This window comes from Uloborus diversus, chromosome 4 (assembly GCF_026930045.1).
Source record: "Uloborus diversus isolate 005 chromosome 4, Udiv.v.3.1, whole genome shotgun sequence".
Lineage (NCBI taxonomy): Eukaryota > Metazoa > Arthropoda > Arachnida > Araneae > Uloboridae > Uloborus > Uloborus diversus.
Window position 1 is genome coordinate 22,711,208 of NC_072734.1, and position 114,217 is coordinate 22,825,424.

The window sequence follows — 114,217 nt, forward strand, 5'->3', positions numbered from 1 at the left end:
CCATGTGCGTTTGTTTTAGTTTTCAATTCCGCCATTAGACAGTGACTTCAGTGCCCCCTATAGTTCGTTGGAGTTGCGAATAGTTTGACACTCGACATGTATTTTAAGACAATGTGTTTTCATTAAAAAAAAATTCCAAGTGCAGAGATTGAACTATTTTTTTTAGTTATGCATTATTTTGACACTAGTAATAGTTTTTGGTCACAGTTTTCAGTAACTTTTGTTTCATTCGGAACTACTACGTCAGCGTTGGCGTAAATGTAATGGCGTAAACGTTTTGCGTTAACGCAAAAATGTACTAATCGGTATCTTAAATTGGAATTGTGGGTAAAAATCTTACCGTTTGCCGATTCTTTTTGGGCGCTTGAATATTTAATTGCTTAGAGAGTTATTGAAATTGACTAAAGAAAATGCACATACTATCTAAACGAAAAACTCACTATATTAACAAAATATTTACAACTTTGAATAACAAATTTACAAATCGGACTCCATAAAAGATCATTCTTCCGTGTTCCATCAATTTTATTTATTTTATTTCGATCGTCTGCTACGATCAACGCCCGCTGTTGCTAGGATATCCACCAGTCACATGGTTTGGTTTATGAGCAGCAAAAGGGTTGCCATAGCTCGGTCTATTCTTATTATTAGTCTATGTTTATATGCGTACTGTACTTACAAATTCGCAACGTTTGACGGATATTCCAAATCAAGGTTCTAGCCTTTTTTTTTCAGCCCACCCTTCTTGAGGCAACCCAAATTTGGCAACCTTGGGTTATCTTGCAATATTTAAATTAAGCATAAACTGATCGGAGATCGGAAACTGAAAAACAGCTGATCAGATATTTGTAAGCAACTAAGAACTGATAAGTTTTAATCAACGATAAAAAACATTCTTTCTCACCCTTCGAATCAGGTTCTTATGTTCTCGTGTTGTTATGATTAATATGCTCTAAATATTTTTTTAAGTATGAAAAACTCTCTTCAATTTAGCCTAACTTCGTTTGAAATCTAATATATAAAAAGCTCCTGCCACGCTGTTAAATATTGAACTCCTCCGAAACGGCTCGACCGATTTTCATGAAATTTTTTATGTGTATTTGTTAGGTATGAGAATAGGAGACAAAGTATATTTCATATCGCTAGGTAATCAGGCTGTCCCTATCCAGAATTTTTTTTTTAAATCATTGTAAAAACCATTGTTGAACCATTGTTGAAAATTGTTGTAAAAAGCATCGTTGAAAATCATTGAAAAAGATTTTTTGAAAATCATTGTAAAAACTATTGTTGAAAATCACTGTAAAAGCCTTGCATAAATTAATTACAAACATTTCATTTGTAGACAAACCGAAGATGGCAACAAAATTTTTTTTTCATGTTGTTGTCATGCCGTTTTCCCAAACGGCTTGACAGATTTTTATGAAATTTTTGGTAGGTATGAGAATAAGGTAGTAAAATGTATTTCATACTGCTAGGTAGTTAGGGTGTTCCAATCAGAAATTTATTTGGCTACCAAATGTCAAAATGACCTCTGGTAAAACAATGAAAACCCTCAGTGATTTAAAATTTGTATTTTTTGCTATCCTCTATTTGTTAACAAAACAAATGTTTGTAATTAATTTAAGCAAGGCTTTTATAATGATTTTCAATATCAATGTTTGGGAAATTTACGATGAAAATATGGGAATGTGCTGGTAGGAGGGTAAAAATTTGCAGATGTCAAATAAAAAAAGAAGAGGTCAATATAAGAAAAAGAAGAAAAAAAAGTTGGATAGAGCCTTCGTAATTGAACCCCTGGCATTTTCTGCCAGACAAAGTGGATTCTTTCCTTTCTTTTTTTTAATGCACTCCAGGTGGAACAAACAAATCTTTTCTTATTTCGCTAATTCTCGAGCATCTTTTGGCATTGTAGCAACTTTATTGTATGGCGGTGGAACTGTTCATGCAGCATTTAACCTGTCATGGCACTTAATATTCAAAACCAGACGCAGTGTTCAACCATGGCCACAGTACTGATAGAATGCAAAATTATCATCTGAGATGAATGCACTACAGCACAAAAACATTCACTTGAAGAACACTGAACAGAACACTGAAAGATATAAAAAACAGCGACAAACTATTCGGCAGCAATCTGTTACTCCTTTCAGGTGATTTCAGACAAATACTTCCCTTCATTCCACGTTCAAAGGACCCTGACTAGATCAACGCTTGCTTGAAATCATTGCCACTATATCATAGCGTGGAAAATTCCTGCTAAGAATAAACATGTGTCCAAATGCTACAAGATCTAAAAGTTGCTGTCTAGTAAAATACTGAATGCATAAAACTGCCCACTAATTTCTGCACTATTGTTAATTCTCAAAATGCTCTCATTGACTGCATATTTCCCAATGTACGTACACAATACATAAATTAGGAGGTTACCGTTTCAACATCAAATTTACCACACAGGTCATTTAGCTTAAGATACCTGACCAGTTTAAAATGGTCATTTTTGGTTCGATTCCAAAGTTTATTTTATTTTACTTTATTTGAGGAGTAATTTATCAAAAGGAAAATTATCCATTTATATAAAAATAAAAAATAAAAAAAAAATCATTTTTTAAGCATTTTCTATGTTTTTCGAATGACTTCAACCACGCCTCGTAGTCTCTAGAATTAAAAGGGGGACAAATCCACAGTTTATTAAAAGGTTAAGTATGGCTTTTCTAACAAAAGGTAACAAATCCGTCTCCCAGAATTTTTTCAGGTCATTTCAAACAAAAAAGGAACATACTACCTGTATCTCTACATTGCATAAAATGAAGTCTCCAAAAAGCGTAAACGAGCAAAACTCGAGAACTACATTGCTGATTTCGCTGAAATTTTCACTATATCTTTTTCCAGCACCGAAAAGGCTTGCACACCAGTTCGAAAAAAAATCGACGAGTAATTTCTTTTTTATTCCAATTTAGGCCCAATTTTCACATAAGCTCTCGAATATGGGGGTGACAAATTACTTGCACATATTAATATTACATATCGTTAAAAAAGGTTGAATTTTCTACGTTCTAAGCAATTTATTTCAATGCTCAAACTTAATTACGGCAGTAGTTACTTGCGTTTTTAGCTCGAATTTTTTTAGGCTTAGCTGAACTTTAAACACTACTTTCTTCATTAAATACACTGCTCAAAACAATTAGGGTAGCACATGGTTTTAACAAAATTACGCAAAGATATATACTAATAAATAACATAAAATGGATCATCCATAATTTAAAGCCTACCAGGAACGGAAGAACTACTTTTTCATAACAAATTTTCAATTTGTTTAAAAAACGGAAATTCTAGCCCCGCTAGGAAGAAGAAATCTTTATATGCAAATCAGTGTTCATGACGTCAAAACTAGAAAAATGAGATTAGGGCAGAAATCGAGTAGAAATGTCTATTTTATTGCCATAACAGTGAAATTCGATTGCACAGTATTTTGTTTTGAGACGAGGTTACTTAAGAATGTTTCAACAACGGGATTTACCGGAATCCACGACATAACGTGTTATAGGCAGACTGGAATCTGGGCAAACATAACGTAGTGTCACGGACGCGGTTGGAGTCACCAGAAGTGTTGTTGCCAGGCTGTGGAATCGATTCCAAAAGACAGGAAATGTTTGACGTCAACCAGGGCAATGTCGGCCATACGCCATTACAGCAACTAATGCCCGATATATAGGGGAGACTGGGGATTCTTGATCCCCACTTTAGTTTTCAATTTTTTCTCTGCTGCAAATTATCAATTTTTTAAAAGAAAAGGTACGTGAACAAATGTAATTTTTTCCTCTATCTGACAGTATTTTTTTAGTTGAAATTAAACAGATAATTTTGGTAAAATATATGTTTTTAAAAATTTCATGAAGGGATCATTTCCACATCAAGGGATACATGATCCCTTCATGGGTGATACTTGATCTCACTGAAAAAATACATATACTTTTCATTAGATCGGCAATTTATTTGTGGGTGTTAGTTTTCTGCATAATGTTTCTAAAAAATAAAAATATTTCTAATTTTATTTATTAGATTTTTATAATGTGAACGCAACATAAAATAGTTTCAAATTTCACTAGACATTTGTAAAAAAAAAAAAAAAATGTACACAACTTTCATGAACTCATGATGGCTATTGATCAGTTACTTATTATCCAATAGGGGAGGGCGGAGCTAAAAGTTCCGCGGGTAATTTGTTTCTTTTGAAATAGCAAAGTGAAGAAAAAAGATAAATGTATTTTGTAAATGCCTGGTAAAATGGAATGTTTCAGCGCACCGATGGCAGTCATATTAGCAAGGCCAGTGGCGTCCGGTATATTAAAAGTTGAGCACGTGCAACACTGATCTACTTTTGAAAATATTTTCGTTTTTGAACTTTTTGGCCTTTTTCAGGAAATTTAAATGATAGAGTTTAGTTCTTTAGTGTTTTTAGGCAAACATCTATTGTGATAATATTGCGCTGAAGCGATTTACGTTTCGTTATCTAACCTAAAATTTAATTTTTCAAGGACTTGTGCTTGTGGGACTAGTTGTTCCTTCTTTGTGGGGCTAGCCCCAAGAAACTCCTTGCCCTTATTTATCTATAGCAGCAGAATAGTAAATAAAAACACATATAAATAAATATTATATGTATTTATTAGTTGCTGTAAAATATAGAAATCGGAAAATGTTGACCCTCACCGGTGATTCATCGAAAATATTTCGTTGTTTACTTATAAACAGATAGAAAAATATGAAATTTTTGAAGATCAAAATGCGAATCAAAATATCTTTCGTACTTCCATATAAAAGCATGAAGTTTGCGAAATTTGTTGTCCTAAAGCCTGATTACGCCGCCTTGCGGTGGTTTGAGGAAGTAGTCAAAGAGGTAAAGCAGTTCAATGTTGCTCAATGTCAATGAGAAGACAGATGTCTCATTAAACAGATCATATCCTACGCAAGTGGATCTGTCTAGGCTTTACCTGTTCAGCCGTCATTAGCCAGAGACTGTAGTTTCCCCTTTGTAAGTTTAGCTTCCTGGTCAAACTTGTGCAGGACTTGTAGAAAATGTACGTAAATGCAAAAAAAAAAAAGAGTTGCTCATTACTGCAAATGGACACAGAAAATCCTGCAAACAGTTCGACCAAATCAAATCAACTTAGGTTACGTCAAAAACGTGTAAAGCAGGAGAATTTTTTCTAGCAAAACTGGCTCTGTCACTCGTTTACAGGCATAGGAGTTTGGATGTGAAAATCGGGTGTCAACTAGTCACGTTTCGATAACCGAGGAGACTGTATTTTAACTGTACAAAAACTGAAAAAATATATTTTTTAGGGTTTTAAGGTACCGACTCCCCCCCAGAAAGAGCTGCGAAAATGATTTTTTTTTTTAATGATGAACCTTTGAATGATACCGATGAAAAATGCACCTTTTATTATTTTTTATCAATTTTTTTGAAGTATATTTAGTTATTGTGTTTATTATTTTTTGGGAACGGGGGGAAAATAAAATCCGAGGCGCTTTATTTTTACCCGAAAGAAAGCTAAACAAACGATTTTTTTTTAAATGCTTTACTTATTTTGATGAGCTTTTTATCGTTAATTCTTTTTTTTTTCCTTATTGAAAGCGATTAAAGTTTTTTTTTTTTTTTTTTGGAATGAAATATATTACACCTCCATTGTTTGTAGGTACTACTACTTTATTTGTTTTTATTTACTTTTTGCATGTCTATTTCATCTCATGTACGAGGCATCTTTTGTTCGTCCAAATCAGCTTCAAATGTTAAAAAGGTATGTTTGACAAAATTTGCTCTCTTAGCTAATTTAGAGAATATTGATTAAACACTAGTAGGTATGTTGGTAAACGGGAAAATAGGCTCGCTTAGTTCTGGATGGAACTTCTTATTAAACTGTTTTAAAGAGTAGTTCATTCTCAATGCGATGAAAAAATGTTATTAATTATGAACCTAAACTAGAGATTAGTAACAAAGGGCACAAGCAGATAAATTTAAACATCTTATTTCTTACATGTTAATGTATATAAGTTACGTAAATAAGAAAAAAAATGGTGAACAATATCTGCATGAACTTTTTAGTGGCTAGGACTTTTTTAGAAAACCTTTTTTGGTTTTGATCTTGTTGTAAAAATTGTCACAAGCTAATCCAATATTAATTTTACATTACAAACGATAAAGTAATTATCCCAAATATTTCTTCGCAGTTAATTTTTTTTTTTTTTTTTGTCATCTGTAAACAAATTAGTCTTTTACCAGGACGTGAAGTAAACCTGCCGGTACAACATGATTTTGTCTGAAAACTTTTGTATGCCACGGTATAATTAGTGGCATACAAATTGATGTGCGCCGATGTGATTCTCACTCAACATCAGCTCGGGTTAGCGCTCATTTTTTTATTCTCCGAGAGGTTAATGTAAAAATTTACGCAATTTAAACGTTGTTAACTTTTATTTTACTTTTCAACACAATGGTCTTTCTTTGTTTCTTAACTATTACGCTAGTCCTTCCGAATAATTGATTTTTTCCATTTATTAGGCAATTTTAAGCATACCGCTTTTAATAAGTTTGAAAATCTGAAAGCTTCAGCTTTAAGAACTTCTTTAATGACCTAATATTAAGTTTGAGCAAACGTCCGCGTAAAATCGAGGTAAATGAGAACTGAATCTAATTTTTGGCGATACCATGCCCTTAGTTTTTTTTCTTGGGTTGCGGAGTTAGCAAGTAAATAATCGGCTCCGACTCCGACCCCTTTACCCAAAAACAGTTGGACTCTGACTCAGCAGCTCTGGTAGAGTTGCAGACTCAGAAGGAAAGTGACCAATTCCGACTCCAAGAATTTTAAAGCCTCCAAATCCCGGCTCCGATTCCTTTGCTCCAAAATCATTCCGACTCAGACTCCGAGTTCGTTACCTTGGTTTTTGCCTAATTAAGATTTCAATTTTTTCTTCGGATCTTATACTGCGCAAAAGAATCCCCATAAGAAAATATACATGCGCGCAACTCGAAATTTGTAAATATTGTACATGTTTCATAATATAAAAGGAAGCAACTTGCGAAATATAACCTGAAGATTTATTAAAGATTGCTATTTCTTAAAATTTCTTATCATATCCTTACAGATAACGGATGAAATATTTCTGCAACGTTTTAGCATCATTTTCACAAGCCCCCAAAGCGACTATCATGTAAATCGTTCCAGCTATGCTATCTGCGATAAGGATCATCAAAAGCACGGGATTCACCCTGTTTTTGACAGTTTGAAAAATGCAATCCATACTCTGAACTGAGTGGCAATATCGAATTCGGCGATAAGGCAAGGAAATTGACAAGAGGCATTGCAAAATGAACTTGATGACCCAACTTGACAACAAAAAGGTCAGGCTATTGCCAATGCGTTTATTTTTTTCATTTTCCCGCCCCTCTTAGTGTTGAAATTTTAGGCTCCATCCAGAAGCATTTTAGTTTGTGGTCAGAGGAAGTTGGGGCAAGATCATGGCGATCAACAAGAAGCTGAAGCAGAACGGTAGGGTACTTTAGTATACGCATATCCATTTTCTTTTGACGCTATCTTTGGTATGCACTTATAATCAAGTCCGAGATAATTAATCATTGTAAAGATGTTTAATATTTACGCAAGTTAGAAAGATTTTTTTTTCTTTTTGAGCAATCGAGTTGATTGATTGATTTAACTTTGCCATGACTCGGAGTTAGTTCTGTTTGCTCTGTGATCGGTCTTAGCTTTATGTAGCCTATGGAAATTAGACCAGGCACTAAGGTAGTTTGTCAATGGTGGGTTTGATCCCATTCACTTAATTTTAAATGCTTAGATATGGTAACTGTGAATAATTAGTCCTCAAAGCATATATAAGTTAAGAACTTCTTATGCCAAAGATATTAAATGAATTCATTTAGTATCTTATTTTCATTTTCTCTACTTAAAAATAAATAGTTGTTTTAATTACAATTTTTCAACAGTTTTTTTACACATCTTTCACTGAATGGAAAATCTTATTTTTGGGTGATTGCTTAATGAATTATGGTCTGACTTTTGAAATATTACGATTCATTAGCTTTCTTTTCGTATGATATTTTGTATGAGTAAAAAATCTAAAATCATTGACGGAAATTTATGCAAATCTATAACGTTTAGAAACACGTAGATCATCCACAAGGCATAGAAATTCGAAAGAAAAAAAAATAAAATCAAATAAAACAAGAGTTTAAATTCAATATTTGACTGCAGTTGATGATTGTGAAAACTTAAAATAAGTGAAGTATTTTAGTTCGTTTTGTTTTACAACTTTGTTGGTCATACAATGCGACAGCAGTTGTTAGTTTGACCAGTTTTTATTGTAATACAGTAGTTGTCCTGATATAATGATAAAAAAATTTGTTTTTTAAAAAAATACGTTTGATACTATTACTGCTGTAACAATTTTTTTCAAGTTTTTATGGGTCTTCAAACTGTGATACATTTCATTGCAACTTATATTTGTTGAATTGATTGCTACAATGAGTTCTGCATTAACTAACTGAACAGAACACTGACAGAAAAACATTATGTTTAAAGCAATTTTTGCGTTTGTTGCCCCCATCATTTTCTTATTCATTTTGCTTTCATATTTTATGTTCTACTTTTATTCATTTTTTTCTTAAAAAATGTCTCATTCATTGTCACTTTTTATAAAGTATTGCCCTTGGCTGAAATAGGAACTTTAGCCGTTCTATATCAAAGTTCCACAAGACGCGGGACATTTTTTACAAATAAGGGACAGTCCCTTAAAATCACGGACGTTTGGCAACCCTGATGAGGAGGTAAATAAACAGAAAAAGGTTTGCGATAAACAGTAGTTTCAAAACCTGACTCAGTTCAAGAAAAGGGAAAATCAAGAAAGGAGAAGGCAGTTTATTTTGTTTTAATTCGTACAAGACCTGAATATGAGGGTCTATGGAATTTAAAATAGTTGGTCTCATCAACACTAAATTGTTGATGAGAACTGTTCATCAGAACAAATCCGCATTGTGTAAGTTTTGGAACATCTTAACCTCAAAGTAATGCTTATATCATCTAAGAAAACGTGCCATTAAAAACAAAAGAACATTGCTTTAGACAGGTCAGAAAATGTAAAGAAAATTATTATTACTCATCAACTTCCTTAAAGATAAAACGAAATTCAGAAAGTTTATTCTTAAGGCATTGCAATGAGCCCTCGACCAGAACATTCGTAAATAAAGAGTTCACATCAAAAGAACCCATAAAAGAGTTTTTTGGAGCGAAATAATGAATTTTTTGGACAAAAAAAAAGTCGAATTTTCGGCAGTGAATAAGTTATGACTCTTTAGGGAAGAAAACACAGAGACTAAATATTTCGCAAGTTTGTAAGAAGTAGTACCAAAATCGGAAACAATTTGCCTGAAAGGAATGCCAGCATTATGTACTTTAGGTAAAGCATAAAACCTAGCACAATTAACAATAGAAGGAATAACAGAGCGCTAAACTTTTATTGGAATAGACTGCATTGATTTGACAGCAGAAGAAATAGTATTTAACTCAGTATCATTAGGATCTATATAAATTTACGTATATGGTCCAGAAGAAATCAAGTTTTATTAATCAGTTTTATTAACATAAGACAATTTATCAAGAACAAAAATTCGACAACCTTAAATTAGCTTTTGCAACAACCTAATCTGAATTATAAACTAAATTCGTCAAACAGCGATAAACGGTATTGCAAAAACACATTTAGAAATTTTAGAATTTAAGGTTTAGTATTCCTCAACACTACTTGGGACCAAATCCCTGCTTTGATTTTTAACTCTTTTGAAATTATTCGTCGGATCTTGATTTTTAGGAGTCTTTCCACATTTTGAAGCGGTCGTTTTAATCTTGGTAACGATCTCAAAGTCATTCTATGTTTTTCTGCAGTTCAGCTTCCATTCTTATAATTTGTGTCTCCCCCTCCCCCTGTCCCCTTTTCTTTGAACTCTTATGATTTTCTTTTAGTCATACAGGCGTCATTGTTCTGTCTTCCTTAATTATTTTTATCTGTCTTCACGTTCCCATTTCTTGTTTCATTTTATACATATTTTGCGTTTTTGTTTTGTTGTTTTGCAAACATTTCCTGACTTTTCCCTGCATTATATTTTTTCTGTCTTTCGCTAAATGTAACGATTAATTCGTTATAATATTTTTTTAAATGAAATTAAAGCTAATCTTTATACATAAAGTGCTACTTCTGTCCGAATGTCCGGGGAAAACTTCAAAACGACTGGCCGGATTTTAACCATTTTTTCACCATAGTTAGCTACATTATCAGGGAACAACTTAGGCAATAATTTATTGCTAAAAAACTTAGTTTAAAAACGTCGTGATCGAAAACAGTAAATTTCATGTAATTTCCCCATGTTATGATTAAATATTAAACCCATTGTTTCGAAAATTCGCTGCCTTACAACTGTAATATTAAAAGTAATCATAATGAAAAATTTGAATCAATGCTTCTCCGGAGCAAATATGAGTCTAAAGTCATTTGAACATTTGGAAACTCTACTTTATGCACACTTAGGGAAACATAGTAGAGAGCTTCTTTTTGTGTGTGTGTGTGTGTACTATTTAACTAAATAAAGCGCACGTTTTTACTTTCTTCTATATCTAATATATAGAAGAAAGTATTGGATTCGTGCAAATTTTCGAATTTCGAATTTTGACGGATTCGAACGTTTTGAGGTGTGCTGAGTCCATTTCGACCATTTTTGGAAAATGTCTGTCTGTCTGTGTGTGTGTATGTATGTGTGTGTGTATGTATGTGTGTATGTGTGTGTGTCACGTCTGTGTGTGACCAGTTTTTTGTGGCCGCTCTACAACAAAAACTACCGCATGAAATCGAACGAAATTTAGTACACATATGTGCCCCTATGTGAACTTGTGCCCATTAGTTTTTGGCGCGAATTCCTCCAAGGGGGGTGGAGCAATGGGACGTTTTTCGAGTTACGCGTGCTTGCTATTCCTCAGGAAGTTACTGGCGGAATCAAACAAAATTTGGTCCATATGTTGGTATTAACAGGAACAGATGCTGATTCAATTTTGGTGTCAATAACTCAAACGGGGGTTGAGCTATAGAACGTTTTTTGTCGTCAATTGTGACTGCTGTATCTCAAGAAATAATGAACGGAATGAAAGAAAAATTTATCGGCAAGTAGCCCTTAGTGGGTATAAGAACTGATTTTATTTTTGTGTCAACAGCTAAAAAGGGGGTAGCGTAATCACCCGTTCTTTTTTTCCATTTTGAGTGCCCTATCTCAAGAAGTAATGCTACGTTCTGGTTGAAATTTGGAATATATGTGAATCCATATGTAAACAGGCTTTGGTTCTATTTTGACGCCGATCGCTCCAAGAGGTGTTGATTTTTTTTTTTTTTGCGAATAAAAATATTTTTATTAATGCAACAATAAGAAAGATAAATCGCAATAGATTGTCGTCTGCGTATTTCTCGTGATTTTAATTGTATGGAAATGATAGGAAATATTCATAGACTAATAATAAGAGTAGACCGAGCTATGGCAACCCTTTTGCTGCTCATAAACCAAACCATGTGACTGGTGGATATCCTAGCAACAGCGGGCGTTAATCGTAGCAGACGATCAACGCCAGCGCGAAATAAAATAAATAGAATTTATGGAACACGGAAGAATGATCTTTTATGGAGTCCGATTTGTAAATTTGTTATTCTAATTTGTAAATATTTTGTCAATATAGTGAGTTTTTCGTTTAGATAGTATTGTGCATTTTCTTTAGTCAATTTCAATAACTCTCTAAGCAATAAAAGATGCAAACGACCAAGAAGAATCAGCAAATGGTAAGATTTTTACCTACAGTTTCAATTTAAGATACCGATTAGTACATTTTTGCGTTAACGCAAAACGTTTACGCCATTTCGTTCACGCCAACGCTGACAGCTCCAAATGAAATAAAAGTTACCGAAAACTGATCAAAAACTATTACTAATGTCAAAATAATGCATAACTAAAAGAAAAACAGTTCAATCTCTGCACCTGGAAGTTTTTTTTAATGAAAACATATTGTCGTAAAATACATGTCGAGTGCCAAACTGTAGATAATGCTGCCATCTAGCAACCATGCTGCCAAAGTCTTCGCCAAGCCCTTCCGCTAGTCACATGATACATCTATGAACCAATTTTCTTCATCAGCAAGAATGAGAAAGCTCGGTCTACTCTTATTATTAGTCTATGGAAATATTATCTCAATGATTTAAAATTTTTAACTGTTGCCATCTTATGTTTGTTAACAAATAAAATATTTGTAATTCATTCAAGCAAGGCTTTTAAAATAACTTTCAATTTTCGCTCTTTGCTTTGCTTTTGCAATAATTCAGACATTGGGTCAAGTTTTTGCATGTGTAACTTTGTTTTTGTTGGGAATATTGCTTCCTCGTCAAGCATGGGGAGGAATCAAAAAAAAAAAAAAAAAGAATAAGAAAAATATAGAAGAAAGTTTCGTGATGGCCACAACATACTAGATTTTTTTTATTGATCTTTGTTTTTGTTACATATATTTTGGAAATTCTTCAAATTTTTATATGCTTCCATTTGCACTTTCGTTTCTAAATGAATACTCATTCGTTCTTTATACTTATTGCTGTTTTACTTTTATGGGTAAGGAAGAAGCTCAATTTTTAATCACGTCAAAGCGGTGTGTTTTGAATTCTTTCAGTTAAAACAGAAAACCAAAGAAAGTGGCGATTGTTTCTCACAATTATTATTGACCCAGGCAACGCCGGGTATTTTTGCTAGTTTATTATAATTAGCGGTATAATTTTTTTCAGAAAAATTTACTGTTATGGGATTTTGGGGAAATTTATTGCTTAACGGTTTTTTTCAAAGGGAATCGTGAAATAATTTTTGGCTCTGAATTCCATTTTGTCTTTTTTGTTTTATTAACGCTATTTTTACTATTTAAGCTGTCTGCTGTTTATTCTCGTTGCTTTTACCGGATGTAGTTATTATACACCCAAAAGCTCACTATTTTGCATTGAAAAAGGGGTTCCTTAAAACCGCAAAACATGAGTATACAGTAATCTGCTAATTTTGTGGGATAAAACTTTTTATTTTTTTTTTCAATTATACAATAATGCAATTATTTTCTTTTCAATTGTACATTTATTCAACTATACAATATTTTTTAAATTTACTAACTCGAAAAAATCGAACGATAACAGAAGAACAATGAAAAGGTTTTCAAAGAACAAAGAGATGTAATAACGTTTATTCTGAACTGAATAAATTAAAAGAAATACCTTTACAAATTGCATTTAAAACACACGGAAAATGCACAGGTTATAAAATATTTGTAGTGATTGAAATATGTGACGGTAATAGAACGATATACAGTAGAAACTCCCTTAAAGAACACCTCCGAATAAGGGACACCTCTGTTTAAGGGACATTTTTTCTGGTCCCAGTCCTTTTGAATAGGGACTTTCATGTATTTACCTCGAATTAAGGGACACTGTCTCTTAAGACAGTCACAAAAAAAAATGCAAGAAATAATGTATAAGCTCATAAGAAACTACTGATTTAATGAATTTACTGGAATTCAAGTTTCACTTTTCCTCTAAAAATTAATTGAGGTAGGTTTGACTTAAACATATGTGAAGGAAACAAGTAATGTATTGTAAAAAAAAAAAAAAAAAACCTTGCTGAAATTAACATGCATAATTTGCTCTCTCAACAATTTATTCAAATAAGTTCAGGGACGACGAAGAGTGCACAGCAACTAATTTGATTTTAATATAAAACTTAAAAAAATTGAACATTAATTGTAATTCACATAGTATTACATTGTAAATTGCATAACATAAAGCAAATACATGTAATGAATTACTTCAAAATTATTTCTGCATGCTAAAAAAATTTCCTTGTTACAAAATTTTTGATTAAAGTCCAATTAATAAAACAATATAAACTTAAAAATCTGAATAATTATGAATTGTATATGACATAACGAGACGTTTTCAGTAATTAATCTTAAGTGTTAATAGTTAATGCTTATTGTGATATTATGCTACTAAATACACGGCACGCATCAATTCATCCACCTCCGAATAAGGGACACCTCTATTTAAAGGATAAAATGTCTAGTCCCCTTAGTGTCCCTCACTGAGAGGTTGTACTGTATATATATTTTTTCAAATATTAAGAATAATAACAATTATAATTTAAGTATGACTTAATGCGTGATTATTCGGGGGAGGGGCCTAAAATCATTACAATACCAATGTTTGTAATTTATAACTTTTGCATAATTTTCATCATTGTAGTCAGTTTGCTTCTTTATGGATAATCAACTATACAGAAAGTGCTTTCCGATGCTTTGATCCTACGTTAATTACCAATTAATGATGTATCTTTCATCAGGGTTTTATTTTCATAAACATGGTAATCAGTTTTTTCAGTGATCTCTTTTCTTCTTCAAATAATGAAATATCGAGACTAAAAAAAACGTCGAGGTGAAATATTGATGTTAGAAAAACATGGACTATGATCATACATCAATGAAAAACATCAACCATAATACACAGATGTTCCGAAAATATTGAAAATGTTGTCGGATCCTTAACGTGAACTAAAGCTTTGTAATGAGGACTTGGGTGACCTATGTCTCACACACTTCGTATCATTTCAGGAAAAAAAACGAACTGCGATAGATTGCTGTCCAAAAAAAAGTTTCTTTTTTTTACAATTTTGCGTATCGTAAGGAAAGACATTTCGTTCCAATCTTTGACAGTAACGGCCTCTTCACCCATCTCAGGGCCGTATGCAAGGGGGTGGTTTATAGGGTTCAAACCCCCCTCCGAAATTTTTCATCCAAAAAATGCTTTCTATTATTTATTTATTTTATTTTTTTAGTGACAAAAATAACATTGTTAATATTATTTTTTCAATTTTATTTGTGAAATGAAATTAGTATGACTGAAAAATTGTGCAAACTGATTGTGTGTTTATGGTAGTTTATTGTAGTTACTGAGAAATTCATTTATTATGTAACAATATGGCGTTTTGTAAGAAAATCCCCTCCTTCCATTTAGAGAACCTATTGTGACAAAAATCAATAGAATTCACATAAAACCAAATTTGATAGACCATATAAATGTTTCAAAGAATGTATTTGGTGTCTCCCCCTCCCCCCGAAATGGAAGCCTGGTTACGGCCCTGATCCATCCAGCTGTCTCACTTTCCCTTCTAACTGTGTTGCAATCGTTTTCACGTCATCTTTCACTGAGGAACAATTTGCAACACAATTTCTGTCGAGTTCGAGTTTTGAGCTGATTTAGTAAGATAGGGATACTGAGTTCAAAACCTTAGCCAGGGGCGTGCACAGGAGGGGGGAGAAGGGACACTTGTTGGCCCGGGCCAGTGCTTAAGGGAGCCCAATATTTTTTAAACTAGGCGTGAAATATAAGGGTAAACAATATGGAGGGCTGCCCGAAAAGTCATTTGGGACGGACCCCAAAATTTCTGTGCACGCCCTTGACCGTAGCTAGTTTTCATCTACAGGGGTGCTCCCTGCTCCTAAAGATCGTCAAGACCCCCCAAAAGCAAGAGCCCCCAAAAATGAGAAAAATAAAAACCTTAAAACACCCCTCTCCCTTAAAAATTTCAATGGTGCAGTCATGCCCCCCCCCCCAGGTGGGTACCCCTGTCTTCTATCGTGTCATTATTGTTCTCTGCACCTTGAAAAATATTCGCGTGTGAGCGGGTATCACAGGAAACAATATTGAGCATTAATCTTTCTAAATTGGAATAAAAGTGTTTCTTTTCTGAAATATCGTTGTTATGATTCAATGTTGCCATGTTTTTAACTCTCGATTTTGTGTGTGTGTGTTATGGTCAAAGCTTGTGATCGTTTTTAACTCACTTCTCTATGAGCTAGAAACTTGAAATTTTGAAATGACAATGGAAAAAAAAAAAGTTTAAAATACTCCAAAGTGTTCTAAATCTAATTTTAAAGTCATAATAAACCATGTCAAAAAAAACCTCTTTTCTATATGAAATAAATACAGTTTTGTTTTGCATTTTATATAAAAGTTCATAAAAACTGCACCGGAAGATGTTTGTTCGATATGATAATTAGAACGATTAAAATGAACATTTAAAAATGATTCTAAGAGAAATTATTTGTACTTCATTCAACAAAATATTTTGTTTTGAAAAAAATTGCAATGTGAATTTTACCATGTCTTTATTGACTTGTATTGCTGTATGTTTGTTTGGCTGGAATCTCATGATTGATTTTAAAATAACTTCCTGGTAAGATAGAGATTTGAAATTTTTTACAGTTCAGATTCGAATTACGCAATGCAATAAAGTGAGTTTAAAATGTTTCAAAATATTTGAAATTTAGTTTTTAAAGCCATAAAATCGCATTTAAAAAACACCTCTCTATTTGAAGGAAATACTGTATAGTTTCGTATTTGATATCATTGGAAAACCCGTAAAAATCCTCATTAGGATGATGTTTGTTCCAACTATGTGTGACAATTAGAATGTTTGGTATAACTGTTTGCAAAAGATTCTAAACGAAATTTTTAAAGGCTATACTTCATCCAATGCACAAAAATAAACACTGAAAACTGTCGCCAACATGAACTTTTTATTGCAATAATTATTGTAAATAAAAAAAGTTTTCAATTTATCATGTTTTTAAAACGGACTAAAGGTAAATAATAAATTCTCAAAGCCACATGCATAATTAAACCCCATGCAGATTAAGAACTTCTCATAGAATAGAAAATTTATGATTGTGAATTTTTAATAGCTATCAAAATAATTGCAAGGTTTAAAAGGAAACACGAGGGGCGAATTTAGAATTTAACCAACATTGTTGTATTGCAAATTACATAAATTAATATATAAGTATTCCGATTGATAGTTACTCTCCATACACTTCTTATAGTTATGTAGTATATGCGCACCGTGTAAAACATAAGTGCTGTGAAGTAGTAAGACAGTTGAAAGAAGACCATAAAAGTTTACTGTGGTGCATAAAGATCAATTTGTTAGGAAACTTTAAAACGAATAAAGACAGGATCTTCCTAGTACGTTGGTCAAACCAGACTTAGTCTGTTTCTTAATCATAAGACTCACAGTTCTGGTCACACACGCATCTGATAGTTAAAGTCCTAGTATCAACTTACCCCTGTATCAGCTGTACCTGGCCTCCTTTCATCATCTATACTGTTAAAATCTGTGCTGTTTGTGTGTTTGTCTCTCCTCCAGACTGTGAATGTCTAACAGATCAACACTGGTACCGTTGGATAGAGCTCACTCGGAGTAAGCTATTCCGCTCTTTCTCACCCATCTAAACACTAAAGGGCTGGGCAACTAGGATGTCATGAAGATACCCAGGGGTCCAGGGGTAAAAGCATTAAAAATCAACTATCACCCGCCGCAAGTGGCGAACGGGGGTTGGCGAGCGAAGCCCCGTAGTATATGTTAAAAATCACAAACACAGAGAGAGAGAGCGAAAGAAATGAAAAACGAAAAAAACCTGTAGAATTAAATAAATCTCTCTTCTTCAATATGTAGTAGTATTAATCGCATCTCTGTAATTCGGGGTAATAAGGAACCTTTTTTACAATGCAAAAAAATTGTGCTTGTAGATAAGAAGACATTTCACAAAAAGGAAAAAAAGAGTTGTTTTTATAGTTTTAAAACATTTGATATTTTTTTGTTATTAACTTTCTAAAACATGAAAAACAGATAAAGAGTTAATCTAAGAGGCCAATAAATATTTCAAAACATTTGACCGATGTAACGCTGTTTTTCAATCAAATGTATTCATATCTTTCATCAGATATTTGATCTGATAGAAAGATGATTTCGAGAGAGTTGTGTTGCTACATTAACCTGAGGTGATTGAGCTTCTTAGGTTTTTACAACTGGTTCTTATATTCTGTATTTAATGTCAAAACGAAAAAGACCTTCGTGCTACTCCTCCAAGCCTGGATTTGTAGTAAAATGCCTTGAATTTTAAAACTTTTAAAAATGCTCTTTGTATTTTATTTCTTGCTTCAATGATAAGGGAGATGCTTCAAAAATCAGATTTTAATTTATGTAATTTGTGGTTAAAAAACCACCTAGCAAATATTTTTCAGTCGAACATTCCAAATAATTATTAAAACTTAGCTTCGAGGGCACTCCAATGAGAGGTTCACTGTAACCTTCCAAAAGTTTCCTAATTTGGCAAGTTTTGTCTGACGATTCGGCAAAATTAGAAGCAAAATTCTGCAAAATTAAGAGCTCTATTCGGCAAATGAAGAATTGTCACTTTCCCAAAAATTTAAATTTGGGGCACCCCAGCTTACTACATTACCTACTGATCAGTAAAATATCTTGCTTTACTGAGTGGTTTGAAAGTAGGCGTACCAGCTCCCTCCCCCTATCCCTCGATCAATAATTACGGATGAATGTTTGCTATAGACAGTTACCTTGAAGTCTTAACGGTCATAAACATGGGCAGAACCCGATACTGTTTATGACTCTCAAGAGTTCAAGGTTACTGTATATAAACGAGCTGATGTGTGCATCACATGACTTCTTTTTTTTTTTTGCTCCAATTTAATGTCATTTCCTCATTATTAGCAATTTTAATGGGAGGCAAAAGTTTACTCACTAAATATCACTAACAATGGCTAAGTTAAAATCAGATTTTAAAAAAAATCGCCAAATTTTTCGCCAAGTTGGCGACTAAAAGACTGGCAATATATCGCCAAGTGTCCGCCAAGTTATAACTCCACTTGAGTTTACATCGAAATTAACAATGATTTCCCCCAAAAAAGGGGCAAAAGACCCCTTTAGAAACACCCGTATGCAACCAAAATAGAAGTGGCCAACTAGACCCCACTAGGAGTCTATTTACAATTCAACTACCTAAGACTTACCGTTCATGAGCTATGCGACATACATACGCACATACACACATCCACACATCCCCACATCCGCATATACATACATACATACAGGCGTCACGAGAAAATTCGTTGTAATTAACTCGGGAATCGTCATTATGGATATTTCGCGTGTCTATACGTTCTTAGGCACTTATCCACGTGTGGTCGAGTCGAAAAAAAAAAAGTCAACATTCATTCGGGGGTGAGCTAAATGGAAATTAAGGTCTATTTTTGAGTGAAAATCGAATGCAATACTTCTTTTTTTGTAAAAGGAAGTAAAAACATTCAACCATAATTAACATAATGTACCGTAATTAGCAAAAGCAAATCTTTAGTAGCCAATCATAAAACCGATACTTATCCCCCCCCCCCTTGCGTCTTATCCGAGAACTTTTGTGCTGCGAAAAAGAGTAGGATAGACCGGGGCACGTTTACGCATAGGGCACGTTTACCAGGTGTCCTTTTTCCAAAACGAATTATAACTGGAGAGCCAACAGTCATAACAGATTGATGCTGCTCCCTAGCAAATATTCTCACAAGTTTTTGAGCTTCAGTCGAGCTTCGGTCCAGCATGTAGAAACAATAATCCGTTTTCTACCAAAATGAGTAAATTTTGTGTTGAATGTTTTGAAGCTTATCTTTATACATAAATGGCTACTTCTGTATGTATGTCCGCGGTAAATTTTAAAACTACTGGACCGATATTAACAATTTTGGCACCATAGATAGCTACATTATCAGGAAGCTAGGCTAAAATTTATTTCTGAAAAACTCAGTTTTAAAAAGTTATAATGGAAAACTTAAAATTTTCAAAATAAAAATTTTTAATCAAGGCTTCTCTGGAGCAAGCATGAAATTTATTGCTTTCTTAGAATTTTTATCCTCATCTATGCCAATACAGTAAAACCTGTAAAGTTGACCACCCTTGTAAGTTGACCACTTGTCTATCTTGACCACTAATGTACACCAAATTTGGTCTGGAGTATTGTAAAAAACCCTTTGTAAGTTGACCACTTGGCTTATTTTTTCAAACTTTCTTCAGCATATTATTTTATTTTATTATTTATTTATTTATTTATAATAAGAATAATAATAATATTTTTTTTTTGGTAGCTTTCAAAGAATGTTTTTAATGCTTTGACGACATACTATCATTTTACTAACTGAACAGCAGCATAAAGTTTATGCTGCTCTTTATTCTCCAAGCTTGTTTTTCATTTGTTGTTCTATTTGAGATAGCTTTTTGTACTCTGTTCAATGAAAATAGGTGTCAGTAGAAAAGTTCAAAGTCTTTTCTTTCAGTTGCAATACGTTGTGGCAACACAGGAATTCTGCTAAAAAGAGCAGGCGCGGACTATACATTTTGGGCCCCCTGCAACAAAATATGTAGGGCCTCTCCCTAGTGACCAGCAGTGTCAATTTGAAGAGCGATAAGCCTTAGTGCTAGTTTTTTTTTCATCAATTTCTAGGGTCGTTAGCCATTTTAAGGACGCGGGCCCTTCGCACTGCGGGTACGCAGATCTGGGCCTGCTAATGAGTAATGAGTAAAGTTACATGTTTCTGGTGCGAAGGATTAAGCGATTGGACATTTTAATTTTGCCTTTATGAACTGGGAGAGTCAAGCTTGTTGCTCCTTGTGCTATAAATTTTACATAAAAAGGCTTCAAAAAGAAAGTTAGTGGAACTTGAGATTAATAAAAAGTACGAAATATTAAAAGTAATTGAAAGTGGAGAAAGCCAGAGAAAATTAGATGGCATATATGGAATTTCTAAAATTACAGTGTCTAATACATTTAAAAACAAGGGAAAAATAACAAAAGTATTTGAATAGTATTTTTAATTATTGTTTTACTTTCAATAATGTTAAACAATGAAAGTGGAGCCGAACAGAAGGATTAAGGGTGAATTCCTCAAAAAATGAATACATGGTGCAAGAATTGACAAAAAAAAAAAAAAAAAAAAAAAAAAAACATTACCGCCCTTTATAAGTTGACCACCTGTCTAAGTTGACCGCCAAAGCACTGCACCGCGAGTGGTCAACTTACACAGGTTTCACTGTAATCGATAACGGAACGAAATAAAAAGACAATTGATTTAGGCAACAGTTTGTACGGTATTGAGTGACTTTTATTCTACTGGATGCTCTGATTTCAAGTATGACATCCATTTTTCTCAATCATAAAGATATTTTCACCAATTGGGCTTTAACATATAGGCAGGAAAACCTGTTTTTTTCTATTCTGAGAGAAAGAGTCTTTTTCAAAATATGTGTAAGTTTATTACTTACACTTACAAACGAGTTTATGCATCAAACATATAATTGGAAATCAATTACTAAATACATATATTAATTTCATAGAAATAAGTGCATAGTAATAATTAATCATAACGGTTCAATTATAACGGAAGGCAATCTTTTTCAACTGGCGCTGTTTTTGCAGCCAAGGACTACGTAATAATGTTTCTCGGCTTTCATTTCACCATGTAACCAAAATATCACAATTAAAATAATCTTTAAAAATTTGGAAAAAATGTAAAATAATTCGCTAACTAAATTTGGCAAATCTATTAAACAGCACAAAAACTTCCATTAGTTTGTCTTTGTTCACAATTTCAAACACTGGACAAGTTTTGCTACTTATTTCGGAAGAAAATATTTAGCATCATTTTATGATCACCAAAAATATCTCAGTATTTGGCGACAATATCTCTTTGACGAAAATTAGTAACAGACAGTTTTACAAAGTAGGGAGGGGGAGCATTATCTAAAGTATCCTGAAACGCAAATTTGGTAACATTTTAAATCGCACCAAGAATCCACAATAATTGAAATTTCCCAAAATAACTGAAGCAAGTATAGTGGTATTACGGGCGGCTACATTTTTTAAAACCGTTTGTGTTTCAATAACCACAAAGAAAAAGCTTTAGATTGTGTTCAAAAAATATATAAATTACTGATAAATCGTTATAAACAAGTGAAATTTCATGTTTTGGAAATTCTTCAAATTTCTTTGCATAAATGTCGTTTTTTCGTTTCTAACTAAATACTATTTCGGACTTTATACTTATTGCTATTTTACTTTATAGGTGAATCACATCAAAACGTGGCGTTTTGAGTTCTTTCAGTTAAAACAGAAAACGAATGAAAGTTGCGAATGTTTCTCACAATTATTACTGATCCAGGTAACGCCCGGAATTTTTGCTAGTTGTGAATAAATAATACTAAAGTTAAAGAAAAAAAAGCAAATATATGAAAATTAGCAGAATATTATCCTTTTTTGAGTATTTTGTTTGTATGAACTGAAATGTTATTAATTTTTTTTTGCACGTTAAAAATAAATCCAAACTTGGCGACGAGGCAAGTTTAAGTTGGAGCACCTTTACGATCGTTCTTACTGTGTCTTACTTAAACGCGCCCCTGACTTTTTTTTCCGCTCCCAACTGTTTTAAACATTTTTAGTATTTTCCGGCTATTTAGTTTTGAAAATTACCGTTTATTTTTTAATTAAGTTACATATTCGTATCTTATAGCTTACAACCATATAGCACCGGCTTCATGCCCCTTCAGCTTCAACTTTTTACATCATTTAGTCCGTACTAAATTTGCTTTATTTTAGCAATGATAAGACATAAGGTTGAAAACAATAACAGAGCCTCGTTAATTGTCAAAATAAATATGCGTAAACGTGCCCCATGTATAATTTTTTTAATGGTTAAAATCACAAGCTGAGCAACAATTGAAGGTACCAATTTTTACTCCATTAACTGTTTCATAAAGCCGCAATATCTAAAATTTCCTAAGTTAAAACAAAAAATTTAGAAAATTCATTAAAAAAAACATCCGCGTAAACGTGCCCCGGTTTACCCTACGCGTTAACTGTGACATACGTTACTTTTGAAAAACTCGTGTAATAGGGTTAGGTGAGGGAAGGTGGGGATATATTGAAAATATCACACATTTTATCTTTTTTAATAAAGATGTTAGTTAATTCTGTTTTAGAGGCACGTATTAAAATTAAGTAAGTGTTTTTGTTTTTTTCGTTTTAAAACATGGCGACAAGCGAAATGATAGAAAAATATTAGTTTAAGTTCGTTCGATATGGAATGTAATTTTATACTGTTGATAAACTTATTTCTAAAATTATTATTAACTCGCACAAGTTCTAATTTTCAATACAGACTGAATGTGCATTATTTAGAATATAGATCTATACAGAAAAATGATTTGATTGACTGCTGAAGATTTGATTGGCTGTTGAAGATAAGAATGAATTTAAAAATTCTATGCGGCGTTTTCTGAGAAGTGGAAAATTGTATCTACGATAAGGCCTAGCTAAGTGTTGCATTACACTGATTCTTTTTATCTCTGAGTTAAAGTTTATCAAATAATAATGCTCTATATATTTTCTAATAAAATGACAAAACAAAACTATTTCTAATTTTTTATAACCTTAGGAAGTACTTTTATCTTTAAAAAGCTAATTTCTTTTGCAATTTCACTCTCTGAATGTAATTTAGAAGGAAAAGAAAACGAGCTGATGTGTGCATCACATGACTTCCTTTTACACCAATTTAATGTTATTTCCCCATTATTCCAATTTTAATGCGATTCAATAGTTAAATCTCTTAAATATCACCAACATGGCCAAATAAAAACCAGATTTTGAAAAAATTGCCAAATTTGTCGCCAAGCTGGCGACAAAACTTGGCAACCAAAAGACTGGAGATATATCGCCAAGTGTCCGCCTAATTGTAACACCACTTGATTTGCATCGAAATAAACAATGATTCGCCCCCCCCCCCCCAAAAGGGTGCAAAAGACCCCTTTAGAAACACTCGAATGCAACCAAAAGGGGAGGTGCGCAACTAGACCCCACTAGGAGTCTATACCAAATTTCAACTTTCTAGGACATACTGTTCTTGAGCTATGCGACATACATACGCACATACATACGTACATACAGACGTCACGAGAAAACTCGTTGTAACTAACTCGGGAATCGTCAAAATCGATATTTTGCGTGTCTATACGTTCTTAGGCACTTATCCACGTGTGGTCGAGTCGAAAAAAAAAGTCAACAATCATTCGGGGGTGAGCAAAATGAAAATTAAGGTCGATTTTTGAATGAACATTTTTTCGCAAATAAAATACTTCCTATTTTGTAAAAGGAAGTAAAAGAGGCTGATAATTGTTGACATTATCTGGTAAATTAAGTAGGAAAAAATCTATGTGTATTTTTATTAAGGGGCTATCAACACATTTTGACTCTGAGGGAAATCGAACAACAAAATGAAATGGTTCTACTTTGTGCTGAATCCATATGAATCCAGTGTACATAAAAGACATCAAAAGTTTCAAAAAAAAATAAATAAATAAATAAATTTAATAGTCTGATATTTGAACCTTTTTTTTTCTTTTTTGAAAAAGTTTGATTTTTTATCCACTTTCCCCCACCTGACCCTATCCATTTCATGAAACATAGATCAGGTTGTACCAGAAGTCCATTCTTATAAGTTATACATCACCAGGTAGGTTTAATAATAGGTTTATTGGTGGGTTAGCGAAGGGTGAGTTATGAAGTTAAACTTAAACTAAAGGAAGAGAGTTACAGAAGATAAAACATCCACTGTCTGTGGTTGCAACCCCCCCCCCCCCCCACCCTCAGAACGAAACTCTGTAAAATATTACAACTGCTAAAACATATCTATATGGCAGAGAGGTGAGTTAATTTGGCCCAACTTCTAGGACTGGCGAGGTTTCTGAAAGTAGGTAGCAACATACCTCACAAAAAGGAATTCAATAAATCAAGTCAAAAGTACACTAAAAAAAAAATTTTAGCTTTTTTTTTTTTTTTTTTTGAGCAATCGCATTGCTTATTGTTCTCATTTGACAGTTTTGATGTTCCTATGATTTTATTTTCCTGCCGCCTCCCTCTGCCAGCACCATCGTCGACCGGCCCTTCTCGATATTGCTCGTCTAGCGAAAACCGTCTCCAGGTTGCGTCTATGTCCTACACACATGCATACATACACACACCTACACATACACACATACTCATGCCTGCATACATACAGACACAAACACACACGCATACATACACATACCTATGCACATACCGACACGACACTCATGCTTGGACACAAACACACACGCCTATACACACACACACACACTCGTGATTTCAAAAAACATAATTTGAATTCAAGGAGTCAAAATTCAAAATTTTTTTTTAATTAAAGGGTCACTAAAACCCAGTTCTTATCTTCAGACCTCTGTCCTGCCTAGATACAATGGTCTACAAGCCAAAAAATAATAATACGCTGAAGGAAAACTATTTAACGTTTATTTTAGTCCTAATCTTCTGGGACTTTTTCCTGCGTCATTTGTAATTTGTATTTTTTTTTTATATTATATTATTTATTTGTTCACTCCCGCCCTTTTTTTTTAACCTCAGAGGCGATGGAAAAAAATTATTTCCGAAATAGTGCATACAGATAGAACAATATTCTAAACTTCGGAATCATGACTCAACTTGAATTTTCCATGTTGGTCGAAATGAAAGACTCTCTAGAAAGAGAGAAGTTCAAATTTGCAATAGAGGTGCGACATCGACATCGATGTTTTCGGAAACATCGATGCTTTCGTTAAACGTCGATGTTTTCGGAAACATCGATGCTTTCGTTAAACATCGATGTTTTTAACATGTTAATGTTTTTGTATTTTACTTGAAAATTTTGAAATTTCTCACAGGAAGTGACATCGGTTGAAAAACATCATTGTTTCAAAACAGTAATCTTCAAAATGAAAAAAAAAAAAAGATGGTATCTGTAAATTGACTTCAAAACATTGAACTCTTGGAAACATCGAGTTCAATGTCATACCCCTTATCTCTTTATAGTAAATAAAAGTAAGGTTTCAAAGAAATTCTGGAAGGAAGTCTGTGGCGGACGTGCGTCCAGGAGACCCCATAGCATCTACACCCTTGAAATTTTGTACAAAATTACTTCGAGCCCCGGGACGTGCACCTGGGTTTTTATTTTTTAAAATTCAATTTTTTTTTTGTTTTTTTTTTTTGGTTTTTTTTTTGTTTTTTTTTGGGTTTTTTTTTTTTTTTTTTTTGTAATTACTTTTTTAAGCTCACATTTTGCGTAAATTGCCTATTATTGCCTATTAAAGGGTGCAAAATTACTTGCACATATTAATATTATATATCGTTAGAAAGGGCAGAATTTTCCGCGCTCTACGCAATTTGCTTCAATGCTCTAACTTAAATACGGCGGGAGTTATTTGCGTTTTTAGCTCGAACATTTTTAGGCTTAGCTAAAACTTAGGCACTATATTTTCTTTATTAAATCTATCTGTAAAAAGCGAAGGAATTGTCCTACAGTTTTTTTACGGGTTTTTTTTTTACAGTTTAAGTGCGGTTTTTTTTACTCCAGGTCTAACTCGACCCATGGTCGAAAAACTGAGCGTCTATCACCAAAGGAAAAAAAAAGTTACAAGCCGTTAAAAATCAAATTCGAATAATCCTCATCTCCATTAAAATTATTGATGTTTTATTTGGCGTTGCCATAGTTACGTCTTTTCGATTCGCATGTTTCTTCTTTCTTATTCACAAACTTTAAGGGTTTCGATTTTAACGGAAAATCTTAGGTTCAACTCAATTCAAGCCCCGAGCTAAAGAGCAAAATATATTACTAGAGACCATGAATATGAAAGTGGCTTTTCAAACGTACAAAACTGCAGTTTTCCAATGCTCAGGAGCCCTTTAGCTTTTACCGCTCTGCAAACTGGTACAAGTTATTTTGAAACCCAGGGAAGGGGTGTTTTTTGATCCAAAGGGAGCTCATAATGTGTTTTTAATCTATTTCTTTCTAATTGACGATTTAAATCTTTGCGAATCAATGATTGCGAAGCAGTGTTCGGGGGTTGGTGAGCGTTAGCGAGCAGGGAGCAGAGTCCCCTAGTACTACATACAAAAGGAACTAATGTCAAAGGAGTTCACTGATCCACGAAGAAACATTTGTTAGAGATTACCATATATGTAAGTCTGTAGTATAGTATATTCAAAAATGTATGTTATATATTGATAAAAAGATCGATGTTTTGCCATCGACGTCGCACCTCTAATTTGCAAGTAAAAACAAAAAATATACTTGGAGATATTGAGTAATTCCCGTCTGACCTTGACTGATATAACGAAACGATAAGTGATCGCATCTTCAGATGTTTATTGTTGACGCTTTAGGGTCCTTTTAAAGTGTCCTGCTATCTCTGCGCGTCATCTGATCATCTGATCGAAATATTTAGTTTCCACAGACAAACATATTAACACAAGCAAGCACGCAACACATTCAGAGATAGAGATAGTAGTATTAAGTAATTTGGAAAATAGATGTTATTTTTATGTTTTATGTGAAGTAATCTTGCCTAATTAAGCGTTTATTCCGATATTTTTAATTCAAAGGTTTGCTACTTTTTGAAACTTTACTTGTAAATTGTTTTCTCTGCTAATCTAGCATTAGTACGCACTTTCAAAAAAATTCGAAACATTCCTAAAAAAAAAATAATGGACAGCTAGATTCCTATTTTCTGATAGTAACATATCTAGCAAAAAAAACGGGAAAATTCCCGAATAACATCAGTAACCTTCCTAAAATCAGGGTTTTTGATTTTTTTTATTTAAAAAAAAATTTAAAAAATCGGACTTTTTTTATTTAAATCGATTTTTTTTAAATTTAAATCAGATTTTTTGAATTTAAAAAAATATTTTTATTAAATGCAGATATTAATTACTTTACATTTATAAACATCATATATTTCATACACTATATCAGCGTTTCCCTACCGGTGGTTCGCGAGAAGTTTACAAGGGGTTCGCGAAAAAAATATTGTAATGGCGGAGTTTTAACATGCCTGTTTCTGATGAAGTCATGTTCAAGCGGTTTTAAGCAAATTTTGCTCCTTTTTTATTCATTTGTCTCTCGCACATCCAATACTCTTATTATTAAAATATTTGCTTACTTCCTGACATATTTTACATTTAAATAATTTAGTCTGCCATTGCAAAGTGTCAGTTTTAGAACGCGTTCGTTTCCTCAGAAGCTTTTGATCGGAAAGATTGATTAAACTTGATAAAAATATTGCATGGAGCATATGCGAGCGTCTAAAATATTTTGATGTTTAGTTTCTTTACCATTAATTTGAGTCTGAGGAAGAGCTATCGCTCTGCTCTTGTGTTCAGTCAAAAACGCATAGAAGTGAGATCACGCTGTTGTTTGTTGCTATAATTTTCACGCATCATATTCCATAAATTACTTCGAGCTTTATTGTCAAAAAAGGGAAAGAACAGCTAGCAACCCAAAAATACCACAGGAAGTTTCAAAAATTAATTACTATGAACAGTTTTCGTGGGTGAAAGTTTCGCAGTGTGAAGTTTACGCAGAAAAAAAAAATCAGCAGAATTTAATCATGCAACTAAATTTGCGCTCTATGTAACTAAGGAATTTATGAAATTTTTGAAGAAAATATTTTTTGTGGTAAGTGACATAAAATATTTGTTTTGTTAAAAATTACCTTTTGGGTAAAAATTAGAGTAAATGCGTATTTTGAACATAGACGTTTCTATAATTTTTCAATAAAGCATTTTACTCCGCTCTTATACCATATTTACAAGAAAATTCTTCAGCAATCAAACGATTAATGCACGCAATATATCTTTATCAAACAGCTCGGTTCGTAGTACTTTTCAAGAAGACTTAAACCTACAGATCTTTCTCATTTTACTGTAAGGAAAAAGTTCATTTACTTACTCTGAGACAGTTCCCTGGAAGGTATTTTAAAGATCATTCTTTATTTGACTTCTGTTTTAGTGATAATAGAGATAAATGTACCCTTGTGTCCGAAAAAGTTCCGCCAAACTCTCTCTCTCTCTCTCTCTCTTTCTCTTTGACCTCTTTGTTCCACAAATATCTCATTTTCTTTTCTTTTTTTTGAGTAATCACGATTGCTTATTGCTTTCATTTCACCGTCCTTGGCGTTTGGTTCCTTTTTCAGCGTGGACCAGGGACACCAGCACCACCGTCCACCGGCCTCTGCAGGCACGACTCCGAGCACTGCCTCCTGGAATCCGTTTCTCCTGGTCGATGGCGTCCATGTCCAGCACGCACACACACGCGCACGCATACGCTCATACACACAAGCCTTTACATAAATACACACACGCCTACGTGCATACACACAGGTCTACGCACACACACAAGCCTACACATGCACGCGCGCCTACACATACACACACGCCTGCACACACACACAACTATACACACGTAACCGCCCAAGAGGAGGGGTAGGCTTGGGGGGACAGGAGCTGTTTCTAGAAACAATAGTCCCCAATGAGTAGGTGAGTAGGGCCGTGTCGCAACTCGTGTGATTGCGAATAACCATAATTTGAATTCAAAATTTCAGAGTTCAAGTTAATTTTTTATTGTTATTATTATTTTTTTTAAGTTGATTGAAACTCAACGCAGAACAATCACTGTTTATTTTTTGGTGAATTTGTTTTGCATTCATTTTTAACGCTCATTTTAGTTCGTAGAAATATTTGTAATTCTATATTTTGCAATTATGTTTTCGCTTTTGTTATACACTATGGAGCAACATCAACCTATAAAAATATCTCACAAATTTTATTATTCATGTGTGTGTTTGTGTGTGTGTGTGTGTGTGTGCACGCGCGCGAACGCGGTTTTTTTTTTTTTTTTTTTTTGAGCAATCACGATTGCTTATTGTTCTCATTTGACCGTTTTTGGCGTCCGTGCCTTTTTCAACTTGGACCAGAAGCCACTGCAGCACCACCGCCCACCGTCCTCTGCTGGCGGCGCGGCGCGGCTGCTCCGGTTTTGAGCTATCCACTTCTCCTGGTCGGAGGCGTCTATGTCCTACACACACGCACATTCACACACATACACACACAGTACTTCACACACATACACTCACACACGCCTACGTGCATACACATAGATGTACGCACACACAAAACAATGCACACGTAACCGCCCAGGAGGAGAGGCAGGCTTGGGGGGGGGGACAAGAGCCGTTTCTAGAAACAATAACTCCAATGAGTTAGGGTCCTGTCTCAGTTTGTGATTGCGAAAAACATAATTTGAATTCAAAATTTCAAAATTCAAATTATTTTTTTTTTTTTTGCTTGTTACTTATTACTTAGTACCCAATCTGTTCTTTCGGAGCAACTTCTTTCGGAGTTTGGAAGGGGTTCGCATAGGGGAAAAGGTTGGGAACCGCTGCACTAGATGAATCCGTTTAGCTTACTCTTAAAATTAGGATAAGTTCTCTAGATTTTCAATACATTTTAAAGATTTATAAATGCGTTATATTGTTTAGATAAGATGCGATTTTGATTTATGCTTTGCTTAAAGATAAGGTTTCCATTATCATGTACGTTTTTAGTGTAAAATAATATGTTGAACAATAACTTTTCTTAACTATATTATTCATGGTGTGTAAGAAAAACTAAAAATTTTAATTTTGTTCTGAACTGTAATTTCGGAGTAAAATCAATATTGCAAGAGTCTGAAAATCTGTTACACACAAAAATAGGGATCTATGTAGTTTTGCCACTAGAAATTAAGATTGCATAATGCAGTGTAGTTACATTTAGAGCAACGCATTCTATAAATCCAAAATCAATTTATAAAAATAAAATCAACTAATTTTAATCAATGGTTTTTCTTATAATCACTTGATTTAAATCAAAATTTAAATCAAGCTGATTTAAATCAACGAACCCTGCCCGAAATTTACCTGAAATCTATCTGAAGAATTCATTAACCTTTCCAACAATAGCTAGTCATGATTCTGAAATAAATCCAGGAACCTTGACAGAAAGCAGTAAGTTACCGCCCTACGACAGAGTTAAGGCAGAACAACATGCAAAATTCCTTAATAGTCAACAAACAACATAGAGGCAAAGAACATCTGCCTCCAGAAAAAATAACCTGTAGCCTCCGCTTTTTGATTAATTTGATACTTGATTTTAGTGGTTTTTTTTAAAAATACTAACGTAAAAAAGTATCTCGCAGCAATATCTGGTAGACATAAATGTTTAATTTTCTGAGTTAATTCCCGTAGTTATTTTTTCATTACGTATATAAGTTTCATTACGTATATAGACGAGTAAGCATCTCGCCCAGCTATATGCGGTCTGACATGTACTTTTAAAAAGTGGGGCCGTGGTGGCCTGATCGGTAAGGCATCGGACTTGGGGCCGGAAGGTCTCGTGTTCTATTCTCCCTGGTCGAAGATCCACATTCGTCATTAATGGTGACTGGGCGACGTTAAATATGCTCGTGGTCACAATGTCCTCCAAGTGAAACGATACCTCTGGGAGTGCCAGACCAGAAACTTATTCGGCTCCTGGTCTGGTTCTAAATCTCGAACTGTCCATAGATGGCACCATCATCCATTGTGTTGTCTTCTGAAGGCAAGGCGCCTGGCACGCAGTCCTTTATAGTTTGAGGATCAGAGGTCCCTTTGATAGTTGATTTTTAAAAAGTAAAAATTCTTCGCGTATCTTCTTTCTTCATTTTCATCTAAGTTACCTATCATCTTCCCTCTAAAGTTTCAGCGTATACCTTCTTATTTTGTAATGTATGTACAGTATAGTGGAAACAGGGTCCAGTTGATGCAGGGTTAAGTTTGAATAACTATGTATAACAGGGATGCATGACTTTTACCTGATGATAGAAGTTGCTTATGTTCCAAGCTGTTTTTTCACTGTTTTTTAGTAAACGTCATGGCGTTATTTGGATCAAGTTGCCTCAAATAATCGTAACAATCGATGCATCGCTCTTGGGTCAAGTTGATACCCTAAAACAATTTAACTCACAAGTTTAAAGAATTTTTTCTTTTTCCGGAAATGCTTACAAATGATCTCAAAAAAATCTCAAATGAAGGATGTTTCTCCTGAAATATTTGAAACAGTATTTTTCGGAGGAGATAGCAATACATGTTTGTATTAATTGTAAAGTAAACTTACGTTTATTAGCTAACTTGAGTTATGTCTTCCAACATTTTGAGAGAATTCTCTTTAAAACCACTTTTAAGAACTTCATTTCGCTATTTATTCCGCTCATTGGTGCATCAATTCGGCTCACGTTGTAATTTGTTGATACACTTCAAAAAATTATTTTTTTAACGGAAAAAAATACGTTAATGAACATGTTGAATTATTATTGCATAGAAAAATACTAATAGTGCTATCAGTACCCGCACGGCGATGCCCACGCTAAGAATTTAAAAGAAGTCCGTTGAATAAAAAAAAAATCCTGGATCCCTTCCATCCCTTCTGATGTGAAATGATCATTTTTCTTCAACTAAAATACGTACACACATTTTCAAAAACCTATTAGAGTCTCTCTTGAATTTCAAACTAATCGCCAAAACACATAAAAAGATTAACATTAGCTTTAAAGCTCAAAATAATCCATCAACTGAAAAGTTCATAGCTTAACGCGCCAAGCAACCACGCTACCGTAAACCTGCCCTTTAGAGAGTGAAGTGGTTTTTTTCTGAAATTTAAAATGTTTCGCCAAATAAACAGTACTATAGTAAAAAGGTTATATAGAACAATCACAATTGAATAATACGACAAATAAAATTATTTACTTAGATAAGTAACTACCTTGAACTATAAGAGCAAAAACAAACGTTTTAGAAATAAGAAAAACAAAGCCCAATAGAAAAATCCTACAAAACCAAATTATGTACCTGAAACATCGGAAAAAAAAAACACATTCAAAAATCTGTTCGCTGATCACAACAGTCCCACAGTAGCGTAGCTATCGACACTGTTGGTCAGCGCCCTCTCGATTTAAATTTTCCGTCAACTGTTAGGAATTCATAGAACTAAACTTACCCCGCCATCTATTAGGAATTCCGAAAACTAAACAATTATTTAAAATTTAATTTGCAATTACAAATATTTCGGGAACGCGATCGAATGGGATAAAAAGTATCCTATATCCGTCTTCTGGTTCTAAGCTACCTCCCCACTAATTCTCAACCAAATCGGTTCAGCCGTTCTTGAGTTATAAATAGTGTAACTAACATGACTTTCTTTTATATACAGTGGCTCCCAAAAGTGTTCGTACACCTACGACTTTCAATGAAATAGAACCCTATCCATTGGTTAGAATTAATATTTCGGAATAGGCATTTAATTATAAGATCTATGATCAATTTTTAACAAAACTACATGATTTTATTTTTTTAATATTAAAACTTAATTTTTTTAAATCAAAAATCAAAAAGTGCCAGAAATTTTATCTCACAAAAGTCTTCGTACACTTTAAAAAATGTCTATATATTATTGAATAATCTAACTTTTTACTAAGTTATTATTTAGTAGAATATCATGCAGTATCACCAACACCTTTTAAACGTCTGGAAATAGATTTCATTGTTTTTTCATTATTGTTTTGCGTAATTTCTGAGCAAGTGTTCAACCACACTTCGAGTCTTACTGTTTCTAGCTCCATTTCTGTTTCAAAGCCGTATTTTCGTAATCTAGCCTCCAGATATCTCTAAATACGTTACATTAAGTTCAAATCTGGAGATTGAAGGGGTATTTTCTAAATGTTTAGAATAATTTTTGAGGCACAAGACGCAAACGTTGAAAACCGTGTGCTTCGTATCGTTATCTTGATAAAAAATAAAGTTATTTCCGATAACCAAATTTTTAGGTAAGAGCTTAAAATTGCTTTTTAAAATATTGAAATGAACAGCATGATTCATTATTTCATCAAAAAATTCCAAACTACCAAGTCCTGATGCTGTTATGCACCCTCACACAAGAACACCTTCACCGTTCTGATTAACTGATCCAACTAAGTTCTTAAGATTAAGTTCCTCATTTTTTCTTCTATTTACAATTATACAACAAGTTAACCAAAAATGTTAAATTCATTTTTATCTGTAAGTAAGACGTAATTCCAAAACGTTTTCAGCTTATTCATCATTGATTTTACGACGAAAAGCGTAACCTTTCTGTTTTTCACAAGAATAAGAAAATTTCTGCGGGAAGAGGTCCCATTTAATCCAGCTAATCAGAAAACTTGGCGAACAATTTTAGGTGAAAATTAAATGTAAAAATTTTCATTTAACTCCGTAGAAACTTTTACAGCACTCAAATGTGTATTTTTTATAATTTTTTTAACTTTAAATCTCCGACCACGTTTTGTCAACTTTGCCGGTTGACCTTTTCTTACCTTGCTTTCTGTCCGATTCTTTTCTTTAAAGCATTTTATCAAGCACTTTACTATAGAATGGGAATAAATTAACTAATTTAGAGACATTTCAAGCCAATTTACCGCTACTGTGAGAAAAAAAATTCAAATTACGAATGGTGTTTGTTGTTTTATACGAATACCAGCTATTTTAAAGTAATAAGCACAAATTTCGGAATAAATAAACAAACTAGTATGTTGTGGCCATCACGAAACTTTCTTCTATATTTTTCCTTTTTCTGATCCCTCCCCATGCTTGACGAGGAAGCAATATTCCTAACATAAACAAAATTACACATGCAAAAACTTGACGACCATCCCAATGTCTGAATTATTGTAAAAGCAAAACAAAGAGCGAAAATTGAAAGTTACTTTAAAAGCCTTACTTGAAATAATTACAAATATTTTATTTATTAACAAACATTAGTGGCAACAGTTAAAAATTTTAAATCATTGAGATAATATTTCCGATTATTTCCATGCAATTAAAATCACGAGAAATACGCAGACGACAATCTATTACGATTTATCTTTCTTATTGTTACATTAATAAAACTATTTTTATTCGCAAAAAAAAAAAAAAAAAAATCAACACCTCTTGGAGCGATTGGAGTCAAAATTGAACCAAAGCCTGTTTACGTATGGATTCACATATATTTCAAATTTCAACCAGAACGTAGCATTACTTCTTGAGATAGGGCACTCACAATGGAAAAAAAGAACGGGCGATTGCGCTACCCCCTTTTTAGCTGTTGACACCAAAATAAAATCAGCTCTTATACCCACTAAGGGCTACTTGTCAAAAAAATTTTGTTTGATTCCGTTTGTTATTTCTTGAGATACAGCAGTCACAATTGACGACAAAAAACGTTCTATAGCTCAACCCCCCTTTGATTTATTGACACCAAAATTGAATCAGCACCTGCTCCTGTTAATGGCAACATATGGACCAAATTTGGTTTGATTCCGCCAGTTACTTCCTGAGGAATAGCAAGCACGCGTAACTCAAAAAACGTCCCATTGCTCCACCCCCCTTGGAGGAATTCGCGCAAAAAACTAATGGGCACAAGTTCACATACGGGCACATATGCGTACCAAATTTCGTTCGATTTCATGCGGTAGTTTTTGCTGTAGAGCGGCCACAAAAAACTGGTCACACACAGACGTGACACACATACATACACACACACATACACACACACACACAGACAGACAGACATTTTCCAAAAATAGTCGAAATGAACTCAGCACACCTCAAAACGTTCGAATCCGTCAAAATTCGAAATTCGAAAATTTGCACGAATCCAATACTTTCTTCTATATATTAGATATAGAAGAAAGTAAAAATTAAATCCAAATGACTTTTAAGGGTCAGCACAATGCAAAAATAATAAAAGAATGACATATTATAATTTTAATCATGAATTTATTCGAAAATATTTGAGTGTACGATGACTTTTGCGACGTGTTATTTCTCTGTCTCTTTGTTTTTTGACCCATTTCAAAAAGAAGATACGTCAATATTTTGAAAAAACTATTGGATTATATTTAGAATGACATAGGAGTGATGTGAAAAAAATATAGGACTTCATATTCGAATTCAGTTTCGCGTTATTTTGGTTTTACTAAAAAATTTAAAAGTGTACGAACACTTTTAAGAGCCACTGTATATAAATTATTACATGAAATTTTATTTTGGTCATTAATAACAAAAATGAGAAAAATCAAAATGTAAAATGTGTATTAACTATACCCGGTATCCTCTATCTTCTGCTACTTTTACGACAACAGCTTTGTTGGTCCTTTATCAAAAGGAATCATGCGGCATTTAACGGTTCAGCAAAATGTGAAAATCAACACAATTTCATACAAGCCGCGAGGAACGGTGCTTATTTTCATGTAATTCGCCGTGGATGACAATCTACATACCTGCGAAGTAAGAATTTCTTCCTCAAACTACCTTCAAAGCGAAATACGAACGTCACGATCATCATTGAATAATGCAGAACGCATCAATGAACCAAACTTAGGCATTCAAAACACCTCTGGAGACAAATCACACCACTTTAGTTCAGAGGATACATCACGACTACTGGGATTTACTAGAATTTTGTAACTATTTCTATTGAAGTGGAAACACAACTCTAAGGGGATTAGGGGTTCCTTGAAAGTTGCGAAATTGAAAGAGCATATAAGTTCTCATTTGAAAGATAATGAAATTAATCATCGATTTGTTCGAAAAAAGAAGGGTTGTATTTCAACCTGCACTCCTACAAGTAAGTTTAAATTTTTTACGGTGCATTAAAAATGTATAATTTTCATTAAAAGTCATCTTCAACTGTTAGTGGTTTTTTAATCATTTCCAAATGTTCGGGACTATTTTTATGTATTTGATGAATATTTTTTGTTTCTCAGAATATATTTATTCAGAATTTAATTTTTGCGAGACGTGACTCATTGAAAAGTAATGACTTTAATAAGCCCTAGAGTTTTTGAAACAATAAACGAATTAAAATTCTGTCTGTAATTCAAAAATTCGAAGCACAGAATTTTGTTTTTAAATTTTTTTTCCTTCTTTAATTTTTAAAAATCGTCTGCCTCTCTGAAAAATAATAGATATTGTATAAGCACCAGTAGTATTCAGTGCTTCAGTAGTGGCCACTTCAGGTTTACTTATATACTTTGAAGAAAGAAATGAACAATAATCATTTGATTTTTTGTTTTCATGTAACTGTCATATTGTATCAGTTTTATTCATCAGTTACTTGAATTTAAAGTAAGAAATGTAAATTTTTTAGATGGGAGAATATCAGACGTTCACTACTGAAATTTTTTGATTTTGGAATAGCCACTACTGGATCAAATTTGAGGCTTGGAAAAAAATGGATATAAAGTGAACAAATGCAAATTCTGGCATTTTTAGAAATTGGGATGATTTAGAAAGTGTTGGGCTATAATACGCTTATTGAGTTTCAAGAGGGGCAATTAATATTGTAGACCCACAGTTTAAAAAAAAATTTGACTGTGGCCACAACTAGTGCGCTTTAAACCTTGTAGTGGCCGCTACTGAAGCACTGGCCACTACTGGTGTTTTACCTTAATTGTGTTTTCTATATGGATTTTTTTTCGTATCCAAGAGAGCAATGCCTTGAAACAATTAATGAATTAAAATATTTTCTACAACTTTGAAAAAAGTCCAGAAATATGTTTTTTTTAGATGGATTTCATTTTTAAATTCTTTGTATCTTGCAGGAACAATGTCTTGAAACAATTCTACTATTTTTTTTAAAGCTTCTGCTTCTTTTGATAAATTATAGAAGGTATTATTTATTTTTTTTCTTCTCTTTTTCATACCTTACAGTAGCAGTGTCTTGAAACAATCAATCAATTTTCAAAAATCTTCTGCCTTTTTCAAAAAAAAAAAAAATTTCTTTTTCTGAGGGGTTTTTTTTTTTTTTCCTTTTTTTCTGTATCTAGTAGTAGTATTAAATTCTCGAATAAAATGAACTAATTAAAAATGCTCCACCACTTTTTAGAAAAAATTATTTATTTTTTCATTTTTTGAAGTGAATTTTTTTTTCTTTTTTACATCCAGCAGTAGCAGTTCCTTGAATCAAGTAACTACTGAAAAAATAGTTTACCACTTTCAAAAAATTATAAAAATGAAACCGAGCTATTGTTAATACGAGAAAATGCTCCAGTAGTCGGCCATAGAAACCAAGTGCTCAGCCATGCATGAGCCCAATAGTCGGCCGTTTCATTTTCGTTACTCTTATGAGGTGTAAGGGAATAAATAAATTTGAACAAAATTAAATGCGAGACTTACAGCACAGCAGTGTACTTAAAACATTAATTATTCCCGTAATTGTGAAAGAATTTTGCATTCTGGATGTCTTCATAACGTTTATCTTTACATTATCTTCTAAACTGCAATCAGTTTGAATACGCATCTCATTCAATATTTTTTTATTATTTATCTCTACATCAGCGATTCTCAACCTACGGGGGAGGGAGGGGGGTGCAAAAGAATCTTAAGGCGAAGGGGGAGGGACGTTAGAGTATATATCAGATAAAATAAAATCAACCCTCTCATTAATGCTGTGAAAGTGACTAATGTGTAGGCAAATCTCACTTGGATCCTAAATTATTTCAAAAAATTGTATTTATTTCTTTTCATCTTGGGTTTCATATGTTCTAGTAATAAGCGGTTCAAAATAAAGCTTTGAACAGTTGCGTTAAATTTTGTGTGTGAAACTATCTAGATTTTCCCTTATTTACTAGTTTTTAGCTATCCGTATCAGCTCCATTTTCAATTAGATTGCTTGTATTAAGAACGTACGGTGGGAGAGGGAGGGGGGTGACCTCATGTCAGTCTTCAAAGGGGCTGCAGAGCCTGAAAGTTTGAGAAACCCTGTTCTATGTCATTAACTAAAATGATATCATATGCAGGGAAAGAAAAAAAATTTGATGAATGGAAAAGACCCGGGCTAAGCCGGATTTTTTTTTTTTTTTTTTGAAGGGGGGAGGCATTTTAAAAACTTCCAAAACATGAGAGTTTGACTCCCCCCTCCCCTCACCCTGAAATAAAAAGTTTCAGTGTTAACTGTTTATGTCGATATTAAGACTGAACGAAAGAGTTGATAGAATTCATGACCGATAAAGAGCGAATTATTTATCGATATATTCAGTAAGTTATCGCCCTATAGCCAGGGCTAAGGCAGAAATACATGAAATACACAGCCAGCTCAGTCAATTCCAGCCAAGGACTGCAATCTCGTGAATATTAGCACTCCTTATATTAGCGTATTAGTTGAGTGCTAATAAGCACGAAACTGCAGTCCTCGGCTGGAATTAACTGAGCTGGCGGTGTATTTCATGTATTTATAGATATGATTGAGATTTGACTAGTCTATGTTCATTAGAACAAAAATTCAACATACGGAACGCAAAATTAAAATTGTAGTTTTGGAAAAAGTTTCACCTTAAAAAAATAAAAGTAAAAATCTTTTTACTTAAAAGATTAGCAATCAAGTTCACCTCTAAAGCAAAATTTATCATGAAAAACAATGGTACTTAGTAAGATAAATAAATACCATTGTTCTGAACAGTAAAGTAAGAAAAAAACAACGTCCATTTTTGACGTTGTTTTTTCTTACTTTAATGGTACTTCGTGTTGAACGAACTGCAGTAAAATGAATTATGTAGGCTCGTCCGTATTTTCAAAGTTTTTCGGTGGGGGGGGGGAGGCAAAGGGCATGAATTCAGTTCATTTAAAAGGAAAAAAGTATCAAAATACAGGCAAAAATGCATAACTGCATTATGTTGTAAAAATCCAGAGGGGTCAAATCTCGCTCCCCACTTGATTACCCAAGTGACAGGCCTGTATGTAGGTAAATGGAAATTCAGACATTTGGGGTGTCATGAAGATAATCATTACATCCTTCAACGAGGATATTAGTAAACGATAAATAAACTAAAATGGAATTAGTAGCTACGTAATGCAATTTTAAAGCTAAGTCAGCATTACTTCAAACAAGAAATAAATTTTGCTTTCCTAGAAAAGAAAACCGAAGGAAATAAATATTTGGTTATGGAAGCAGTAATAAAAAGTGTTACCAACATTTGAAATAATTATATCCTTAGTAAAATCAAATCATAAACGTAGGATGGTTTGATAAGAAAGACGATAAATCACAGTTTTGTGATGACATGTTAATAGAACATTTATTCTAAATGCAACGATAGACTAAATTTACAACACCAGTTTTCAAGAATTCTAAGTTAAAATCAACATAAAGAGACAATAAAAAGACGAACAAACCACCTTTTGTCAAAAAAAGTTTAGACAGAAAGTTTAAACATTTTCTTTAGAAGAAATAAAGTTAGAAAGGGAATTTTTTCTCAAAACAGCTAAATTGCCGCTGTGTCAATACTTTATTTTAATTAGTATTTATTGAATATTAGAAAATCCATATTAGGTACGCAGTTGACTATTGGGTAGATCAACAAAACAGTATAGAACCAGTAGTCAATCTGCCACGGCCGACTATTGGAAATGCATAAGAATTCAGTACCCAATGGTCGGCCACCCCTCTAAAAATAATTCAGTAGAAGAAGGAGTTTAATTTTTTATTGAAACGTAATGTTATACTATCCATCAAAACATAAGTAAAAGTAAATTTACATCAGAACGGAAAAAAGGGTACTGAACTTTAAAGATGATGTGTCTTCTTAAGAAAAAAAATAAGTTGAATCGCGAACTAGGATGATGGACACACCATTTAAAATAAAATGACTCAATACTACTTAATAAAACGTATTTACAACTTCATTGTTGTTGGATGATAATTAGGGACAGGTAAAGGATTGTGGGAATGCATCATATCGGATTTTGCGTTATACGTATTCTATTTATAAACAGTTTTATGTCCTTGTGGCCGACTACTGGAGCACTTACCCTATTATCTTGCAGTATCAACGTTTTGAAACAATCAACTAATTTAAAAATTATCAGCCCGTCATTAAAAAGGATGGAAATGTTTTTTTTTTTTTTTTAATAATTTTTCTTTCCGAAATCTAACAGTAGCGACATCAACGCTTCGAAATGTTTTTTCAATCATATGACATTTGTGATGACTTTGTGGAATACGTTTTGTTTTACTTTATTAATGTGAAACCAATACCCCTGCATAAAAATAGTTATTTAATGAACGGTACTTTTTTTTTCATGCCTATCAATTTCGGAAAGTATTTACAATGTGTATGGTATTCCTAAAAATCTCTTATAGGAGAATGTGGAGCAAACTGAAATAGTTAAGATGACTTAACTTTTTCAGAATGAACACAACGGTTTTTTTTTTTTTTTGAAAATTACAGTACATAAAGAAAGAACAATGTATTTTATAATAAAAGTTTCATTGAAATGTAATTTTTATTTTTGGCAGTAAATTTGTGCCTTCAAAAAAAAGTGGAACATTTTCACTTTTCTTTTTAATGGGGCAAAATGAAAATTTAAATTTTTTTCTAATAAAATATTTTCCACTCGATTGTAAAAACTATTTTTAATCAAAAGAATGTCTAAATAAAAGGATGACTATATGAAAAATGACAATCAGCAAATAAATTCATTAATTGATTAATATATGAGGAACAATAAATGAGTGAATAAAATAGTAATGAACAAGAAAATAAGTTAGTGAATGGAAAAATATATAAGTGAATTATAACATAAATGAATGTAAATAAATTAATTGATAGATACATAAATGCATGAAATACACCGCCAGCTCAGTCTGGTAGCTAATACAGAATTAGCGCAGACCAGACGAGTGACCAGAAGCAATGGTTCGTTTCAACTCGAGGATTGCAGACAAGGCATGGCATATTCAGTAAATTACCGCTCAATAGCCAGGGCTAAAGCAGAAATACACCGCCAGCTCAGTCATTTCCAGCCGAAGACTGTAGTTTCGTGCTTATTAGAACTCATCAGCCCGGCATAGGAAAGTGACTGAGCTGGAGATGGAAAAACCTCTTAAGGAAGCCAAGAGTGCCAAACAAACTGGTAGCTAATATAGAATTAGCTCAGACCAGACGAGTGACCGAAACAATGGTTCGGTTCGACTCGAACATTGAAGGCAATGGCTAATGGGCCGGTAACTTATTGAATATACCATGCCGGTAACTTATTGAATAAGCACGAAACTGCAGTCCTCGGCTGGAAATGACTGAGCTGGCGGTGTATTTCATGTATTTCTGCTTTAGCCCTGGCTAGTGGGCGGTAACTTATTGAATATACGTAAATGGTTTAGTGAAGTAAATAAATACTGCACTTAATAGTATAGGTCTCAATTGATATTTAAAATGTTAATAACAAGAACTTTATCATTTGATAATAACCAACAAATCTTTTGACTTACAGCAAAATATAAAAATTTGAGTATCAATTTTTGAAAATTGCTGTTGCTTAAAAAATTAAAAGTAACAAGAAGCTCCTTTTAGAACAAAACGAGTTTAATTTCCCGTATACGAACATGAACTTTCTAGCATGCGATGAATATTCCCTTATTAGCTGCAATGCACAAATTCATTTAATTTTTTAATGAATTTTTTATTGTTTTTAAATGTATTTTGTATTCGTGTAAAAACATAATGGAAGTTTCCCCTTCCTTAAACTTGCTTCCATTAAGGGAAGTTTCCCTTAATGGAAGTAAGTAAAATTGTCGCAAGTAAAATTTCCAGCGAAGGAAATATTTCCTTAATTTACGAATTAGAAAAGTCCGTTCTAAAACATCGGAAATAAAGGTAAAGTATAAAACATAATCGTGATTTAAATAGATTTTAAGCAAAGGAAATCACGTACAAAAATTTGGCATCGTTTAAAAAAATGCGACCAAAATTACCATTACCGAAAATTGTCCGGTAAGACCTTCTAGTTTAGTAATTTACATTTGCTATTAACAGATATTATCAGAAAATAGATATTTTGTTCAAAATCAAGAACAAACGAGTCTTTGAGATTTTTGTACGAGTAACACTTCCAACATGTTGGGAACTTTAAAATGACGGTTTCTAGTTATTTATTAGTAGGGTAATGTGAGGTAAAGTAAAAGAGCGTGGCAAAACTAAATGGTAAAATATTTTCTCAGTTTGCAACGTCACCCATTAAGCAATATTTGAACTATGTCTTAAAACGTTAAATTGACTCCCGTCAATCAATAAGATTATCTAAAAATCGAAGTATATAATTATACAAGTCATTTTTAAAATTTGATTCATCAAAATATTGTAATATTTTGCGATTCAAAAAAATTTTCTTTTTTTTTTTTTTTTTTTTTGCTATTATGTAGTGATGAAGTTTTTGCAATTTACATTTTAAATGCTAGTTGAGATCTACTGATTTCCATTGCACTACGAATTTATTTTATACTAGTGGTACCCGTACGGCTTTGCCCGTAATAGAAAAATTAAAATGTCTTTTGGTTCGCCTGTATATTTACAAATAATTTATGGTGAATTTTCTCGCCAATTTGCGTTCTTCCACGTTATGATAATTTCGTATCTCATCAATTGTCTTGCGCCCATGTTACGGTTCCACGTTATGATAATTTCGTAATTTACTCGTCCATCTTATGATAATTTTGTTCTTAAAATTGGAATACTAAAAGAACCACATCGAATTTTCGAAAAATCGCTTCGAGGTGCACACCCCCATTGTACAAACAAACTTTGTGCCAAATTTCATGAAAATCGGCCGAACGGTCAAGGTGTATGTGTTTCACAGAAATCCTGACAGACAGAGATCCGGACAGAGAGACTTTCAGCTTTATTATTAGATTAAGCTTGCTTTAATTTTATGTTTTTAATTTAATTTTTGAAGTGCTGGGGCAAAGTGAAATAATCCATTTTGTTTACTTATTCATTCGTTTATTAAATCACTAACATTCATTTTTTTTATTAATTAAGTCACATACCATCATAAATTAATTTCTTTTTGTATTCTTGAATTCGGTTATTTTCTTATTCATAGACTATTTTACTCACTTATTTTTTTTTCTCAATGATTAATTCATTTATTTATTCGTTTAGAGTTTCATTATTAATTCATTAGTTCATTCATTCGTTTATTTAAACTTTCATTTGATGAAAAAAAATTAATAACCAGGTGGAAATAATTTCGTTGCAAAAGTATTTTATTTTTCACTCTGCCCCATGTATTTTTACAATTAAAAAAAAAATATCCTCTCTTTTTTTTTTTTTTTGATAGGTACAAATTTACTGCCAAAAATTAAAAACAATACCTCACTACAAGTTTTATTACATATAATACATGTGTCTTTCTTTATATACCGCAATTTTCAGAATAAATTTCCAAAGCTCCTATTTGTTCATTTTGAAAATGTAAGTAGTGTCAATTATTTCACTTTGCCCCCCATATTCCTCTACATTGTTGATACATTTTGTTGCTTTGTAAAGATTTCCAAGATATTTGAAAAATTTATGATTGTAACATGAGGAACTACATATTTCAGGCTCCAATCTTGCCATTTAGAGATCCTCGCAATGCGTAAAATCAATAGATATGAATAAGAATTAATAACTTTGCAGACTGAATGTAATTAACTGAAAGGCACGAAATGTTTTATTAGTATTTTCATATGTTTCTGTCTCTCGGTTCACAGCAGGTATACTAGGTATACTAGGTAATACAAAACTGCACCAATAGTTCAAATCAGACTGATCGCATAATTTGCATATTACTCGTACTATTTACCTCCAAAATATCAATTTGTCTTTGACCCTCTTTGCTTATAAATTCCTCACTTATACAAAAACAAAAGTGAGGACCAGCAGCATGTTCTGGGTCCAGCTATGTTGGTCCCAGTCAATTTATCAATCCCCAGTGAAGATCAGTAATCCTCTGAAAGCCGTCTATCCTTTTGCTCGTGTTCGGGTAATCTGTTCCAATTTTCTACAACTCTACCAAAGTTTTTCCTCTTTTGAATCAGCTTTTGCTGAAAGGGCGTAATTAAACTTACGAATAGTGTTTACTTACGTCGTTTTAACAAAAAGTAATTTCTTTGCAGAATAGCCTCGGATTTGAATAGCTAAAAACAATGACCTATCGTGTTGACTTCCGAGCAAAAAGTTAAACATCAATATCCTCCATTTTGATAAATTAAGACAACTGAATCATGGCCCTCTCTGTCTCTCCTTTACTGTTTGACCATGGATTGTATGTAATTTGGCAATCTGCCAAGTAAAGACGATTCCATCTGAATGAATCTAGCAGGGGAGAAAGGAAAATAACGATGGGATTTTGATGCACGCGTCTTATAATGTCACTAGTGCCTTATTTATTTATTACATTCTCTAAAATAAAATAAGAGAAAACAAAAATTACCATGGAAACAACAAAAAGAAAGGAAAATATTTTCATTTCATTCAGGAACGTAAAAGCAAAATGGTAAGCTCAAAACTTTGTTGCGAAATAATAAATCAATTAATTTTTGCCGTGAGAATATAAATCAAACATGCTTTAGACTAAAAAAATGTTGCTGAGAGATCAAATTTTCATTTTTACAAAACTAAGGCTAAAAAATAGAGAGGCAAAAGTGCACATCTGTAACAAGCCAACTAACACCCCGATAAACTAATAGATACGTCCATTTCCGCCTATAAACCGGATATTAACCTTTCCATTTAATCGATGTTTAGACAGTACTCGCGACAATACATATTAAGCTTTTTAAGCCATAATCTAAATCTGAAACTTCTCTTACTAGTCTGGTTGCCCTTATTTGAACCATTCATCATGCTTAATTTGTCCGTTAATCCGGCATTCTAACAGCTCCTAAAGCTGCAAAATCACAATTAAAGTAAAGCCGATGAATCTAGTTCTTTCACACATATTGCCTCTTCGGAATGAAAACTGATTCTTTTCGGATTTGTGTAATTCGATTCTCACTCAGTTCCCGAAGCAATTGTTGTTGATATCTGCTCTGTTCTGCACCCTCAGGCATGCCTTACATCCCGGAGACCTTGAGTAGCGCTCTTCATTACGACTTCGCAGCACGCGCCAAGTCTTGGTCGATCGAAGTCGACTCGCTCGACTACGCCCGAAGACTCGACAAGGATGATCCCCTCAGAAACTTCAGAAAGCTCTTCTACTATCCCAAGAAGAAAAGCTTCGTGGAAGGTAAGTCGGGAAAGAAGGTCAGAACGGTTTGAAACGGTGAGAAAGCTTGATAGGAAGTCATCCTGGGTATAGTAGAACATGGACAGGTCGGGTGATCGGCAAAGGGCAAAATTAGTAGTCGCCACCAAGCACGCCACTGGGTGACTAAATGAAAAAGTGACGATACAAGAAATCATGTGTCAATCGCGACTTGATCAACACCTCAAAAAATAAGTTAAGATTTTACAGTGTTAGAAAGGCAATAAGTAATTGTAAAATACTTTTTACCAAAAATCAAGCTTTTCTGAACTTATTTATTAAAAATAAATTGCTCATAACAATTTATGTATGTACGATTATTAATTTCAATATTGGAAAAACTTTTTTTTAGCACTTTGAGTTAAAAAAGTGGCCACTTTTTGCACTCAAAACGGCTACTAAAGAAATTGACCAGTGGTGACTTAAAGATTTCTCTAGTTTTGCCCTTTAGAGATCCGAGACAGATCAGGTTAACGAGGAATTTGAATAATTGAACCATAAAATAATAAAAAAAAAGTTTATGGATTTTTTTTTTTTTTTTTAGCTCCCTACATGTTTTCAGGCTTAGGACTGCGTGTAGTTATTATTATTTGTTGAAAGCCTTAACGTGATGATATTTTAGAAGTACAGTCGACTCCCGCTGCAACGCGATCCAACTTACGCGAAATGGCTATAACGCGAGTTTTTCAGGAGCAACGAATTTTAAAGTCTAAGCGAATTTCTTTCTCTCAACACGAAAATATCTCGAAAGGAATCGTGATGCAAAGCTTCGGCTTTGTTATTGACTATTAACATTGACTTCGTGAATGTAATTTCATCCTTTGAGCATCACTAACTGCGCTAGTTCCTACACACCGCACAATAAACATAGCTTTATTAAAGTGCATACATCACCATTACTCATTTTTCATTAATTTATTTTAAATATGAAAGGTTATGAAATATTGTAGTACCTGGTACGGTGTTTCATCTAAAGTTTGAAGATGGAAACAAAAAGCGAAAGTGTGCGACAGTTTAAGAAAAGTTAAAGAATCTTTATACTCTTGAACAACTAGAAAGTAAATCGGAGGTAGCACGACACGACGAAATTAGGTATGAATGAATCTTTCATACGTATAATTAAATGTCAAAAAAAAAGGGGGGGGGGGGGCAATCCGTATAAGGCCAGACCTTAGTTTTAATATGAAACTCGCAGACTGGAATATGCTCTTGTATTGTAGATTATAGAGACCCAGAAAGAGGGGTGTTACCATACATGTAAATGTTATAAAAGTAAATGTGAAGCTACTGTCTTTAAAAATATGTTAGAATGCCGATCAGATTGCGCAGCATAAATCATCATCTTCAATTTTTAAGTTATAAATGTAACTTATTGTATCTACTGTATTATTGTATCTACTCTTACAGTGCAGTGCCTTATTATTACTACATACTGTACGTACCGTACTGTTTTATTTTTATGTCTCTCTCTCCCATTGATCATTGATTTTGTGCATCGTAACAATATTTTATGTTGAATAATGCAACTTTTTTAAAAACACTAGAAAATTTTCAGCTCTTTATGTAAGAAAAGGTAATATATATTTAAAACATAGTCTAAAACAGTTTAAAAAATGTTTTAAAATGTCTAAAATGATTGGGTATGTTAATAAAATAAGTTATACACACAACGATTTTCCACAACGTGAAATTTCGACTTACGCGAGGAGTCTTGGAACGCATCCCTCGCGTAAGTCGGGATCCGACTGTACATATAAAAATTATTGCACATAATACATACACTGTTCTTTAAAAGTGGGGCTGCCTGGAAAAAAGAATAGTCCTTCATAGATTCGCTTAATTTGACATCCGGTTAATCAGTGTCCTGAAAATCTACGCTTCACTTAATTAATAGTAATTCCACGATATTCAACGTCCAGTGCTCAGAACCCTTCAATAAATAAAACAGTACTCAGGTTTGGTTTGTTTCATTTGACGAAATCAGTCCTGCAGTTGACTTCTTTATTCATGCAATAAAAACTTAAAAGCTTTCATACATAACTAGCTGCGTTGCCCGGCTTTGCCCGGTCTACTTTGAAAATAAAAATTGTGTCAAGTGACGTATATTCAACAATCAGGCTTAAATAAAAGAAAAAAAAACCATCATGCAAAATTTCCCCTCCAAACAATGATGAGAGATATTAAAATACTTTTAGGAAATTTAAACGAGAAAGATGGATTTAAAAGCGTAACCACGGAAACACAAAGTAAAATAAGTTTAAGAATTGAAAATGAGAAAGATGGAAATAAACAATTTATTCAAAAAGCGTTATTGTGGAAACAGAAAATAAAATAGTTAAAAACTTGTACAGAGAACAGATTTTTGAACCTCATTTAATTCGCTTGTAACTTTTTTTCTAATGGAGATAGAGGGTTAAACTTTCGACCATAAGTCGAGTTAGATCTGGAGTAAAAAAAAGCCGCTTCACAGAACTGAAAAGCCGCCTTTTCAGTTCTGTGAAAAAGAAAACTGTGGGATAATCCCTTCACTTTTTATTGGTAGATTTAATGAAGAAAGTAGTGCCTAAATTTCAGCTAAGCCTAAACAAATTCGAGCTAAAAATGCAAAGAACTCCCTTTGTAATTAGGTTAGATCATTGAAGCAAATTGCGTAAAACGAGGAAAGTTCTACTCTTTCCAACGATATATAATATTAATATATGCAAGTAATTTTTCACCCTCATAATCGGGAATTTATGAGAAAATTGGGCCTAAATTGGAATAAAAAAAAAGAACTATTCATTGAATTTTTTTCGAACTGGTCTGCAAATCTTTTCGGGATTTAAAGGAACAAACAGTGAAAATTTCATCGAAGTCGGCCGGGTAGGTCTCGAGTTTTGCGAGTTCAAACACACAGACGCTTTTTGGGGACTTCATTTTATACTATGTAGAGATTTTACATAGACATTTTGGCCGAATTTTTAAGCTAAAAAATAACTACTAACAACTTTTCCTATTGAATTGTCTTTAGCTATACTTTTAAGAGTATCTCTTTAATGTACCGAGTGTATATGATTTAGCTCGATTCTCGTATGCCTAGGATTAACTTTGATATGGCCTTCGAATTGGTCAAGTGTCGAATTTAATATCGGATTGATGAATCGGGTCCGGTTTCGTACACGCGAATGTCTGTTTTACAATGACAGAATGTCAAACGCTTCTAAATGTAAGACGTTCAACAGAGAACAAAAGCAGTGAACTAATGAACTTGGCTACTTTTATTTCGTTTTATTTTTTACTCTTTTTCAATGTGTCTTGCATTATCCGTAAAACGCACTGTTTGTAGTAGATACATTTTTAAAAAATGAATTCTACAACTTTACAATCATTTGATATTGTTTTATTTTAAATATTATCTAATCTCTCTCTCTCTCTCTCTCTCTCTCTTTTTTCTACATCTGGGTCTCCTCATTGGATCACCAGGTTCCGAAACTGTTGAAGATGAAAACGAAGATTGTATTTATTTCTGCGGACATTCGTTAGGATTGCAATTGAAATCTATAGAACACAACCTACAAAGTGTCCTTCAGAACTGGGCCGACAGGTAAGAGGAATTCTCATAATCACTATCAGAAAAATGTTTAACTGTTGAACATTGAACATTAAGTCAGTCATACTGAATATACCTGCCTTGCCTTCAATATTCGAGTTGAACCAAACCATTGTTTCGGCCACTCGTCTGGTCTGTGCTACTTCTGTATTAGCTGCCAGTTTGTTTCGCATTCTTGGTTTCCTTAAGAGGTTTTCCACCTCCAGCTCAGTCACTCCTATGTTGGGCTAATGAGTGCTAATAAGCACGAACCTGCAGACCTCGGCTGGAATTGACTGAGCTGGCGGTGTATTTCATGTATTAAGTCAGTAAGTTTCTGCCCATTAAACGTAAGGCAGAATGTGTGTGTCAGGCGCGAACGACTGGATGGGCTGAAAAGTGAGAAGTTTCTGGAAAGGGAGTTCTTTAATAAAGCAAGATTATGGTTACTTAGAGCAGGAGCGGATACAAACTATTATTTTAGGGGGGATGCTGAAGAATAATTCCCCCCCCCCCCGCTTGGCTTTAAAAAAAAACACCAGGTCGGCTGGGAATAAGGCACTTAATAGGTCACAAACGTTACAAATTGTTTTCATAAGCAATGAAAAGAACAAATATTTACTTTCAAAAATAGTTCATAAATTGAAAATACTGCTAAAATTGTTCACATTTCATTCATAAAGTGTTTGAACACAGGGTCGATGGACACTATTCTCAACGGTTAAGGGGGGGGGAGGTGTCATGACACCCATGACCCTCCCTACGTATCCGCAATTGACTTAGAGTAACTTTGGGCCTTGAGCATTGCAATGTACTCGCATCTAAGGGTATCAATTAAAAGAATATCCAACTTAAGTAATAAATTTCCAATGTACCAAACCGCTGTAATTTGTCATTTTTATCCCGGATAATGGAATACCCTGCTTGTCAGAAAAGCTTCAATGACATATTGGTCATTCCATTTAGCGAGATTGACTGCATTTAACTTCAAAAGTGAAAATAGCTGATACAATGCTGGCAAGGTTAAAATATCAGTTCTCTACTTTTTATTTCGCAAGCTATGTTGGCATTTAATACCCTCAAAGACCCCACACCAACCAATTTGCTTGGTTTATCGGTTTTAAATGCTCAGAATAATCTGAGCAAGTGAGGACGTGAGGAACAAATCCAAATTGGCAGGGCTGTACACTGATAATTGTACATAAATGCTAAAGTTACTGCCGGGCAACTCCACTATATACCATTGAATTTAGCTAAAAAAAAATACAATCATCCAGGGAAAAGATCTTTTGCACAATGTATATTTCGTGTTGAATGTTGCAAAATGAATATAGTTTTGCTTTAAAAAGGTCAGTCAGTAACCAGTAAAATTTTCTCTGATTGAAAACTTCTCCTGAATGTTTATTTGGAGACTTCGTCTCTCCCCCCCCCCCCGAGGCCCCTGCCATTGCAACATTTTATGTAATATTTTTAAAAAATGAAAGAAATCTTGAAACAGTGAAACAATAGATTAAAAAAACTAAAAATGAAAAATAAAGAAAACCCACTTTTGTAGCAGTTTGAACTAAACGTAAAAAATACTCTTTCAATGTTAAGTATGATTGAATAATGACTAACAATTGACTTCAATAAAATAAAATAAAAAACACTCAGTGGGAGTTCTGTTTATTTTCAATTTCGCAAGGCTTCTTCATCCATAATTAGAAGAATTTTAAGAAAACTGAAATAAAGTCCTCGTGTTTCTTCGTGCATTAAGATTAATTGTTGGTCAATTATTCAATCATACTTAACATTCAAAGATTTATTTTTTACTTTTTAGTTCATACTGATGCAAAAGCGCAAAACATACTTTTATATTTTTAAATACTCTGAATTCTCAAAGCCGGAGGGAGATTGATTGTCCTCTCTTGTCTTCCGTAAAGAACGGGAATTAACTTGATTTTAGAATACAACATTGTTATTGGGTTTGAGGTAGCATACCAAATTTCGAAAGAATCCGATCTCAGGAAGTGGATGAAAATTAATTAGTAAGATTCCGTTGCAAACATAAATAGTTACATAGATAGATAGATAGGGATGAAGCTAAAAAACGGGTAAATAAAAATGGAGTATTTTTTAACGTTTAGAAATTTTGCTTTCATGATTCAGTTACACTACTCCTATATATAAAAATAATTTATTTGACGTTACATTTCTCACATGATTTAAAGTAACTCTATAAGCTGGATAACTATAAACTATGTTAATAATTAATTTTAAATACATATAATAAAGTATTATTTCTTAATATTGTAGGTATAACTTATTGTATAATATTGTATAACTATATAACGTCAATACGTTAGGAGTTTTTCTGTAGTTTTATGCCAATAGACGCAATAACTACTAAAGTTGTAGTCGGGCAGTAAAAAATAGACGAATTGTGGATCAAAATTACCCTGAATGACTGCATTTATAGACGCAAATTGGAATAAAAATTGCCCTTAAGATTTTAAAAATCAGATTACAAAACGTTTTGCAACTGCTGTTATTAATAGCAAAGCTTTTATAAGTAAGAGAGACGGGAAATAACTTTCCATTTAGCTCAACAATTCTTAGCGTCCATAATAAGCTATCTAACCTTCTCTGATTAGTAAATAGCTTTCTAAAGATGAAGAAAGTGAAACACATCCCTGTTAGAATATGCTCCCTTTATCAAAGAAAAAAAAATGATAAGGCTAAAATTAAATATTTTCAATGAACTAAAAATTTAGATGAATTATTTTTTTAACCAATCTTAGCTCAAAAAATAATGATAAAAAAATAATAATATAACACTATCTATACGAGTAAACATTGCTTTATAAAGCGCTAAAGTACTAAAATAGTAAAGAAGTTTTTTTCAATGTTCATCAGTTCTACAATTACGAACTGTCCATCACTATTTATTTATTTATTTATCTTTAAATGAAATATTCCCTGCTCTGTTTACTACTTTTCAATCATGAAAGATAAGCATTAATTTCTTTATACAGAGCTGTAGAAAGCCATTTCAATGGTGACCTTCCGGCAGCATTGTGTGATATACCTCTAAAAGAAAATATGGCTTACTTAGTAGGTAAGTATTTTCTTTTTAAACAAAATAACTCAACTCATATGAAGTATTTAAACTGCTGATAGAAACGACAGTATATTTTATAAACGTAGAGCAGCCCTACAAGAAGCATCTAATTTTATAATAAAAATCTGCATCGCATTTTCTGAAACGTTCGAGCAAAATTTGTTCTTTCATATTAGAGAACTAGAAGTATTTTCCTCTTGCTATTCTTTGATTTTAACCTTGTATTTACTCATTCACTTTATTTTGCTTATAAATTCATGTAGTTTTTAGCATTTGACTTGAAGTTAAAACAATTGTAGAATATTTTTTATAAAATTCTTTTTGTTGCAATATCCTTATATATTTTTAAATTTTGACTCTATCGATTGAAGAGGAGTTACTACCGACAGATACAAAACTAACATGGAAAACGATTTTTAAAGTCAAAAGTGATTTAATTAATAGATATTTAAAAGAATTGTGCAGTAAAATGTATCTCCTGATTTTCCCCCAGGGGCAGAGCCTGATGAAATTGCCATCATGAATGGTCTAACAGTTAATATTCACTTTATGTTAGTAAGTATGTTTATCATTTCCACTTGTTTCTCATTATGTTATGTGCGACTTTATTTAGTACTAGTGGTACCCGCACGGCTTTGCCCGTAATAGAAAAATTAAAAGGTCTTTTGGTTCGCCTGTATATTTACAAATAATGTATGGTGAATTTTCTCGCCAATTGGCTTGTACCATGTTACGGTTCCACGTTATGATAGTTTCGTATCTCGCCAATTGGCTTGTGCCCATAGAAAAAGAACCACATCGAATTTTCGAAAAATCGCTTCGAGGTTCACACCCCCATGCTACAAACAAACTTTGCCAAATTTCATGAAAATCGGCAGAACGGTCTAGGCGCTATGCTCGTCACAGAGATCCTGACAGACAGAGATCCAGACAGAGATCCGAGCAAAGAAACTTTCATCTTTATTATTAGTAAAGATGACTCTTGATTCGAGAAAGTCAGCATTTCTTTCATTTAATATTTTCATTTTTGCATGCGCACTTTCGTTACATTCTACCTTGTAAATACATTCTTCTACATAAGATTTTAAGTTGTTATTTACGAACTAAATTGACGCTTCAACTTTCTATTAATTGTGTACGATGCTCTTGTGTAGGTTATGTGGAATGTATATCAATGAATCCATTCAAGTAAAAAAAATGCATTTAATTCAACTAAAGAACACTGAAACATCGCCCTACTTACAAAATAACAGCTTGCTAACTAGTTAAAATAATCAAGAACAGTTTTTATAACATAGAGGCACGTGTATGCTCAGGGCTGAATTTAGCCCTTCATTCCGCCCCTAGGCAGATTTGAAATTTGCCGCCCTCCCCCTACTTAAATGATTTATCCAAGGTCAACTTAAATACTGAAGAGCACTTATTTTCACGAGCCTGTCGTAATAGAGAAAATTTTAGACTCGCGAAATATTTCAAAAAATAAAATCTTTAAATGAGTTTTTTGAAAAACTAATTTGTTTGATAATTTCATTTACGACAAATCTCATTACTTGAAAAGTTTTATGCCTATTAATCTAATTTTCTCAAATAATGTATCCCACATTACTAGCTATGTTTTGAACTATAATCTAAGATCTACGTCAGTATTTGAAAATTTTCCTAGTATTTAACCACGAAAAACTGAGGGTTTTTCGGAAGAAAATTTATAAAATTCAATAAAATTGCCATATTTTCCTAAAGTTTGGGACTGGCACGAAGCTTTTAGTTCAGAACACAAGTAAGTAATGTAGCAACTTACATTAGAAATAATTTTTAAATATATTGAGTGGAAATGACTGTGGAGTGGTTGGCGTGAACTGCAAAATTGGCTTAATTTTTGCTCAAATTTTCCATTAAAAAATTTTTATGAGAAAAAAAAATATTTTTTTTGCTTATTTTCCAACTTTGAAACACTTCTCAGTTAAAAAATATATCGAAACAGTTAGTCAATATTTGAATTTTTTGAAAAAAAAGTACTCCGAACGTAGGCAGACCCCTTAAAAACATTTTTTATCCCCTCCTCCTCCATTATCACGAAGTGTCACCCTCCACCTGTTCTTCCCCTCCCCTTGTCACACGTTCCGCTCTTTTTCATTGACACATTCTGAAAAAAATGCGTGGTGTCATACTTCTTGTTACACCCTCCCTCCCCTTTGTCAGAAACTGTCACAATTTCACGATCCCCCCCCCCCCCCCCAAGGCAGGACGTCTTTTATGTACAACTCCTGAAGGATAGTGCTTTTGTTGAAGCTTCTTCTAAGAGAACCATTTATAGTGTTTCATTAAGTTTCGATTTTGTTTTTCAGAGTACTTTTTACCAACCCACAGAAGAGAGACATAAAATTTTGATGGTGGACAATGGTTTTCATTCAGATTTGGTAAGAATACATCCTTTCTCCAACATTTATTTATAATGTCAATTCATTAATTTCGATAAATACATTCCTCAAAAAGGGCAGGACTCTTGATGTTTTGAAAGGGGAAAATTTTCTGTTATTAATTTTATCTTCGTAGTTGAAATGTTGTAAGCATCTTAATTATGTTATAGTACTTATAATTAAGGATAACACTTCATTGGATGAAAATATTAGAATTATTTTGTACTTAGCAAGCATTATAGAAATAAAATAAATCTTTCAGAGTTTAAAAAAAAGCAGCTTTATTAGACATGACAATTAAAGTCATTTAAGAATTTGAAAAACTTAACACACACATTGATATAAGAGTTGATTGTGCATATTTAAAACAAACATTTCGAGCTGTCGCTTGATAACATAAAAACATTACACGTAGCTCGGATTCTGTAGATGACATTTATTATAACTTTATTATTATTCCTGAGGTATTCACGTACATTTCACACAAAACAAGTTTAAATAAATTCGTTGCACTTAACACCCTTCAAAAAAAAAAAAAAAAAAAGAAACTAAAAACGATATAATTAGCTATAAGTAATGGTTAATTATTATTATTTTTTTTTTACATTCACAAGCAGAAAGAAGAATAAACAATTATCACATATCCTAATAAAAAATGCGCTTAACACACTTTAATAGTCTTACCTAATATTATAAATCCCAAAAATAGAAGAACTAATACACTTTTTGCTATATGAATTTCTCAAAAATTTGTTTTTTCTGCTATTAAGTTACGATCACTCAAAAATGTTACATAAATTTATGAAACTTCAATGTTACCATTTGCTTGAAAGAAAGTCTGAAAAGAAAATATACTAAAAAATATTGAAAGAATTTGGTTTCCACATTTTTCCCCACCATGAATTAAGCACCCAAAGAAAGGATAAGGGATCAGCGACTAATTTCTAACGACTTCAAATGACGAATGTAATCTTCGTTGGCATGGGTGGAACTTTTAGAATACCTGATTGTCATTGACATTCGGTAACATCTTGGTTTTAGTTCCTAGTTACTTGAAATTCAATATGTATTAAAATACAAATGATGAATATTGACAGGATCGTAATTTCTTTTGCAGTATGCTGTACAGAGCCACATCAAATTTAGAGGCTATGATTATCAAAAAAGCATAGTCTTCTTGAAACCAAGACCGGTAAGTTTTAACGTTTTATTCTTAAAAAAAAAAAAAAAATCACTCCACACAAACTCGTAAATCTCATAACTTATCATAAGAACAATTTATATGACTCGTATTATCTAAAACACTTTAGTTTTGGAATAATTTAATATTTTAAAGGCATATGGAATAAATTTAAGGCTTTTGAATCGGAACAAATATCATAATTGATTTGGCTTATGAGTTTCTGTTCAGTACTTAAAAACCGTTATTTTATTCCGTAATAGAAGTAACAATAACTACTTAATAACATTTACTAATAGTTACTGTTGCTGCACTATGCTTTTCAGTTCGTCTTAACTTCCTACGCTTAGCTTAAAAGATTTTCACTCATAGATGTAGTATCGAACCTCGTTATCACGTCACCTTTGGGACCGTCAACAAAGTGTCGTGAAAGCCGAAGCGACGTCATACCCGGAATAGTTTAAAAATTCGTTATCAAACAATAGTTTTTATAAAATTACATATTTAATAGATAAATTAATAGTTTGATTGTTTTAGTTTGATTAATCTAATGTAGTTTTAAATTATTGGTGAGAAAAATTTAAATTTTGAGAGAGGGAAAAAAAACTTTTTTTCCTCATTCTACAATACTTTCCAATAAGGTTTTGCTTGATTAACATAATTATTAACACTTAATTATTAACAATTAATAACAGTTTTAACACTCATACTTTCCATGAAATTCATTATTAAGTGAATAAAAAAAGGTTACCTGTATCAGCAAGAAATAAACCAATTAAGGACTGCAATTTAGGCTGCAATTTTATTCGATCTTGACGGCCCCACCTTTCGAAAGTGGAAAAATGCTTTCTATTTCTTTCCTACACTAAAGTTGTGTGTTTCTTTTCAATCTAATGAGAGGATCTTATTTATTTTTCTCATGGGAAAAGCTTGCAGTAACCACCTACCAGCTTTAGGTAGCTATGGTCTTTCTCTTATGAAATATGTAGTTTTCAGAACTTATCTAATCGCCCCCACCATTCTTGAGATGGCATGCGTGGTCTATAATACGAGTCTTTTATCTCTTGTCAGAGTAAGAATTTCCTACAATACAATTTTCCAGATGTTTTCAATATTTTACTGAAAATATTTCAATAGCAAGGAAAAATTTCATCCTGTCTAAGCAACTCAAAATGCGTCGTCGTAATCGGAGTTTTACCATCAAACTCTATCGTAAAATCTGGGGTCATCTAACATTAAAAATATACGGTATAAGTTTAGAACTTTAAAAAAGCAACGTGACATCCGGAGTGTCGTGAAATCCGGATGTCGCGATATCGAGGTTTGACTGTAACTTGATACACAACTCCGTAGTGAAAGCCAATGGCTGCCATTGAACGCAAGAAACTTGAAGTAGACTGGCAGAAGCGTAGCCTAAGTGGATGCAAAGCAGTTTGTATCCCATCAGGTTATATACGGCAAAAGTTGCTGTGTAACTGCGCTTTGAACCTTTGCCCGTCTATACTAGATGAGCTCGTTGCCCATGGAACCAGTTTCCAGCTGTATATCTAGTTAATACTACATCTATGAATCCAGCAGCTTACTGAACTGAATCTTGACTCACTTTCACTCTATCTCAAAAAATAAAGTAGCAAACAGAACTGGTGTGTTGTTTTCATCACAAAACTTTCTTCTATATCTTTCTTATGAGTTCTTGTGGATCGCAATTCAAATAAACTATAGGAGGCGCCACAGTCTCTGGCTAATGGATGTTGAAAGCGGTAAAACCAAAGCCGACCCACTTACGTTGGATATGACCTGTCCATTGAGAAATCTGCCTTTTCGGCACAAAATTGAAATCTTTAACCTCTTAGGCTAATTTCTTAAATCACCACAAGATGGCGTATTCTACTGAGAATAATCGCTACCAGTATGTTTTACTATTCGCAAAAGTAGAACCAAGAGCAAAAATTGGAAATCAGTCTAAAAGCCTTGCTTAAGTTAAATACAAGCATTTTATTTGTTAACAAATAGATGATGTCCATGTACGAAAGTTTTAATTCATTGAGATTTCTCCGTTCGTATTGTTTGCCAAAAATTAGATTTCATAATAGGCTTACAATTTTACACAAAAAATGGTTCAAAAAGGCTTCAACTTGAGTTCTATATGGCTTGAAAGTTACAAACTAGTTCTTTCATACGTAGTAAAATATTTCTTCCGATTAGAACTAATGTTTTAAATGTGCAAGCATGTTTTCAACGCCAAAATCGTATGAGAATGTTAATTTGGTTCTTAATTAATGTCTCCTGTAATTACAGTCCTATAAAGTGGACACCAGGCTTAACGGAGTCCTTGAAAGTTATAAAAAAAAATTGACAGTGTCCAATCTTGAGGTATAATCGCAAGTGAAAACATTTCAACGCAATTTATCTTTTACATTTGTTCATTTACACATTGTCATTGTATCTTTTTATTGTTCAGTTAGTTAAGCTGAGTAAAACTCGCTCAAACAATGACACCCCCCCCCCCCCCCCTCTTGGAGCGATTTCAGGCCCGGATCTATAATTTTTGGAAATGAGGCATCTGGCAAGCGGTCAAGTTACGGCGATTCCATCTGAATGAACCTAACAGGGGAGAAGGGAAAATAGAAATGGTATTTCAAGGCACGCGTTTAATAATGTCACTAGGAATTAATTAATTTTTTTGCATTTTCTAAGCTGAAAACGTAGAGAAACAAAAATAGTTTCTATGTAAACAACAAAAAGAAAATAAAATGTTTTCATTTCGTAAAAATGTAATTATGTAAAGCGAAATAGCAAGCTCAAAATTATATTGTAAAAAAATAAACCATTTAATTTTTGTAATCGAATATAATTTAGATTGGAAAAAAATAGTGCTGTGAACAAATTTCCGGAAAACTAATACATGTGTTTATTTCCGCCTTTAAACCGGATGTTTGCTTTTCCATCAACGGTGGTCAGACTGTATCCACCTATGGACAATAAAAAATTACATTTAAAAAATCGTAACTAATATATTCAATTTCCTAAATACACTAAGGAAATGTGAAATTCAATTCCTAAAAAAAAAAATATATATTGCTCTTTTCTACTCTGTAAATGTAGCTTTCTGGCGATTGATATATCTTGGCTAGAAAGCGTTCCCTACAAAATATTGGTAATATTTTCCTGTAGGTACATTATTTTTTGCATAAGTAGGCAACAATTGGCTCTGCAGCAAATCGGCGTTATTAGCTATTGAGTGCATCTTGCTTGTTTCTTTTCTTTTCTTTTTTTCATTATTTATTCATTAATTTATTAATTACTGTCTATTTTTATTTATTCATTTATTTTTCGCTTTTTCTAGGATTGCAGAAGGTTTTTTATTAAACCTTAGTGCCTTCATGTGTACCAGCTTTTGTATAATGTTTCAAAATTATTTGGGTGACTTCAAACACTTTTGGTTGTATCTTAGAACACGTAAAATTTGATAATCTGCCAACACTAAGATCCAAGAAATTTCTTTTGTATCTTATGCAGCGTGATCCAATAGTCACGTAACTTGCAAAAAATATTTTATTTTAAAAACAATGTTTGTTTTAAGTTTAAATTACGAGGGGGAACCCAAAAATAACCGGATTTTTGCTATAAAATATTTATATATTAGTTTATTCACAAAATTTCTTGAGTCTCCTTCAAAGTGTTCACCCTTAGATGCAATACATTTGTTAATTCTTTTTTTTCCCCACTGTTAGAAGCTCCCCTGGAACTCTTTTAACTTTGATCATGTCCAGTACCCGTTGCGAAGCAGTTTTTATAGCCTCTACATAATCAAAACGCTTCACTTCAAGAATTTGTTTCATCCTCGGGAACAGAAAAAGATCGCAGGGTGCTAGGTTTGGCGAATACGGGGGTCTAGGAACGACTGGCCACCCCTTAGAGTCCAAGTAGTGGTTAATAGTGAAGGAAATATGTGTACGGAAGCGTTATCATGGTGAAGGAAACATTCTTCCGATCGCCCGCGTGAGCTTCAACTCACTCTTGTTTCTTCTAAAGTTTCGTCAATCGTAAAACGACGACTCTCGTTGATCTTTTGGCGGATTTTTTCAACGTTTTCATTATTTCGAGGCGTTGAAGGGCGCTCAGAGCGAGCATGATCTTCAATATTCAGGCTACCAAGTTCAAAGCGCCCAAACCACTCGAAAACTTGTGTACGGCTCATAGCATCGTTCTTGAAAGTTTGTTGTAGCATTTGGTAAGCTATTTCGTTGCCGACTTTTTAAGCAGGAAGCAAAATATCAAGCTTACAGTTTGTTCTTTTAAATCTGCCATAATGAGTTCGCAGGTGAAAGCAACAACACCTGAGAAAATCAACACTACGAGCAGACGTTAACAGCTAAACTGACGCCACTTTGCACTGCTGGTTTGTGAAGGTCTCTACTTGAGCCATCTAGCTGGAGAATTCTTTACTACATCTAGGATTGGCATCTTACCATTAGTTCGGTTTCTTTTGGGTCCCCCCTCGTATTTGGCAGCACTATATTTTTTGAAATGATACATCATTTTTATTTTCCATGCACAATGACACTTTAGGATGAAACTGCAGTCTCTGGATGACACAACCGGGCTGTTGGCAGGGCCTTAGCCCTAGCCTTAAGGGTGGTAACTTTCAGCAGCTTTTAGTTTGTCGTGTGGTCAAGTTTTTTTTTTTTTTTTTTTTTTTTACCAGGCTCAAGAGTTACCGCCGAATACAAATGACGAGTGGATTTTCAGTCGATAGAATTCATGTGTTCGGATTCCATAACATGCAAGGTGAAAACAGTTTCCATCAGAAAAAAACAAAGAACTCGCAATCAGTTTTTTCAATGTCGTTCCCATCAAGCAATGACTTCGGGCAATTGACAGTAATTTAATCATCTAATTTGATTAGGAGCTTGCTATTCTTTGGTAACACAAACAAGATAAGTGAGAAATTTCAATGGTTTCAGGGCTCTGAGATAGGCAACATAGTTAAAAAAACTCATACGAACAAAGCTGATATGAGGCAGTGAGAAGCAAATGGATGTAATTGGACATTTTCAAGCGAGTAAAACGCGTTTAAAGTTGCGGTCCTAAGTAGGTTTTCATTGAAATATTTTTCTAAATACTGCTGTATATTATCACCTAAAAAGGCTACTAGTGCCATCTCTCGCTCCAAAACAAAGGAGAGGTTTACTCTCCATTGGTAGTGGTAATATCCATTTTTTTCATTTTGGCACTTACATCTCTTTGCTTTTCACGGCCTCATATGATAAATCTGTCAGTGACGCTATGCTTTTGATTCTTTAAAAGAAAACTCAACGTTTTTCACTTTAAATTGTCCATATCGTGCTGGGCCCAGTAAAAATATGGGCACCCACTTCTTCTCCGTTCCCCAACATTTCTAGTTCTCCCAGAGCGAGATACAGTAGAACTCTAAATATCCAAGTTGGAAATAGACCCCATTCAGAAAATCAAAAATTCGGATGATTAGATTCTGTCCAAAAAGAAGGGTGTATTATAGTTAATTACTGAATATGTGTTGAAAATGGGAGACAAAAACTATTTTTAAAGAAAAGAGCTTTTGATTGATGAAATGAAAAGGCAACACTTTTACTTGTTAAGCGCACTTTCAAGTGCTGTGCATTAGAACAGTATATACACACCCAGTAGCGTAACTATGGAGTTTAGCGCCCCTGGTGAACTAAGGAAATTGCGCCCCCCCCCCCTACCCAAGCTTGTCATCGGAGGTCATTGTGACCTCCAAAAATTATTATTTTTCTTTTTTAGAACATTTTGATTAATGATGCAAAATGTTCCTTCTCAGTAGATTATATATACCCCCTCTAGCTTTTTTCTTGCGAGTTTTTTTTTTTTAATTTTTAAAGCATTTTTCAAGTTTTATAATTAAAAAAAAAACACCTCTTTAAAAATATTTTTTTTCAGTCGAAATGCCGCCCCCCCCCGGCTGCTGCGCCCCTGGCGAGAGCCACTTCTGCTAACCCCTAGTTACGCTACTGTACACACCGTACTTTAAATGAAAATCATTGCTTGCGAAAATCTCTGTTAAAATATACTGTTTGACTAGTTTCGCGGAGGGAATAGCGTGCAGACAGAATCGTTATTTTGCGAATCACAATTCTGAAAGATTCTGATAATGGGAGTTTAGATGATTGGAGTTCTGCTGTACTAATCGAAAGAGTGTTGTCTTTATTGGATGTAGGGATTTCATAAAGGGAGGGGTTTTAATGTTTTTTCATCGTTATCCTCATTGTTAGGAAAACATATCATAGTGTGTCATAAATTGTCTTTCTGTTTCACGGTCGCAATGAGGGGCGCAGCAGGAAGAGGTGATAAATTTCCCCAGAACCCTCGGTTTTAAGTCATCAGAATTACTCAAGTAAAATTTGAAACTTTTTTTCAAATTCTACCTTTATGAATGCCCTAAAAACACTTAATTAAAAATGTACTTTTGCACCTTTAATTTCGTTTTAATTCGTAAACATGCCGGAAATATTTCGAAAATATTCTGAATTACAATTTGTATGATGAGCCATCAATATCTAGGTGAGGAAGGGGGAGGGTATTGGTTTCGCGAATCTTGAGAAAATTGAAAATATGGCCCTCTCGCCAAAAAGTTTGGAGACTCTTGATCTATCTCAATAACGAAAAGCGCGATTGGAGCACCTCTACAGGTTTAGGAGTTAAAATTAATCATTTAATAATCTATGGTGATGAAATTTTTCTGCTTAGCGAAAGATTTTAGCTTTATAGTAGAGTTTGTATGATTTTTTACGGTTTAAAAGATAACAAATACAGTATGAATGAAAAGTGCATGTAAGAAAAAGTAAAAATAAGTTGCAAACGTCTACTTTAGTGAAGAAGCTACATCTAAGAAAAAATCGTTGTGACCTACAAATTTGTAGTATCTTTAAAAAATTGCTGCATCACAACGTCATTCTTGCATTTTGAATTAAAAAAAAAACTGTTCTTTATTTTTCACGTAATAATTAACTCCTTTCCCCCAATGGGAACTTAAATTTTTGAGTTTCGAGGGAGATAAAGCTGATCTGGCTTTAAAAGAGGTAATTCTGGAAAAAGCCTCTGGAGCAGACAACAGAGAGCTGTCGTACCAAAAATGGTTGCGATGAGATAATTAATACTGATCACGAATTTTGAAAATCGTAAGATATTTTTTATCATAATGCAACCAAGAGTAATTTTCGATTTTTTTTCTTTTATTCTTTTTTTTTTTTTTTTTTTTTTGGAAATAAGGAAAACCGACAAGTGAATGGTACCCAAGCGCAATTTCGATTTCAAAAACTCATGGCACCGTCAAAAGAATTCAGTGCATTACAATAAAAATATTTTAGTTGGCATTTGTGATTAATTAAAAAACAATCAGAGAACTTTTAGTTTTGCATTAGGATTTTTGGGGTGATGAAATGGAAAAAAAGGACACCAATCCAATAAACATCTCATCAAGTGGACAGGCTTAACATTTTTCCCGTCGTTTTTCTTTTTTGGAAATGTATAGAAGGAAGAGATTGCTGCCAAGTCATTCAAGAAAAAGCCTTTGGAAATAGATTGAAAAGAAATTATATTAATAAAACATCTGTTCATTGACTAGATTGCAGTGTTAAGCACAAAAGTCGTATCTGCAGCTGAGCTCAAACTAAGAAAGTGCTGTTTAAAGTTTTACGCTGCCATATATTTGATTCAGATTGCACTTTTTTAGATTTTTTTTTTTTAATATTTCCCTTTCGCAAATGACAATAAAACATTGCAAATAGGAAAAACAAAACGTTCGTGACAATAACTCAATTTTGACAAAAAGCGTAGATACGACTTTTGTGCTTAGCACGGCAGTAGAGGTTTTCATTCATAGGTCGATCTGCTTACATACGTTAGATTTAGTTTTCTGAACAAATACTAAACTGAAAAGTATCTATATAAAAAGCTAAGTTTTATATTTATTTATGTTTATTTAACTTAAATAAATAAATAATTTTGAGCTACGCAAAATGATTTACAGAGACTAGTTTGTATGTAACTCTTTGAAAAATGCTGAAGTTTTTGAAAACTCACAAAATGAATATTATAGTTTGTAGTCACCTTTTATGAGAAACACGTAATATTTTGCGCACAAAATAGTCTCTTTCAAAATATTTTTTTTCCGTTTTAGGGTGAGCAATTGATTAATCCTAAGGATATAATGAATGTCATCGAACAGCAAGGTAAAGAAATAGCTTTGATCTTCATGGAAGGAGTACATTTCTACACTGGGCAACTTTTCGACATGAAGAACATCACCAGAGCTGGGCATAAACAAGTAGGTTCCATTTCATTTATCAAACGTAGTCTGGTTTTGGTAACTTGTTGCTCGACCTTGAACAAGCTTAACTTTTGTTTGGGTCGAAATGCTAAGAACAATTTTTCGCAACAGGCTATTTCCATGACAAAGTACACCCAATGGTCAAATTTTAAAAAAAGCTTTATTTAAAATGTTTCTTCTTTTTTTTATATAGTAAATAGATTGAATTTCACATTATCTATGCAAAAATTGTTTTTTATGTTTTGCATCTGGCAACAAATTAGCATCAAAAAGACATTTGTTAACACGTGTTGCTGCACGCAAAGTTGATCATTTTCATAAGGATCCTTTTCACACATATAATAAGTTTATGCGTATTTTTTAAAAGACGACTTTTTTTACGACTATTTTTTAAAAGTGTTTTTGCAGTACTTTAAGGATGCATGCCAATATTTTCCAATAATAACTTAAACATAGTCGAATTTTGCATTTTTAAATAAGCCTAAAGCATGTAATGTGAATCACACAATACATAGAAACGCTATTTTTATTAAATAATGCCATTAGTTTCAGCTCTAATATTTTTTATTTTCTTTTTATAACTTAATGTCAAAACTTTTTCACAATTTATTTCATATAATTTTGAATGCTGTTAGAAGTAGAAATATAAATGCGTGTGTAGTGTGAGTCACAATTTTGGTTTTGTTCTGCGAGTTTTTACACTTTCATGAAAACATTCGGCATTAAAATTATAAAATTCATGCAAACTAATAATTTAAACGTATTTGCTGCAGATAGTATGGCTGAAACTCCATCTCAGCATAAAGCAAAGTCAAGAAAAAGGCTTAAGGAATCCGGAAAATATTTAGATTTGCAAAGCTGAGACAGAATGTCAACGAATAAACTTTGTTTGGGTACTCTAATAGAAGGAAAGTTTTAATTGCGATTTTCTGCCACTAGCCATGGTAAGGGTGCAATAGATGGCATAGTAGCCCGGTCAATTTAGACATAAAAATAGTGATCAAATAACAAAAATTCCGGGAAAGCTAAATTTTTGCAGAGACCTTGGGTTTAGCATTTCAAATAAAATGCCAAAAGTCCCCGTCGATCCCATGTGCGCTAAAAAAGTTATTTGGGGTCAAAGGTCAAAATTTTAGGTTTTTTGGATTTTTCTCAAAAACGGTAAGTTTTATCGAAAAGTACCTCAGACCAAAGTTGTAGATCTCAAAATTCTCTATAAAAATGGTCCTCATGATTTTTCTCCAAGACCAAACCATTTCCCAGATATTGCGTACTGTGAAAAGACAGTCATTTACAGAATCCCCTCTACTCGCATGGCCTTGAATAACATTTGGCTATTTTAGTCCGCGTGGCGTCGTTCACAAACCCAGGGATGCCCAACCCACTAAGGGCATGGGAGCACCCCTCAATATCGCGCCCCCCCCCCCCTTCAAAAGCAACAGCCCCCTCCAAAAACTGAGAAAAATACCCCTCAAAACATCCCCCTTTTAAATGTTTTTTGAGCTCTCAAACTGTAACCACATTTCATACAATAAAACATAGTTTGACTGGTGAGTCGCATTATTATCTTGACTCCTGACAATGTTTGGCCTTAGTGATACATTGTGGGTAAGATTTCTGGATTCTAATATGACTCTAAGCAATCTATCTCTCTTGGTTAGACAACAAACCGTGGTTGACGCTTCTTCATCTAATTTTGCGCATCATCTCACTGCTTTAGTATAACGTGAGGTATTGGAAATCATATAATTCCGTAGTTATGCCCTCAAGCACCATTTCTTTTAAAGTTTTATGTGATATTCCTTTTTTAAGAAGATGATCCGAGTTTTCCCACTTCTGCTTATTAAAGAACTCAAGTTGAAATCTGGGATTGTAAATTTTCGCTGTACAATCGAATTCTTCAAACTTGCCATCGTACTATGTTTCGATCATCAGCTCTCGTTCTGCAAATTGGTTACTTTGAGAATCTAAAAAATATAACACTAGGCATTGCGGATGACCATCATCAGAGAACTTGTTTTGAGACGGATTACGACGATCAGTTCGAAGATGGACAATGAACATTTATAATTCCAGATTTCAATTTTGAAGCTGAGAGACTACTATGGAGCTCATCGATAAGCAGAACTGGTAAAACTCGGCAGCTCTCTCTTTCAAAAAGGGGATTTCCGATAAAACTTTGAAAGAAATTGCTTGATGGTGTATCTACTGAGTAGTATGGTTTTCAAAACCTCACATGTCATACTAAAGCAGTGAGACGATAGGTAAAATAAGAGAAAGAAGTGTCAGGTACAGTTTGTTGTCTAATCAAAAGGGATGGATTTATTCGAGTCCGATTAGATTCTCGAAATATTAAGCCACAATACCATCAAGCCACAATTTCAATCAAGAATGAAAATTATGAGAAGTGTTATAGTTCAACTCGCACGCCAAACTTATGTTTTTTGGTAATCAATGTGGTTAAAGTTTGAGGGCTCAATACTCATTAAATTTCGTAACGTCTTTTGTTTCAAAGGGTGACTTATGTGGGCTGTTGCAAGCCATATTTTTTTTTTAATTTTTATAGCTAATCTTTGTTTTCTATCATAGGTAAATTTGACATTTTGAGCCAAAGTTATGGGCTAAGAGGAGAATTAACATTTTTTTTTACTAGATAAAAAATGCTTTTATTACTTATTTTTTCCTTATCTATGTAAGAATTAATTAATATGAAAGCAAACTTTTTCAAATCATAACTTCTAATATTTTTTCTCTTAGTACGGAGCAACACGATGTTATTCAGTTCTGACACTATCTTGGTCAAATTCAAGATCCAACAAGTGTTGAATCTTGAATTTGACCAAGATAGTGTCAGAATTGAATAACATCGTGTTGCTCCGTACTAAGAGAAAAAATATTAGAATTTAACATGTGTGGAACTTTAAAATACAGTTTATTATTAAAATGATCTTATGCAATGTGTAATCCACACAAAAAGTCTGCTCTTAAGAGCGATAACATCAAATTTATAAAATTTTGATATTTGATGAAATTATTGTAACTTTTTCCAGTTTTTAAGTATTTATGGTCAACTTCAAGGCGCGAGCGACGCCTCAAGATATTTTTGCGGTCAAAATCCTTTTGCATAACCAAATATCTCTACAAAAGGCAACTTTTCCGGGCTATTGCTTAGCGTTTATCAGATTTTGATTTTCTTCAATCCACTCTAATGAACATGGCCAGTACTTCAAAAGTAAGTCCACCTCGTACTTGAGCGGGATTAAGTGAATCTGAATCCAGCTTTTGTTGCAAAAAACACTGCTTATTTTGTGGCGAGAAAGTGGATGTAGAGGCTGAAAAGAACAAAACGCAGAATTATCGCAGAAAAATTCATAAATTTTCTACACTTGCATTCAAAGAATCCCTTTTATAATTAGCTAAAGATCGTTCTGAGGTGTGTCAAAAGCTGCCCTTGCACGTTTTAATTTTGAGTATGATTTAGTCAATGCTTTATGAATTTTTCTGCGTTAATTCTGGGCTTTCTTCTTCTCAGCCTCCTCATCCACTTCACAGCCACAAAATAAGTAGTGTTTTCGAAAACAAAAGCTGGATTCAAATTCACTTAATCGCGCTACAGTACGAGGAGGACTTACTTTTGAAGTACTGGCCTGTTCATCCTCACGTTGCTGCAGAGATTGAACTTTTCCGGGTGCATGATTTTCTGCAATCGACGCGACTTGTAACGGACTTTTGACTTCTTAAATAATCAGCATTCTTATAACTTCTCCCGACACTTGCATCGATTAAAGTTCGCATTCCACGACTGCCCAGCACGACAGTTTCACCTTCAATCCAAAGTTTATTGCAAATAAAGCAAAATTGTGACATTTTTCTTAAATATTAATCAGCACAAACAACAGTAGACGCTTGAATTAAATACGTTTATTCACTCTAACTGCACGTTTAACTCAAAAAGAAGCAGGTACGTCAGGGATGCCCACCTAGGAGAGGTCATGGCCCAGATTGCGACATCGAAATTTTTAGGGAGATTGTTTTGAGGGGTATTTTTTCATTTGGGGGGAGGCTTGCTTTTGGGGTGATCTCTGCGATGATGAGGGGGGTGCACCTTTGCCCTTAGTGGGCTGGGCACCCCTGGGTATGTGAACAACGTCACACGGACTAGAATGGCCAGATGTTATTCAAGGACATGCGAGTAGAGGGGATTCTGTAAATGACTGGCTGTCTTTTGAGAGTAGGCAATATCTGGGAAATGGTTTGGTCTTAGAGAAAAAATCATGAGGACCATTTTTATAGAGAATTTTGAGATCTACAACTTTGGTCTGAGGTACTTTTCGATAAAACTTACCGTTTTTGAGAAAAATCCAAAAAACCTAAAATTTTGACCTTTGACCCCAAATAACTTTTTTAGCGCACATGGGATCGACGGGGACTTTTGGCACTTTATTTGTAATGCTAAACCCAAGGTCTCTACAAAAATTTAGCTTTCCCGGAATTTTTGTTATTTCCATTGTCTAAATTGACCGGACTATAGGTGGTGCTCTGAAGCGGCAAGCGAGGGAAGACACCTTATCTAGGAAAATCGACTCCCATTCCGCTAAAGAGTTCACGCAAAGGGCTGCAGAGATTTGTCCGAATATTCACTCCATATATGTTTCACAGGAATTGATAACATCCAAAATGTCCTATTATGATAAGCTGTGGGCACCAAATAGGATTGAAATCAAGCCGATTCCTGAAACAGGGAGGTGCATGGTTTTGGGAAAGTATCTCGATACAAGCTAAAAAGTTCGTTAATATCGGAGGAGATGAATAAAAATATATATTCAATTTCACAAGTGGGTGCTTTAAAGAACCAGAAGACGTAGAAAACATACATGAAGAATCTTTAAATTTTGATGTTGGGCACTGGATTCTTGTCCCTTTTTCTGGCAAAAGACTAGTAAAGTATTTTGTTGGTCAAGTTATTGGCAAGACAAGCATAGGTGTCGCGACTGCAAAATTTTTAAGGATGGATAAGGGCTCCAAACGTTTCTCTTGGCCTAAAGTTGATGACATATCTGACGTAGATATAACTTTTTCTGATAGTGCTACAAAGAAACTTCCAGAGCCGTTTAGTCAGTGAATGCATTACATATTTAAAAAATTTTCTTTAATAATTATGTAATGGGTTAATTTAAATCTTGTAATTCTGCTTCAAAACATGTTCTTTGAGATTTATGTTGTCTAAATATGTCAATGTTGAAAAATAAATTTGTAATCTTGTTTTGTGTCTCGAAATTGGAAGCTGTAGTGTGAGTCACAATCTATATGTAGTGAGAGTCACATGGAAAAGCCCCCTATTATGTTAAGAAATATTGCATATTTTTCTCAATTTTGAACCTTCTGGATACATAAAATGAACAAGTTTTACTTTTAACTTTGCTAAAGAGGATGATATCCAAAGATGTACACATCACCAAAATATCACTTCCTTTAGCATGTAGTATGAGTCACATTTGTAATTTAAGACTTTCAACTGTCATGTAAATCTTTTAGTGAATAATAATAGGTTGAATAGTTTGTTTCAATGCTAATTAGTAGTTCCGAGAGAAAAATAGGAGATAATGCTTCAATAAGTTTGAGATAAAGAGAGATTTGTATCTTAAAATTCTCAATTTGTATTGCTAGTCACGCATGGAATTAACCAACACTGAGAATAATTTCTGGCCACGGTTTTTTTTTTTTTTTAAACATAAACCTGTGTTATTTTATTTCAATCTTTTTATTTGCTATTACGAATTCCAACAGATATTTTAAGTAAAAACTGTTTTAGTGCCCATTATATTGATCAGAATTAGTAAACTTTTTTTTAAATTCAAAAAAAAAAATAAATAAATAAATAAATAAAAATCGGATATTAATAAACATTATATCTTCAGTAGTCTTCCATATTCAATAATTTATTATTTCTGAGTACGATTTTTCAATTTGTGTGTGTGTATTTGTTTTGTGAATCTATTCAGCTATTTGTTTGACCATTCATTTTAGTTTATTTATTATTCTTTTTTCATTTTTTTTCCTAGTACTAAAATTCTCCATTTTTTATATTTGAAAATAAGCACCTATTTTATATGCTTTCCAATCAGTGTGCATTTTATTCATTTATTCTTTTTAATTTATTTTATCTAGTTATTTATCTATTTATTTTTTTTTAATCATAAAGTTCTCCAATTTTTATATTTGAAAATGAGTTTTTATTTCATACGGTTTCTAATTTGCGCGTGTTTGAATATTTTACTTATTTATTTATTTCATGTATTTTCTATTAGTAAAATTCTCTATTTTTTAAATTTAAATATAAACATGTATATATGGTTTCCAATTTGCATATGCATGGCATTTATTTATTTATTCGTTCATTTATTTAATCATTACATTTTATTTTTCTATTTATTGGCCCATTTATCTTTTCTAGCTCTGAAGTTCTCTTAAAAATAAGCGTCTCGTTCATACGGTTTCTGACTTGTGTATATGTCATTTATTTATCTATTTTTTTTCTCCCCCTAAATTCTCCAAATTCCATAATTAAGAAAACCAATTTTAAGCTCAAAAATTAAAAGATCCTTTTCGAAACTTTTCTCGTCTTTCAGGGTTGCACTGTTGGTTTCGACCTGGCCCATGCAGCAGGAAACGTTGAGTTGCACCTTCATGACTGGGATGTGGATTTTGGTCTATGGTGCACGTATAAAGTAAGCTGCTGATCATTTTAATTTGTCTTTTTTTTTTTTTTTTCACTGTTGAAATTCAGGAAAATTTTACTGCAAATATTATTGTAAACTGGAGTAAAGAAAAATTTTACAGAAAATTTAACCGGGAAAAAAAATTAATAATTGCAGCCCCAGTCGGCGCATCACGTGACATATCAAATGAAGCACATAATTATTCATTTCTGCTCTCCCGTCGGGCTCCAATTGATATAGAGCTTATATAGTCTGTCTGAGAATGAAAAGATCGGAGGTCCTGACCCTGCTGCTTGCTTATCGTCTTTTCCAAAAAAAAAAAAAAAGACTGGCATCATAGATGCCAATTATTTTCACCATAAATTTCTGGAAAATTTTGAGAGCGTGCTCTGTTCACAAACAAATGACGCGTTAATTACGCAGTTTTAGCTTCAATTTCTGTAAATATAAATGCAGTTCAGCTGCTCACAATTTAATGACGCTACACTCTAGTGTCCCCTCCTACTTACCACTTCACGTGGTTAAACCGGCTCCTAAAGCCAGATCTGCTTTTGATCCAGATCAAGAGCCGAACAATCTCTGCTCTAGCACCCGGTCGTAGGTTAGAAATAAGTAGAACATCAAAGCTCCAAATAAAGTAGTGCTATGGGTGCATAGATTGGAGTTTCAAATTATTCGGAATTTCGAAAATAATAAAGGAAGTACCGTTTCGGAAAATAATACGTCATTTAATCAAATGAAGTTGTATACAATATGTATGAACATAATTTCCAATACAGTACAAAACACCACAATATGTAATTACATTTTGTAGCGTGATTTAGCAAAAGTTAACTCTCATTGTTTGCTGAACATATAGGGGAAATAAAGTAACATTTCCAATACACAGTAATTATACAAAGATAAATTGAATTAACTTCTAGGAAAAAAACATCGACTTCACACAAAGAAAGTTAAGTTAATTTCTATTATGAAAAACCGACTTAAACACATTTTCAAGATTCAGATTTTGGGCTGAGATAGCTTTGAAATTTACGTTCGGATTTTTCGCGTTTCAAAATTTTCACGTTCGGATTTTTGATGTTCTACTGTATTTGCTAAAAGAAAAAACTTTTATTAGAAGAAACCAAAATTTGGTTCAGATGTAGAAGCACACACGCGAACTCTGATGTTTTTTATACGGTTGAGATTTATTCCCGCACAAAACGTCTGACTTGATGCTAAAATTCCATTAAATTTCAATAATTTCTTATCTAAAGATTACAAAATTAGCAAGAAATTTGTAATTCTTTTGTACATTTCTTTGTTTATAACTCCTATTGATTTTCATATTTTTAGTCCAATGTTTTGTGTAAGGGCAAAGAGGAAGATAACTCACCATAATGATTGCGGCAAAAAGGAAGAAAGAAAAAGGAAGTCGAATACACGACAAATTAAACTGTCGAAAGCTTTTGCAGCGTTATAATTAAAAAATTAACAAACCAAGAAGAGTAGGAACAATAATAAGGAATTTAATAATAAAGCATTTATTTGTAATTTTGAATTTTTTCATTAGTTAAAATTTGGTAAACTAAAGTAAAATTTGGTGAAGTGGTCATTCAAGTGAGATTTTATTTCATGTTGTATAAAACTCTTCAACTTATGGAAAAAACAAAAACGAAAGTAATATCAAAATGCTAAAAATTCCACATTATTGACATTTCGTGCCACAAATAGTTAATCTGTAGTTTTTTGCAATGTTTTCAATGTTTGAATAAATTCGTGTTCTCATCAATTAAGAGATAGTTACAGGTCATGAAAACTTTAATAACTACTCCAGCAGATTTGTTAGAATCTACTTACAAAAGTTATGCATAGTTAAGTAAGAAAATAATTTTTTCGCTCAAAATTCAAGTTTCTCGAGTGCATTCCTTCTGTCTTATAGCAATAATTTAGTCCTGTAAAAGCAGGCATAAATAATGTGTTTAAATTAAAACTATTAGTTTTTTTTCCCTGCAATGAATATATCGTATTATCTTCTTTTTGGCTTTGAATCTCTTGGGCCTTTGAATTCTGTGTTATAATTTCCACTTTGTTCATTTTCTTAGCTTTTCCTCTATAAAAATTTCTTCCTTTTGCCTTCCATCACTATTTTTAAATTGTTTTGAAGTTTCCTAAGAATTCTAGTGAACTTTCTGTAATTGCAAGTTATGCAGTTCACAAATATTTCGTATAATAAAGTTGAACCGGTGCAACTGCCCTAATCTATTAATAGTGTGCATCGTCAATTAATTAGCGTTTAAAATTGACCCTGTGACACCTAGCTATAATTCCGCGGTAAACACAATTGGTGCGGTGCTGTTAAGTATCTAAATGCCTTAGCCCAGGCAGTGCCACCTAGAGTCAAGGCGGGCCCTTTGTCAGCTTGGTAACCGGGCTTCCTCTCCAGATAAATTTTATGAAGATTACACTTCACTGACACCGAGCTGGGCCTCTCGACAAGCCGGACCCCTTATTTCTGATTGGGCTGATATGCCCTCTCGTGGGCCACAACGTGAGAGGTATTGACTTACAGAAATACATTTCGAAAAATTTACATTATTTAAAATATTATTCTTCATTTTAAATGATCTTATTACAATCACGTGAGACACAAATAATTACAGAAAGCTATTTCTACTGATAAACACTTCCAGATTTTTTAAATTATTTTTGAACAATGTCGACCGAAACATACTTGGGCGATTTCATTCATATTGGATGGGCTAGAATGATAGTGGTGCAAGTCGAAAATTTTACAATTTGTGTTAATGATGAGTTCAAGTTCCTCTTTAGTTCCTCTATGAAGTGTACCATTTGCACAAAAAAATATATTTTCCTCTTTAGTTCCCCTTTGAAGTGCATCAATTGCACAAAAAAATACGTTGAGAGCCTCTTTAGTTCCTCTTTTAAATGCATCAACTACACAGAAAAAAATATAGTAAGTTCCTCTTCAGTTCCTCGTGTAAGTGCATCAATTGCACAGAAACATATATTGAGTTCTTTCTCACTGTTATTCATTCATTTATTTATTTATTTTTGAGTGCAGTAATTGCACAAAAAATACATTGAATTCCACTTTAGCTCCTCTTTTAAATGCATCAATGAGGTCATTTCCAAAATTTTAAAAGTATTTTCTTCGGAAAGAGCGTGCTTAAAAACATAAAATCTGACCATTTCTTAAATAATTTCTTTAAGTTTAATATTTAAAAAAAAAATACTTAAATCGGTACTCTTTCATCGTTTAACGTTTCTGCCGATGACATCACAAATGATGAAATGCCATTCAGTGTTGCCATTCACGGTCCAAAATATTTAATTCGCATCTTTACTCACGTGTATTGGCAACGATATGGTTGATAGCAAGCGTAGAGCGCAATTGTAATTCGCTTCCTGATTATCATAACGTGGAAATGCGGTAGAAAGGTGCGCTATAGTGCATCATTTGTGACGTCATAAAGGCCACGCCTTGTTTGAAGAAGCGGACATTTTAAAAAAATCATTAAAAAATAACTGTTGGGAAAATAAAAGTATTTTCTGAGTCCATGTTTTTTTTTTTTTTTTTGCTTATTCTATCAATTTCAGTGACAAAAAGTACTACTTTTGACTGAAGGAAACAACTTCATTGCACAAAAAAAAAGAGATCATCTTTAATTCTTCTTTTAAGTGCACCTATTGCACAAAGTAAATAAATAAAATATAACTAAAATGTATTGCCCCCCTAGGAGCGCCCCAAATTTATGTGCGCCTAAAAATGCTGAACTGCTGTTCAAAAGAGAACGTAAGTCAGATTCCATGCAACCCACTTTCTGCCAGATTGTTCTGGCATCCAGCAGTCAGAAAATTAGTAATTTTTCATTTACAACAGTCCTTGCACCTATTTGACTTTCCTTTCAGGAAATACATCGTAGATTTAGTTTGACAGTGGGGTAAATCAGTTAAAATTATTTGAACGCAAATAAATGGTAACTTTGATTAACGTTGATTCAGAATTTAAAAAAAAAAAAAAAGTACCTAAAGTCCGTTCTCGAAAGCGAAGACTACCACTCGGGACAGATTCCATTTCAAAAAGGGGCGATAGTTTGAGGATGGGCACTTTACCGTTCGCACTTGCGCTCTTTGAACACCTTATTTTGCACCTTTTATTTCCGGGTTTCCCTGCCTATTTTGATAAAATAACATCAGACCTGACGCATGCGCAAATTGGCGCTAAGTTTCGGCTTAGGAAAACGAACAGTATTTTCAAATACAAACCCAGCTGGTGAAGTTAAACTTTGCGCAGCCACGATTTTTTAGAAAACATTTTTAAAAAACCTTCTTTTACTTGAAACTAAGTATAATTATCTTACACCTTTATCATTTTAACCATGACAAATGATTTTTTTTTTTTTTTTTTGTCTCACAGTATTTAAACTCCGGCGCTGGAAGCATGGGAGCAATCTTCGTTCACAGAAAGCACACTTCGGAAAATATCATATTGCCTGCGTTGCGTGGCTGGTGGGGTCTATCTAATGAAAAGAAATTCGATCTCTCTCGAAGTAAGTAAAAAAATATTTTTTTTCAGTAATGAACCTTAAAGGAAAAAAATTAATGAATACTAAAAATAAATGAAAACGTTGAACCAACTGCTTCTATAACTCTACCTTCCAAGCCTAATTTACTCGGTGAGAACAAATGATGAACCCGATTTCAAAAAAAAAATATTTTTGAAACTATTGCACACATTACAATAAGTGATACATGAATATAAACAGAAATATACCACGCTTTTTTTTTTCAAAATAAAGTTCAATCTCTCTATTGTGCAATGTGGGAACACATTGTGCAAAACGTTCAGTTTCCAATGCGCAATATTCGAGCTTTTTGCTATGCGACAAAATCTTATGTGTAATCTAGTTCGTTCTATACATTTTAGATTATCACACTGGCAATGGTTCGCAATGCTTCCCAAATGCATTGAAGTTCTGGCAGTGCTTTCGGAAACTGGATTCGGTAAACAATGTCTTTTTGACGTAAACCCATGAAAAGAAATCACGTGATGTGTAAAATAAACTGAATTACATATTACATGTTTATCATGTTTCAAAAGGCTCACACATCGAACTTTAATAACTGAAAAAAAAAAACTTGTTACAATTAGCTTTAAACTCGCGTATCACCTATTGTAATATGTGCTGTAGTTTCAAAAGGTGATTTTTTTGTAAATCGAGTTCATCATATCGCTGTTCCGAACATCGACATAACTGCAAAATTAATTGAAAATGAGTTATTGTCGTCACTGAGTCAAAACGTGGTTACCCCATTCAGAGGAACACTGACAGAGTTGTTTTTCAACTTTTAGCCATCAAGGTAGTAACTAAACTATGTTTCATTGTATGCGGTAATAAATAAAATAATTTTGTACATTTGGTTCTCCTGTAAAAATACTTTTTTGCAGTTGCGTCAATGTTCCATCAGAACAGTGAACTTTACTCACCCTGTACATCAAAAAAGCAAAATATCACCATCAAGGTACAGAATAGACTCACTGCAACATTTGCAATCTTGTTAATATCACCATCAAGGTACAGAATAGACTCACTGCAACATTTGCAATCTTGTTAATATCACCATCAAGGTACAGAATAGACTCACTGCAACATTTGCAATCTTGTTATGGTTTAACTAATTGAATGCTGTAGTTTTGCTTCTGGTGTCTTCTACTTACGAAGGGACGGTGTGAAGATCTTCGAGATAATCATTCAATGGCATGTTTAAACGGCGTAAGTCTCGGTGTACCGGACAGGATTCGGAAACTTTTCATGAATTTTCTAAATATTAGAACTATAAATTGGGACCATCTTCATAAATAGATACCAAATTTAATAGGAATTAAAAACTAATACGCTATTTAAGATAATGACCAGTCACTACCCGAAAATGTCATAAGCGTAGCATAGCTAACTACCGAGACTTACGCCATTGAAATATATCATTAGACCTCCTTCAAAAACGGGAAAGTTGCGAAACATTGTATCTCCACCATAGGATTCTGTGTCGTTGATACACATGTTACCGTTAAAGTACGAAATCCGTTATCTTATAGAATACTTAGTTATTTCATGGAATAACTGATCGTGTCCGTTAAAGAGTAAAACTCTCTTGTATTTCATGGTTTAACTAGTTGTTTCATAGAATAACGATCTGCAGCCCGTTAAAGTGTAAAACAATCTACATCATATATCTTGCCCGACAAATACATTTACCTTCCACCTCTACTGCATTTATGAACCATTCCAGGCCATCGGTGTCAACCCAGTGTGTCAACAAAAAATGTTTTTGTTTTAGAAATAATGTTCTTTGTAATTCCAAGTGTCATTTTAGTAATCCTTGTTGTAACAAATGATTTTATGGTACGTTTCCATAAGCACCATTGATACGCTGCATAAATAAGATAAATTGCTTCTTTTTCGTTTTAATTATCTATCATTAGTTTATTTATAGAATACCTATATAGTTATTTCATTTTAGATAAATTATTCATTTTACACTTTGACTCTTTCATTAGTTAATTTATAGAATACCGAGTTATTTCATAGAATAACTAGTTAAACTGCCAAATTAATAACATATTACACATTTTAACAGATACAATCAGTTATTTCATGGAATAACTAGGTATTCTATAAAATAACTACATTATATACTTTAACGGTAACATATGTTAGAGCCACGTTCCATTTTTTTTTTTAATTGAAAATACGTTGACACTATCTTTTTGTCCGAGTTAAAATCCGTCATAAATGTTATATAACCTTTTACTCGCGTTATTCAGCGTTAGGTTACAGCGCATGCGTAACAGAACGTCGCTTAATTTTTGTAAAATTTTTCGCTTCATATGAAACATGCTAATTTTACTTCAAATCTATTACTTTAATCTCGATAATTCCCAACAATGTAAAATTGGAACAACAGTTTCGGTAGAAATATAAGAAAAAGCAGTAGAAAACTATTTTGTTCTATCCACATGAATTGTAACAACTATTTGAGAATGTCGCTGCCCTTATCTTCGGAAGTTCATGAACGCATCGATAGGAAGTAGCGACAGTTGTCAGTCAAGCCCGGAAGGTGATGACACAAAAAAAAAAAAACTGAAAATGTCCTAAAATACAAAAAAAAAAACGTAAAAATGCAATTAATTTTTAAAAAATGTGTTATTAATGTTTTGAAAAATACTCTTAAGGTCTAAGGTATAACATCAAAATCTATTGAAGCAGTTTAAATACTTGTTTTTGAAATATTATACAATATCAACATCATTAAATGATTTTCGTAAATAAAAAAAATTATTAAATAAAAACAAAAAGCCCGACTGCGTAAAAACCAAATAAACTAAAAAGAAAAATGTATATAACAGAGTAATTTAGAGTGTTATTAAGTACTACTGAATAACTACACCGTTGAAATACTTTTATAACCGTACACAGGTAAGGCAAATCATAAATTTAAAAGCAGAATAGAAGGATCAAGTCAAGGCCCACTCCTTTCTGATTCAAGGAATCCTGTAAAATTTGAATGGGCCCCGAATGTTAATCCTTCTATTCTGCTTTTGAATTTATGATTAGTCTTATCTGTGTACGGTTATAAAACTATTTCAACGGTGTAGTTATTCAGTAGTACTTAATAACATTCTAAACTACTGGGCTTAGACGTTTTTTTTTTTTTAATTTTATTTTTACGCAGTCGGGTTTTTTGTTTTATTCAATAATTTTTTATTTTACACTTTTTAGTTAGTTTTCATTGACTTAGTTATTATGATTATGAGACGGTATATTTCGAAATCTTGTCATTTCATTGAGAGAGGTTGTTTGTATCGTGAGGTTTATTAAGTAACTTGCGGTGGTCTAAACTACTAATAAAGTCCCTCTAGGGACCTAACTCGGCTTAAAGCTACATGTGCTTGACCTTCGGCAAAAATGCGCGAACTTAAGTCAACCACAGCACAGCTATATAAACAGCCTGTATAACTCATGATGACGCGAAATCGGAAACGTCGTCAGTGAAACCTTTTCTTTCTTTTGGTACTGAATTGCACAGGTATATTTTGATGAGGACTACGAGCTGTGTGCCTTGTCTCCCTTACGCATGATATATATTTTTATTACACATATAAACAACACATGAAGGAATTTGCATCACAAAGAAGGGAAAGTACATCCGGAGCGAGGGTGGGAGTCGAATCCACCGCCAAGTGTGACAATGTCAAGCAGTCACTCAGACCGCTCGGCCACTTATGAAATATTTCTCGTTAAAATCCTTCAAACCTTTAATGAGAATGACGCACTGCCAACTGCGCTACTGAGACACACTCAATTATTTTTAGAATCAAAACAATTGCAAGTTTATTTTTAACTAGTGATACCCGCACGGCTTTGCCCGTAATAGAAAAATTAAAAGGTCTTTTGGTTCGCCTGTATATTTACAAATAATGTATGGTGAATTTTCTTGCCAATTGGCTTGTACCCATGTTACGGTTCCACGTTATGATAATTTCGTATCTCGCCAATTGGCTTGTGCCCATGTTACGGTTCCACGTTATTATAATTTCGTAGTTTACTCGTCCATCTTATGATAATTTTGTTCTTAAAATTGGAATAGAAAAAGAACCACATTGAATTTTCGAAAAATCGCTTCGAGGTGCACAACCCCATGCTACAAACTAACTTTGTGCCAAATTTCATGAAAATCGGCCGAACGGTCTAGGCGCTATGCGCGTCACAGAGATCCTGACAGACAGAGATCCGGACAGAGAGACTTTCAGCTTTATTATTAGTAAAGATGCGAAATTTAAAAAACTAATTTATCTGTTGCCACAACACATTCATAAAAGTTACTCAGTTAAATAGATTAAACGTCGAGGGTGTGATCGAATAGAACAAAACGATTGGTTAACTCGGGCTTACAAGCACTAACCAGAAGCGTTCTAATAGAGTCACCGGTTAGCCGATCGTGTGTGAAAATGTTCACGGGCCATAACCACTGACGTCATAAACCATCATGGAATCAACTTCTCTGAGTTAACCAGAAACTCGGTTCGAATACGACCTGAGTAACAATATTTAATAAGCATATTTTCCCTGATGGGTTTTAACATCAACTTAGTATAACCTCACGTAATCTTTTACAGTAAAAGAACTTACAGAAATTGAATTAAAACACACAATGAAAATGATTATTTTCTTTAAGTTTGGAATCTAGCTCCACGAAAACTTTGAACTATTACACTGAATAATTGAACGCTTTTTTATATTATCAAAAATGGTGTACCGCTTAAAGTAGTATTGAAAGTATTTGTACCTGAAAAAATTTCTTTCAATGCCTACAGACGTAACCGTGACATATTTGAAATTTATGGAAACACTTGCAGATAACGTTTCTTCATATCCACTGCCGTATTTTCTCCATTTAAAACACTAACCTTTTTAAGGGAAAAAATGAGGAGGACAGTGTCCAACAGCTGGTGGAATCATGCAGCTGCTTAGCAGATTACTCTATTCTTTAGAAATTTCTATGAACGCTTTTGGTTTACAATTCCAAAATTTATTCTACAAACAAAACTTATTTTTGACAGAAAATGTGAAAAAAAAGAAGCTAAAACACAGAAAAGTACTCTAAAAAACGAAAAAAAAAGGGGGGCTAAAATATTGTAAAAATCCTTTCAAAATGCACAAAAGCAGAAAAAAAAGAAAAGAAAAAAAAAAGGCCAATGCACTCAAAATCAAAGGTTGGATTCAGTAACGCTAATTTTGCGGAAAAGATTTGAAATTCTTCTGAATCTATGATTTTCTCTTTGCTTGATATTTAATTTGTTTCTAGCGTAGTTCTAGTCGAGTTACATTAAAAATATATGTATATTATTTGTTACATTGTTACAAAATGGTGGCGTATTGTCCCTTGATTTTTTTATTCGTTCTTTATCCAGTTTATGACACAAGATTGCCTCGTAATTATCAACTGATAAAGCCACGAGGTGGTTAGTTAAATCAACTTTTCGTAAAAAGTTGCCTATTTAATTGTTGTCGTCGCTTTCCGTTGTATTCACACGAGGCAGCTTAGTTGAATCGACTTTTCTTCTCGAGAGAAAAGAGTGCACAAAAAAAAATGTCTCAACAGCACTGGACTAAGCTGATGTTGTTCGAGCAGCTGCGCCACAACGCTGTTAAAACTGAACCGAGTTGACTCAACTTCTTTACTTTTGGCTTCGCTGGGCAAGGTCCCTTTAATTGATTCAACTCATCCCGATGAGAATAGTAGCGGCCCAGTGCCTGACGTTCCTTGTGAAAACTGCTCATATATCTGTCTTGCCTGCTGTGCAAAGAATGCCAGGCGATTCCTTCACTTTTCCACCTGGTTGCACATTCCTGATAAACTTACTTTAATCAAAAATTATTGCTCGTATAAAGCTGCATCTGTTTTGAAGCTAAGCTTACTCTTAATTATTTCCCAAAAGTAATTTGTGTTACATGATACAACAATTACTATTAGGCATTGATATCTGGTTTTAATAATTTATCTGGTGTTGATGTTGCTTAAACCACTCTGGTTTTCGAGCCCGCCACCGAATTTCATTTAAGGTACATATGTATGACCTTCGTTTACAGAACATCACTAGGATAGAAATCCGATTTAGCTCAGACATTACACGATAGATGGAAGCATCATCTGTCAAAATTTTGATGCTTTTGATCCAAACCAGAAGCTGAAAAACTCTTGATCCAGCACCAGAGCTATTGATTTTGGAATGGAGAACTTTGAGACAACGACAGATTTAATGTCCACCGGTCAAGAAGTAGTCAGGCCGGTGTGCACCAGTGGGTGATCGATCGATCGCTATCGAACTTGTGACCCTCCAGCCTCGTGCCTGGTGCCTAACCGATCGGACTACTTCAGCCAAATAATTCATCTAAGGCAAAACACCGACATCCTGGTTGTCACATCCAAAGACGGTTGTTTCGTCCTTACTATGAACTCATCAGTCTAGAATAATGAATAACCCAGCTAGAGGCAGATGCCATCTCATTGAAGCTGAGATTGCCAACAAACTGGTAGCTAAAGTAAATTTAGCTCACCAGCGAGAGTCCAATGTCGTTGTGTGGTTCAACCCGTCAATTATCGCTTCCAGTTTGTTGATACTCTGAGTTTCAATGAGATGACATTTACCTCCAGCTCGGTTATTCATTATTCCAAACTGAGGAGTCCATAACAAGGATGAAACTGCAGTCTCTGGATGAGATAACCGGGTTGTCGATATTTTGTATGTAGTTATGCTTTAGCACCAGTTTAAGGGCGATAACCTACTGTTTAAATTTGTCTAATGTTCTATACAAATTCATTTCCCTTAATGGATGTTATTTGGCTTCACTGAATCATTCTGTTTATTGTAATTTATTTTCTATTTAATTTTCTTTCTTTAAACAATTTTTATAGTTTTATACGCATTATTACTGCTGCAATGCAATATTTGTGTCCGCGTAAAACGAGGTGATATTATTCAGTAGCCATTATCTTTAGACGTGTCAATTTGCACAAGTTTCACATTCAAATTTGAGATTATTTGATTTTTAGCTTTTGAACCAGCACCTGGAGCGGACAGATTTAAAGTCAGCAATCCGTCCCCCTTTCTTGCAGCAATGATACTAGCCAATTTAAAAGTAAGTATCATTTTTGAATACAGATTTTATTACTGCCAGGGTGCAGTGGCGACTCGTGCTTTGAAAAAGTGAGGGGGCCAGATCATAGGTGCACTCGCACCCCTGCCCACCCCCACCCCCGGTGTTTAAAAAGGAAAAATATATTTTTTAAAAATATTTTTTAAATATTTAAACTTTTTGAAAATAATTATTTGTGTTAAAATATTTGTGTTGAATAGATAAAATTAAATTCATTTTAAACTCTAAATTATCATTATGGTACGCTAATTACTTGAAGACAAATAGTCAAGAAAGGAGCAAGCGGTCTAACCTTGTGCAAACGAAGGCTTCTTCAGTAACTGTGTGTTGTTTATTTTACATAGCCTGAAATTCAAGCTATGTAAAATAAACAGCATACATGCAGAGTAACGGTCTCTGCGAATCCTGCTGTTGCGTTGCGTTGGTGTTGAGGGAGAAAAAGAATAGATAATCCACGGCAGCGTATAATCCGTACCTCATCAATTTTACTTTTTTAACAGGAAAAAACTACAATCGATTTTTTTTTCAAATTTCAAGCACGTACGCACAAAAAAAGGAGGAAATAAATAAAAATCTAAATTATTGTCTGAAAAGAGTGAGGGGCCCAGGCACCCTCCGGCCCCTCCCACGAGCCGCCACTGCCAGGGTGCATAGGTTTCTGGAGGATTGCCTCTAATGAAGTAGTACAATCTTGGAGAAAAATCAATTAAAAAAAAAAGAAGAAAACACTTGCTTCTGTCATATTTCAAATCATATTTCTCACAAGATTGACATAGAAACTTTTTAAGGAAGCAAGAAAAAAAAATCTTCCAAAGAATTGTAAAAATACGCATAAGTGGTTTTACCTCTACTGTAACTCTGCAGTACAGTACAACCTCGTTTATCCAACCCCTATTCATACGGATCTCCGATTTATACGGACCAATTTTGTAAAGCTTCGAAAACGCTTTATATTCAGATAAATAATCGTTTGAATTTTGGTAGTTAACTATGAGTCTACCAATATTCGTTTTTTATTTTGATTTAATGTACAACGTCTGAATATATTATGCAATAAATTGCAGTAATCTAATAAACAACGTGGCGTAAACACACTGCAAAAAGGCACATATGGCGCTTTCAAAGCAATAAAATAAAAGCTATACAATAATGACACGTTGTCTTTTTTTTTTCTTTCTCATACCTTCAGCACAAAGTTTTCGACTGCTTTTTACATAATTAAAAAAAAAAAACGATCTAATGTGTGCGTCACATGACTTCCTTTAACTCCGATTTAATGTCATTTCCCCATTACTGGCAATTTTAATGTGATTCAATAGTTTACTCTCACCAACATAAATATCACCAACAGTGGACAAATTAAAACAGTTTTTTAAAAAAAAATCGCCAAATTTGTCGCCAAGTTGGAGACAAAACTTGGCGACCAAAAGACTGGTGATATATCGCCAAGTGTCCGCCAAATTATAACACCACTTGAGTTTACATCAAAATTAACAATGATTTCCCCCCAAAAAGGAGCAAAAGACCCCTTTAGAAAGACCCGAATGCAATCAAAAAGGGAGGTGCACAACTAGACCCCACTAGAAGTCCACGTACCAAATTCAACTTTCTAGGACTTACCGCTCTTGAGTTATGCTACATACATACGCACATCCGCACATACATACGTACATACAGATGTCACGAGAAAATTCGTTGTAATTAACTCGGGAATCATCATTATGGATAATTCGCGTGTCTATACGTTCTTAGGCACTTATCCACGTGTGGTTGAGTCGAGAAAAAAAAAACTCCATTCATTCAGGGGTGAGTAAAATGGAAATTAAGGTCGATTTTTGAGTGAAAATTTTTTCTCGAAAATTTTTTTCTCGGAAGTAAAAATTGTTATTTGAAATTTTAAAGTTGATGCTCTGTTTAATATGAAAACGAGCCCTTTAACAATGTTTTCCAATTATCATTTTATTTTTCAAATAATTCCTGATAACTTAGCATATTTTATGGTCACCAGAGCAAATAGAATTAAAATGAAAAAGCTGTAAGAAACTCCCATGCTCTTCAATTAAATTTAAAAGCACTTCTGTAAAACAGAAAAGCAAGCCTGCGTAAACAAAATACCGTAAGCTTCTGAAATCAAAACAGTTATTTCCATGAAAGTCAACTCAATTATCGATTCTAAAGCGACTAATTTTGCGGGAAATTATTTAAAACACGCAGTTCCATGAATATTACTGTTTTTTTTTAATCACGACTTTTTTTTTTTTTTTTTTACTTTTCAGTGTTACAGCCGTCACTATATAACCTTCCCTTATCTCTATTTTAAAATTTAAATTACTAGTATCCCAGCATTTGCTTTAGTTAGAAACGATGGCCTCTATAATTGAAGCAACGGATTTGTAACGATGGGTACGTTTTTAAAATCTCGTTCTTCGATACCTTGGACGTCAACATATTGAAATAACCTTGCTTGTAAATCAAATGATTTCATTTTTCGTTTTGGCAGTTGCACTCGCATTTTCACATCACTGCTTCTTTTATCAGCCACGGTCATTACCCGATTACTTACATTTCGCTAATGGCGAACAATCACAGCAAAATCAATATCACGTGTAGCTAGAACTTTTGCAGTAGTAAAGATGAAATCTTGCACTCTATCACACACAGATCTGATTTGTTACAGTGAATTTAGTATGTTCCGTTTCTTCGTCACTAGAAATCTATTTTCAGAGCAAAGGGAAACCAAAACACGTAGCGTTGCATGAATGGTGTTGTGTTTGAAAAAAAAATGGTCATCACTTGTGATGTCATGAGCAGAAGCGAAAAAAATAAAACTGAATCTGCGCATCGATTAAAATATATTTTTTTTAGATATTAAACTTTGCCAAATTAGTTTTTAAAAAAAGTTATATTCTACGTTTTTCACACTCTCTTTCAGGAAAAAAAATACTTTTAAAATTTCGGAAACGACCCAATGGGATTGTTTCCATCAGTCAAAAGTACTACTTTTAGGAAATGAAATTGATAGAATAAGCAAAAAAAGAAGGAAAATTAATTTGAATTCTGAAATTTTGAATCCAAATTATGTTTTTCGCAATCACGAACTGAGACAGGACCCTACTCATTGGAGTTATTGTTTCTAGAAACGGCTCCTGTCCCCCCCCCCCCAAGCCTGCCTCTCCTCCTGGGCGGTTACGTGTGCATAGTTGTGTGTGTGCGTAGACCTGTGTGTATGCACATACGTGTGTGTGAGTGTATGTGTGTGAAGTCGTGTGTGTGTATGTGTGTGAACGTGCGTGTGTGTAGGACATGGACGCCTGCGACCAGGAGATCGGATAGCTCAAAACCGGAGCAGCCGCGCCGCCAGCAGAGGACGGTGGGCGGTGGTGCTACAAAGGCTTCTGGTCCAAGTTGAAAAAGGCACGGACACCAAAAACAGTCAAATGAGAACAATAAGCAATCGTGATTGCTCAAAAAATAATAACATGGACTCCCAACAACTTTATTTTCCCAACAGTTATTTTTTAATTAATTTTTTAAAATGTCCGATCTTTCAAACAAGCCGTGGTCTTGATGACGTCACAAATGATGCTGTTTGTGTGTGGCTAATCTTTCTACTGCGCTTCACGTTATGATAATCAAGAAGCGAATTAAATATTGTGCTCTACGTTTGCTATCAACCATGTCGTTGCCAGTACACGTGTGTAAAGATGCGAATTAAATATTTAGCTCTGTGAATGGCAACAGTGAATGGCATTTCATCATTTGTGGTGTCATCGGCAGAAGCGTAAACCATAAAAGCGCACCGATTTAAGTTTTTTTTTAAATATTTAACTTAAACAAGTTATTTAAAAAGTGGTCAGATCCTATGTGTTCAAGTATGCTCTTTCAGAAAAAGTACTTTTAAAATTTCGGAAACGATCCAATTATTGTTGAATGTAATACAACTCGTTTATCCGGACTAACTGGGACCAAAAGCAAACCGAAAACGAAAAGCTGGACAATCCGGGAAATGTGGGAAGAAAGCATAACAAATTCTTAAACAAGCAGACCAACCTTTTATTACAGCACTAATGGCACCCACACGGCTTTGCCAGTAGCAGAAAATAAAAAGGTCTTTTGGTTCGCCTGTATATTACAAATAATGTATAGTGAATTTCTCGCCGATTGGCTTGCCCATTTTACAGTTTCACGTTATGATAACTTGGTAATTTACTCGTCCACCTTATGATAATTTTGCTCCGGAAAATGTTCTTAAAAATGGAATAGAAAAAGAACAAATTGAGTTTTTAAAAAATATCTTCGAGGTGCACCCCCCATGCTTCAAACTAACTTTGTGCTATGTTTCATGAAAATCAGCCGAACGATCTCGGTGCTACGCGCGTCACAGACAGACAGAGATCCAGATTTCCAGACAGCAAGACTTTCAGCTTTATTATTAGTAAAGATCCTATTCCTATTCCTATTCAGAGTCACAGCTGACTACTACTGTATTTATGTCGAGGACTGCATACTAAGTGCCTTGCCTCCATTATTTTATATACCGATAGATGGCAGCACCATCACCGGATCGAACAGTTAATGAGAATTTAGAACTAGTCCAGGAGCTAATAGCTACCTGGTGCTAGCACCCCCAGAGGTATCGTTTCACTTGGAGGACATTGAGATCACGAGCATATTTAACGTCGCCCAGTCCCTTTTAATGACGACGGTGGGTCTTCGACCATCGAGGTTCGAACTCAGGACCCTCTGGCCCCGAATCCGACACTCTACCGATCGGGCTACCACGGCCCATTAATAAAGATAAAACAATGCTTTGAAACATACGATTGTTTTGAACCAACTGGCACTCCAAGAGCGTCACGATGTTTGTTAAATTACTATAATTTATTGCACGATCTGTGCAGGAGTTGTACATTTAATCAAAATAAAAGCAAATGTTTGGCGTACTTCAGGATCGTAACCAGACTTTTGTTTCGGAGGGGGTTTTACTAAATACATTTTTTGAAACATTTATAATATCAAACTTGGTTTCATGGGTATTTTATTGATTTTTGTTACAATAGATTATCTAAATGGGGGATGTTCTTACAAACCGCCATATTGTTACATAATAAATGAATTTCTCAATAACTACCATAAACACACAATGAGTTTGCACAATTTTTCCGTTATACTAATTTCATTTCACAAATAAAATCGAAATAATAATAATAACAGCAATATTACTATTGTCACCAAAGTATAAATAAATAAATAAAATAAAATAAACAATGGAAAGCATTTCTTTGGATGAAAAATTTGCGGTTTGAACCCTATAAAGCACCCCCTTTTCATACGGCCGTGGCGTACTTCTCTCTCTCTCTCTCAACTATAAGTTCATCTACTATAATTTAAAATTATCATTTATGTGATCATAAACTCTTTAAATATTCTACAAATTCAATCCCGATTTATTGGATAAACGAGACTCCAGTGTAATTAGAAACATTAAAGTATGATTTCGATTTCAATGCCGGGTGTTCAGAGAAGCAGGAGTATATCGACTTTCTTTCTTTCGTAACACACAAATTGAGGTCTCAACAACAATTGTTGTCTGCTTTTCCACAAAGGACGCTTATACCTCTATTAATCCACACAATGCTTTTCCAATCTTTTTCCCTTGACAATACACATGAAAGATTTATAAATGCATATGAGGAGCGCCCAGGGCTGCAGGCGGGAATCGAACCCACGCCGCTTTGCTTATAAAGCAGTTGACGAAACCACACGGCCACCGAATACCCTAGCTTGACTACTAAAAAAAAAAACGTTTTTGTTTGTTATTGAATAATTTGAAGTTTTTTTTTTTCACTGCCAGGTATTCAAAGAAGCAGGAGTAGATCGATTACTGGAGAAACAGAGACTTCTGTCGGGTTACTTGGAGTACTTACTGATGAAGCATTTCCCGCCCGTCGACGAGGAAGAAGCAAGGAGGCCCAATATCCAGATCATCACACCAAGCAATCCTAAAAGGAGAGGTTGCCAGCTGAGCCTAATGTCGTCGGTGCCGATTGAAATTATTGATGATCAACTGAAAGCAAAAGGAATTTTAGTAAGAACATTTTTTTTTTTTTTTTTTTTTTTTGTTGTTGTTTCTGATGAGGCCGTGTACAGGCTCCTGGGCAAAACAAATGCATTGAAGTCTCGATAATTCAGTTCTGGATTGCTCGAGCCTTCCATAAATCCGAGTTCGAGAAACGGAATGTTGCTTGGTGTTTTGATGTAGCCTCGCCCCCCCCCCCCTTTGAACATTACAATTTCCATAGGCGTAGTTTTGTTGCTCTGCTGTTTAAGCCTTAAAGAATCGACTATTGTCTTCTTTTTTAAGAGTTAACAAGTAAAAAAGTAGAAAAAAAAAAAAAGGAACCTTAAAGCAATATATTTTTTAAACCTTATTAAGCAGCATGTTTGCTTGGTGGCGTGGTGGTAAGGCGTTGGTCTTATGTGCCTTGGACCCAGGTTCTGATCCGCGGCGGCCAGTCGGTGGAATTTCCGAGACCAAGAAAATCTCGAGCACCCAAGTCACAGGGTTATGCGGAATGTAAAATATTCCTCGGATATTCGTTCGGTTTTGAATTCCCTCGGCAAAATTAAGCCATTTATGCAGCTTTTTAACGAAGAGAGCTCAGGTGCCTCCATTTGGTGGAAACTGTATGTCAAAATTATCTGTGCCATTTACTTTCGCGCCTTAATGGCGGCACATGAAAGACTGGATGCTATATCAGAAAATTGCACTAAGTCTGCAATAGACTAAAGCCTCTGATGCAGCCCTGTTAAAAGAAAAAATAAAATATCAAACGGTATTTAAAATGTTAAATTTCTGAAACTTGACTAAGTAGAAATAAGTGAAGAAAAAAATGTAAGGGAGACGGCTCCTTCCAGTATCAGTCAATTAACAAATCTGTTCACGAGAAAACTTTTTTTTTTTTCCTTTCTTTGAATAGTTTTCACACTTCTTCGTTCGTGAAGACCACCCATGCGAAAAATAGTTAAGGCCAAAGATAAGATCAGAAGCATTCGATCCCGGTTTCTAAACCTTTTGAGAAACCATTATTACATGCTATTTGCCATTTCAAGGAGACTTTTCACTATTCCTTTCCTAACAACTTTTTAACTTCAAAATTTTTTGTTCAAAAAACTTTGGAGTTTGCTGGATGGGGGGTGGGGGGTCAACACCTGCCAATCATGATGAGTTTACTGAATCACAAAGCGCTTTTATGCAAACATTTTAGAATGTTACAGCTCCGTTCTTTAGATGTCCAACAGTTGTATTGCCTGAATGAGTCGGAGGAACCATCTTAAAAATAAAAAAGCATCATATGTGGCTGGTGCACCAAAAAGTGGGGGTCAAACGAAGTATGGAGATTAGGTCGGCATAACCCCTGAAGCTGTTTTTGAGCAATCACGATTGCTTATTGTTCTCACTTGACTGTTTTGATGTCCTATGATTTTATGTTCCCCTCGCCTCCCTCTGCAGCAGCACCGTCGGCCGGCCGCCTCACAATGCTGCTCCTCTAGCGAAAACCGTCTCCAGGTTGCGTCACTTGCCTACACACACAAGCATACATACACACACCTACACACACACACCTACACATACATACGCACCCACACACCTACACATACATACGCAACCATACCTACACATACATACGCACCCACACCTACACACACATACGCACACACACATACACGCACACTAACAAACACATACACACAGCTACCCACACATAAACATACCCCCCCCCAGACACACAAACTTTCAACTACCCACACACACAAATACACATGCCTACACTTACACATACCCCCATACACAAACAAACACGCACACCTACATACACACACACTCGTGATTGCGAAAAACATAATTTGAATTCAAGATGTCAAAGTTCAATTCTTTTTTTTTTTTTTAATTCGGCTATGTGACTGGCTTTTAATATTACTGCTTCTAGAAATGTGACATATGGCATCAAAAATCGGGACGGACAGCCACCGTAGTCTTCCACTTCCATTTCAAAGTTCCATTCTTATGAAATAAGATGAGAAGAGTCTAATTGATTGGAATTTTTAGTTTTTACTTTCTTGAAATAAATCAATCTAACATGTAAAATTTATTTTTTAAATCGATCGTTAATTTTAACTCTGAAAAGTAAAGGGGCTTTACTTTTTGAAAAAAGGGGGTAGTTGCCCCCTTCGTCCCCCCGTACGAGCGGTCTATGCCAAAATTTATGCTTCTCCCAAGGATATGGAGCCAAGTTTACAACCATTCAAAATCGGACTTTTTAAGCAAAGCTTGAATTTTCAGAAATCTGATAGATGCCTAGAAAGCGTGTAAAACTATGTGTAAATAATAACAGTAAATGAATGAATGAATAAATAAATAAATAAATAAAATCCCTGTTTTTAAAAATTGAAACAGCACTAAATGAGGCTAACAGAAAAAACAGTGAGCTCAAAATTAAATGCTTAAAATGTTGAATGACATCATATGTTACTCAATCCATACAGCTTTTTAAAAAATACGAATATGTTTAAATATTTTTTCTAAACCGCTGAGCATTGTAATTACAAGGGTATCAGTTGTACCACCGTATTTAAATAAGCCCAGCAAGGTCTTGCTGATAGGATGTTACTAGTTACGGATTTCTAACTCTCGTGAATGGCATTTGAGTAAGGAATATAAATACAGTTGAACTCGCTTATAAAGAGGCAAAGAGTAATAGTTGCTCATTATAACCGAGAGCTCGTAAAAAGCGAGTTCGTGAAAAAAATCATAAATATTCATCAAAGTTGCTTTTTTTTCTTCTTCTTTTTAATCACTGTACACTATCAAATAAGTTTGTAACTTAGGTTTGAACTGTCTGAAAGTTTCTTTTTTAGGAGCTTTTGATGAATACACATATACATACACATATATAATTTTTAAATGTTTCTTTACTCCACAAATTAAAAAATGCGCTGTCATCGCTTGTTCTCAGGATTTATGATTTATTACGAACTTTGGTTAGCTTTGGAAAGTTAATGAAAATTTACGAAAAAATGATAAGCTGAGCTAGAAGTCAATAGACATAAACTTAACATAGAATTAACTCAATACCATAGACTTAACTTGCTCCCATAGACTGAACATTGTACCAATCAAATATTTCTGATTTCCTCGCTAAATCTGGTTTCTTGTTAAATCAGGGTTCGTTATAAGCAATTTCGGCTGTACAAAGCATGAAACATTTTAGAAATTGGATTATTGCTTCTATTACATTAAACACTTTCATTTTGAACATTTTTCCCCAATTTGATGATACATAGGTTACGGTGTCCGAAAGGTCCGTGATAGTTTAAAAATTCATAGAAAAGTAACAAATCGTCGTATAAATATGATGTTAGCGCCATAAAAACATGTTGAAAAACGCTGTATTAACTGATGCGTTTCATATAAATATAAAAATTAATCTTTGATATCTTATGTTTTTTTGTAGTGCGATGTCAGAAAGCCTTCTGTGTTAAGAGTTACACCGGTTCCATTGTATAATTCATATAAAGAAGTGTACCAGTTTGTTCATACGCTGAAAGAAATAGTATCTGATTTGCCATACAGAGAAGGTGAGTACAATTAATATTGTAATTTTACGGTCGTGTTATTAGAGAGACTATCAAGACGTTATACTTCGATGTATTTATGTCGGATATAATATTTTAGAAGATATCAAATTTTAAATACAAGGTCGTTTGAGGAAATTGGAAGCAAAAAGGTCAATGCTTTAACTTGAGTTGAGTTCTTCAGTTCTTCTTGGATGAATTGAGAAACAAAATTTTATCCGCGGCGGGCGTCTAAAACTCGAGAATTGTAGAAATTTTGAATATTTATTTAGTTTATTTTAGGGCAAAGGTGATTGCTGAGTGTCTTTAAAGCTATAGATCGTAGCTTAAATAGCAACCCGTCTGCTTTGTTCCTATATCGGCTATGATGAAGTAGTGTGTTTTGTTTTTGATTGTGTTGATTAACATAGAGTTAAAAAAAACACAATCAAGAAACAAATCACGCTATTTCACCGTAGTAGGCGTATGAAGAAAGCGGCGTCTAGCCCCAAGATGGCAAATGTGTTGTCGTCATAACCGGGATCCCCGTTGGGAGGGGCGAGCATAGTCGTAACAAAATAGTAAGTTTCAGTTGCCCCCCTCCCCTCCCCTAGTATTAATCTCGGAAGTTGCTTGAAATTATAGTCCTCGTCTCCCCCTAAAAAAAGATTTTATACTATTTTTGGTCAGATGAGGTCAGAAAAATCAGCTCGGCATTACCCCGGAAATTTTTCAAAATTGAAGTTCTAAAATTGCAATTTAAAATTTTCTTTCGTGACCTTTGGAAAGGGCGTTGGAGTCGGCGGTTCTCTTCTAGGGAAGGGCAGTTGCCCCTCCCTGCTCCCCTCTGGCTACGCCTATGGCTGTCGGTACATTGCATGTGGTTCTGCCTTAGCTCTGGTTAAAGGGAGGGTAACATGCGGCTTAATGTGACTGGTTTTTTACAAATTTGTTTTTATTTTACTAGGGAAGCGTGAGAACCAAAACCGTTTTAGCTAATCTGCACTGAAGCTCTTCGACGCAAAACAATCGTTTAAAACGATTTTACCTCTCCTGAGAAACTTTGAAAAAAAAAAAAGACATCCGACGCCCAAGGATAGGTTTTTCGTTAAATATGCTCGTGGTCACAAAGTCCTCCAAGTGAAACGATATCTCTGGGGGTGCTGGACCAGGGATTGCTCGGTTTTCTGATCTGGTTCAAAAAATCAGAGTTGTCTTCATGGTCCCATCCAACTGGTTAAACCACAAGCAGTGGTTGGTACGGGAGACTCTGGAGTGAAAAGTGAAAAGTATTTTAAAGGAATTTATATGTCTGCTGGGAGGCATGGTAGTAAGACGTTAGCCTTTTGTGCCGTAGCATTGGATCCTGGCCCGTTGTGGCCACTCGGTGGATTTTTGAGAAGCAGAAAATCGTCAACACCCCTGTCCTATGATTAGGAACCTGTAAAAGACCCCTTGGGTATTTGTTTGACTTTGAATGTCCTCGGCAAAATTAAATCCCTAGTGCTGTTTTGCACCAAAGGGAGCACAGGTGTCTCCATCTTGCGTGAAATTGGGCGTCCAAATTATACGTGACATTGACATCTACGCCTTAATGGTGCTATATCGGGGGATCGCACTTAGTGTTTGGAAAAGGCTAAATTGCCTAACGCAGGCACATTAGAAAGGAAGAAATATTTTAATTTACATATTTTTTCAAAGATTTCTCGATAAAATTTCATATTTTTCGGTTGGGTGGGGAACGTATAGTAGTCTATTAATTTATATATATATATATATAGATAGATAGATAGATAGATAGATAGATAGATAGATAGATATATAGATATATATATATATATTTCAATATTAAAACTACACCTGGACAAAGCCGGGGAATTTTTCTGACATTATATTGTAATTTTATGTTTGTTTTAAATTAAATTATGTAATATTTTCTAGGCTCTACAAAATGAAGTTCATGGACATTTCATTGAAATGGACCCCTGCAACTGAAACACCCAGAACTGAAGATTTGCGAGTTAAACTTTTAAATGTTGAGTACCATTCTCACACACGATGGCAGCAATGATGCATAAAGATCAACAAATACTTTTATGCATCATATGCATTCTGGCATAAAGATGAATATCTTTATGCTGGAACACTGGATTTGCATAAATAAATGTTATGCGCCAAACTTGGGATGTGTTTCTTTTTGGCTTCCAATATATATGTACATTTTGTAAAAAGTTCACAAAGTGAATAAACGTTAGATATTGAAGACGTGATCGAAAAGGAAGCCAATACATTGTTGAGCATTCGGAGGCGATCGTTTTCAACAAATTTTCCTCCAGAAATGAAATTTCGTTTTCATTAACATCTTGAACGATTTTTTTGCAATGAAAGTATAGAAAGTTGATATACGGTAGTAAAATTTCCTGTATTATCATTTGTATTCTCTTCATCATTTTTTTTTTTTTAATTCATGAAACTAAGGTGCGCCGTCTTTTTCTTTTCAACACTCACCGACTCCGGAAGATTGCATTGCAATCTTATGTTGTTATTAAATCGACTGTTATTCAGAATCAGATTAAAATTCACGTTGCGAGTAGAACAAAATAAAAATATCAATAAAATAATAAATATCCTGTAAAAAAAGAGGAGGTAACAAAAGCATTGATTATAATTACAGCAATATGAAAAAACGTGCTCCTACCAGAAGAAAAAAATTTCGATTAAAATACACATTGAAAATTAATTTAAAAAAAAACGCTTCACGGTGCAAGGTTCCACCGGAATCCAAACTAATTAGTACCAAATCTCACAGTTGTGGGAACTAACGGACAAAGCAAAAAAGTCGATTTTTTTTGAAAAGTTATTTTTTAACTCGAGGTCTCCAGTAATGCTTTTTGGCTTCGTGCTTAAATCCAGGTCATCCAAGGACTTTCGATCAATTAGAAACACTTAAATATCTTCTGTTTTAATTGGTTGAGATAGTCGGAACTAACTTCATCTTGTGCAGAAATAAAAAGAGCTATTTTGTGTGATACAGAAAGTAAAGCAGTGCGGGAATTATTTGAATTTTTTCACGCAAATTTATGCGAAAATTAAGATAAAAAATAAATTACAAAAAAAAAAAAAAAAAACAGTTCCAAATTTTAAAAAATACACTCCAAGGTACAAACCATCGGGGTCAGCAGTAATTTTGTACCAAATTTCAAGTCTGTAAATGTTATGGGGTTTCCTGAACACGGAAAAGCCACAGACACTATCTCACACTTTCTTTGACGGAACTTTTTTTAAATGTACAGCGAAGATATACAATAAAAATATTGTAAGAAAATAATTGGAAAATTACATTCACGAACTTACACATTGTATAATATTAATTTTCCCGCTTCCAAAGTATCTTTGAAAATTACAGAAAAGTAACTGCTTTTAGCTAGAATCGTTCCTTTTATGAATGAAAACAAAATTTCATTTTCGGAAATCTGATTTAAAGACTTGTGTTTTTAAATTATTTTTTAAAAAAATTTTGTGAAAATTTTTGTATGTAGTATAGTTTTATTTAATTATTTGTAACTAAAGAATGTTGAAAAATAAAACTCTTATAAAAATGTAGTCCTCATTTTTTAATGATAGCGGTGAATTTTATAACATCATTCATAACAAAATTTGCCGAGTTCAAGGAAATCGATACTGTCATCTTTTTTAAATTCAAGATTTGCTAACTTATAGTTGGGACAAAACTAACCTGGCAGCGTAATAATACTGTGATTAGGATCTGGGTAGAATTCACAATGCTGACAGGTTAGGTTTGCGTAGGCTTGCCAGATTTCTGAAATGTTCAACCGGGACACCGGGATGCCCCCCCCCCCAGCGTCGTGAGTGTTCTAAAGGGTACACACCCCTGGCTGGCTTTTGGTGTATTTTATAGGGCAGTTTATTCTCAATGCTGTGAGTAAATGGTTACTAATTATGAACCTAAAACAAGGGTGATAAAAAATGACACAATAAAAAATTTTACTTCTTACATGTTAATATTTACAAGTTATTTAAGAAAGAAGAAACGCTTTGAATGAGGAATAAAAAATTGAACATTATTTACAGTTACTTTTCATTAGCAAAGACTCTTTTTACAAAGTCTCTTTTAGTTTTAATCTTATAGTAAAATCCTCTCAAATTAATTCGATATCAATTTTTCAAGTCAATGTTACAAAAATTCTTCTAGATAATCCTTCCCAGTTAAATTATTTTTAGACTTCTTTAGTCATTTGTAATCAAATTTATATTTTTCCGGGACATAAAGTAAACCGGCCGGGACACCGGGATTTTGCCTGAAAACCGGGACTGCCCCGGTCAAACCCGGACGCTGGCAAGCCTAGGTTTGCGTCAACTAAAGAAGCGGATCACCACGAATGAGTTTTTCCTTACGATCGTATTCATTAGCCGATTCAAGCCCCCGTAAGTCAAGTGACCCTCCTAATTGAATCCTTCTTATTATTGCAAGCATATGCGGCCAATCTGAGAGTAGTTTCGATTTTCTTTCGAACTCATCAGTGTTTAATAGCATAACAGAGCAAGGGCGCCTATATAGGGGAGCAAGGGGGGACTCGAGCCCCCCCCCCTTAAAATTAGAACTTCCTTGCTTTTGGTACTTTTTTCTTTGCAAAAATGTAAAAACATTTATTCTCCAGCCATTAATGAATGTTATTAAAAATGAAATATTTTAGTGACTCTTAATCTGTCCTGAAGTCCCCGGACCTCTTGTTTATTTTCATACATGTATGTTGTAACTTTATACATCTGTAGCCTGTAGCAAATTCAATTCTTGATTTTTGTTTTCTATGATAATATCATTAAATGCAAGAGGCAGAGCATGTGAATTTAACTGGAAATTTTCATGCTCCGCCATGACCGACCAGAGGCCATGTGAGCCTAGTCGTAAACTAGAGGCCCGACACCCAGGATCAGTAATTAAAAAAAAAAGCAGAAATGTCAAAATTTTCATAACATAATATTACGTGTTTTACGTTGTATATCTGATTACGAAACATTGTTTAGTACAAGCAGTACCTTTTAGTTTATGTATTCATTGTTTTAATATTAGTAAATCAATTGTTTTACTTAAAAACAAGCCATACTTGTTCAATGAAAATTAAACATCGTGATTGATTTTTAATGAATTTTTAAAAATCCACGAGCAAAAGTGCGTTCTTCTGAAACGTCACGAGTTTACGTCACAGGGCACTAATGGGCAGCCTTCCGCCGAAGATCCCTTGTTTTCGCTGCGGAAATTTTGAGCGCGCTGATATTTTTATTTTTTAGAAATTCAATTATCCTTTTGAACACACTATCGAGGCCGGATTCGTTAAAGCACAATCTAAATAATCTTCCTCAAGTAACATCAATGATGATATTCGAATATTTCCGAGAGAATGAGAGATTTAATGTTCCAGAAACGCGAGGAAATGCGAGGAGGTTAGCCTTTTACGTTTCGTCTTCGAAGCCAACTGCATGCCCTTCGACTTCTCCCGTATCGGAAGAGCGCATGACGTCACTTCGTATGCCATTTGACGTCGCAAGCACTTGAACTTTAAAAATTAATTTAAAAAAAACTACGTATCGTATCGCAAAAAAAATTTCACCTATGATGTTCATACATGTTACTCTATCATATAAAAATATAATTGAAAAATCGAAAACTTCCCTATTGAAGCAGTGAGAAGCAAAGGGATGTAAGTGGGCTTTATAAAGTTTTGAGTAAAACACTTTTCAAGTTCAAATCCTAGGTAGGCTTGCGTTGAATTTTTTTTTTTTTTTTTTTTTTTAAATCATGCTATACAGCAGCACCTACAGTGGGCTACTAGAACCATCTCTTGCCTAAAAACAGAGGAGAGGTTGCCAAATTACTTGTACTGGTTACCTCCATTTTTACTTTCTTCTATATCTAATACATAGAAGAAAGTATTGGATTCGTGCAAATTTTCGAATTTCGAATTTTGACGGATTCGAACGTTTTGAGGTGTGCTGAGTCCATTTCGACTATTTTTGGAAAATGTCTGTCTGTCTGTGTATGTGTATGTATGTATGTGTGTGTGTATGTATGTGTGTGTGTGTGTCACGTCTGTGTGTGACCATTTTTTTGTGGCCGCGCTACAGCAAAAACTACCGCATGAAATCGAACGAAACTTGGTACACATATGTGCCCCTATGTGAACTTGTGCCCATTGGTTTTTGGCGCGAATTCCTCCAAGGGGGGGTGGAGCAATGGGACGTTTTTTGAGTTACGCGTGATTGCTATTCCTCAGGAAGTAACTGGCGGAATCAAACAAAATTTGGTCCATATGTTGCCATTAACAAGAACAGGTGCTGATTCAATTTTGGTGTCAATAACTCAAACGGGGGTTGAGCTATAGAACGTTTTTCCTCGTCAATTGTGCCTGCTGTATCTCAAGAAATAATGAACGGAATGAAAGAAACATTTATCGGCAAGTACCCCTTAGTGGGTATAAGTATAGGGACTTGAAAGTGTACCTATACTTTTGGTCATATAGTGTATGATAAGCAATGAAAAATAATTAACTTGTCTTTTAATTTCCTTCTTTAAATTCTTTAGTCAGCTGCCTTTTTTCGTGCGAAGAAATTCGCAACTCCAATAAACTATAGGGGGTGCTGCAGTCAGTCTAATGGCGGATGAAAAAGGTAAAACAAACACATGCCGTAACTTACAACTTGCTTTGAAGCTTAATGAATGACAGTGATATTTCATTGTGTTTGTGGGACACTTTCTTTTCTATTCCTCTGAAATTACATTACACCACAAACTCGATGAAGCCTGTAATTTTCTAAAAAGAAAACACGTGAAACGGAGTGTTTTACCTTTTTCTTTAGTATTGTTAATCACAGCAAGGTAGCATATTCGAGCTCTGGAGTTGCGAATTAGTGAGGAAATTGTCCAAAACTTTCACTTTCAGGTGAGGTGGCAATATAACCAGCTACGACGAAATCTTGAACTTCCAAAAAAAACATTTTGTAATTTCACTTTTCGTGCTGCTGCCATCTGTTACTGAATGTATGAACTAATACTCTTGGCAAGCGGTGCTTTCCTGAGCGAGAACTAGTTATAAAGCTTGATGCAATATTATATTGAAATCAAAGGCGTATTCAGCTAACATGGAAGGGGGGGGGGCTGAGGGGAGCCCCAATGGGAGGTCACGGGAGATCACTGTGACCTCCCAAGTTTTTCTTATTCGGCAAATTTTTCTGACGATTCGGCAAAAATATTGTCATTCGGTAAAAGTTGGAGTTCTTTCGGCGAAATTAATAATCATTCGGCGAGAATTTAAAGTTCCATTCGGTACAATTATCATCAATTGGAGAAATTTGGAGTTCCATCCGGCAAATTCGGGGGGGGGCGGGGGGGGGGGACTGGGACAAAAAGAACAAAAGGCAGAAAGTAGCCGCAGTGAATTTTAGAAATAAATAGTTCTGTTTCGAGGAGAAGAATATAGTTTCTCTTCTAACTAAAACCTACATTTCTTTTAAAACACATGCGAAAAAGTTTGTTATTTTCTCATAATATTTTCTTTCTTTTTTTCGCTAAAAACTAATTCTACATTCACAAGGTTTTTTTGGGGAGAGGGGCATGACCCCATGGCCCCCTATAGATTCACCCCTTGATAAATTTAGAAATTGAAGTAACCGTCAATTTATTTTTTTTCTTCAATATTTTATCTTTAGAAATTGAAGCAACCATCAATTCAAAGTGTTTCTTTTTAAGGGCATAGGGGGGCAGCTGCTTTCCCTTGTTCTCCCCCTTGGATGCACCCCTGATGGAAGTTATGGATGATTTCCAAAGCAATTCTTTGTTATCCACATCCTGTTACTCAGTTGGCAGTGTAACAATTATTTTCTGAAATGTTATGATTTAATAGCATGGTTGGAATTTGATTAAATGAATAGTATCTTCCGGTGAACTAATATGATACTTCTTATTGAACCATTTAAATAAAAAGTGAACCTAAAGAAGGATAGAGCAACAACGCTTTATAAAAAAATTAGAATGTCAGCAATAGCTTCTTAAGTAACCTTTCTAAGCCAACATGTAAGGGGCGGCACCAGATAAGGCATTTTCAGTTCTGTCCCATCGGACTGAAAACAATAACAAAAATAACATTTAAAAAAATAACATTACAAAAAAGAATTACTTGTAACACAAATTACAACTGTTCACCATACAACATGGTCAAGAATGTCTTACGTTTCTGATTTGTATACGGTTTCATTAAAATAATCTGCAGTTTTTATCTGCTGATAAAATTTTAAACCTAAAATACTTTTCCTTTAATAAATTATTCCTTTAATAATATTCTTTTAAACTACAAAAAGTCTTTAGCTGCTTCTACTAGAACAGAGCTTCCTTTATTTTATAGTCAGCGGACCCCTTTCAAAGATCAGAATTAAGTGCGAACCCTTGTCATTAGAAAGAATAGATACTTTTAGTTTGTAGTTAATTAAACTTAATTAAATTTACCATTACTATTTAGGGGGGAAATTTACTAATTTGAAAAGAACTAGGTATGTAGTTTGCAATGCTAATTGTGTGTAAATGGGAGTCTGTATATGTGTGTGTTGGTGTGTATAAGTATGCATATGTGTGTAGGTGTGTGTAAGTATGCATGTCTGTGTAGGTGTGTGTATGTATGCGCGCGTGTGTAGGATATGGACGCACCTGGAGACGGTTTTCGTTAGAGGAGCTGCATTGGGAAGAGCCGGTCGACGGTGGTGCTGCAGAGAGAGGCGGGGAGAAAATAAAATCATAGGAATTCAAAACGGTCAAATGAGAACAATAAGCAATGTGATAGCTCAAAAAAATAACATGGACCCAGAAAATATTTTCATTTTCCCAACAGTTATTTTTTAATTAATTTTTTAAAATGTCCAATTTTTCAAACAAGGCGTGATCTTGATGACGTCACAAATGATGCTCTTTGGCGCAACTTTCTGTCGCGTTTCCACGTTATGATAATCAAGAAGTGAATCAAATATTGCGCTCTACGCTTGCTATTAACCATATCGTTGCCAGTACACGGGAGTAAAGATGCAAATTAAATATCATGTTATATGAATGGCAACACTGAATCTTATTTCATCATTTGTGATGTCATCGGGCAGAAACATAAACAATGAAAGCGCACCGATTTAAGTATTTTTTTAAAAATATTAAGCTTAAACAAATTATTTTTTTAAATAATCATGGTCATATCCCATGTTTTTAAGCATGCTCTTCCAGAAAAAAATATTTTTGAAATTTCGTAAACGACTCCATTGTGCACTGAATTCATTGGAAGAGTGGCACGTTGATTTATCTTCAAAATTTTACTGTAACAGGTTTAATTTTTGGTATCTGGAGTCGAGCGTCAAGGCATCCAGACCGCTTCGGTATTTAGTGTTGGTTGCATAGATGAAAAATGCGCATTTGCCAAGGTTAAGTTGTGGCGAATTGAAGAGCATGACTTCCTTTTCTAACGAGCAGTAGGTTTCGATTTCGATTCCGAGTCACAACTGACTACAACTGTATTTATGTCGAGGACTGCATACTAAGTGGCTTGCCTCCATTATTTTTTATATCGATAAATGGCAGCGCCATCACCGGATCGAACAGTTAATGAGAATTTAGAACTAGACCAGGAGCTAATAGCTACCTGGTGCTGGCACCCCCAGAGGTATCGTTTCACTTGGAGGACATTGAGACCACGAGCATATTTAACGTCGCCCATTCCCCTTTAATGACGACGATGGGTCTTCGACCATCGAGGTTCGAACTCAGGACCCTCCGGCCCCGAATCCGACACTCTACCGATCGGGCTATTACGGCCCCAGGAGCAGTAGGTATTTTCTGTTTTACATACGAAGCAGGAGGAGGGGGGAGGCAGTGCGGGATTAAGCCAGCGCGGAGCCTGTAGCATGGACTTCTTCATAGAGACGGTGGGGGGGGGGGGCTTATAATACATACACGCATGCACACATACGTACATACGGATATAACTTTAGAGTTTAAGAGGACCATGGCCCCATTATATTGCCCCTCGTCTCCTCGTCAATACGCGTTTTTGAAAGTTTTAATTTCAAAAACGCAATTTCTGACGATCTATATGTAGGGAGTCCATGGATTCGTCCCCCGGAAAATTTTCGATATTTCAGTTCTAAAAACGCAATTTTAATGACCTCTGATGACATCAGAGCAAGAGAAGGTTCTGGGGAGGGGGGGGGGGGGCTTATTCGGAGATTTTTCGAAACTAAAGTAAAAAAACGCAATTGTATCCCACCTTAGGAAGTCATCGGGTTCACTGTGACTGTCCAAAGCAATTTTTCATAACGGAAGTCCTAAATGAAATTTTAGATTGCTTTTAATGATGTTGATGAAGAGAGAGAGGGAAGGGGTTCAAGAAGGTCCCCTGGGAAATGTTTTGCATTTATCATTCCAAAAATGTAATTTTGAACCTAAAGTTTTAGGAATTATATGCTCTAAAATGGTAATTTTATACCATCTTTGACGGTTTTGGGGCAGAGGGAGGGGGGTGGCTAACGCGATTGTGGACCATTGCTGGTACGTTTCGGTATGGGATGGGGCTCAGAGACTCTCCCCGACAACCCGGAAAATTTTCGAAGTTGAAGCCCGCAAATTAAATTTTAGATCGTTAACAATGTTGGGGGGAGGGGGTTCAATCCCACTGAAATTTTGAAATTACAGTTCGAAATACGCAATTGTAGGCTAACTCTGAGAACGTTATAAGGAGGAATCGGTTTCGAGTTTACACCCATGTAAATTTTTCGAAATTGAAATTTCAGAAAACAATTTTAGCTAGTTTTCGGTTATGTTAGGTGATTCTTTCCCTCAATTTTTCTGAATTTCATTTTCGAATAATGCAGTTTTAAGTTATCTTTGGTGATGCAAAAGAAATGAGTTCGGTTTGGAGACTTCCTCCCTGTCCCCTTTTCTGCAACGTCGTCTTTGATTTATGTGTGTATGTGTTCGTATGTGTGTTTGTGTGTAGTTGTGTATGTATGCGCTTGTGCGTAAGACATGGATGCAACCTGGAGATGGCTTTCGCTATAGGAGCAGCATCGTGAGGAGCCCGTCGATGATGATGGTGCGGAGGGTGGCGGTGGGAAAAATCAAAAGACGCCAGAAACAGTCAAATGAGAACAATAAGCAATCGAGATTGCTCAAAAATACATAGCATTCCCTCCCCCCAACCATAAATGAACTAACTAATGAAGCTAAAAAGACTCTAAAAAGAAATAGTTTGGTAAATGGCCCGTTTTTTCTGTTGAATATTCACGTCTGTGTGTGTGGGGGGGGGGGGGGGTGGAGCAATATGCTTTTCCCTATTTAATTGTGCTATAAAAGTATTAAGTTGTGAAAAGGGATCAAGTTGTGAAAGCAGTGCTAGACGTGTGCAACCAGTGCAACTACACTGGGCCTTAGCGCCCTATAGTATATAAGTACCTCGCTAAGGTTAGCATAGCACCAACAGTGTGAGACATTTAAACATTCTTTTGCGTAGACTTAAGGTGCTAAATAGAGAAGAAAGGGGGCTTCAAATTATTGTGGTCTTTGGGCCTCACGTTTAGTAAGTCGGGACCTGCATTTGATAGGTGGACACTATCTTAAAAAGTGCTAAATTCAATAACCTAACTAAAAAACGTTAATTGCAAAATGTAAACATAGGATCTGGTGGAGTGACAAAGGATCGCGATATATCCGAATGAGCGAGATAACGAGGCGCGATGTAACGAAAGGTTGTGGATATATCCAACGCAGTCCCGACGAGAGGCCATGTCAGGCTAATCGGAGACTAGTGACCCGGGCTTTGGGAGGGCCTGTCGATACTGACGCAAAAAAAGAAAGAAGAAAAGAAGGAAAGAAAGAAAAGAAGGAAAGAAAGAAAAGAAATAAAGAAAGAAAAGAAGGAAAGAAAGAAAAGAAATAAAGAAAGAAAAGAAGGAAAGAAAGAAAAAGAAAGGAAGAAAGAAAAGAAGGAAAGAAAGGAAGAAAGAAAAGAAGGAAAGAAAGAAAAGAAGGAAAGAAAGAAAAGAAGGAAAGAAAGGAAGAAAGAAAAGAAGGAAAGAAAGAAAAGAAGGAAAGAAAGAAAAGAAGGAAAGAAAGGAAGAAAGAAAAGAAGGAAAGAAAAGAAGAAAGAATAGAAGGAAAGAAAGGAAGAAAGAAAAGAAGGAAAGAAAGAAAAAGAAAGGAAGAAAGAAAAAGGGAGAAAAAACGAATAAGAGAAAACGTTAAGATTGAGTAAAATTTACCTTTTTGGTATTCACTGTTGTGGCACTCGAATTAGAGTTAATTGTTTTCTAGTAAGCAGTTTTGATTTTTCTTCGGCCTCCCCCTCCCCCTTTTTCTCCTTCTGTTTCCCCTTTTCTTTTCTCCCCCTTTATTCGTATTACCCCCTTCTTTTCTCCCCCCATTTTCCCTTCTTTTCCGCTCTCACTTTTTTCCTTTTTTGGGGGGGAGCGAGAGCGGGGTCGCAAGGGCGTTCATGTAGGAGGCAGGGGGGGCTTAAGCCCCCTTTTGAAATGAGAACTTCCTTGCTTTTTTTTCTTTTTGCAAAAATAAAAATAAAAAATTATTTTCTATCCATCAATGAATGAGTTATTAAAAATGTCAAATTTTGATAATCTCTAATCTGTACTGAAATCAGTTTCCATGGGGAAAATGTTCTGCTGAACCATTGGGAAAATTTCCGAACCCACTCCCGCCCCCCTTAGAATTTTGCATATGGGCGCCCATGGGGGCAGGGGCGGATCCAGAAATTCTTCTAAGGGGGGTCACATTTCAGTGGTCAGTTACGTGGAAGAAAAACAAAATATAATTTGAACTTTCTTCAAAATATCTTAATAACCTACCTATACGTGTATTCTAAAAAAAAAGTTATCAAGAAAAATATGCATAGCAATTTATTCATTGCATAGTTTGCTGTTGATATTTGAGTTATTTAAATTGTTCAAATAAATAAAATTACACATTTTTTACATTTAATGTGCCGAGAAAATTTCGTTGCAATGAAAACAACTAAGGCACAACGAAGTTACATTATATGTAATAGAATTTCCATTTATTAGACTTCAAGAGACAAGTCTAACAAGACTAAGTAAAAAGCGATTAACATTGATTACCTACACTAATTTTTTCAGGAATAAAAATGGACTTTCAACAATAGTAATAAGTAAATGAAATGTAAAATAATAATGATAAAGACTGTTTCTCATCATAGGGGGGTCAGCTGACCCTTTGACCCTCCCCTGAAACCGCCCTTGTATGGGGGCCCGCCTTGACTCTCAGCAGCCCTGATCCAACGTTTGTCCGAATTACTGTAGACTGCTGCGCGCTTCTTCGGGCGCTGCGTCGCCAAATCGGGCCCGTTGCTCCGGGATCCGGCGTGCCGCGTGCGCAGCGATGGGTTCCGGGCCCGGGCGCGCGTGTCGTCCGCTTGCTTGTGAACTCCTTCCCGCGTGCGTTCCCATGAGGGGAGGTCACGGCGCCCGCTGAACTCTCTCTCTCTCTCGCCAATGACCACAGACCGTTTCCGGTATTCGCTCGTGCACCCTGCCAGCACGAGAGGTTCTCGTTTCAGATCCGGCCGATTATCGGGTATCCCGAAATCCGGGTGCAATCGAAAAAACGAAGCACCAGGAATCTCGTATTTTTCTTTCTAACCTACTTTCCCGGAAAAGTAAGGAAAAGTGGATAAAGGCATGAAAGGCGACTTAATACATCGCAAAAATGCCGCAAAAAAACAAAAAAGAAAGAAAAAAAATGTCAAAAATAAATTAAGTAATTAAATAAATATTGAAAAATTAAAAAATGAAAAGTAGGGTTTTAAGATGGGAAAAATGAATGTCTATCGGTGTGCCGGTCTGTCAGTCTACCTGTTCCCTTAATAACTTTCAGTGTGATTCGAACAAATGTTTTTTTTCTTTTTAGAAAGATTTTGGCTAGGACACCTAATGGGGTGGTTTCCAAAGTATTTTTTTCTGAAAGAGCATGCTTAAAAACATAGGAATTATTTGACTAAGTTTAATATTTTAAAAAATTATTTTAATCGGAGCGCTTTCATTGTTTACGCTTCTGCCGGATGACATCACAAATGATGAAATGCCATTCAGTGTTGCCATTCACAAAGCATAATATTTAATTTGTATCTTTACTCACGTGTACTGGCAACGATATGGTTGATAGTAAGCGTAGAGCGCAATATTTGATTCGCTTCTTGATTATCATAACGTGGAAACGCGATAGAAAGATGCGCCAAAGAGCATCATTTGTGACGTCATCAGGAACACGCCTTGTTAGAAAAATCGGACATTTTAAAAAATTAATTAATAAATAACTGTTGGGAAAATAAAAATATTTTCTGGGTCCATGTTAGTTTTTTTTTTTTTTTAGCAATCACGATTGCTTATTGTTCTCATTTGACCGTTTTTGGTGTCCGTGCCTTTTTCAACTTGGACCAGAAGCCTTTGCAGCACCACCGCCCACCGTCCTATGCTGGCGGCGAGGCGCGGCTGCTCCGGTTTTGAGCTACCCGCTTCTCCTGGTCGGAGGCGTCCATATCCTACACACACATACACACACACACGACTTCACACACATACCCTCACACACGCTTACGTGCATACACACAGGTCTACGCACACACGTACTATACACACAACTATGCACACGTAACCGCCCAGGAGGAGAGGCAGGCTTGGGGGGAAGGGGGGACAGGAGCCGTTTCTAGAAACAAAAACTCCAATGAGTAGGGTCCTGTCTCAGTTCGTGATTGCAAAAAACATAATTTGAATTCAAAATTTCAGAATTCAAATTAATTTATTAATTTTTTTTTCTTTTTTTTTTTCTTTTTTTTTTTTTTTTTTTTTTTTTTTTTTTTGAGCAATCACGATTGCTTATTTGTCCTCACTTGACCGTTTTTGGCGTCTGGTTTCTTTTTCAGCTTGCACCAGGCACACCAGCACCACCGCCCATCAGCCTCTGCAGGCGCGGCTGTCCCCCGGTCCTGAGCTATCCGCTTCTCCTGATCGGAGGCGTACATGTCCTACACACACGCACGCTTACACACACACACGCTTACGTGCATACACACAGGTCTACGCACACGCACAAGTCTACACACATACACACACACAACTATGCACACGTAACCGCCCAGGAGGAGGGGCTGGCTTGGGGGGACAGTAGCCGTTTCTAGAAACAATAACTCCAATGAATAGGGTCCTGTCGCAGTTCGTGATTGCGAAAAACATAATTTGAATTCAAAATTTCAAAATTCAAATTATTATTATTATTATTTTTTTTTTTTTTTTTGCTTATTTTGTCAATTTCAATGACTAAAAATAATACTTTTGACTGAAGGAAACAACCCCATTCCCACATTTCTTCCTTTAATTTAAACAATTTTTTTTTTTCACTTATGAACATTTAAAAAAAATAATAAAAGCTTAATATTTGTGCCCTCGGGAAAATTTAAGGAAAATGCAGATGATCCCAATCTTTTAGGCGGATTTGAATGAAACGAATCTACTGATGAAGAACACGTTCACAAAGAAACATTCAAAATGAACGGTTTAAAATATTTGATATTTTCGCCTGTAAGGGAATTTCAGGCAAACATAGATTCGGAACTAAAAGGTAGATTAGTTTTAAAAAAGACTTGACGAAGAATCTGACCCAAAATAAACGTTCGAAATGAACAGTTAAAATTTTTTTCAGAATTAACTCGCACGGCTCAATTTAATTTTTTATAATTGGCAACAGAAAATAAAACTGTAATTAGAATTCCGAAACTTTGAATTCAAATTATGTTTTTCGCAATCACGAGTTGCGACAAGACTCTACTGGTTAGAGTTATTGTTTCTAGAAATGGCTCCCCTCCCCCCCCCCCCCCCAAGCATGTCCCTCCTCCTGGGTGGTTACGTGTGTATAATTGTGTGTGTAGGCTTACGTGTGTGCACGTAGGCGTGTGTATGTGTGTAAAGGCGTGCGCGCACAGGGGAGTGTGTACAGGGGAAAGTGGATTCCGGGGGACAGTGCTCAGGACCAGCCGCTCCGCCGCCGGTAGACGGTGGTGCTGCAGCCCTAGTCCAAGCTGAAAAAGGAACCGGAACATCAAGGACGGTCAAGTGAGAACAATAAGCAATCGTGATTGCTCAACAAGTGAGAACAATAAGCAATCGTGATTGCTCAAAAAGAAATTGACAGTATTTTATTTTTTACCTGAGAGTAAATCTGCAGACGATTTCATTTGTAATAAAAATAGTTTATTTAGGCGTAGAAACGGAAAAAAAAATGAAAAGAAATCCGATGTGATGGATTACACTATTCTGAAGAAAGAGTTACTTTTTGTTAAATAAATTTTTCATTCTTTATCATTTTCTTTTTTTCCTTTTTTTCTTTTTGATAACCACTAAAAATTTTGCTTTAAATGAAAAAAGCTATTATATTTACTGCCTTTGTAATGCTGTTGTTACTTTATCTGTATACTTATTAATTTTTTTGCATTCAGATTTGAAATTATATGTTGGGAGAAATATATTTTTTAATTCTATTCTTAAATTTGCCTCTCGGAAAATAAATTGTGTCCTTAAATGTCAAAGTAGCTACCGGGACCGTTGTACCAGAGTAGGGTGGTTCAAAAATTCATGTAAAAAAAGTTCATCCTAGATAACGGCACATCTCTCAATATTTTTAGACTTGTGGATAGTAATAAACTGGAAGAATTTTAGCTTCCTATCTAAACTGAAAGAGGATGCTGAACCCCCTCTCTCAAACTTCATAAGCATGGCGAGTGGAGTTAACAAAATACATTGAACTGAAAACACAATGATACATATTATAATACACTAGTAATATGCATATACATCGCATTAAAATAATTATTTACGAAAAAACAGCTGGGGAAAGTAAATGTTTCTGAATTTGTGGCATTCTCTATGCTACGGCTAATTTTAAATTAATGTTAAATTAACGCTAGCAGAAAAAAATTTTTTTTTTTGAACCACCCTAGGGGAGCGGGGGGCCCGCAATTGCGCTGCCGCAGATATTTGCCACTGCGCAGCGCAGTAGGTTAAGTTATATTTATATTGAACATCATGTGCAATGTCGACCTCATGGTCACAGTTTCAAAACATAAATAGATAAGTAAAGATAAAAACTACACGCCTAAGCTTTCAGGAAGAATTTAGCAGTTGTGAGATCCGCAGTTCCTCCCCGCCTCCTCGGAGCATGTGCTGTCTTATCTTCCGCCTCCGATGGAATGGTGCGTCCTTCTTCCATGGGAATTCCCGCCGATGCCATCTCGAGCATGCCGCCGCTTCACGTGGGAGAACGGAGGGGGTGGAAAAAGGTTTCGGAACGAAAAAAAACCGAGAGAATCATTGTTCCTTGGCGGCAACGGTTCTTTTCCCCGCTCTCTGATCCAGGGGCCTGAGAAAATGGCCTTCCGTGCCCTGCCATCTGGCCCCGTACATACACACATGCACAACACGCGCGAAACCGGCGGGCGGGGGACCGAATACCAAATGCGAAACAATGAACGCATTGTGTAAATTTTAAAGACGTCCGTCTGTTCAAAATACCTTGTTCAGAAACATTTGTGGAAAACTTAATCTCTGATTTTATATTAACTTTTCCACCATGCCCTTGGGGAGGGGGTGGGGTGGGGAGGCTTAATACAATAAAATTTGCAAGGTTGTATCTTCGATAAGATTTATGCTATGCGATTCGCAACTCCAAAGCTCGAATACGCTACCTTCCGGTAATTAAGAATACTATCGAAAAAAGATAAAATATTCCATTCTACGATTTTCTTTGGGGTAAATTACAGGCTTTAGACAGTTTGTGGTGTACCGTTATTTCAGAAGAAAAGAAAATAAAGCTTCCTACAAACACGATAAAAAATTACTGTCATTCACTAAGCTTCAAAGCAAGTTATAAGTTACGGCATTTCTTTCTTTTACCTTTTTCATCCACCATTAGACGGTGGCTGCAGCGCCTCCTATAGTTTACTGGAGTTGCGAATGTGTAGCGGACAGGAAAACCTTCCGTCGAGTAGCGAAGCCTTGCCGTATTTATGTGGTGCAAGAATAAAAGAAAAATAATAACTTTAACTTTTAATTTAGAATTCCAGAAATAATAATTTAACAAAAAAAGCGAATGCGAGATCGTGAGTTAAAAAGGCGATGCATATTTTTGGTGATTTATTATTGTAAGTAAATGTATGTATTCATATTTTTATTACTGCAGTTTAATACGTATTTTTACTTCACAATGTTCTGATAAATTGTTTCAATTATCAACACGATACATTAGAAATTTGGGCGTTCAGTTGTTTTTTAAACAGCTTATAAAAAAAATTTCACGTATTTTTATCAAGTTCCTTTTTGCTCGAGTGGAAGCGAAATTTTGATATTGTTCTGATTATAATTACCTTGTTACTTCAATTCTATTTTTTACAGAAGAGAGAGTATGATTTTTATTTCGTTCTAATCGTAACACATATATTTTAATCTGATTCCTCTTAAAAGATCCGTGAATCAAATGAGAATGCGCAATAATTTTCTGGGATTGGTGAGCGTCAGCGGGCAGGGCGCGGAGACTCCTAGTGTGTTTAAAGCAAAATAAATAATACGTGGTTCTTTTTTTTTTTTTTTTTTTTTTGAATAGGAGTATTACCTCAAAAATCTTAGGGGAGGTAAAGGGAACTGAGACAGACTGGCATATAAATCATCTCCTTTTCTTTTCAAACAATAAGAAAAATTAAATTTGCTTATCGTTGATAAATTCCTTCAGCATAGTTTCTGGTTCTATTCAAACTTACTCAAAGAAAAAAAAATGTTCTCACTGTTTACCGATTATTGCCGATTAATCGGCGCATCCCTAGTCGAATAACAACAAACACCACTTTCACCTACAGTGGCTCCCAAAAGTGTTCGTATACCCACGACTTTCAATGAAATAGGACATTATTCATTGGTTAGAAGTAATATTTCAGAATAGGTATTTAATTATAAGACCTATGATCAATTTTCAACAAAATTACATGAAAATTGTTTTAAAAATATTTAAACTTATTTTTTTTTTAAATCAAAAACCAAAAAGTGTTTGAAATTTTATCTCACAAAAGTCTTCGTACACTTTAAAAAATGTCTATATGTTGTTGAATAATCCAACTTTTTATAAAGTTATTATTTAGTAGAATATCATGCAGTATCAAAAACACCCTTTAAACGTCTGGGAATATATTTCATTCTTTTTTCTTTCTTTTTTTGCGTAATTTCTGAGTAAGTGTTCAACCACACTTCGAGTCTTACTGTTTCTAGCTCTATTTTCGTTTCAAAGCCGTATTTTCGTAATCTAGCCTCCAGATATCTCTAAATATGTTAGATTAAGTTCAAATCTGGAGATTGAAGGAGTATTTTCTAAACTTTAGGACAATTTTTGAGGCATTAAACGCAAACATTGAAAACCGTGCGCTTCTTATCGTTATCTTAAAAAAAAAAAAAAAAAAAAAAAAAAAAAGTTGTTTCCGATAACCAAATTTTTTGCTAAGGTTTAAAATTGGTTTTTAAAATATTTAAATGAACAGCATGATTCATTATTTCATCAAAAAATTCCAAACCACCAAGTCCTGATGCTGATATGCACCCTCACACATCTTCACCGTCCTGGTTAACTGGTCCAACTGAGTTCTAAAGATTAAGTTCCTATTTTTTTCTTCTATTTACAATAATAATATACAACAATTTAACCAAAACTGTTAAATTCATTTTTTCTGTAAGTAAGACATAATTCCAAAACGTTTTGAGTTTATTTATCATTCATTTTGGGGCGAAAAGCGTAAGCTTTCTGCTTTTTGCACGACCGAGAAAATTTCTGCGGGAAGAGGTGCCATTTAATCCAGCTATTAAGAGAACTTGGCAAACAATTTTAGGTGAAAATTAAATGTAAAAATTTTCATTTAACTCTGCAGAAACTTTTACAGCACTCAAATGTGTATTTTTCATAATTTTTTTAACTGTAAATCTCCGATCACGCTTCGTCAACTTTACCGGTTGACCTTTTCTTGCCTTGTTTTCGGTCCAAATCTTTTCTTTAAAGCATTTTATCAAGCATTTTACTACAGAATGGAATAAAGTAACTAATTTCAAAAACATCTCAAACCAATTTACCGCTAGTGTGAGAAAAAAATTCAAATTTCGAATGGTGTTTGTGGTTTTTTACGAATACCAACCATTTTAAAGTAATAAACACAATATTAAGGAATAAATAAACAAAAAATTAAAGCCAAATGACTTTTAAGGGTCAACACAATCCAAAAATAACAAAAAAAAACGACATATGATAATTTTAATCATGAATTTATTTGAAAACATTTGAGTGTACGATGACTTTTGTGGCGTAGTATTTCTCTGTCTCTTCGTTTTTTGACCCATTTCAAAAAGAAGATCCGTCAATATTTTGAAAAAACTACAGGGTTTTATTTGGAATGACATAGGAATGATGTGAAAAAATATTGGACTTCATATTCGAATTCAGTTTCGCGTTAATTTTGTTTTACTAAAAAATTTCAAAGTGTACGAACACTTTTGGGAGCCACTGTATTTGTAAACAGTTTCTCAAACCGTGTCACCCCTTCAACCTCCTGAACGACGGGCCTCGTTTTTCCGAATGGTACATTGTTTACCTGAAAATCGTATTCTTACATGTTGGGTTATTTGCCACTGAACTAACATCGCCTCCCCCCCCCCCTAAATAAGGTTCTAGAAACATCTACCTGAGTGCACACTGTCCGTACATCGTCTTATTTTTATTTTCTTGTTTATTTCTTTATCAACATTTGAAAGCAAAAAAAAAAGAAAAAGAAAAAAAAAACTTTTATTTTTAACTTTTGAAATTAACCTTAGTTTGGAAATTGATTCATCAGATTTTCTCTCAAATCGTGCAACAAACGCAGATCAAATTGTTTTCATCTTTCCCACGTTTTAAAAAAGCATTTCCTAAAAACTTTCGTTGTAGAACCGCAACTGCTTTGAATTTCAAGTACCACGGAAATTATTAAAGATGCTAAACTTGTTTCTATTTAACTCGAACATTAATCAATCTCGTGGTGGTTTTCACTTATTTAAACAGGTTCTCCTTTCAACGGATCCTTTCCCATGTGGAAAACAGAGATATTATCTCGAAAATCTCCAGATGTGCACTTTGATAATTCAATATCACTTGCCTTGCTTTTATGCGCTAAGTAATGGATAAAAAATTATATGGTAAGAGATTTTAAACTTACCTCATCCATTTATTCGCCAGTTAAATTTACGGGCGATAAAAACTGATTTTAATTAATTATTTATTTTTTTATTATTATTTTTTTTAAATAAAAATACCAATATAAATATTTTACACCCTTCCAGGAATGATGGTTATCTTTGTTATTTTTATAGCCTGCTGGTTGTGGTTTTTATTTCAGACCTACCTTATAATGTTCCTCAAGGGAGCC

The 114,217-nt window shown here is 34.3% G+C and overlaps 1 protein-coding gene across 1 annotated transcript; it reads left to right on the forward strand.

Moving 5' to 3' along the window:
* Nucleotides 1-7,505: 7,505 nt before the first annotated feature.
* Nucleotides 7,506-96,190, forward strand: LOC129220518 (kynureninase-like). Its single transcript, XM_054854945.1, has 14 exons — nucleotides 7,506-7,544; nucleotides 45,812-45,991; nucleotides 49,472-49,592; nucleotides 52,592-52,674; nucleotides 53,171-53,232; nucleotides 55,023-55,094; nucleotides 56,212-56,286; nucleotides 64,457-64,603; nucleotides 71,236-71,334; nucleotides 75,749-75,881; nucleotides 82,948-83,033; nucleotides 88,906-89,139; nucleotides 92,567-92,690; nucleotides 94,608-96,190. Exons 1-14 carry the CDS (start codon nucleotides 7,514-7,516, stop codon nucleotides 94,619-94,621), a joined length of 1,461 nt encoding a protein of 486 aa, XP_054710920.1. The 5' UTR covers nucleotides 7,506-7,513; the 3' UTR covers nucleotides 94,622-96,190.
* Nucleotides 96,191-114,217: the final 18,027 nt, after the last annotated feature.

Bases quoted from the DNA above. Each gene is read 5' to 3' on its own strand.
- LOC129220518 (XM_054854945.1), top strand. From the start codon at position 7,514: ATGGCGATCAACAAGAAGCTGAAGCAGAACG. The intron at 45,992-49,471 runs GTAAGTCGGGAA...TTGGATCACCAG, and splicing joins GAAGAAAAGCTTCGTGGAAG to GTTCCGAAACTGTTGAAGAT. The intron at 55,095-56,211 runs GTAAGAATACAT...TTTCTTTTGCAG, and splicing joins ATGGTTTTCATTCAGATTTG to TATGCTGTACAGAGCCACAT.